We start from the raw sequence: 143,538 nt of genomic DNA, 5'->3' as shown, positions 1-143,538 counted from the left end.
TTGCTTGCTTTTTGTTTTTGAGACAGGGTTTCTCTTTGTGACAGGCCTGGCTGTTCCTGGATGTGCTTTGTAGACCAGGCTGGCCTCGAACTCCCAGAGATCCACCTGCCTCTGCCTCCTAGTGCTAGGATTTGAGGTGTGTGCCTCCAAGCCTGGCTGGTGGTAGCAGTTAATCACAGCCCTGGGGAAACAGAGGCAGGCAGATCTCTGGAAGTCTGAGGTAAGCCTGGTCTACGTAGTGAATCCCAGGACAGTCCAGGCTATGTAGGGACACCCTGTCTCAAAAAACAAACAAGAACAAAAACAAAAAAAGACTTGTCACACATTTATTTAAACAATGAAAAACCCCCTTAAATCCAACATACACACCAAGCAATGTAATGCATTAAAGGTTCATAGTGGGAGAGCATTGGGCTAGCATGCACAAAATCCTACATTTAATCCCCAGTTACATTACTAAGGAAGTCACCCATTCCCGGTACAATAGGGCCAGTCAAGAGGTCTGCATCAGTGGTAGACCAAATACAAGTCAGAAGATGAGTAAGTCTGCTCATGGTGGTCAGCTGAGACCTAGGTACCTTAGGACTAACAACGATGTTCCTTAACTCCACTGAGCACCCGCTTTACCGATTTTCAAGCATGGTGGAGGGTTGCTGCCTACTTAGGTTCAAGCCTCCCCCTTCCTGCTTTGCCTGTGGTAGTTCTCGGCACCTGGAAGATATTTTCAGTATTTTCAGGGAAGCTGTCCAGAATCGGCAAAAAGCAGCCTTCTTGGCTGGATGGGACTGGTGGTGGGCAAACTCTCCAGGGCTTGGAGCTGGAGATGAAGGTAGTGGCTGCTGGTGGCTTCGGCCTGCAAAGCTGCAACATGGTGTATCCCATTCACCCTATAGCCTGAAGGGTTTAGAACACGTGAGCATTATTTTTTACCCCCACCCATAAAGTAAACACCCCCAAGTGTTTCTTCATTTAGAAACTTCACCTCTTATTTCTGAGTACACGTGCCAAAGGACATCAACTCCTCAGGTCAACATTTCTTTCTCTGAGGTTTGCCTTCGCTGCCTAACTAGTCCCCGACCCCACCCCTGAGATTGCAGGCTCGGTGTTCTCTTCATGATTCCTCTATACCAGAGGATTTTGCTTTCAAGAGCTAGAAGGAATCGTTTTACACACAAATACCCAGTTAGACAGGGCATCGGCCCTGAGGCAGCTGGGGCCCTGACTTATATGGCCTGGTTGCCACAAGGTGGACAGGGGATGATGCTGAACCAGACTGTCTTGGGGTGTTCTAGTGGCATCATTGATTTGCTCAGCTCCTCCCGAAGCTGTTCTAGCCTCTTGTAGTGGGCAGCACCCTGGGCACCATAAACCTCCCAGGGGGTAGAATACATCTCCAGGCTTAAGCAGCTCAGCCTGGCGGTGTGGCAGAGCAGGTGCTCCAGAACAGCCACCGAGATGGGATTCCTCAAATAGTTGAATGTGGTGAGCTGGGAGCAGCTGCTCAGAGCAGGCAGGAAGGCACTGAGCTGGGAGTCCACAATCATGCAGTTCTCCAAGTCCAGGGTCTTCAGGGTGGCTGAAACCCTCTCGAGCAGGACTCGCAGATGCTCAGGACTTATGTCGGTCAGTGCGACACCACTCAGGTTCAGGTGCTTGAGCTGTCGGATGCCTCGACACTGGGACAGGGACTTCAAGTCTGGTTCTGAAAGCTCGGAGTCGGTGATAGACAGGGTCTTCAGGGGACCCTCCAGGCAGCTAGGGAGAAACCAAGGAGTTAGTTGTTAAAACCAGAGGTGGTTAGGTTAGGGAGCCCTGGGGTAGAGTGGATCGTTTGCTCCATGGTCTTTCTGTCCACCTGATAAAGGTCAATACCCAGTGTGCTGCCACTCAGTATCTGCTCAACTGAGGCCTGGCGCCATCACTGTGGGACGGGCTCAGCCCACAGCCCCACAGCTCCTTTTGCCACCGTCGAAGCAGACAACCCTCGCTCGGGCTACATCACCAAACTGCTCAACGAGAAGGCTTTGTTGTGGTCTACAGGGAAAGCTCTCCATGCTTCCTTACCTGAGCACCTGGTCCATTTTCCCATTGAGGAAGGAGACAGAGTCCATGGAGAGCAACTGGAGGCAGTGCAGGTTGAGAAACTGAGAGGTGAACTGGCTGACCAGCTGCTCCTCCTCCTCGGGGGAAATGGAGGTAGACACACAGATATGAGAGAGAAGGAACTTGCGGAGATTTTTCATTCGACCCAGGTAAGGAGCGAACATGGCCAGAGTGGACAGCTTCCAGGCACAGCACACCCCCACTTCTTCCACACAGTCCAGGTCCAGCATTTCCAGAACATCCACAATGGTTTGGATAGCTACTGTAGAGATCTTCAGCCTCTTACAGGCCAGATGCAGCACACCCTTCCTCCCTTCCACCCACAGGAAGATATAGGACAGGCATGCATCCAAGGCGCTTGGCTTGAGGCACAGGTCTATAACCACCTTCAAGGACTGCTTGGCCACTATCCCTGGATCCCTCTTTTGTGTTTTTTTCTTACACTTGACCTCTGGAGAGCAAGACTCTCCTGCCCATACGTTCCAGAAGTCCTTATGCAAAGTCCGCAAATCCAGAACTTGCAGCTTGTAACCCCTGTGGGGGAAATAAGTCTCAGACTTAAGAGGAGAACCCAACCCTTCCCATTACACTTTGTTGCCATTTTTTAAAGATTTATTTATTTATTTATTATGAATACAGTGTTCTGCCTGCCATGTATGCTTGCATGGCAGAAGAGGGCACCAGATCTCATTATAGATGGCTGTGAGTCATCATGTGATTGCTGGGAACTGAACTCAGGACTTCTGGAAAAGTAGCCAGTGCTCTTAACCTTGGAGCCATCTCTCCAGCCCATTTCTTTTCTCCCTTATTCTTTCTTCTCTCTCTCTCTTTTTTTTTTTTTTTTTTTTGTTTGATATTTGTTTTTTGTTATTTTGAAACAGGGTTCCCCTTGGCTGGCCTGGACTCACACTGTAGCCCAGGCTGGCCTCTAACTCACAGAGATACACCTTCCTTTGCCTCCCAGAGTGCTGGGATTACAGGCATGTACTACCAGGCCCAGCTTCCATGTCTTGAAATAGGTTTTCATTCTTAGTATGAAGGCCAGACTGACTCAAATGCAGTCCCCCTACTTCATATGCTGAGGTCTGAAATTACAGGCTAGCACCATCAAACCAGACCTACACAGACTTATTTCTTACCCCCAACATCACATTCCTCCCTCTCTCTTCTTTCTATTTATCCTGATGCTTTTCATCCCTTCCTCTTGAATCCAGCCTGGTCCCACTTCTAGTGCCTATGGGAAAAGGCAGAAGAAGACATCGCCAACCATAGCTGTGTCTGTCCTAACAATCCTAAACATACATAAACCTTTGGCCTTCCTTCCATTCTCTATTCTCCTTGACCCTAGCTCTCTCTCTACCCTAGACTCTCAGACCTCCCTTCACAGTACCTGGGTCTCCCTCACCTGGGGCGAATCTTCTGGTCAAGCAGTGTATCAATCCCATCCAGTATGGTTCGTAAGATCTCCAGGTAGGGTTCCTTCATCTTCATCAGGCCCCCCAGTGGGAGACAGGGGAAGGGCCAGGCCTGCACCATCGCTCTCAGGATGTTAGATCTTCCGTTCATGAAGGCTGTCTTGAACAGTGGTGGGAAGAGCTCCATGGGTAGCTCCTCCAGAGCAGAGATGGCCAAGGCCTCATCCCTCAGCAGGCTCTGCCCTGCCAGCTGCAAGAGCGTGGGTGGGGCCTGGAAGCTCATTGTCACAGGTCTGTGGGAGGTGTTCTGGAGGAAATGTCCAAGAAAAGACACCTTTCAGGTCAAGGATTAAGAAGCCCTTCTCTTCTCAAGCCAGAAACAAACTCGGGAGCCAAAGCCGCTGCTCTGGCATGGGTTTTCTTTACTCATCCATTTTCAGAAAGGATCCTGTTGCATTGCGCTCTCCCACCTTGTAATGTGCTCCAAAGAGCCTGAAAGCTTACTCTGCTCTTTAGAAAATAATTCTATCATCAGCCTGGAACCAAGATTGAGACTGTCCTGTGGACTAACAGAGTCACATTCTCAGCTCCATCAATGCACTTGGCTGGGAGCAATTTAGAAGGCTATAAGATGATTGGTATTATTTCAAAATAAAGACACACACAGAGAGAGAAAGAGATACAGACAGACAGACAGACAGAGACAGGGTCAGAAAAGGAAAGCCAGGCGGTTGTGGTACCTACCTTTAATTCCAGCACTCAGGAGGCAGAGGATCTCTGTGAGTTAGAGGCCAGCCTGGTCTATGAGAGAGTTCCACGACAGACAGAACTACAGAGAAACCTTGTCTCAAAACACAACCAAAACAACAAATTCTTAGGACTGCTGACTTGTTCTCCTAGACTAGAACTGGGAGAAAACAGTAGCAGGTCCCCCATCTCTCTAGCCTGGGGGTACACAGCCTCACAAAGTCACATGACCAGGAAGACACAGCTTTGAGTGGTGAGAAGGTTAAGGATCAGGGAGCTGGTCAGGGGTGCGTGGGGGTGAAAGGGGAGGAAGGTGGAGGTTGCTTTTGGATAGTCTGGATTGCTTTTTAAAAGGAGAGGGCCCATGTTTTTGGAAGGTTTGGAAAACAGGAGTTACAAGAGGTCATTTATTTCCCCATAGCCTCTGTGACTTTACCCAGATCACTCAACTCTTCCCCATCTGCCTGCTTCCTCCCTTGCACTTCCCTGTCTCACACTCTGTTGCCCACCTCTGCTTGCTTTCACCCCTTTCTTCCTTTTTAGGGTCTTCTCTCCAGCTTCATAAGCAAACACAGTGGGTGTTTTCTAACTGGGCTGCAACTTGTTTTTGTTTTGTCTGGGTTAGGAAATGTAGAAACAACATAGTTACAAAATTTTACATGGAGATACAGAATGAGAGTAAATAATTTAAATGTTTAAAACTAGCTTGAAAACACAGGGCTGGAGACATGGCTCAGCAGTTACAAGTGCTGTCTACTCTTCTGGAAAACAAGAGTTCAAAGCCCAGCACCTATATTATGGCTCACAACCATCTGTAACTCCAGTCCTGGGGAGTTTGGCATCCTCTTCTGGCCTCTGTACCTTAGGAATTCTAATGATTTTTAATCATTTCACGTAAATTGTCTTCTGAAAATTTATTTAGTTTTTCCTCACATAGACAATCTTTAAGCTGCATCTTACACTAATCCTGTGTGACTTACTTCTGTATTAAGCTTAAGTTTTCTGGCAGTGGTCCCCCCTCCCCCAACCCCTGCCCCTTCTTTCCTTTTCTATTTTAGAAAAATAAGGCAAAATTTAATTTTACTATACAAAAAAAAAAAAATCTTTCCTTACTAAAAAGATGTCTCTTTTTAAGGTTATCAGAAATATATTCTCATCCTTATGTCTTTCTTAATATTTCTCTGCCCTGCTTACTCATTTATTTCCTTTGTTACACATTTTTATGGACAGGGTCAGGTTGAGAAAGGATGAAGTCTCATGTAGCTGGCCTTGAACTGTGATATAGCCAAGGATGACTTCGAACTTCTGATCCCACCTGAATGCTGGGATTTGAGGTAAGTATTGCCAAACCCAGTTTATGCCATGTTTATACAGCCCGGGGCAAGCATTATACCAAAGGAGCCACATCACAGGCCTTCATTTCCTTTCACTGTCACTAGACAGAACAATACAACCAATTCACCGATTTATTAAGAGAATTGAGTCTTATTACATGAATAACATAACAAATAAGATCCCCTTTCCACATAGTATAATAATATAGTTATTGTTTGCTGCAATTCTAAGGGGTTTTTACTGCCACTTGTTAGAAAGAAGGAAGGAAGGAAGGAAGGAAGGAAGGAAGGAAGGAAGGAAGGAAGGGAAGAGAAGAGAAAAGAAAGGAGGCTCTTTTTGAAAGCTAGCAAGATGGCTCAGGGGATAAAACCACTCAATGGGCAAACCTGAAGGTATGAGTTTGATCCCCAGAGGCCCCAAAAAGCCAGATGTAGCTGTATGTATCTATAACCCCAGGCAACCACTGGGATGGGGGGATACCAGTGCCAGGCAAGACAGGAAGGCTCACCTGAATGCTCACGGCCAGCTAGCCTGAGCACTCAGAGCAGATGCAACAGAGGGACCCTGCCACAATAAGGTGAGAACTGACTCCCATAGTTATCCTCTGACCTCCACAGTGTACCAGAGGAGCGCCCATACACACTAACATAACAATGAGAAACAATTTAAAGCTTTTTAAAAACATTTCCCTTCCATATCTCACAAAGCTTTGAGTAAAGGACTGCTACATTGCATTAAGGGAACTGGCAAAGCTAACAACTTCGCATGACCTTGGGCAGTGACCGAGCTTGCAAAATCAAGAAGGTGGAAAAAATGCAGAGAGCCACAAAACCTTTGTGAATTGACTGTGTATCTGTGGAGGCAATGCCTAAGGCATCTGTTTCCTTGAAGAAGCAGGGTGACAGCAGGCAGCTACACTGTCCCAGAAGATCAGGCTAGCACTTCGGGGGCTGGAGAGATGTCTCAGCTGTCTAAGAGGCCTGGCTGCTCTTGCAGAGAGGATCAGGGTTCAGTACACAGCACCCACATAATGGCTCACAACTATTGTTAACTCCAGCTACAGGGGTTCTGACTCCCTTTTCTGGCCTCTGCAGGCACCAGGCATGCACACACATAAATAAAAATAAAGAATTCCTTGAAAGTCCTACAGCGTATCACATGGACCCCAATTCGGAACAGAGGTTTGCGCTACTCAAATTTAGAAATTTCAAGGTCAAATTAAGTTTTTTTTTCTCCTTTACACCCTAATGTTTTACCTAGAATGTTTTCTCTCCCCCCCCCCTTTTTTTTTCTTTGAGACAGGGTTTCTCCATATAACCTTTGCTGTCCTGGACTCTCTTTGTAGATCAGGCTGGCTTCGAACTCACAGAGCTCTACCAGCCCCTGCTTCCCAAGTGCTGGGATTAAAGGTGTGTGCTACCACTCCTGGTTTGTATTCTTAAGCCAAAATTTAAAAACACAAAATTTAAAAGAAAAAAAAAAGGTACATTTCTTAGAGAGAACTCTTTTTAAATTTTTGTTTGTTTTGAGACAAGGTCTGTTTGTTGTCCTCTCTGTGTTTGAAGACTCAAAGATACATCTTTGCCTTTGCCTCCGTCTCCTGAGCGCCTGGATTAAAGCTATTCCCCCTCACTCCCAGCCTCCCTACGCTCTTTCAAACCACAGGAAAGCTGTAAACCCGGAACAAAACTACAAAGTGCAATCGTTTGGTCTGTTGTGCGACAGTGGTAGAGTTAAGAGACAGGAAAGATAAAGACCACTTGCAATCACTTGAAGGCACGTGCCTCTGCCTCCTGAGAGCTTAGATTAAAGGTGTGGACCCGCTACACCTGGCTCTTTAAAACATTTTTAAAATTGTTATCATCATCATCATCATCACTTCTCTGGAGTTCCAGGCTGGCCTCAAACTCACCCCGTAGCAAAGGATGACCTTAAATTTTTTGAACTTCCTCTCTCGCACTCCCAATGGCTAAAATTACGTGCCTGTACTAGAGGTTAGGGTGTAATTTTAGCTCCGTTTTATGTGGAGCTGGGGATCAAACCCAGGGCTTGTGTATGCTAGGTCAGTACTGTACCAACCGAACCAAGCCGTGTCCCAGCAACGACCCTTAGGGACCTCAAACTCCTGGCAAGGAACAGGACACCTCACTAATTCAGTGACTTACCAGCGCGTTTCCACCGGGTTATGTAACCAGACTGCGCTAGCCACTGGCGCCACCTTTCGATTAGCAAAGTCAGGAACTAGGTCTTCAGGTTCCGTTTTACGCTGAAAGGTAGCAATCTGTGAAGGCAGAAGGTTAAAGCCCCGCTAAGAGTCCACAAATCAGCTTTCCATTTCACGAATCCGGCCAACAGTGGGGCCGGAAAGGAAACCGGCAACACTGCGTTTCAGAGCTCAGTCTTTCTTTGATCAAGTGCCTTTCTCCTCCCCATCACCCCATCACTTGCACCTTTTTTTTTTTCCAGGCTCGTCTCAAACTTATGGAATCCATATGCTCTGCCTCCTGAGTGCTGGGATTAAAGGACGGACCACTACACCTGGCTCTTTAAAACATTTATTATTATTATTATTATTATTATTATTTTGGTTTTTGGAGACAAGGTTTCTCTGTGTATCCCTGGCTGTCCTGGAACTCATTACATAGAGTAGGCTGGCCTTGAACACATTAATCCACCTATCTCTGCCTCCCTTGTCCTGGGATTAAAGGTGTGCACCACCCACCACCTGGCTTTAATATTATTATTATTAGTAGTAGTATTATTAGTATTATTATTATTATAAGGTCCCAGGCTGGCCTCAAACTCACCATGTAGCCAATGATGACCATGAATTTCTGATTCTCCAGCCTCTGCCTCCCAGTTGCTAAAATTACAAGCATGTGCCACCATGCCCAGTTTTATGTAGTGCTGCGGATCAAACCTAGGGTTTGTGTATTGTAGGCAAGAACTGTACCAACTAAGCCACCTCTCCTCATTATTATCCCTGGCACCTTTATCGTTATTTTACAGCGTGTTCCTTCTGTTATGCAAAAGCTGGCAGATGCAGCAGCCTACACCTACAATTCCAGCACACCAACAGTCTGAGGAAGACTGTGAGCTTGAGGCAAGTTTGACTACATAGGGAGACCCTTGCCTCAAATGGCACATGGCTTTCATCCCAGCATTTAGGAGGCAGATGCAGGGGGATCTCTGAGTTCAAAGCCAGGGCTCCTCAATGAAACTTTGTCTCAAAAAAAAAAAAAATTTTTTTTAACAAAACAAACAAAAACCAGAAAGAAAGAAAGAAAGAAAGAAAGAAACAAACAAACAAAACCCAGAAGCCTGGAAGTGCTCAGTTAAATGGCAGGTGCCTTTAATCTCAAGAGAGGCAGGCAAATCTCTGGGCAGCCAGAGATACTTCGTGACTCCCTGCCTCAAAAAACAAAACAACAAAACAAAACAACAAAAACCTAACCAAACAAACAAAAGCCAGGCACGTTGACTGGCTTACAGCAATGCTTTAGGCTTGGGTAAATACCTTCTGTGAAGTTTGCTTGAGGTTTGTTCCCCATTTCTCAGGACAAACACCTATCCTGAAGCTGCCCCAGACTGTTCCCGATCTGCTAGAGAGATAAGAGCTCTTTATCCTGACACCTGTTCCACTCTGGAGAGTCAAGGCTGCCTTTGGACGTTTATAATACCTGCGATGAAGTCTCTGTGAAGAACTCCAAAGGCTGAGGATTCTCCTACTGAAACAAGCAAGTAAAATCCTACACTCCCCTCACCAGGGGAGGCTAAGCCTCCCACTCCTACTCCCTCTTCCTGCCTGACACCCCCACCCCCACCCTGTCCCTTCTTCCCCTCCTTAAAAACAGGCCTGGGAATGACTGCTTGTTACTGTCTCTAGCCTGCAGGCTTCCTAGGGTTAGGGGGGTCAATTCAACGACTTTAAGGTTTTAAAATGTCCAATTGTAACTAATCCTCAGAAGAAAACTAAGGCCTCTCTGTTGAGAGGAACAGAGGCAGACAGCCCGGTGCTGTGTTACTGCGTTATTGCAGGAGCAATACCTTTTAAGTTTTATTTTGTTTTGAGATAGGGTCTCACATAGCCCACACTTTCTCTCCAGATTCTTGCGTTTTATCTCAGTGCTGGGATTAGAGGTGTGTGCCATCGTGCCAGGTTTATAGTGCTGGGAATTGTAGCCTGCTATTTGAGACAAAACTGCAGCCATCTTTGTATTCAGCTTCCATTTTCTCTCTAAGGTGAAATTAAGTTCAAAATTCTAAACTTTTCAACTCTGCTTCCTGGAAGTGGTTGTTCATGGCTGACCTTATGATTCAATAGTGTCATAACTAACTCATGCTTTATTATTTATTCACTTGGCTACACTCTGGCTGCACCATTCTTATCTACACCTGGCTACACTCTGGATGTACTCTAGGAGACCCTAAGCCCTGCCTCACTTACCTCACTTAGAACCAATCAGCTTAAAGGCTAGCTGATAATACTTTGCTTAGTTAGCCAAAAACGTAATATTGCTTTGTACATTTAGCCAAAATGTGTTACTGCCCTTCCCATGTCTTTTGCATTTGGTTCTTTCTATAAAAACCCTGCGGTGAGAACTTGTAGATGCCACAGTTAGGCTCCCAGGTCCTTAGTGTGGCCCTGATCGATCAGCCTGGAAAAGGTGTTCCAATAAAGCAATCTATCTAACTGAAACTGGAGTCTGAATGGTTTGTGCGGCTATTCTTCCACTAGAACATCCATTTGTGAGGGGTCTCTGCGAACACCATGGCTGCAGTGTGGATCCAAGACCCCTGAGAGGCTAGAAGGAACTCCAACTCAACAGGATGCAGTAGCCCGGTTCAAACTTTGACACCCGTTTGCTTATTTTAGGTATATTTAAGTACAGCACAATTCAGAAAGAAAGAAAAAGAAAGAAAGAAACAAAAAACCCAACCTCTTCCTGGTGATAATTAACACAGTCCTGTATGCACAATAAAGCTTAAAGCATGACTGCATCAAAACTTTTTGTAAAATACACGTGACATTATCCATAAAGGTGAGTTTTATAGACTGACTAAATGGGACAACTTAAGGGTCTGGGGAGGATCTGGTCTCATTATACAGATAGCACAGAGGTCACTAGGGTATTAGCCATTCCCCCCACCTGCTGCTCGGAGCCTTGTGGGCTGAAAGCAGGTTATGCATCTTTCACTGCTTGTTTAACATTCCTGGTTCTCTAGTGCTTATCTGCGACCACAAGAACCTCTGTGTCTCCTACACCCATGCTAGGCAAGAGATCTGCCTTGGAGCTACAGTGCTGTGCAGGGACCCTGATTTGCATTTGAATGGCCCGGGGCAGCCTTGGGGAAGTTCAGAAAGTGTCCTGACCAGGCAACCTGTCTGATATAGAGAACCCACTTCCTGGTGCGAGGATTCCCAGAACTGGCAAAGGTTGGGAGGACATTTGCCCCTGGAAGGGGAGACTTGAGGACCTGGATTCCTATAGCACACACTGCCAAGCTTTGTCTTCCTGGGGACCCTGGAAGTTCCAGTGTAGGAGAAATCAATGCCCAGCAGGCAGGATTAGAAATCACTGGGCTCTAGTCTTCTACCCTATCGCTTAGGGACCTGTGAGAAAGCTCTTTTCTCAGAAGACAAAGCTGGGGGGAGAAGGGGGATAGGACAGCAAGACAAACCCAAGACCATGTCGGCTGATAATGTTTTGCCTCAGAACTCAGGCATAAATTTCCCTAGCATCAGTGTGTCTAGGTATACCAGCAGCCACACATACCTTATAAGAACAAAACAATCACTGGGGAGAAGGTGAGGTTAGAGTTTGGGTTTGAACCAGGTGTGGTGGCGCAGACAAGGCTACACAGAGAAACTCTGTCACACACACACACACAAATAAAGTAAAATAAAAATGTTTAGTTGGTTTTTCTTTGAAATGGTCCCTATAATCCAGGCTGGCCTCAAACTAGCAGTGTAACCAAGGATGACCTTGGGCTCCTGATTCCCCACCCCCAGCCCTGCCTGCAGAGTGTTGGAATGGCAGGCATGCACCGCTTTGCTTGCTTTAACTTTGACTTGTTCTCGCATCCCTTTTCCAGTGCTAATGCTACGCACAGAGAGATTCTGCATGGAAAACCCAAGACCTGTAAAGTGGTGTCAAAAGGTGGGGGGGAGGGGTAGAAGTGGGTAGGAGTGCAGGCTTATGCCAGCACCTCCCACCTCCTATAACCTGATTCCCAAATAATTTTCTAGTGCCAGGTTCTAAGATGGCACTGTACTGAGGGAACTGTAACAGCAAAGGTTTCTCCATCTTGTTTCAGGTCAAACTGTCCTGGGTTTCCACCCCCTGCTCTGAAAAGTTCCTTGGGAAAGTAGGAAGGCAGTCCTGTTCTAGAAACTCAGGGTCAAGATGCCCCTGCTAACTGCTTGCTTGCTAGCTTCCCCCTGCAGCTGCCAACCAGGATGTAGTTTTTCTGAGCGCTTTGTCGTTAACAACTCCCTCTACTATGCATCTCGGCTATGAGAGGCCCTTCTCTTCAGGCAGTCGCCATCACCAGCTGGCTTACTACAGACTTTCAGTTCTAATTTTGGTCATGGTCTTTGGGTTGGTCTTCACCTAGTAACAGAAACAGTTTTTTGTTTGTTTTTTACATAGTCTCATTATGCTCTGGCTGTCCTGAAACTTATGTAGATTAGGGCTCAACAAGAGCCACCTGTCTCTGCCTCCAGAATGCTGAGACTAATATGTGTGTGCCACTCCCACCCAGGCTATTTTCCTCCTCCTCTCCTTCCTTCCTTCCTCTCCTCCTTCCTTCCCCTCTCTTTCTTTTGTTTTTTGTTTTGTTTCTCTGTGTGTAGCCCTGGCTGTCCTTACTCTGTAGACCAGGCTGGCCTCCAACACACACAGCTCTGCCTGCCTCTGCCCCTCAAGTGCGGGATCAAAGGTGAGCACCGCCTCACCCAGCTGCAGGTGTTTTCTCAGCTACGCCTACAGTCTTCGTAGATCAGCCGCCCGCAGTTGCTGGTCCCAGCTTTGGGCTCTGTATTAATTACCTTGTGACAAAATATCTAGCACAAACAACTTTTTAAAAAGGATCATTTATGGACCGAAGTTAACCCAGTCTGAGTACTTCACAGTCATGGTGCTCACAGGTGTGTCTCCTAGGTGATTGCAGATCCTGTCAAGTAAACAACTTAACCACCACAGGCTCAGTAATTTTTATCTGTGTTAGAAATTACTGTGAGTCAGGTGCAGTGGCACAGGCCTGTAATCCCAGCACTCGGGGAGGCAGAGGCAGAGGCAGGGGTATCTCTTGAGTTCAAGGCCAGCCTGGTCTACAGAGCGAGTTCCAGGACAGCCAGGACTACACGGAGAAATCCTGTCTCAGGGAAAAGAAAAAAAAAAATCTAAATCTCATATGGCTTCACCAGGAATACAAGATGGAGGGAACTGCATTTTTTTCCCCCGTCATAGGAAAAAAATAAAAATAAAATATATGTAAACACTAAAGCAGATATTCTTGAAGGTTTCCCCAGCTGGCACAGGAGGCCATAGCTCTATGTTACTACTGAATCTGTGGTCATCTCTGGTGGACCACATCACGCAGCCCAGGCTGGTCTCAAACTCACTGAACTCACTGTGTAGCCAAGGATGACCCTGAATGTCTGATTCTCCTGCCTCTCCCTGGGGAGTGCTAGGATGGAAGATGTACACAGCTTTCATATCATACTGGAAATAGATTCCAGAGTTTCACAGGTGCTGGGCCATCTCCAGCCCCTGCTCTTTTTCACTGCAGAGTCCAGTATTTCAGAGAAGTTATCTAAATAGAAGCTATCCTCTAGGAGTGATTTCCAACCAGTGCAGTAGTAGCAGCCTCTGGAAAATTTGTTAGAAAAGCAAGGACAGCAACTCACCTTTATCCTACTGATCCAGAAACTATGGGGTGGGCCAGTGGCTCCTCCAGAGCATTCTGATTCTGACCAAGGTGAAGAATGGGAGTGGAGGAGGAAAGGCCTACCTAGAGAAAAATCCCACCCTGTCCACCAGATAAGATTGTTTGAGACTGGGGCTTACTACATAGTCCTGGCTGGCCAGGAATTTACTATGTAGGTCTGGCTGCCTTGAGATCCACTTGTCTCTGCCTCTGTCTAAGGCATGTATGTACCTAGAATCAAGTCCAATTATGCCTAGCTTGTTTGATTTTCCTTTTCTTTCTTTCTTTCTTTCTTTCTTTCTTTCTTTCTTTCTTTCTTTCTCTCCCTTTTCTTTCTTCTTTCTTTCTTTTTTTTTTCGAGACAGGATTTCTCTGGGTAGCTTTGGCTGTCCTGGACTAGCTTTGTAGACCAGTCTGGCCTCCAATTCACAGAGTGCTGGGATTACAGTCATGAACCATCATGCCTGGCTGCTTGTTTGATTTGTTTTAAAATGCATTGTATGCTTGTGTGTGCCTCTGTTTCAGTGTGTGTTGGCTGGTTTTATGTCGACTCGACCGAGGCTAAGGTCATTCATTGGAGGGAACCACAATCAAGAGAATACTTCCAAAGCTGGGCGAGGTGGGGAACACCTGTAATCACAGCATTCAGGAAGCCAGAGGCAGGCAGGTCCAAGGCTAGCCTGGTCTACAAAGCAAGTCAAGGACAGCCAAGGCTACTCAGAGAAATCCTGTCTCTGGAAAAACAAAACAAAAAAAGAAGAAAATATCTCGGTGACTCACACCTTTAATCCCAGTACTTGGGAGGCAGGGGCAGGTGAATTTCTAAATTCCAGGCGAGCCTGTTCCAGTACAGCCAGAGATACACAGAGAAAAATACCTCCAGAAGATCAGGCTGTAGGCAAGCCTGTAAGGCATTTTCTTAATTAGTGATTGATGGGGAAAGGCCCAGTCCTTTGTAGGTAATGCCATCCCTGGGCTGGCGGTCCTGAGTTCTATAGAAAGAAACAAAACAAAACAAAACAAAAAACAAAACAAGCAAAAAAAGCAGGCTGAGCAAGCCATGAGGAGCAAGCCAATAGATAGCACTCCTCCATGGCCTCCGCGTCAGCTCTTGCCTGCTTCTTCCTGCCCTCTTTGAGCTCCTGATTTCCTCACATGCTGAACAGGAGTATGAAAATGTAAGGCAAATAAACCCTTTCCTCCCCAAGTTGCTTTGGGTGTAGTATTTCACCACAGCAATACAAACCCCGGAGACTCTGCATTCGTGTGTTAGGCAGTCAGAGTCTCCAGGGGCTAAAGTAAGTTCTCCCTGCTCCAGAACCATCTCAGCTGTCTGGACAGGATGTGGGATAATGGCCTGGAGCAGAAAGGAATGGGAATGTAAGTTTCGGGTATTGGTGTCTGGGCCGTGGTGGGAGTGATTGCGGTGGGGAGAAAGTCACCGAAGGAATTCAGCCTGAACCTTCTGCAGGAGGAATACAGCCCTCTAAACCAGACCCTTCCGACACTTCCAGAACTCAAAGAGCCTACGTGAGTAGCCCTTTACTTTAAGGAAATGGGGGCTGTGGTGTTTTGTTATAGCAGCTGCAGCATATTAACATGCTAGCACACTGAGCTTTTCGCAGCTGCTAAGCAACTGACTCGGGCAGAGCCTTGGTTCATGCTCTTGCTGTGGTCTGACCCACCCTCTCCCTTCCCCTCAACCCATCCCATCAGCTTTGCCGCCTTGACCTAAACATCTTTCCCCAGGAAAGCCTTCCTTGGCTCTATCTGGCTGGATCCGGTCTTTCCATCGTGGTTGTCATGGCTCCCACTTACTTTGGCACATCCTCATGTCTTCCCAAGGTCTCCAGTCCCCAACTCCTCTGCGTCCGGTAGGTATTTAATAGGCCTCTTCTCCTGCGGGACGGAGGTTCGGTGGGGTCAGCACCAGGTTGAGCACAGCTCGGTGGATGTTTACGGATTGCAGAGGAGGTGCTGGAGCAAAGAGGAAGGGCAGGTCTGTCTCCCAGAGCTCTCTCGCCTACCCCCCCCCCATCACCTGATCCCTCCTTCGGTCATCCCTCCCTTCAGTCACTCAACAAACATTTACCAAGCTGTTAGTATGTGTCGTGTCGGTGTCTAACTTCCGGATTTGGAAAAAAATAAGGAATGAGCTAGAGTCGCTGCAGAGGCTACCCTGGAGCAGAAGGCCGGAGGCCAGCAGGTATCCTGTGAAAGGGGTGACACACTCAGGCTCTAAACTTTGAGTCACATTGTTTGCCTGCCGTGTAAAATCACACACAGGCCTGTGAGGCAAGCACAGAGAGGACCCCACATTTTCCTGAGGAGGGCCACAGGGATGAGGATCTCAATGAGCAGACTTGTGGCCCCTTGTCTGGCTTCGGTATCTGACTCTGGACCTCAATAACTGTGTAACCTCAGGCCATTCGATGAATTTCATCTGCCCATTTCCTCCTCACCAGTGAAACTGAGACGGTCGGTCGAGATGATTCTGAACCTTGGAATGTGGTGCTTAGTCGGTGAGAGAATCAATCCCCCAGGCAGAAATCATGCTCAGCCCTCAACAAATGCTAAGCTCAGCTAACTCTCTCTCTTCACCTCCCCTGTCTGTCTCCCCCATCTCTTTCTCTGTGTGTGGTGCCAAAATGTAAGAGCAGGACTTTCTAGTCATTATTTTTCTACAAAACAGATAAATAGTTACTGTTTGTTTGGGTGGAGAACACATTAGATAACCTAGCAGAGCTAGTTAGTTGCACTGACATTGCTAACATGGACGGACGGATGGATGGGGATGTAGGTATAAATGGATATATATGTATGGATATGCATGTATGGAGAAATATGTGTTTTTATAAAGAGATGAGTGAACTGATGGATAAATCAATAGAGAGATGTGCATGTATAGAAGAATGTGCGTATAGGTAAATGGATGGGTGAAGAGATGGAGGGATGGATGGATGGATGGATGGATGGGTAGATGTGCTACGGGCAGAGCTACAGTGAGGTATAGTCCCCTCTCAGATGGGCAGAGGAGGTCCAATGGAGGTGCTTGCTCTGATGCTTAGTGGGAGGAGCTGAGCTGTGGGAAGAACAGAGTCTTCTGGGACTAGGATTAGTCAGTGAATTCTGCCAGAGGCACAGCATGACAGAAACTCAGAGGAATAGCATAATGGTCCAAGAGGAGCCCCCAAAGACAACAGATTAGTCACATTCACTCAGTTAGGCATCCTCTGTACACAGGGCACTGTACCCACAGCAAAGGATGGAGGGGGGATGGGGAACATAGCAAAGAAAGGTTCTTCAGAGAAAGACTGGTCTGTAACTGTTCTGCCACACCTGAAGATCTGAGTTCAACCCCTGGACCCCACTTGGTAAAAGGAGAGAACTCACTCCTGTAAGTTGTCCTCTGACTGATCACAGACCCACCGTGGCACACAGGTGCTCACAACTACCTCCCTAAATAAATATGAGAAAAGTATCCAGAGAAAAGGTGCCAAATTAGAAGCATATTCTTAAGTAAGTTGTGACCCATCCCCATGGCAGGTGGACCCTGTTGTGGGTGAGAAAGACTGTGTTTTCTTTCTCAGGAAATCTGCTCTCATTTCAGCCTCCTCATATTTTTGGTTGTGAGCCTAGCCTTTAATGGCTGAGCTGTCTCTCCAGCCCCATTTCAACCTCCTTTAAAGGCCTCTTCTCCTTGGAGCCCCACAGATCAGAGCAGAGGACAATGTCCAGTGGCTTCCCCTTTGTGTCAGCACACCCATTCGATACCCTCAGCAACATCAGTGAGATGGACTCCTTCCTCACCTCCTGTTACCCTGGCACCCTCCTCAGGTCACTGTCCCTATTCTCTGCAGTTTCCTCATGGGTCTCAGAGCCAAGTCTGTTTCTCCCTCTTGGACCTGACATTTCCTGAAAATACATACCAATCTGTAAAAAAAAAAAAAAAAAAGAAAAGAAAAGAAAAAGAAAAAAAAATCCGAGGAAATCTGTGGCCTCTCTGTGTCTCAGTTTCCCCTTCTGTAGAGTATGGGATATCAAACTTCAGGACTTGTGGTGGGGACTGATGAGATGGCTCAGTGGGTAAGGATGCTTGCTGCCAAGCCTGAGTTCAAGCCCCAGAACCTACATGGGAGAAGGAGAGAATCTACTCACACAAGCTATTTTTTGACCTCCACACCTGCGAATGCACATACATGCATAGACGAACCAACAAAGACTTCAAGGGCTTTGCAGCAGTGTTAATACTGATCTTCAACTTGACAGCTCTAGAGACATGTAGGGACAAGCCGTGGGCATGCACGTGGGTGCTGATGTATGTGGCGGCATTCTGGGATTCTGAGACTAATAAAAAGGAGAGGTGAGCTACCAAACCTGCCTTCTACTTGGGATGCAAGGGGCCCAGCTTCCTCCTGCTTCTGTCACCATGCTTTCCCTAGCATGATGGGCTGTGACCCTGGAACCATGAGCCAGACCAAACCCTTCCCCGCTTAAGGTATCGACTCTCTGTCAGATCACAGTGACCAGCACAATGGACTCAAGACCTTTCTGCTTTTCTCCTACAGTGTCTGCTTATCCCCTGTACACACTTGGCTTTGCAGTCAAGAAGCCAATTATGTAAAGAAGCTTTAATTATGAGTTTAGAGAGAAGGTAGCCGGTAAAACAGAGATCATGATTCCAAGAGGACATTCCCCTCGCCCCCCAACAATGGATCGTCATTAATTCTTGGGGTATATCAGCAGATGCTCGCCGCCTGACGAGTCCAGTGAGGCTGTGGGTCTCCTGCCGGCTCTGGCCAGACTGCAGGAGGAGTGGTAGTCGTCAGAATCGCGGGATGGGTTGCAGTCCAGCAGGAAGGGCCAGGAGGGCATGCTCCCTCCTGGACATGGCCTGCACCGGCGGCCTGAGGTAGGATGTAGAGTAAATGCTCTCCTTCAGGCAAGTCTTGGATGTAAGCCACTTCTGCTTTAGCTGCTCAAACAGTCCGTAGTTTGTGGGGGGATCTGCAGGAGAGACCAGGTTTGGGTGACACAAGGTTTGGTTGTGAGCGCACACGCAGAGGGTGGAGGGTCATAGTGGCAGGTGGATCTGTGTGAGTTTGAGGCCAGCCTGGTCTACAGAGAACACACATGGTAGTCAAGTCACCCATCGGAGCAACATGTCCTGGTTCTGGAACGGAGGAGCGGTTGCCTACCATGGCACTGTTGTGCTAATGGAGACACTTCTAGGAACTGCTGGGGGTGAGGCACAAGGGCCAGCCAATAGGAGGCAAAATTGTCTCACATTCCTGTCACATTTTCCAGGCTCTTACATAAAGAAGCGAGGCTAGCAGGGTGAGCAGAGGCCAGAGAGGGCATAAAAGAAATTCTCAAAAACTCTGTTCTACTTGCTTTATTCTTTTTTTTTTTTAACAGTACACACTCCTATCTTGCTTAGTCAGTCTTATTTACTAATAAGCTAGGTCTGTCTGTTTCTTGGATCATTAACTTCCTGAAGGCAAAAATTTTGGAGGCTTGTTACGGCTCTGTCCCCCTGGTACCCTGAGGAAGATCCAATCACTGTGCCTACAGGGAAGTCCCGGCATAGGGGTAGAATGCGCCACCTTTGGTCCTGGTGAATAGGCCCCATGGCGTTAGGGTGAGGTTGTCATTACAGGATTATCCCTGATGTCAAGGGAAGCCGTCAGGTACAGTCCCGAGCAACAAATGGACTCATTTTTCTGTGACCTCACCCCATTGCTTGTGTAGGTATTTGTCTGTGATGGGAGCACACCTCAGCCCTCTGCATTTGTGGTCCCCTTACTGACCAAACATGGGGGAAATCTGCAATTAGAAAAGTACCAATAAGGGGAAAGTCAGACTTTTCTGGCAGCCACAGCAACCTCTGTCCATTCCAGATCCGCAGGGGAGGCACACAAGGATTATAACTGTGCCGATTGTAATGGTCCTCATAGGTGCTGACCAGATGACGGTGAGGGAGCTCCTGGTGGTGGGTAGTCAGGTTCTTGTATGGGAGACCCTGGAAGGACACACACAGTGGCCACATTACCCATCAAAGCAAGGTGCCCCTTCTGGCCCAGGATGGGGGCATTAATCACCTTCCAAGGAGCCGAGACACCAGTGCAAAGGAAGCCTCCATTGGTTCCCAGAGACTTCCAAGGGTCGCAGAACTGCCTGTCCCACCAGGACACACTCCTCTTTCAGTTATATACCCCAACTAGCTGCTTCCATTGCTCTGGCCAAGTGCATTCATCCCCAGAATGAGCTACGATGGTAAATTATAATTAAAGTCAGGATCCCTCAGGGTGCAGTTTTGGGATGTGATTATACCATTTGGTTCAATCTTGCCGTGTCCTGCCACCCCCAGCTGCCTATTTCCAAGGCAAAGGGCATTTGGGCTTCATATTTCCTTCATTTACCTTCGGGAAAACCAGTGAAGTCTCTGTGAATCGCCTTCCCACAGGAAGGATTTATGGCCCCCTCAGATTCAAAGCAAGGAGCTCTTTCTTTGGTGAGGAATTATTTACCTGGAAGGAGAAAGCTGTGTTTTTCTCTTCTAGCTTGCCTGCCTGAAGCCGGGTTTCCCTAAGGAAATCCTCCTGGCTTGGAAGGGACTCCTAGGGAGCTGGATTGATTGAGGGGGTTACTGTCTGTCACTGGCCATAGACGTCCTGTGCCCCAGACTTCAAAAGGTGGTTCCATAAATAAGTCAGAGCACCATGCCAGAGAGGGACGAAGGGGTTGGGCTGGGGGATGATGCCTGGTTCCCAAGATCTGCACCACCAGGGGCCAGAAGTTAGCTGGCAGTGTTTCTTGGGTGGCTGAGCTACAGGAGAAGGGCCAACATGGATTTTATTGGCATTTCTTTGAGTTCTGTATGTGACCCTGCTGTCAGATATAGTGACAAACCATTGTCTTAGACCCTTCTGGTCTCATGAGGGGCCAGGCAATGCAGCCACAGGAAGTAGCAGAGTGCCTGCCGGGAGCAGCCTACTTGAGAGACGGATGGGGCTTGGGGAACCCTTAGGAGCAGGAAGAATCTTGAGGAAGGAATTTCTAGGTTGTTTGGTTGGGTATGTGTGTGTTGGGGTGATAGTAGTGGAGTGTCAGGGGAATTTTTGAGACAGGGTTTCTCTGTGTAACAGCCCTGGCTGTCTTGGAACTCACTCTGTAGATCAGGCTGGCTATGAACTCAGAAATCTACCTGCTTCTGCCTCCTGAGTGACAGGACTAACGGCATGTGCTGCCCAGTCTTCAGGGGGAAATTATTATTATTATTATTTTCGAGACAGGGTTTCTCTGTGTAATCCTGGCTGTCCTGGAATTCACTCTGTAGACCAGGATGGCCTCCAGCTCACAGAGATCTGCCTGCCTCTGCCTCCTGAGTGCTGGGATTAAAGGCATAGGCCACCACAGCTGGCTCAGGGGAACTTTCAAATAAATATTTATTTTTATTTACATGTATTTGTGTGTTTGTTGAAGGTGAAGAAGAGGTTTCCCAAGCTCTCAGAAGAGGAAGTCAACCTCTCCCACCTGCAGAGTTACAGGGGGACTGTGTCGTTGACAGACATGGGTGCCAGGGAGTAAACTCAGGTCCTGTGCAAGAGTGCAAGTGCTCTTCACTACTGAGCCGTCTCTCCCTCCCCTGGAATTTATTAATTTCAGCTGTATGAGACCATGAGTTGGGGGGTTAGGGTTTGTAATGAGTCCAAAGGTCTCTTTAAAAGGTTGCCCCGTGCTCTATACTTAAGCATAGCCAAAGGCTATGGTGTAATGATCTGATATGTAAGATCAGGGCTAAGGGTGGCTGGGGACTGGGAGCCCCAGGCTATGGGTTCTGATTCTGACTTCCTTCCCTGTACTGGGTCTGCAGATATCAGTGTGGTACACATATGCCAGTGTGTCCCAGGGATGCCAGCACAGAGCAGCCTGGTACTGTTTACCAGGGTGATTTTCCCAAAGGCAGAAGATAGTTATCTTGGACAGCCAAATGCGAAACCCAGCTCTCATCTCAAAGATAGTTTATTCTTTTTTCTTTTTCTTTTTGGGTTTTCAAGACTGGGCTTCTCTGTATAGTCCTGGCTGTCCTGGACTCACTTTGTAGACCAGGCTGGCCTCAAACTCACAGAGACCCACCTTTCTCTGCCTCCCTGAGTGCTGCACTACAAGCCACCATACCCAGAGAAGTTTATTCGTGAACTAAATATGAGTGACCAGGGCTTGTAAGCACAAGTTCAGATTGCTAAGAATAGTAGCTTATTTCTAGAAACAGTTACATGAATTTTTTTTAAATCCACATTTTAATTGTTTTTTTTTTTTTTTTTTTTGCATTTATGTGAAAAAAAGAAAGCCAAATATTTGTTTGTGCGTGAACGAATGCAGGCACATGCATGTGTGGGGATCAGAGAACAGCCTGAAGAAGTTCTCTCCTTTTACCAAAGAACATTCCAGGGATCAAATTCAGGTTGTTAGTAGTACGAGCCTTTTGCCAATGAAATGTCTTGCCGGCTGGCCCTCATTAAGGTTTTGTCTTGTTTTATTGGGGTTTGTTTGTGTGTTTGTTTTTATTTTTGGAGGCCAGGTCTCACTGTGTAGCCCCAGCTGGTCTGGAACTCCCTATGTAAATCATACTGCCCTAAAATTTAGAGAGTGGCCTCTGCCTCCAGAGTACTGGGGTTAAAGGTGTGGACCACCACCCCTAGACTCTCAAGAAGTTTTTCTTTTTCTTTCTTTTTTTTTTTGTGAGTACAAAACAAAGTCATAAAACAAAGCGTTTTCCAAATACGTCAGTGGAAACATTAGGTAGGTGGGTTATAACGCAATGGAGACATCTCTGCTGGAGATTTCTTAGCTGCTATCTGATGACATGCCCAGCTTTGGTAGGTGGAAGCTAAGTTAATGCCTTTCAAAGGTTCCACAGGGGCAATGAATGGGGCTAAAGATAGTCCTAAATAATTCGGCTCTGTATCTGTAACGTTCTAACCCGTTACAATCAGAAATTTCAGATCAGGCTTGTAGAATCCTTAACATAGGTGCGGCTTGCTTTTCTTTCTTTTTTTTCTGGGAACCTTAGTTCATACTAAAGAATTTCAGTTTGTGATGAAATGAAATTGTTTAAGCTTTAAGCCATGGCTCGAGGCTGGAGAGACGGCTCAGCCGGTAAAGCAGCTTGCTGTGGGGCCTGGGGATTTGAGGTTGATCCTCAGGTCCCATGTGGCAGGAGGAGAATGGATTCCAGTAGATTGTACTGTGACTTCCACACACGCACACATACATGGGCATCTTCCACAGCAAGTGAACAAATAAATGCTGTTGTTGTTTTTTTAAGTTTAAAAGAAAAAGAGACACGTGCATTGTCTGATTTACAGAAAAGCCACCTGCCTGTTCCCCGTACTTTCAGGTTACACAGTTTAGAAGACTTCATTTCCTTCCTTTGGAGCGGCTGGTCTCCTGGGTCCCCCCTCACACCAGAATGCTCTGATTCTCACAAACCACACCTCACTCCTTCCTGCCACTAGGCTGGGTTTAGGCAGGTGTCAGTGCAGATGGGGTGGGAGACAACAGGCTAGCAAAACTAAACACTCGGGATCCTCAGTGTGGTGGCACAGAGCACAGCTACGACCTATCGATGAATGGTGACAAGCTTGCCTTCCTGATCGCCTGCCTGGAGGGAGACGCCCGGCGGGACTCAGGCAGGAGGTGACCCTCCCTGCTGCACCCAGTGATGCTAGGGCCCTGGAGCCTCTGGAATCCTCCCACCTGCTGATAAAGGTCACTTACCTCTCCTCTCCTTCTCCCATACCACCTGGAAATTTGGTCTGGTCTGTGGTCTGGGTAGAAGACATACTCCTTCCCGCAAGTACACTTCGGGGAGTGGTCAGTGGCTTTGGCAAACTGGAAAAGAACACATGAGCATCTGAGATGCTGCCTCTCACAGCCCCGCCATGTCCCCCAGCCACCATCAGAAGATAGGCAGGGAGAGAGTGAGTAAAAACCCAGGACACCAAACGCTATAGGAAGGACATGAGCTGAGGGGCCCACAGCCTCCTCTGGACTCACTTTTAGTCACTTGTTGTTGTTCTTTCTTTTCCTTTCTTTCTCCCCCCCCCCCAATTTTTATTTTATGTGGTTTACATGTTTTCCCTTCATGTAGGTCTGTATGGGGGAGCGTTGGGTCCCCTGGAACTGGAGTTGCAGGCAGTTGTGAGCTGCCATGTGGGTGCTGGGAATTGAACCTTGGACCTCTGGAAGAGCAGCCAGTGCCCTCAAACACTGAGCCATCTCTGCAGCCTCCTTTTGTCCTTTCTTGTTCTCAGCATTCTTGTAGGCTAGGGCTTCTCAACCTCCCAGTGCTGCAGCCCTGCAATACAGTCCCTCATGCTGTGGTGACCCCAACCATAAAATTACCTTATTGCTAGTTCATAACTTTAACTTTGCTATTTTTGTGAATTTTAGTGTAAATATCTGAGATGCAGCATATCTGTATGTGACTTCTGTGAAAGGGTTGTTCCCCGTAGGTTGAGAACCAACTGCTGTGGTATGCTCTAAGTTTCTTCCTTTCTGTTCCCCATTCTCCACCCTCTTATCTCTCTCTCCCCTCCTTCTCCTTCCTTCCTTCCTTCCTTCCTTCCTTCCTTCCTTCCTTCCTTCCCTCCCTCCCTCCCTCCCTCCCTCCCTCCCCTTTCTTTCTTTCTTTCTTTCTTTCTTTCTTTCTTTCTTTCTTTCTTTCTTTCTTTTTTCCTCTCTCTTTCTTTCTGTTTTTTTTTTTTTTTTTTTCGAGACAGGGTTCCTCTTTGTAGCTCTGGCTGTTCTGGAACTTACTCTGTAGACCAGGCTGGCCTTGAACTCACAGAGACCTACCTGCCTTTGCCTCTGCCTCCTGAGTTCTGGGATTAAAAACATGTATCACTGCTGCCCGGCTCCAGCTCCATTTTAAAAACAATTTTTAATTTTTATTCCTTATTATTGTATGTATGTCTAAGTGTGAATATGTACGGGTGCCTGAAAAGAGACCACAGGTATCAGATCTCTCTAGAACTAGAAATACAAGCAGGGGCAGGCTGCCTGATGTGGGTGCTGGGAATCAAACTGGGTTTCTTCAGAAAAGCAGTGTATGTTCTTAACTGCTAGGCCGTCCCTCTCTCCCCTTAAAAACAATTTTAACATATATTTAACATGTTATATTTAACATGTAACAAGTATTAACGTATTTGATAGGTGTGGGCTTGGTGTGTGTATATGTTCGCCAAAAGCATTGGGTTGGTGGATACATTCTCCTCCTGCCATGTGGGATCTGGAGAGCAAAACTCGGGTCACTGAGCCGTCTTTGTCAGCCACCCGCTCTTCTCTTTTTTAAGTTTATATATTTATTTGTTTGGTTAAAAATTACATCTCCCTTCTCTTTCTTCCCTCCAACCCCTCCCTACATGGTGCCCTCTAGAAATCATGGCCTCTTCTTAGAAACAGTTGTCGTAACACACACACACACACACACACACCTACCTACCTACCTAAGTATATAAATACAGCCTGCCCAGTATATTTTAGTTTTACACCAGGGATGACCACTGACATTAGGTAAGCAATTAGGGCCTCATCCCCGAGGAGGACCGTCCCTACAGTTCTCAGCTCTGTGGCTTACCTGTAGTTCTTTGTCTGTAGATGGGCTCTGTGTTCTGTTTTCTTCATTTTCCTTTCCCTCCCTTTTTTCTTTCCTTCCTTCCTCCATTCCTTCCTCCCCCACCTGCTCCCCCTGAGATAAGGTCTCACTATATAGCCCAGGCAAGTCCCAAACGCAGAATCCTCCCCACATACTAGATTAAGTATTAGAAAGAGTATATAGGGGCTGGAGAGATGGCTCAGAGGTTAAAGAGCACTAGCCATCCTTCCAGAGGTCCTGAGTTCAATTCCCAGCAACCATATACATGGTGGTTCACAGCCATCTGTACTGGGATCTGATGCCCTCCTCTGGCATGCAGGCGTTAGAGCACTCATTTACATATAAATAAAGGAATAAATCTTTTAAAAAAGAATAGAGTATTAGCTGCTCAGTTACTGTGTTGTGAAGCTTATTATTAAACAAATATATAAAAAGGAAAGGGTACGTGGGGCTCTAACCATTGAGCTACATCCCTTGCTCTTGTTTGGTTTTTGATACAGTAACTCAGGTTAGTTTGAACTGGTGATCCTTGATCCTCAGACTCTGGGTGCTGGGATTATAGGCATGTATCATTATACAACCTATTGCATCATCATTCTTTAGAGGTTATTGTTTTATTTTTTTCTCACATCTTTGTCTTGATGTCAGGGTGAGGCTGGCTTTACTTTTTCATTTTATTTCTTCCTCTTCAAATTTTGGAGAGTATTTATGGAAGATTTGTGTTAATACTGAAAGGGTTAGACTAACTTTGTAACCTATATGTCTTCTAAAGCCTATAGTTTTGAGTTTTAGGTCCAGGTTAAGCTAAAGCCTCTTAGTACCTTTCCAGAGAGTGAAGGAATGTGACCCTATCTGTGAGGACAGATGTAAAAAAAGGGCAAGCAAGCAATGACCTTCACTCAGCAAAAGAAGGACCAGACCCTTGTCCTTGAGATAGCGTTTCTTAGCAAGGAACCTAAACTTCTTCTGAGTAGCTTTTGACCTCCAGCCAAGAGCCCGCAGCCCTAATCTTCAAGGATGAGCTAACCACCCCCACCTTAAAGTGCAGCTGCATCCACACTTGGCAGGACTGGCCAAGCTTGAGCACCTAAGACTAACCAATTATCTTACTTTATAGCTTCCTCATCCAATCCTAAATTGCCAAAACTAAAACTTCAAATTTCCCGCAATTTTTCTTTTAAAAACCTAAAGGCCTTTGTCTCCCGGTGCCACTCTTTGCTGACCAGCAGGGGTGACCCCGTTGTACAATGGTTAATAAACCTCTTGCTTTTGCAACGAGTCTTGGTCTGGGGGAGTTTCTGGGAAGGGCGCGATTGAACTCCTGAGCTGTGAGACCCCAGGTCTTATAATACTTTTTTTTAAATATCACATTTTTATTTTATACACATAAAACATATGGGTGTTTTGCCTGCATGGTTGTCTGCTCGCCGTGTGCATGTAGTACACACAGAGGCCAGAAGGGGGAGGCATTGGGTTCCCCGGAATTGGAGTTACAGACCCATAGGAGCTACCAAGCGGATGCTGGGTAGTTACATGAGTAGTTCAGTACTGAGCCTTCAGCCCCTGGTGTTATTATTATTATTTTTTTCCTCCTCTTCTTTTTGACGTGTTTGATACGTTCTCCAGTGAGTTCTCTGTCTTGGGCTTTTCTTTAAGGTTTTGATCACAGATCCAGTTATAATATATAATTATGTACCTATCTGGCTTTTCTACTTCTTTAGAGTTCAGTCTGATAGATTGCATGCTTCTTGGAATTTGCTTATTTCCTGTAGATCAGCCAGTTTTCCAGGGGCCGGAGAGACGGCTCAGTAGCTAAGTTAATTTGCTGCTCTGACAGAGAAAGGAGCCTCCGGAGCCTGTGTCAGGAGCTCACAGCCTCCCGTGATCCAGCTCCAGGGGACCCTGCGCCCCCTTCTGGCCTCCGCAGCACTGCACACGTGTGCACATGCTAACATCGTCTACATAAATAAATTACAGATCTTAGAAAATAATTTTTAGCGCAGCGATTCCCCACCTTCATTTCATTATTTGAAGTTTTTTCCCTAAGTCTATTGAATTGCTAATTTTGTCTTTTTTTTCTTTTAAAAATATTTTTTTCATGCTTGTGAGCGCACATAGCGTGTATATATGTATAGTGTAGTGCTGTGTAGCATGTGATGTGTCTAATATGTATGGTGTATGTGCGTAGTATGTATGTGTGGTGTACATGGTGTGTATAAGATGTGTGGCGTGTGTGGGAGATAATGGTGTCGTTTTTATGGTTTGTGTAGTGTGTATGGTTTTTCTAGGCTTGTGTGTATGTGTGTGTGTGTGTGTTGTGTATGGTGTGTGTAGTTTGTGTGCGTGTGAGGTGTGGCATGTGGTGAGCCATGTTTGCGTGTTGTGTGTGTGGACAACATCTGATGTCACCCCCCTCCCACGCCCCGTTTGAGCAGGGGCTGTCCTTGCTGGCCACTGCAGTGCACACCCTGGGCTGGCCTGCAAGCGTCAGAGGACGCTTGTCTCTCTCTCCCTCCTTTGGCTGTAGGTGCTGATGATCACACAATTGCCAGCGCACCCAGCTCCTGCATGGGTTCTGGGATCCGAGCTCAGATCACCAGTCTTACACGACACGCTAGTCTGAGTCTGTCAACTGGGCACCGAGGCATCTGGGCAGAAAAAGCTTCAGCTGAGAACTGCCTCCATCAGATTGGCCTGCACACTAGTCTGTGAGGACATCTTCTTTCTCCTTCCTCCCTTCTTCCTTCCTTCCTTCCTTCCTTCCTTCTTTCCTTCTTTCTCTCTCTCTCTCTCTCTCTCTCTCTCTCTCTCTCTCTCTCTCTTCCTTTCTCTTTCTTTTTCAAGACAGAGTTTCCCTGTGTAAACCTGACTGTCCTGGAACTAGCTCTATAGATCTGGCTGGCCTTGAACTCACAGAGATCCCCCTGCCTCTGCCTCCTGAGTGCTAGGATTAAAGGCATATGCCACCACTGCCCAACAAGGGCATTTTCTTGATTAAGGATTGATGTGGGAAGGTCATGCCACTGTGGGCAATGCCAACCTTGGGAAGGTGGTTCTGAGCTCTGTAAGAAAGCAAGCTGAGCAATCCATGGGGAGCAAGCCAGTCAGCAGCATCCCTGCCCTGACTTGTCTGAGATTTGGGTGTGTCAGGCAAATAAACCCTTTCTTTCTTAGGTTGTTTTGGTCTGACATTTATCACAGCAGCAGGAAGTAAGCTAGGACACATGGTGTAAGACCTGGGGTCTCACAGCTCAGGAGTTTAAGATGGTGCCCTTCCCAGAAACTCTCACAGACCAAGCAACTCATTGCAAAAGCAAGAGGTTTAATTTAACCATTGTGCAATGGGGTCACCCCAGCCGGTCAGCAAAGAGTGGCCCCGGGAGACAAAGGCTTTAGGTTTTTAAAAGAAAAATTGCGGGAAATTTGAAGTTGCAGTTTTGGCAATTTAGGATTGGATGAGGAAGCTATAAAGTAAGATAATTGGTTAGTCTTAGTGTTCAAGCTTGGCCAGTCCTGCCAAGTGTGGATGCAGCTGCAATTGAAGGTGGGGTGGTTAGCTCATCCTTGAAGATTTGGTTGGAGGTCAGGAGCTACTCAGAAGAAGGATTGAGGCCGTCTGTGTTTGTTGTTTGTTGCTAAGAAACACTATCTTAAAGACAACGGTCTGATCATTCTTTTTGCTGAGTGAAGGTCATTGCTTGTTTTTTTTTTTTTTTTTTATCTGTCCTCACAGATAGGGTCACATTCCTCCATTCTCTGGAAAGGTACTAAGAAGCTTTACCTTAACCTGGACCTAAAACTCAAAACTATAGGCTTTAGAAGACACATAGGTTATAAAGTTAGCCTAACCCTTTCAATGGCAAGCAAGTACTTTCCTCTGCTGAGCCATTTCTCCAGCCCTTGTCAATATTTTCAATTAGCCGACTCCTGTTTTCATAGTTTTCTGCCCCTCTCCTTAAAAAACAAAACAAAACAAAAAGCAAAAAAACAAAAACAAAAACAAACAACAACAACAACAACAAAAAACCAAACCAAAACAAAAAAAAAAAACAGTGTAGACCCTAGGCTAGTCTCAGATTCACTATGTAGTTGGCTCCAGATTCTTCCCTATTCCCCCTGCTTCAGCTTCCTGAATGCTAGGATTATATATTATATAGCAAGTGCCATTCCATCTTGCTGTCTAATCCCCCCGACCCCATGTGTATGTATGTGCGCACGCTCTTAACTCTTCACCTTGCTGCTGATTTCTTATTTAATTCTAAATGGTGTCAAAAAGGCTCTTTGTCTGATTTCAGTGTTTTCTTTTTCTTTTAGGTGTTAAGATGCTCCTGGTTGGTTGAGACAGAGTTCCTCCCTGTAGTCCTGGCTTTCCTGGAACTCACTCTGTAGAACAGGCTGGCCTTGAACTCGGAGATCTGCCTGCCTCCCTCTGCCCTCTGAGTGCTGGGGTTGAAGGCACCACCATCATCCAGCTTGAGGCAGTTTTTAAAAGAGAATGCATACATTTTTATTTTAGTGTATGAGTGTCTTGCCTTCATGTATATGTATGTGCTGTGTTTGTGTCTGGGGCCTATGGAGGCCAGAAGGAGGCATCAGGTTACAGACAGTGTGGGCCACAATGTGGGTGCTGGGAATTGAACCCAGGTCCTCTTCAATAGCAGCCAGTGCTCTTAACTGTAGATCCATCTGTCCAGGTCCTTGTTTTTAATCACTTAGAAAAGATTTATTCCAAGTTCTGAAACAGATTCAGACTAAACAAAAAGATACTGTAATTTCTTATAGTGCACAAACACTTACTGCAAAGTTTCTGAAATCTAGACAATCAAGCCTGAACCACTCACCACAAAACTTCCCACAGTGACAGTATTTAGTAAAGTGTAAGGTGACACTACCAGTGGGCTGTCACTCACTTAATGAGACTATAATTAGCAAGAGCCTCAGACCAAACAAGAGTCTGTTTTTATATTTTTCATGTTTGTCCATGGAAAGAAAGGAATTTCTAACATTTAAAATGACAGGGCTGCCGAGATGGTTCAGCCAGAGAAGGTGCTTGCCAGGAACCCTCATGACCAGAGCTGGATAACTGGGACCCACGGTGGAAGACGAGAACTGACTTCCGAAAGTTATCCTGCCACCACCACAGTGTCACCAAGGGCACCACCCCCTAATATAAATAAGTGAATAAATGTAACTTTTCTTTTTTGAGACAGGGTTTCTCTGTGTAGCCTTGACTGTCCCAGAACTCGCTCAGTAAATCAGGCTGGCAGAGATCCACCTGCCTTCGTCTCCAGAGTGTTGGGATTAAAGGCGTGTGCCACAACCACCCAGATAAAATTTTTAAGTTATATTTTCAGGGATCTGGGAGTATAGCTCAATGGCAGCCACTTGCTTAGCATTCACAAGACCCTGTGTTCCGTCTCTGGTATGGAAATAAAGCCAACTTTAAAATTCACCTTCTACACACTTCAAGATCTGCCCTCCCACTCACCTCCTCACCAGCAATTGCATTGCTAAAGCAGACAGTGATGCAGGGACCTATCTGATGGGCACACAGAAATCCGTAAGCAAGTTTCCTAACTAACCACAATGCCAGCATTCTGCCAGTTTAAACAAAAAAGCTCAAGGAGCCCAAATCTACAGTTTGTAAGAATAAATACACACAACGTAAGGATTGTTAAACTATAAATGTCTACCTGTCACCAGCTCCCATTATCCTTCAGACACTACGTCATACTTAACGTAGCTATGCAGCTGGGACTATGCGAGGCTGTGATTTGCTACAGCAAATGAGAGCAACCTTTAAAAAATTCTATTTCATGATTTAATTGGCTATTAAATAGGTTTCCTAAAGTGAAAACTAGAGTGTCCTATGAGTAAAAATGAGTAAAAAAGTTAGCACATTTTACTCATTTAAGTGAGCGGGGCCCAGGAGGTGAGAAATGTGCCAGAGTACAGAGCTCAGAGGACAACCCGTGGGAGTCAGTTCTCTCCTTCCACCCATGTGGGCTCCAGGGATCAAACTCAGATCAGCAGGCTCCGTGACAGGCACCCTGATGTACCGAGCCATCTTGCAAGTTTTTTTTATTTAATTTTATTGCTGTCACAAAGTATATCAATATGAGTTTTGTGTTCATTTGCACGGTTCTATAACATTTCATGTATTTTTTTTTCTTCTAAAGTATGTAGCAAAATAACAGATAGTCACAAATTTTGAATTATGCCACACTGGCTTTATCTTTGTTTATGTGTTTTCATTTACATGAGCAAATGTCCCTTCATTTTTACTTGAATGATTACATGAGAAGGCCGGTCTCCAGATGTTCAAGCTCTAGCTGAGAAACTTCCTCAGTTTTTGCTTGTCTGGAAATGTCTTCATTGCTTCCTCGTTATTGTTGTTATTGTTGTTGTTTTTTCTGAGACAGGGTTCCTCTGTGTAGTAGCCCGGCTGTCCTGGACTCGCTTTGTAGTCCAGGCTGGCCTCGATCTCACAGAGATGAACAAACTTACACACATGCCAGCCTCAAACTCCGGAGTGCTGGAATTAAAGGTGCTACCACACATGGCGATACTCGGTTTATTTAGAGAGACCCTCCTACTTCCTTTTCTTTCTTTGGCATGTTTTCCTTTTTCTTTGTATGTCTAATAATTTTTCAGTGCCAAAAAATTTAAAAATTAAAAATACCAACTCTCCCACTCTCTGTTGACCAGATATATGCAAGGGAAGAAGACCTTTTTCTAAATAACTGGTCTTCTGAGCCAACTGTCATGAAGGCTGAATCAAGTCTCAAGCCTTTTCTTGGCACATATCCTGCCTGGGCTCTTTTGAAGTTTGCCTTTTTCACATACACATTCCCTATTAAATGTCTTGATTTCTCTTTAAAATACTACTTTCCCCTTTCTTTCTTTTCTTAATACTTAGCCTATGTTGACCTTGAACTTACAACCCTCCAGTTAACCTTGAACTTACAACCCAGCCTTTTCAAGCATTAAGATGATAGACGTGTCACCAAAGCCCAGAGTTTTTTTTTTTGTTTGTTTGTTTGTTTGTTTGTTTTTTCATGTGTTATATTGGGTTCCTCTACTCATTCTTTTCACCCATCTCTCTTTTTTTCTCCTCTCTCTCAACAAAGTTTCAGTACGCAGTCCTGGCTGGCCTGGAGCTCCCTATGTACGTTAGACCTCAAGTTAGACACTGGTCTACTTCCTCCCAAGGGCCAGGATTAAGGGTATGCGCCGTCTCTGGGCTTATCTACCCGTTATCTTTTATTTGCGACATTGATAGTCCAGATTCTTCTGCAGCTTTCTCATACAGGAATCTGATTGCTAATCTGATCATTTCCCCCACTTGGTGCTTCTCTTCCTCACAACTGTCAAGCACAGTTGAAGTTAATGACGACACTTGCCGTGTCTGGTAATGACTAATGTTCTCCATGGCAACAATCTTTCCGAGTTGTCCAAAGTGATGGAACACAGTCAAGAGAATGACGCACAATGAACAATACCTTGGGGAATGGTGAGAGGCTTCAGGAAAAAAGGCAGAGGGCCTTTTACCTTAGCTGCACTTTGCTCCCTGAATTCTTCTGGATGCGATTTTGTGCCTCTTGTGACAAATGTTTGCATTCAATTATGAGACATGTTTATTCTTGTTGGATTTCAGAACGTAGTTATAGAGCCCCATCTGGTGAAAGGAGATGCTGAGTGAGTGTTGTCCTCAGCGTCCCCTGAATCTGGACATGGCCTGTTGTCATGCGTTCCCAGATATTATCTATGGTAAGTCCAGGCAATTGCATTTGAATTGGTAGATCTGGAGAAAGTTCTATAAAAGGACTGTTCTGTTAATATGTAGTTTGTGCTTCCTGCCATTTATTTACATGTTTTCTGATCATGTTTTTCTGAGCTCAAACAACAAACACTTTGTTACATCCATGTATAAAAATACACTGAAACTGAAGTAAAGTTGTCTGCAGCATTCATATATATATATGATCAGATTGGCTTTGTACTCAATTTGTTATCAAGAATGGCTTTGAAATATAGGTTCTTCTGCCACTATCTCCCGGGTGCTGAGTACTCTGGATTACAGGTGTGCAACACCTCATCTAGTTTATGCACTCCTGGGAATTGGGCCTTGGGTGGGTCTCATGCATGCTTGGCAAGCACTGTACCAATTGAACAAACCAAGCCCAGTCTTGGCAAAACTCGATGCAGCCATTCTTGCTGGCCACAAAGGAAGAGACTCAGTTTCAAGCAGCCCATTCAGGCGAAGCACCACCAAGGACCTGTTCTGTTTGGAGAGTTAACACACAGTAGGCTGTGGGACTAGTGCAGCGAGCAGCAGTGGACCCATCGATGTCCCTGCAGGGGAGTACCGTGGCTGCTACGATCAGTGAGGGGCCAGGCTGACAAGAGTAGAAACTGCCCAAATAAAAGTTCAAGGGAGCCGGGCACACGCCTTTAATCTAGCACTCTGGGAGGCAGAGGCAGGAAGATCACTGTGAGTTTGAGGCCAGCCTGGTCTCAAAGAGAGTCCAGGACAGCCAAGGTTACACAGAGAAACCCTGAAAAACATAAAATAAATAAACAAACAAACAAACAAATAAATAAATGTTCAAGGGATGGCTGGGTTTAAGAGCCTCTGCTCTTGCAGGGGACCAAGTTTGCTTCCCATTATTCCAATGGATAGGACTCCCTCTTCTGGCTTTTGCCAGCATTTGCAGGCATCTGTGTTCAAGTTTGTGTGTGTATGTATGTGTGTTGTGGTTTAAAGGTTTGCGCATGGCTTTTATTTTGCATGTATGAGTATTTGCCTGTATGTACATAAGCACACCATGTTTATACAGCACGAGGAAGCCAGAAGAGGACCCCGAATCCCTGGGGCTGCATGCGAGACACTATGTGGGGCTGGGAACCAAACTCCAGTCCCCTGCAAGGACAGTAAATACTCTTTTATTGAGCCATGTCACCAGCCTAGTGAAAAAGAAAAAGAAAAAGAAAAAGAAAAAGCACAGAGATGATGGCACACACCTTTGACACAAGCGCCGGGGAGGCAGAGGCAGGCAGATCTCTGTGAGTTCAAGGTTAGCCAGGGATATGTAAAGAGACTCTATCTCAAAAACAAAACAAAACAAATAAACTATAAATAAAATTCAAAAGTACAAAGGAATTGGGGACCTATCCTGATACCTAGAAATAGTTCAGTGACAACAGTGCTGGAGACACAAGTGTGTTAACATCCCTTCTCTGGTGTCTTTAAGACATAAGGAGGAGCTTTTGATTATTGCTTGAATGCATCTTTCCTACGTAGAACACAAAGACCCCACCTAATGCCATGGTCTTCAGACTCAGCCAGAAGCTGCCTCACATTTGAAAATAGGAACGACTTTGCTCCTCCTCTCTCCAAGCTTTCCCCCACTGGTTCTTCCTTCTTACCTTCCTCCTTTCTTCCACCCAGTTTCCAACGAGCACCTTAGTGGAATACTTCTTTTCAATTTTCCAGCCTGGAGTAGAGAATGGCTGGGGAACTGGTGAGGTCACAAACATGGTAAGGATCTGTTCCGCGTCCCCTTGACTTGCTAGGTTTAGGGGGTTATACTGTTCATCTGCTCACTGTGCTGGCCCGGGGTGAATAGTAGATGACACTCTGTCAAGCTCAGGAAACTTAACAAAGCCTGGAGAGAGCTCACTTTCCTCCGGGGAGAGTGATGTGATCTTGGATTCTCTTCTATTGACTATCTCCATGGAGATAGACTCCGACCATAGTTACTCCTCATCACGAAGCACTTGATTCTGGAGGAGAAGAGCTGGCCCCACAAGAAACAGGCCAGACTGAAAAGGCACCACAGTGAGAGCAGTAATGAAAGGGCTGGATGCCTCTGTTGTCATGTCAATAGGGCCAACGCTCTTGCACCGTTTTTGTAACTGGAGTGAGTTGGACTCTTTCTTACAGGTGAGATGAATTCTAATACTACTTAGTGCTGATATGTGAGCCCATGCTAAGGTACTAACAGCCACTCACAACACCCCTTGGAGGCTGGTGCTGCAATCATATCTGCTTCGTGCTTGAGGAGGCTGAAGCTCACAGAGAGGTTCAGTTGCCTAAAATTACACCTGGTGAGACACCTGGAAATTCCATCTATTCTAACTCCAGCTTAAATCACTGGCTTCCCTCCATTGCTTTCCCGTAATTCCACCTAAGGGGCATCCATGAAGAATCCTGCATTGCTTTTGCAGCTAACACAATATAGTCCATTTATTCAGTCTTCATTCATTAATTCCATAAGCACTTCACATTCTGTATCTTTGGTGCTGTGGTGGTTTTGAATAAAAAATGCCCCCATAGGCATTTAGGAGGTTTGGCCTTGTTGGAGGAAGTGTGTCACTGGGGGTGGGCTTTGAGGTTTCAGATGCTCAAGCCAGGTCTAGTGGATAGCTGTCTCATCTTGCTGCCTGCAGATCCAGGTGCAGAACTCTCAGCTACTTCTCTAGCACAGTGTCTTGCCAGCATGCCACCATGCTTCTCTCTGTGATAGTAACGGACTAAACCTCCAATCTGTAAGCCAGCCCCAATTAAATGTTTTCTTTTTTAAGAGTTGCTGTGATCCTGGTGTCTCTTCATAACAATAAAATCCTAACTAAGATAGGCGCTAAGTAAAGTGAGGTTGCAGTGCTTTAATGACTAGACCTCTGCTCAGCTCAATGAGACAGAACCCTAATATCTTGATTATTCTCTAGGCCAAAGTTTCAGGAGCCACCAAGATATCCATCTGCAGGGAGCTGGTTCAGAATAGTAGAGTATGTCTACATGATGCAATGTTCTATAGCTTTTATGAAAGCCTGTTCTAGGGCATGTTATATAACTCAGTGGCAGAGCACTTGCATAACATGTGAAATGGCCCTTGGTTTAAACCCTTGCCAAGGAAGAAAAGAAGGGAGGAAGGAAAGGGATGAATAGGAGAGGAAGAGGAAAGAATCAAAGAGAAAAGGGAAGAAAGAAAAAAAAGGATTAACCCAAAAGATGTACTTATAGAGGAAACTTTTAAATTAAGTATTATTTTATGTATGGGTGATTTGCTTACATGTATGTGTATATGCTACATCCATGCCTATTTCCCATGGAGACCAGAAGAAAACATTAAATTCCCTGGAACTAGAGTTACAGAGATTTGTTTCGTTGTTTTCAAGGCAGGGTGTTGTAGGTGACGATTAATATTTATTATTGATTTATCTTCTGGTAATGTTTGCTGCTAATCTTAAACAGCTGTATAACCAAATCACCACACAGAGACTGGGTTTTTAGTTAACCTAGAACACAATGCTGGGCAATATTTACTCCCTCCTAAACCTCCCAGTCCTCAGTTTCCTAACATTTAGATTTCCACATTATACTTGCTTTTTGTGAAATTTTAGGTCTGGTTCATGTTCCATGTCCTCCAAGATCTCTCCTCCAGTTCTCTCTCCTCACTCTCCTCCCACTCATCCCCTGCCTTCTGGCTCCTCCCCTCTTTCCTGTTCTCTGGCTCCTCCCTGCTCAATATTGTGTCTAGTTGCTTTATTTTGTCCTGTTTACACAAGAGTTGAGACAGGATGCTTAGAATGAGTATCACAATGTAATATCCGGATTGAAACCAGAGAGTTGGGGGTGGGGCGGGGGAGAAATCAGTATTTGAATGAACAAGGGTAAGGTGTATACATAAAAAAAAAAAAAAAAACCAAAACATTATACCAACAACAGGGTTTCACTCTGTAGCCCTGGCTGTCCTGGACTCTCTTTGTAGACCAGGCTGGCCTCAAACTCACAGAGACCCACCTGCTTCTGCTTTCCAAGTGTTAGGATTAAAGACATGTGCCACCACTCAGCTTGGAGTAATAGAGATTTGTGAGCCACCATGTAGGTGCTAGGAATTGAACCTGTGTCCTCTGGAAGAGCAGCCAGTGATCTGAACCACTGAGCTGTCTATCCAGCCCCAGAAGAAACTTTTGTCTGAAATAGCCACAGCGAGGGCACGGTGGTATTTAGAAAAATGGGATATCTTTCAGTCAAAGCTCAGAGATTCGTGATTTCTGCATAATTCCACCAGTAAAATCTTTTATTATAGACTATAACACAAATCTGGAGCTTGAACCCAAATATAGTTCCAAGTACCTGCCTGGCAGCCCCCAGTATCTGTAAGTCCAGTTCCACAGGTCCAACACCCTCTCCCGACTTCTATGGTTGGAAAAGCATACACAAACATAAGTTAAATTAAAAAAAAGTGTGTAAAGATTTGTTTAAATGAATGTGTCAGGGTTGGAGAGATGGCTTAGATACTAGTAGCACCTTGTAGTCTTGCAGAGGGGCCAGGTGCAGTTTCTAGGACCCTCTCGAGCGGTTTACAACCATCACCAGCTTCAAGAAATCTGATGCCCTCTTCTGGCCTCTATAGGCACATAAGCACACAGAGAAACACACACACACACACACACACACACACACACACACTAAAATAATAAAAATACATAAATAAGTGTATTGATTAGTAAGATATAGTAAAGCAAACCCCTCCTAAAATCACCAGGCAGGTCAAGGAAGAAAACCGTCAGCACTCAGCAGTGTTCCCCACACCTTCTCTCACTCAAAGCTCATTTCACACCTTGAAGGTATTTGTCCTGCTTTTTCTTGTCTGTTCTTCTCCATACAGTTAGCTCCAATGTACTCATTCTTAACGTCAGCTATCTGATAGAGCATGCACTTAATGTTTGTAAGGCTGGTTGTCAATCCCAGAATCACTCATAAAGAAACAATCAAAAAGATACTGGCTTTAAAATTTTTTGTAAAGTGTGTGCGTGCATGTGTGTGTGTGTGTTTATGATGTATGTGTGTCCAGATCAGAGGACAGTTTGTGGAATAGTTATGTAGCTTCCAGAAATCAAACTTTGGTTATCAGATTTGCATGGAAAGCTCTTAACCCTCTGAAACATGTTTCTGATATGGAGATGTATCATTCATATATATATATACATACACACACATATTTGTGTCTTTAAAGATTATATGTATCACATGGGTGCAAATGTCTCTTGATACCAGACATGGTCATCAGATCTCCTGGAATTGGAGTTACAGATGGTTATGTGCTGCCTGATGTAGGTGGTAAGAGGTGAACCTGAGTCCTCTGTATGACCAGGAAGCACTCTTAACTGCGGAACCATCTCTCTAGCCTGAGGTGTATCTTTCATGCTACAATAAGACTCTAAAATTTAAGGATTTATTCAGGAATAAAGTAGAACTTCCAACCTGGGATGAAAGTGCAATAGTAAATCACAGGCACATCTAGAGAAGCTGGCACAAGGGATGAGGAGACCAGCATATGGGTGTTTTGGAATCAAGGTTCACAGGTTTCAGAGAGCAGTGATGTGTGCACTTAGCCTTGCCAAATGCCCGTCCTAGCAGCATCCTTGACTGAGGTTTAGTGAGGCTACTGGCTGGGCTGCTATTAGAACCAGCTGTTACCACAAAGATGGTCTCAGATGTGACCTTGACAGTCAAGTTGCAGTTTGGCCGAGTCTCTTAAGATCGATTCTTATGGAGCAGACGTATCCATGGAATCCCTCATCCAAGGCACAACCTATTCCATATAATTAGGGCTTAAACGTAATGACTACATTTCAGTTCTTACAGATTCCGCACAGGCATTATTTTCTACGACTGTGTGGTACTTTGGTAGTCCTGTGAACAAATACTCTTTTGTAATAGATAGGGAACAAAGAGGGGCACATACAGAAGGAGACTGTATAAAATACGGCCCCAGAGACAGGCCCCATGGCCTACTTCCTGCCAGGTGCCAGCCTCCTCATTTCACCACCTGCCGATGACAAATCCCTTAAGAGATCAAGGCATTTCACGAGAGCCAGCAACAGTCAGGGATGCTTCACCAGTTTCCTTGATGGTTTTAAATTCACTCACGTTGACAATCAAGATTAATTACAAAGCACCATCATCTCCTGAGCCCAGGGATAGCCATCTCCCTAGAGCAGTGGTTTTCAAACTTTTTGGTCTCTCTCTCTCTCTCTTTTTAAAATAAAGGTTAATTTTTCAGTTTTATGTGTGTGTATGAATGTGTGTGTGTGTGTCTGTGTGTGTGAGAGAGGGAGAGAGAGAGAGAGAACATGTCGCTGCCTGTAGATGCCAGAAGACTGTTCAGGATCCACTGGTAGTGGAGTTTCAGACAGTTGTGAGCTACCATGTGGGTGCTGGAAAGTGAACCTGGGTCTTCTACAAAAGCAGCCAGGGCTCTTAACTGGTGGGCCATCCCTAACCCCAGGGCCTCTTTGTAAACGTTATATAGATTGGGGCTACAACTAGGCTGTGACTTCCTGTGAGGGAAGCTGCCATCTCCCCCCAGTGTTGTGGAATCTCATTACTTGCTACTGTCTGTCGCAGCAGGAATATTTACCCCACAGAATTGGCAAATGCTGTTGTGAGAATTAATCTTGGTTGTCAAATTGATTGGCTCCGAATCCATTAAGTGATGTGCCTCTTGGCAGGTTTGTGAGGGTATTTCTAGGAAGGATCAGCTGAGCAGGGAGACTGTCCCCCAGAGTGGGCTGGCCCAGAGACAAGGAATTCTGAGAGAAAGGCAGGGCTGCCCAGGCCTGCTTTCACTTCCTGCTTCTGAGTGCATCTGTACATGGTTGCCTCTGCAGTCCTCGGCTTCCAGCAGATCCCAGCTTCTGCTGACTTCTAACCAGTGCCCCCCTTCTAACCAAGGCCCCCGGAATCCTCCAGACCTTCAGCACCAGACTGGGGCCGTTGAGGCATCCAGCAACCTGGGCTGAGGGCCAACAGGTTCTCAGCCTCGTCAGCATGCAGACGGCCATCGTTGGACAACCCAGCCTGCATCGTGTAAGCCAACGTAATGAGTCCCCTTTGCAACACATACTCATTCCATCGGTCTGTTCCTCTAGAGAACCCTGCCTTAAATACAGCTGTCCTTAAATACAGTTGTTTCTTAAATACAGGCACCTACTTATCCTTACACTCGGCCCATTGGAAATTGAAACAGAAATCTTACATAGATGTACTAATCTTGGAATAATAAAAGCAAGTGACATAATTAACTTTATTTCCTCAGGCAAAACATGTGAGAAAAATGGCACGGTTTCATGCATTTATTTTTTGCAAGATGTTTCATGCCTGAGCATTAATGGCTGAATTCTCATTTGTGCATCTGCAGTCATCTGTGGCGACAGTGGTTTTGTTTGTTGTTTTTAATTTTTTTTTTTTAGATTTATTATTTATTCACTATACTGCCTGCATGTATACCTGCCTGCCAGAAGAGGGCACCAGATCTCATTATAGATGGTTGCGAGCCACCATGTTGTTGCTGGGAATTGAACTCAGGACCTTTGGAAGACAGCCAGTGTTCTTAACCTCTGAGCCATCTCTCCAGCCCATTTGTTTTGTTTTTGAGACAGGGTTTTGCTGTGTAGCTCTGGCTTTTCTGGAATTCTTTATGTAGAACAGTCTGGCTTTGAATTCAGAGATCCACCTGCCTCTGCTTCCTGAGTTCTGGGATTGAAGGCTTGCAGCCTTGTACCCACTGAGAGGTTCATTTTTGATATTGTGACATATAAATAATTCTATGTCTCCAGCTCCTGAAACAGGTATCAGAAGCCCCCTTCACCATTTGTAGTGAATTCTCTTCAGTCAGGCCTGAGTTTTATGCCACTGAGTGGAGGCAGAGGTTGAAGGCTGAATTAATCACAAGTAGCTAATGATGTTTTCAGCCATTTCCAGAAGACACCTGAAGAGCTAGAGATGGTTGAGTTCAGAGAGCTTCTGGATTGGCAAGCACAGATTTTATAACAGTAGGACACATCAAATCCCTTGCCCATGTGCATGGTGAGAAGAGGCCAGTGAGATGGCTCAGTGGGTGGAGATGCTTTGCCAACAAACATGGTGGCTTGAGCTCTGCCCTAGGACCTGATTGGTGGAAGGAGAGACCTGATGGCCTTGGCTTATCTCCTGGTTGGCATACTTCTTTATTCCATCTTGCATTGTTGACTTCCATATGGGATCATTTTTCTTTTCTCCCAAAGAATAAATTTCCTTTGACTCAGTTTTGACTGCACCAAACTCTCTATGTTTCTATTTATCTAAAAATATCCAAAATATCCTGTTTGCTTTCATTCGGAAGAACATTTTCATTGAACACAGATTTTTTTTTTTAAGATTTATTTATTATGTATACATTGTTCTGCCTGCATGTATGCTAGCATGCCAGAAGAGGGCACCAGATCTCATTATTGATGGCTTTGAGCCACCATGTGGTTACTGGGAATTGAACTCAGGACCTTTGGGAGAGCAGCCAATGCTCTTAACCTCTGAGCCATCTCTGCAGCCCAAACACAGAATTCTTGTTAGTGGTTAATTTTACTCACACTTTGAACAGGTCATTCTACTCTTTTCTGAGTTAAAAAGAAAATATTTATTTTATTTTATGTGCATTGGTGTTTTGTCTGCCTTCATGTCTATGTGAGGGTGTCAGATCCCCTGGAACTGTAGTTACAGACAGTTGTGACCTGCTGCAACTGTGGGTGCTAGGAATTGAATCTCAGTCCTCTGGGAGAACACTGAGTCATCTCTCTAGCCCCTCTTTCCTGACTTTTGTTGTCACTTCTGAGAAAATAACCGTTAGTCACACTATTGGGTTTTTTTTTTTTCTTATTTTCTTCTATTATTTTGGTTTGTGTATGTGATGTACACATTTGAACATGTATATGGGCCCTGAGGGTCACACTTAGGTTGTCAGGCTTTTGTCGCAAACACTTTCATCCCCTGAGTCACTTTGCCCAGACCTATTCATTATTTTGAGGTAGTTGAGTTCTTAAATTGTTTTAAAATGTGTATGTGTGTGTGTGTGAGAGAGAGAAAGAGAGAGAAAGAGACAGAGAGAGACAGAAAGACAGACGGGGAGACAGAGAGACAGACAGAGAGAATGCACAAGTGAGTGTAAGCTCATTTGTGCCCCAGTAACATAAGGAGGTCAGAGGACAACTTTCAGGAGCTGTTTCTCTTCTCTCACCTTGCCAAAAGTGATTTAAGGCCAGAATGATACTATCTTCCTCCAGAGATAATTTTTCAGCCATCTGTGCTCACGAGAAGGGGGGAGCCACGTTAACTCAATCCAGCCATTGTGTAATCAGAGCCGCATGTGCTCAGGACTGAGAAAGGGGAATTGCAGTGTGCCATGCAAAGTCCCTAGGGCAAGAACCTACCACTGCTAGTGCAGAGGCAATCCGGAGAAGATAATGCCCACACCAAGACCTAACGGGTGAACGCTTCATTGACTTCTACTCCATGTGGCCTACAAAAACAAATCAAATCAAAACAAAACATCTAGGTATATTAGAAATGAGCCCTTCTGTTGCCAACCAGGAAAACTAAGAGATTAGGAGGACAAAGAAATGGCCGTCTGCCTCCTGGGAGGCCTTGCAAAAACAGCAGGAGAGACCAGAGTCTGTTCTCCTGGCCACCATCTTCTCTTTCCCTCTCGCATGGCTTAAACGCATTGTAAGTCCACAGCTAAGCTTGAGCCCCAGGATCTCCTGCCTCTGCTACCTGAGCCTCGGGATTACAGCTTTGCACCACTATGCCCGGGTTTATTTGGCTTGCCCAGTGCCGTTTATTTTACCTGCCCGGTGTGGACTTTGTGCTCACTGGGCAAGTACTCTAGCAACCAAGTCATTTCCCTAGTACCAGAAAGTGCCTCTTGACCTTATAATAAAAATGGTTCCATTTGGGGGCAGGTGGAGAGATGGCTCAGTGGTTAAGAGTTCTTTTTTTTTGTCTTTAAAATTTTTTTAAATTAATTACAGTTTATTCACTTTGCATCCCAGCTATAACCTTCTCCCCCATCCCTTCCCAATCCCACCCTCCCTCCTTCTTCTTCTCTTATGCCCCTCCCCCAGTCCAATGATAGGGAAGGAGTAGTTAAGTTCTTTCAGGGGACTTGAGTTCCAAGCACTGTCTGAAACTCCAGCTCCAGGCACTCTGAAGCCTCTGATCTCCAGAGGCACCTGCACTCACATGTACGTAAGCCCTCCCACTAAATACACACAAATAAAAATAATAACGATAAATCTTTAAAGATATGGTTCTCTCGTCATGTAGAAAGAATCTCTTGTGTACTGTATGGGAGCATCACTTGTCAATGAAAGCTGATGGCCTCTTAGCTGAGGCAGGAAATAGGATATGGGAGTTCTGACGGAAGAAAGGAACTCTGGGATAGAGTCAGAGGTGAGATTCACCCAGACTCCGAGGAGGAGACACGTGTGAACCTGAGGAGAGGTATCAGCTGTATGGCACACACAGAACAGAATAAACAGGTAAAATATGAACTAGTCAGGGAACAAGCCAAAGCTTATGGCTTAGGCATTTATTCACAAAGAATAAAGTCTCAGCGTCGTTATTTCGGGAACTGGGACATGAGTGGAAAAGCCCAAAGCCCACGTGCAATGACGTAAGCAGGATGTTGTTTAATTTTAATAAAGATGGCCCCTTAAGGCGGTCTGGTTGCTTTGTTTTGTTTTCTGTGCTGGAGATGGAACCCAGGGCTTTACTCATGCTAGGCAAGTGCTCTGCCAGTGGAACAGTTTCTTTGGCTTTACGTGAGGATTTCTCTAGGGATACAAACTGAACCCCAGGTTCAGCAATTTTATAAACTAGACAGCCAGCTGTGGAACTGGGGCTGGTCGATCTTCACAGAGAATAGAACAAGCCTCTGTAGTTTATGCAGGAAAGGCCTGGCTCACTGGCCCCAGGCATCTTTGTAAGATGAAGGCAAGGATATCAGGGCTGAAATGGCAGCTGTTGTTTATATGACAATTTTTGTTATGCCAGGGTCACGGGACCCTCAGAGACCACCAGGAGATGACTCTGCCGGGAGCCAAAGCTATCTATGGAAGCCAAAGTCAAAGCTATCTAGTGGAGACAAAGGTATCTGCTGAAGCCAAAGTCAACTAGTGAGCCAAAGCTATCTAGTGGAGACAAAGGTAGTTACTGAAGCCAAAGCCAAGTAGAGAGCAAAGGTCATTTAGTGGAGACCTAAAGCTATTTAGTGAAAGAGTTATCTAAGACCCTAAATCATGAGTGATAGATTGTGAGGACATCCATTTGTTAGAGCATCCGTAAGATATCTTAAGAAAACATCCTTATGCTATCTTGCAGGTACAATATTTAACCCATGAAAGCACTCTTCCTATCTCCTGCAGCAGTAAATTAACCTTCCCCCTTTCCTGCCTTCTCCCTATATAAGTTGGGTAAAATTTTCTAATAAAGGAGGCTTTGATCAGACGAATAGACTTGGCCTTCATTTCTTGTGCTTCTCGTCCCTTCCCCCCATTCCTTCCAATCTCCTCCTTAGGAACTCTGTTGAAGTCCCACGGGTCAGGGCACGACTCGATGCAAGAGCAAGCTAGCTTTATTAGGAGAGAGATAGAACTTGGGACCCAAGTCTCACTGATGCAGCAGTAGAGAAGTAGTGGGACCCCGAGCACCCGGTGAGCAGAGTTTTTAAAGGGAAAAAAGGCAAGCAGGGTGGTTCATGCCTTGACGTTACAGGATTGGGTAAAAGCCCTAGGGGCAAGGTGACCTTCTACATAATCACAATGGCCATTCTCCTAAACTACATCTGGAACGTTGGGGAGAATTTCCCTAACCAATTCTCATTGATTATTGCCAGGGAGATCGTCTCTATTTTCTGTCAAGTATTTATTTTGTAATATTTCCTAGAGGCTGTTCCTAGGAGAGCTAACTTTGTTTTCTGCCAAGCATGCATTCTGTGATATTTCCTGGTACAAGAGTTCAGCTTCTAGTCAAGATGGCTCCTCATTTCAAAATGGAGTCACCCAGGCTAATTTAAACTCTTCATTTTAACACAGTTCAGCAGGCTTGGCAGCAATGGTTTCTTCCCACTCAATCTCCTCAACAGACCCAATAGTTGATGAGATTTAGAGTACCTATGGAAATAACTACCTGCACCTGTCTGTGAGGGGATTTCTGGATTAGCATAGTTGAAGGCAAGCAACAACACTCCTTAGATTGGTGATCCAGACTGAATGAAAACAAAGAAAGGAGATCAGGGATAGGGAAGTGGCTCAGTGGTTGAGTACTTTCTGTTAGAGGGTATCCTCTTCAGCCTCTGCTACTGGGAGTCTCTCTCACATCCTCCCAGGAGCCTACCCTGAGTTAGATCTCTAGCTTGTCATAGCGATGTCCCCACCCTCAGTTTCTCTTCTCTACAGGCCTCTGTCCTCTCACCAGGTCTGATCTCCACCCTCTTAACTCTCTGGGCCCCCTCTCCTACCTTGTTCCCTCTTTTCAGCCATTACTGCTATCTATTTTATCTCCCTTTCTGAGTGAGATTTATGCATCCTCCCTTGGATCCTCCTTGTTACTTATCTTTTTTGGGTCTGTGCCTTGAAGTATGCTTATCCTGTACTACATGGCTAAAATCCCTGACACTGTGAAGGATACTCTGCTAAGCTTGCAGACAGGAGCCTGACAGTTGTCCTCTGACAGGCTCTACCCAGCTTCACCTCAAAACAGATTCTGAGACTCTCAGCCAAACACCGGGTGATGCATAGGGAATCTTGTGGAAGAGTGGGAAGAAAGAGAAAAGGACCTGGAGGTGACAGGAGCTCCACAAGAAGACCAACAGAGCCAACTAACCAGGGCCCAGAGGGGCTACTGGGATTGAAGCACCAACCAAGAACCATGCAGGAACTCGACCTAGGCCCCTATTAAGATGTAGCAGATGGGCAGCTTAGGCTTCATGTGGGGATTCTAGTAAGAGAAGTGGGGAGTGCATCGGACATGGACCCACTTGTCAGCTTTTTGACCATGTCCCCCTGGTGGGACTACCTTGGATAGGCATAGGGGAAGAGGACATGCTCAGTCCTGATGCAACTTGATGAGCTGGGGTGGATGGGAAATGAAGCTCCCCTTTGCTGGGGAAAAGGGGAATGGGAGGGAGAGGAAGGGAGGGTGGGACTGGGAGGGGAGGGGGGTGAGGCTACAACAAGGATGTAAAGTGAATTAAAAAAAATATCAAATAGAATTACACACACAAAAAAAGAGTCCTTTCTGCTATTTCAAAGGACCTGAGTTTGGATGTAGCACCCACGTTGGACAGCCTGTAACTCCAGCTCCAAAGAAACCCAATGGCTGGCCTCCCTGGGAACCTGTGCTCACACGCACGTATCCACACACAGATACATACACACATAACTTTAAAAAATAAAATAAACAAGACTCAGGTAGACTTATCTTTATTAGATTAGATTTCTAGGATAAATTGTTAACTGAAACAGCACAAGATGAACAGCATACAGATAATAATGTATTTTTATGTAATTACATTTGCCCAAATCATATCTCAAAATAAAATATATACGTATATATATTTATAGGTATGCATGTACATATGAATAAGCAGGTTTTAAAGGATTTTCAACATCACATTTAAAACAAAATCAATCCTAGCCCCCGAGAGGCAGAGGCAGGCAGATCTCCCAATTTGAGGCCAGCCTGGTCTACATAGTGAGTTGCCGTATAGCTATAGCTACACAGAGAATTGTAACTATATGTTATATTGGGGGCGGGGATTATTCAATTCATTCTAGCTCCCAAATAAATGACATAGACACTTGTTAGATTTATTAATAAGCTTTAGGCTCTGTAACTGGGCATTTAATCCGTTAATACTAATCCTCTAAGCTGGTCTTGCTATTTCCCAGCTCTGGGCCTCCAGTTACTTGCCATATTGGTCCTTCCTGGGCTGTTTCCGCTGTCAGGATCAGTTCTTGATCACCACATCCCTTCTCCACCTCTACTTCCTTCTACTGTCTGTCCCTCTTGATCCCTACCTGAGATCCCAAGACCATGAATGGAAGCTCCCCCTACCTCTGTCCAGCTTCTTTATTAACCAGTCAGAGATAACCGGGCAGTAGAGTTTATACATTGACTAATGAACGTGACACAGTGCCCACATCTGGATGGCAACCAGATCTCGGGGCCCAGAATTCAGCATCTGAACGCACGGTAACCAGACCAACCCCCAACAGAGAAACCCTGTCTTGAAAAGCCAAACCAAAATAAATAAATAAATTAATTAAATAAAGCAGAAGCCAGGCATAGTGTCACATGACTTTAATCCCAGGACTCAAGAGGCAGAGGCAGGTTTATATCTGCGAGTTTGAGGCTTCCGAGGGAACAGTGACTAGACCCAGTTTAAAAAAAAAAAAGATCTGAAAGGAGGCTAAGAAAAATATGTTGAGGTGGCAGACATGTTCAGCAGTTAAGAGCGCTGCTTACTCTGGCAGAGGACACAGAATCTGTTCCCAACACTCACGTCGGGCAGTCCACAACTGCCTCTAACTCCAGTTTCCGGGGATCTGATGCTCTCTTCTGCATCCCCTGCCGCGGGCAGTGCACATGTGTGCATACATATATGCAGGCACACATTCAATCACATAAAAATAAGTCTTATTTTTTAACCTCATTTTTAAAAAGTAGATGTTGGCCCATTTAAAGCAAAGACATCAGGTGGGCCATGTTCTAAAATTGTTCCCTAGGAAGGAGTTTGCCTCTCTGTCTCAGGGTTAGGCTTGGTCACGTGTCTGCCGTTGGCCATGTGGGCAGGAGCCATGCATGCCCCTCAGCGAAGAGGTTTGGACAGAGGAGTGAGGATTACAATATTCTTCCTTTTGCCACAAGACCAAAGATGTTTGGCCTAGAGCCTGCCCCTTACCCTATTGGGGTGTCTGGGGAGAGGGGCAGGCTCCTCTTTGATCTACGAAGGCGATGCAATGTGAGAAATAGATGATTACTGTCACAGCCCTGGGGACAGAGGACAGTTAGTACAACCTGACCTCTCTTTGCTGGCCTAGGGATAAGCACTGGAAGGGAACAAAGAGATAAGAGCCAGAAAGTCTTGTTTGCCACAGATGGTCGAGGTCAAGTTAGATGAAAAGAGCAGTAGAGACTAATTTGACTCATTAAATATGTTCCAAAGTCCTCCTCTCAATTGTTTGCTGGCCAAAGAAATCAGTGTGGTGGGCTTGGAATACAACTCAGCAGGTCAAGTGCTAGCCCTGGGTTTGGTTCCATCGCCATAGAATCTGGATATGGTAATATGTACCTGTAATCTCTGTTCAAGCCAGGAGGACTAGAAGTTCAAGGCCCTCCTTGGCTATGTAACAAGTTCAAGGCCAGGCTAGGACACATGAAGCTCTGTCTGGGGGGTGGAGGAGGAAGCAGCTTGGGGTGCAGTTCTCTGTCCTTTATCAGATGGTTATGGCCAGAGACAGCTTTCTAAAGGAGCACTGGGCATTTACTGAGAACCGCTCCCACCCACCCCCCCCCCAACCCCAAGTGTCTGGGCCTAAAAGTATGTGGGTTCCTACTTTTCCTAAGAGCTATCACCTGGCATCCAAAGGTGCTGCTCTGCTGGCCAAAGCTGTTTAGTCTTGAAGAAGGCTATATACAGTGCAGGGAGCCCAGGACACACAGAGCAAAAATACTGGGTGTTTTCAGCCTCAGGTCACATAGAAACTGACATCTCTGGGGAATAACTCAAGTAAGATGACAGGCTTGGTGTCTCCTTTATATGAACGACAGGAAGGAAAAGGACTTCGTTTCTGGGCTAACAGGCCATGGGTTACAATCAAAAGTTTTCCTGTCAGGGACCACGACGTACAGTGTGGGAGACCACATAACTTGGGTCTTGACTCAACCAGCTGGCTTTGAGCTGGACTGGGAGGAATTGAGAAATTAGTGTTATTAATCTTTCAGCCTTAGCTCACTCATCTTAAAGATGGGTTTGAGAATATTGGCAACAATGGCTCACCTTTCACCCCAGCAATGGGGACAGAAGATTCTTCTGAGGCAGAAGAATCACTATAGCCACACTCAAGCTCAGCTTGGGCTACACAGTGAGTTTTAGGCTACTTTAGGCTATAGAGCATGAGTCCCTCTCCCCCAAATGATATCCACTTTGAAGTGAAACATGAAGCAAGGATCACCATGAATACAAGGGCAGCCTGGGCTACATGGTGAGAACCAGTCTCAAACTATAAGAAAAAGAGAAAAAAAAAAAAAAGAAGAAAAAGAAAGATAAGAGTCCTCACGCGGTAGAACTCGTGCAAAAAAACAAAGAGGTGCAATGTTCTGCACACGTGGAGTGGGCCTTCATGAATATGTTGCAGGGATGGCAGAAATGAAGGGGTGAACAGAAAGTTATGCAGGTTTGCTCCCGGGGTCCCCAGCCAGTGACTCAGGTAAAGCATCCTTTGTCTCTCCCTTGATCTACAGAAGGAAGAAGCTGCGGAACTGCAACCTCAGCCCTGAGATGTCCCAGCCATTCCCACCAGGCCCGGTCTTTAGTAGCTTATCAGTTTACCACCTCTCAGGAGAGGAGGCCAACAGGCATCCGTGCAGAAGGTCAGTCTACACCCCTTATGCCTCCAGCGGCTGGAGTAACACAGAACCCCCTCCAGGCTGAAGACCTGCCCAGCCTCCACTCAGGGGCCTGTGTCAGAGACGACCATGCTTCCCGGATTCCACTGCTGCCTACAATATATGTTCTCAGTGGCTAGTTCCTATTTTTCTACCAAAGCCACCTGCTGACCAGCTGTGAATGGCTCAAGAGGGTCTGGATTCCTCTGTGAGTGGACTTGGATGCTGGCATTTAGAAGCTACTGGTCAGCAAGGAACAAATCCTCCTAAAGGCAGGAGGACTATGTGGTCATCTCTTTCAAAGGAACTCCCAAGGGGCAGTTGGTCACCTTGGCTCTGGCATCTCTTACCGCTTCCATGAAATTTGATTCATTTAGGCCTCTATTTCACTTCCATGTAAGAGTGAGTATTAACGTCCACCCAACACCTATCTAGCCTTCGAGTAGGAAGTATTCTTTCTTCTCCCACTCCAACCCCTGACTTAGTCCAAATACCAGGGAGGCTGTTCCACTCTACTTCAAGGGTAGCATAGAGCTTGGACTGAACGATCGGAAGTTTCTGTTCCCTTGGTTGTAACCACCACACACAGATCAGAAAACCAGTAGAAACGGTAAACTGCTATGAAATTTTTGTTTGAGACTACTGGGGAAAATGTCAGAGCTTTTAAAGAACTTAGCAGGGAATTGTTCGGGGTCACCACACAGAGAGATGAAGACATCAGCATGGAGTAGGGAGGGCAGAGCCTGGAGAAGGTAAGCTAGTGGTCCTATCTGAGTCCCCACATCAGACCACACCTGACTCATACCTAATTTTCACTGATACATACGGTCAATCCACCTTACATCTCTGTGAGACAATGTGCATTGATTCTTTGTCTTAGAACAAATAGTTTGCAGTAACACGACTATTCCCTTGGCTCTGTCTAGAATTCCCAGTGCGAACGTGGTCTGAGTTTGCGTGGACACAGCTTCTGTCCTGCTCTGGTCATTCAATATTTATGATGCTGCTTTAGGGCCTTTTGTTGGGAGCTCCACTCCGACACTGGAACTTGTAAGCTCTCTTAGGCAGGCAACTCAGATCATCTTCTTCACCTGTTTCTCTCTAAGCCAAGTACCATGGGTAATCTGTTTCCACTGTCTCATAACTTTCAGCTCAAGCAAGCTGGGTAGTAAGAGAGTGTCACCCCCGACCCCAACAGACTTGGTCATGAGACCTCTTCCTACACTCTGAGCCACTCTGGCAAAGCTCACCAAGACTGCCACACAACACAGCTATGTTTTTCAAGGCCGAGTCATTGAGATGCAGCTACCGTGCAGTCTCAGCCTAGACAGCCTGACTTCTAGCTAAGGGGATTATGGACAGGCTTCATGAACATATTCAGTCTCTCAAATGGATGCTGAAAACTGTCAGCCCAGATTTTCCCCAATAGTGAACAAGGACAGAGAGCCTCACTCCATCCTGCTCAGCCTGCCTCCTCTCTAGTCATCATAAAGAGCACACACTAGAACCCAGACCTGGTTGGCAGAGCACTCCCTCAGGAAGGAATGAGGGTCAAAATCTTTTAATAAACTGGGTAACTACATCCATAATTCTTGAGGAGCAAGGCAAGGTCAGGAAGCCAAAGTCGAGGGTGTTAAGCGCTCCATGGAAACCATCCTCCATATGATGCCATGTCACAGGCACCCCCAGGTCTTCCAGCCTCTTCTTGTATAGGAGTGAATGGTCTCGGAGAAGGTCATACTCACAGCTCACAATGCAAGTTTCCGGGAGCCGAGACACTATGTCGTCTTCTGCAAGGAGGGGTGAACAGACATTGTCTGTTGCGGTGTTTGCCTCCCTGTAAGCATCTTCGTTCACAGGCCCCAGAGGTATGGGTTGGTAGCCTCGCTTCTTAAACCTCTCTGGGATGTTTTCTGAGCCCAACCACTTTCTGAATTTCTGCCAGACTTCCGGAGGGAGATGCATACAATTCTTGACCACGCTTTTCCAGGAAGGGCTCACGCCTAGGTGACAACACCAGCAGTAAAAGGCCAGGTCCCAGGTGAGCAGCGGGATGTGGGCATTCTGTTGATAAGAAGGGCTCTGAAAATCTACGCTTTGCAGTGTGGAGTAGATCAAAATCTGAGCCCGGATCCGGGGGAGATCTGTTTGGTTCAAAAATATTTGACAAATCACAGCCGCTGCATTCCCTCCTATGCTGTCCCCACAGACCACAACTCGATCTGGATCCACACCATATACATGCAAGGATTTCAGGAAGTGGGTAGTGGCCGCCACACAGTCGTCTTTCATCACTGGGTACTTGTACATGGGAGATTTTCTGTATCTAGAGAGGGATGGAGGACCACAGGTTACGTTCAATGCTCAGCCAAACCCAAGTACCCTCATCCAGCACCTCATATCTCAAACCCCCCTTTGAAGCCTGACTAGGAGGAGATAGGCAGGGGGCCAAACAGACAGTACTTCTGAAGCCCTCACACCTGCTGCTAATTGCCATTCCACTTGAGAATGGATGTGATATTGTTTAGATGTTCAAGCAGTCATACAGGGCACTGGTGACTTCTGCAGAGAAAGTGTAATCCATTTGCCATGGGAAGGGCAGCTAGACCTAATAAACTCTTCAACCAAAGGTGACATACCATGGCCATTCCCATTAGCCTCCAAATGACAGGGTTAAATGATGTCTTTACCCATAATACACCATGCACCAAGGAAGGGGATCCAGTTCACTGTCCCTCTCTCCTCCCTCCCTTGCGTCTCACTATTGGGTCCTCACAACCCAGCCCTCCTTCATTTTCCTCTCCAATTCTGTTGGCTTCAGGTTCAACCTTCAGACAGGCTATCTGCCTGTATATTCCCATGATCCCCTTGCTCACCCCACTGACACGACGACAGAGCCACAGTCCTTGGACAAACGCAAGCATACATTGTGGTGGGTTCCTGGAAAACAAAAGGGAATGTCACACTTACTAGGACATTTTCCTTTCTCCAGCCTCTGCGGCCATTCTCTTCTTGTAAGCAGAGCACCTGAGTTAGCTGAGCAGATCATGAAATAGCTTCTGGCTGTAAATATCCTTCCAACTTTTCAGTGCTTTGCTTCTGTGATCTGCAAGGACGACAGTTCCCAAGATGCCCCTGCACTCCACCACTTACCAAACGTGAGTAGAGCACAGTGGCTTGATAAATTCTCACATCAATTTATGAAGAGGTCAGACCACTGCATAATGTACCACCAAAGCTGTCTGGGCCTACTAATTGCCCTGGGTTCTCTTGGTCCTAACAGTAGACTGTCTACCAGGAGAAAAGATCATTCTTCTTCTTCTTTTTTTAATATTTATTTTACTTTTACTTATGTGTATGTGTTATACACACATGTGTGAACTTTCCACAGAGACTGGAAGGAGAAGCTAGATCCTCTGGAGCTAGAGTTGCAGGCAGTTGTATGCTGCCCCACATGGGTGCTAGGAACCAAAGTTGTGTCCTCTGGAAGAGCAGCAAGTGCTCCTAACTACTGATCCATCTCTCTAGCCCCCACAGAATGACCATTCTTTCAAGCCCATTTAGCAGGGTGACAGGGGACTTGAAGATGCCAGAATAAAGGCTCTTTCTTACTCAAGCTCCCCAGGATGGTTCCGCCACCGTGGAAGAAGATGATGCCAGGCCTTGGGATGGTGGAGGGTTCCTTAGGCTTGTACAACTTCACAGGGATTGTCCCAAAGTGAAGATTTGTGACCACAACATCAGGATCTCTCTTGAGTGGCTTCAGATCATGCAGGAAGCTGGCAAACTGGGGTGCATAACACAGTCCCAACTTCTCAAAGATCATCCCCTGTCAGAGGAGAGGCAACGGGTTGAGAAGGATTGTGCTAAGTCAGCTTCGCATGAAGCCTGGAACCGGTTGGCCACATCTACCCTCCCCAGGTGTCAAGGAGGATCTTGGAAAATATTGATCAGGCTGGACCACAGACCTCCTGCTCTCTCCCCCTCTCTCTCAGCATCTTCACGAGGCACCTGCTGTTAAAGCCGCTCTCACCCAGGCAGGCCCATGAGGCTTCACCATCAGACCCACCCCTCTTCCTAGTCCTTTGCATGCCAACAGAACAAACCAGGCTTGTGGCCAACCCTTGAGGCTCCCTTTGAAGACTCCTGCCCTATATGGGGTCTGGGCATTGTCTTCTCTCCGAGAAAGATGGCCCGGATATCCCAAATGTTTTAAAGAAGAAGAGAAAGGTTGCTTTGTTTTGTTTTTTTAAAAATTCTTTGCATGGCATCTGCTGAATTTTTTTTTTTTTAAAACATGTGATGTGTAAGGTTTTTCTCTTTAGGAAAATTAAGAATGAGGGAGGGTGGGAAAATGTGTGTGTTTGGCTGGGGTCAGTGATGTCAAGGCAGGTGGTGGCACAATTCGTTAGGTTATTGTGTTATCCATTTCTTTCTTTTTCTTTTTTTGTTTTTTGAGACAAGGTTTCTCTGTAGACCAGGCTAGCCCTGAGCTCAGTGATCCAACCTGTTTCTGCCTCCTGAGTTCTGGGATTAAAGGTGTGCACCACCATGCCCAGCAAAGATTTGCTTATTATTTTATGTATATGAGTGCTCTATTTGCCTGTATACCTGCATCGGATCTCATTACAGATGGTTGTGAGGCACCATGTGGTTGCCGGGAATTGAATTCACGACTTCCGGAAGCGCAGACAGTGCTTTTAACCTCTGAGTCATCTCTCCAGCCCTATTGTGTTATCTTTGAGATCTAGCTGAAGGTTTTCAATATAAATATAAGAATATTAAGAAAATATATAAATAAATATCATTCTTTATCCACAGACCAGTGCCTAGCTCAGCCGTCATCAGAGAAGCCTCCTCCTGAAGAAGATGGGAACAAATGCAGAGATCCACAACTGGACAATGAGCAGAGGGTGAGGAACCTTGGAGTAATCAGTTCTAAGTGATGCATCTCCATCAAAATCCTCCCCTAAGAGCTCAGGAGGAAGAGGAGGGAGAAAGACTGTAAGAGCCAGTGAGGAGGAATGACACGAAGGAAACTGTGTCTTCCAGGCAGAAGGGAATTGGCACACGTATGCACTCACAGAGACTGTGGCAGCTGGCACACATGTTCTGGGCCTAAGTTCTCAGGCTTGACCAGTAGACACTTGACAGATGGCACTATCTCCCGGCACCACAGAACATTCTTTAGAGTGTGTAACTAATACACGGAATCCATCCAGGAAGGCAGTTTTAAATGAATATAGCTCTCAGACAAGTAAGGTACAATGTAGCGATACACACATACGAACAAACAAGCAATGGCCACCATGTGATATCCCCGTGGATGAGGAGACCAGAAGTTCCCAAGTCTTTAGCAGATGAAGTAATCAGGGTGTCAACTCCCCTCCCCTCCCCGCGTGATTAATTTGGTGATTGGGTTACAGTTCTGCCCTGGGGACTGTGCTAACAGCCAGGCTCCAATGGCAGGAGACGCTACAATCAGAGGTTAGCAGTGAAAATACGGTTATTTGTCTCTAGTCCATCAAAGCAAAGGGCCCCTTGCATTCTGACCCTTGCGTAAGCAGTGCTGGTCTCCCCTTGCTGCCTTGCTATGCCTTCCTCCTGGATCTGGCCTCTGCCCGAAGCTATTTGTAGCTAGAGTCCTGGTGAGCTTGGTTGGCTAGCCCCCTGCTTCTGTGACCATTGACTACAAGCTCTCTGGAGGCAGACTCTACGTAGGGCTTTTTCTTTCATCCATTCCTGAGCTCAGATGCTGGGCCGTGACACACAGCTGTCGCTTGACGCACCACTACAGAAAGAATCAACAGCGACAGGGCGTGACATGTAAGGAGGGCTTACCCTACGCCAGATGTTGCAATACAACCTCTGGATAGCTCAGCTCTGGGGATCCTCGAGAAATGCCAGGCATTAGGGGTTGCTATGGTTTCCTATTTATAAGGACACTGAGCCATGGTAACTAGGAACTTGAACTGTAGACTACAAAAGAAAACGCCAGGGGAAACCCACAGAGTCTAGTCAGGCCTTTTGCAAAAACAGGCTGGAGGTACTGTTTTATGTCTGGTACATTTGACTTACCATAACGCTCTCCAGTTCCACAAATTTTCCTAAATAAATGTTTTTTTTTTTTTTTTCTTAAGGTTGAGTAAAATTCCATCTCAGCACTCAAGAGATAGAAGCAGAACTCAGGAGAGGCAGAACTCTCTTGAGTTCAAGGCAAGCCTGGTCTACATAGTGAGACCTTGCCTCATTTATTTTTTTTCCCATTGTGTGTGTGTGTTTTTCTATGTGTATTTTCTTCATCTATTCATCTGTTGATGGATGTCCAGGGTGATTTCATTTCCTGGCTATTGTGAATAGAACAGCAGTGAGCATAGATTCTCGAATGTCTCTGTGGTAGGATATAAAGTCCGTGGGTGTTAGAGTAAGGGAGATGATCCAGATCCAGAAAGACAAAAACCACATTCTTATATCTGGACTCTAGTTTATCATTTTTATACGTGTGTGTAAAAGTGGTTCCTAGTGTGTCTATGAGCTGTTAAATAGGAAGGAGGCCATGTGATTGGGGAAAGGAGGTTAAACATGGGAGACAGAAGAGTAAAACCCATGGGATATGATGGTAGAAATGAGGTTATAGGGGTAGAAGAATGCATGAGAAAGCAGGTTAAGGGAAGAATCTACAAAAAAATTCTCTGCAAATGCTGTTATGAAAACCTAATACTTTGCATAACAATTGTTTACATAATAGATATTTTTGTCTTTTATTTATTTATTTATTTTGAGATGGTGTTTCTTTTTGTATCCTTGGCTGTCCTGGAACTCACTATGTGGGTCTGGCTGGCCTCAAACTCAGAGATCCATCTGCTTCTATCTCCCAAGTGATGGGATCAAAGGCATGTGCCACCATGACTGGCCTTAAAAAATAGTTTTTTAAAAAGACAATGAAAGATCTGATAGTTATGTTCTATGGAGCTCAGCAGTTTAGAGCAATGGCTGCTTTTCCAGAGGACCCAGATTCAATTCCCACCCTGGTGGGTTACAGCCATCTGTAACTCTAGTTCCAGGGGATCTAATGTCCTCTTCTGGCCTCTGTAGGCACTGCACACACATGGTGAACAGACATGCACACAGACAAAATACATAAATAAGTAAATAACCCTTTTTGTTTGTTTATTTTTGTTTTCAGAGATAAGGTTTCTCTGTATAACAGTCCTGGCTGTCCTGGAACTCACTTTGTAGACCAGGCTGACCTTGAACTCACAGAGATCAGCCTGTCTCTGCTTCCCGAGTGCTGGGATTAAAGCATGTGATACCACCGCCCGGCTCCATAAATAAATCTTAACTTTTTTAAAGACTTTCTTATTTATACAGTATTCTTTGTGCACATATGTGCCAGATCTTATTATAGATGGTTATGAGCCACTGTGTGGTTGTTGGGAATTGAACTCAAGACCCTTGAAAGACCAGACAGTGCTCTTTACTACTGAGCCATCTCTCTAGCCCCAAATCTTTTTTTTTTAAAGGTGTGTTTTATGATTCTGCTCATGTCTTGAGCCAATTTAATGATTTGCTTTCTGACTCTAGCTAGTAGGTATATAATCACTAGAGCTCAAAAAATGCATCCCTGCCTTTAGCAAAGTACTGAGGGCTAACGAGTTGAAACTGTCTTTTTCCTCTGTGTTAACTGAGCACCATAGTTTGCACATTCCATGTTCGTCAGAGGCCCTGGTGGAAAAGGACTTACAGTGATGCTGTTGATAGGTGGAAGAGCCTTTGGGAAGAAAGGCTTAGTGGGAGGTCACTGGGGACATAGGCTGATGGGGAAAGGCAGGGTATAAAGACAAAGTCTAAGCCAGGAGGTGGTGGCACACATCTTTAATCCCAGTACTGGACAGGCAGAGGCAGGCGGATCTCTGAGTTTGAGGTCAGGCTGACTGACCAACAGAGTAAGTTCTAGACAGCCAGGGCTACACAGAGCAACACTGTCTTGAAACAAACAAACAAACAAACAAAAAACAAAATAAAAAAACACTAACAAAACCTACCAAACAAATAAAAAAGATCAAAGTCTAATGATTCACAAACTCTAAAATATGTATGATAAATACAAAATGAATAAAAAACAAAGGAAACAACAACAAAAACAAGGCACCACAGAACCTCAGCCCTTCTTTTGTTCCCTGGGATGAAAAGAGTTTTCCTTAATCATACACTCTCTCTCCCAACACAGTAAGACCAACATCACAAGTTACAACCTTAAAAACCATGATCCTAAGTAAACCTTTTTGCTCTGTAAATCCACTGTCTCAGTTATTTTGTTACAATAATGGAAACATCCAGAAAGCAAACATTCTTGGAATAGTGGGTAGTATTGAGGCATCCAGTATCAGATTTGTGCTAACTCCTGTCCTCAGACATCAGGGTAAGGGGATAAGCAAAAGTAAACTCACCCAGGTCATTGTCAGCTGAAGAAGGCAACTGAGGATTCGAAGCCGCACGGGGTGAGTGATGCCTTTAGGGATGTGTTCTGTCCAAAAGTTTCTACAGATCACCCACAGCAGGAGCCCCACGGAGAACACAGCAATGGCACCTACAAAGAGTGTCAGAGCCAGAACCACCATGCTGCTTCCACCTCAGAGAAGGCCAAGTGTCATAGGTGAGTGCCACAGGCCATGGAAGACACTGCAGATCAGCAGGCCTCTTATACATCACCAGCTTCCTTCTCCACCTCCCTGCTTCCTGTAAACACTGGCCCAGCCCAGGCAAGGAGTCACAGAGGGCGTGGCCTGGATCCATGCAGAGGAGAAAGTGGCTCCAATATCCTCATTCAGATGGAAGAAGACCTCAGGAGTTCCTACTTAAACTCTGGCATCAACTAGATGCAGCATTGGGTAAGCCACACAGTTGCTGTAGTCATTAGACACATGCCCTCAGACCTCATTGCCCATACCCTAATTCTCGCCTGACAACACCTCCTATTCCTTAACTAGATGAGAAAACCTTAGGGCATTTGCACTTGCTGTTTCTCTGGGCAACAGCTGACACTCCCCGCCCCCACCCCACATACCAGATGCAAACTGGGCTCGGTTCTTCCTCTCCTTCCTGGAGCTGCTCAAATGCCACCTTCTGCCTGGCTAGCACTTCCAAATGTCATATTTCACTACCAACAGCCTGATCCTGTCCCACAACACTACTTAATTCTTGTATGCGAATTTTATTATCAACCAAGATGTCTGTCCCTGGACTGTAAAACACACTTTCTGAATACAGAAATGTTTATGTTGTTGCTTTAAGATTTCTTTATTTTTATCTTATGTGTCTGGGTCTCTTGCCTGCATGTGTGTCTGTGCATCATCTCTGCCTGGTGTGCTGGATGCCGTAAGAAGGTGTCAGATCCACTGGAATGGAGTTACAGATGGTTGTGAGCTACCATCTGTAACTGTGCTAGGAATTGAACCCAAGAGAGCCAGTGCTCTTAACTACCAAGCAATCTCTTCATCCCTCAGCTCTTATTTTATGCCTAGAGGCAGAATCAGGGTCTGATTCTTTGTCAGGACTGTGCAAATATCCACCTAACCAAGGGACTGTAAACAGGTTTTTCCTCTCCATTGGAAAACACAGAAGCTTGAGCATGCTTTCTTTCTAGGTCAGGTCAGAGGCTAAGGCAGTTTTCACAGCTTTTCCTATATAATCAAGCTCATGGGAACATGGGTCCTGTTTCCTGCCACCCTGTGATGGTCGGCTCTAACTGTCAAGTTATTACAACCTAGAACCAACTGGGAAGAAAGTCTTCATGAGGAATTGTTCACATTGGGTCAGCCTGTGGGCATGCCTGTGGGGCATGGTCTTAATCAAATTACTTGATGTGAAAAGAACCAGACCACTGTGGGCAGCACCATTCCATAGGCAGGAGGTCCTGCCCTGTATAAGAACAGGGAAGTGGAGATGTGTGTACTGTAAGCAGGCAGCCCAGTATGCGTGCGTTAATCTCTCTGTGCTCTTGCCTGTGGGGTGATGTGACAATCTTTGATTTTCCTACAATGATGAACTGTAACCTGGAATTATGAACTGAAGTAGCCCACATCTCCCTAAGGCTGTTTTTCCATCAGGATATTTTATTACAGCTACCAAAACGAAACGAGCACCATTCTCCAACCTGGTAATAGAACATAAGCTTTCAAACAAAGGGATTTGACCTCTCAAGAGACATTGGGCCAATGCTTGGAGAACTGTGTGTGACAGCTGAGCTGGATACCAGCATCTCACAGACAGATGCAGGAGGTGTTGCTCCACATCTCTGCACGCATTGGCCCTTTCAACACATGAGGGTCTGGTCCAACGTGTCAACACAGCTGAGGTTAAGAAATTCTGAATCGGGGCACTTGAAGCTGAATGTTGGGTCTGCTCAGTGCCAGCATCCTAAGAAGGAGAAAGTTAATGACAGTTACTATATTTTTCCATGAGGAAAGATTTAGTGCACTAAACACATCAGCAAGTGCCAAGCGTTAGTATGCTATGTTATGCTACACATGCAACAGATGGCAGTGATAGAAACATGTTCTCCAAACACACTGACGTCCCTCGTGAACACATAGGAAAGCAATGCTCTGGCACACAGTGGGGTCCCTGTCTGGACCTGGAAGGTCTACACAGTCCTCCAGTGCCTGGCTATAGGGCATCCACAGAGTCCCTCATGCTCTTTCTCTCTGGAGAAGCAGGGCCCCTCGTGTGGCAAGCTTGGAGGGGTGGGGTGGAAAGGGCACTGCTGCGTGTGTGAGGAGGGCCGAGGTGGGGAAAGGAACACAGCCCAGAAGTTTTATTCCTCTGTAAAATGAAGCCATGGTTCTTTTCTCAGTGGCAAACCTTGGGCCAAATCTTCTGCACATGTTATGGTATGACAGTGAGTTCAGGTTTAACATGTTAGGTACATAAGTCAGGGCTCAGTCATCCTTGACACGGTTCCAGGGCTCTGCTGCTCCCAGTTCCCCACTAGCATTAATCCAAATATTAGTCCTTGGTGAACTCACTTGTGTTGGTTAGTTCTTTGTCAGCCTGACACCATCTTGAGTCATTAGGAAAGAGGGATTCTCAACTGAGAAAACGGCACCATAACATGTGCCTGTAGGCTAGCTTGTAGGGCCTTTTTTTTTTATTAATGGTTGATGTCGGAGGGCCCATCCCACTGTGCATGGTGTCACCCCTGGGTAGGCGGCATTGAGCTGTATAAGAATGCAGACTGAGCCATCAGGAGGACCAGGCCCACCAGCGGTGTTTCTCGGTGGCTTCTGCTTAAGTTCCGGCAGCCAGGCTCCTGCCTTGAGTTCCTGGCATCACCCTGTGATGGAGTGTGACCTGAGAGTTATAACAACTCTGAAACAAATCCTTTCCTCCTCAAATTGCCTTTGGACATGCTGTTTTAAGACAGCAATAGAATCCCCGACCATGGACTATATCTCCTGTATGGAATATCTAGGCATAAAATCTAGGCTCACTCTGAATTCTATAGAAATCTGCAGTACCTACTCTGACACACTGAGGCACAAGACTCATGCCTACTTATCTGACCCATCACTTAGAGCTCCACCTACAAGGATGGAGAGACATCTCCGCCCCATAGGATGTTTGGCTGCAAGCATGGGGATCTGAGTTTGGATCCCCACCACCCACGTAAAAGGCCAGGCATAGCAGCACACCTGTAATCCTCAGCATTGGTGTGGCGTAGTGTGTTTGTGGTAGGTGCGGGGAGCGTGCTGAGGCATGCTAAACTTGCTAGTCTGGCTGAATAGGTAAAAGACCGGATCATCTCATGATCTTTCAATAAAATGGAGGGCTGTCAAGACAGCTCAGTGTGTAAAAGAATTGGCTACTAAGCCTGATAACCTGAGTCTGATCCCTGAGACCCACATTGTGGAAAGAGAGCACTGATTTCCTCTCTCTCTAAATAACCAATTTAAAAGTAGCTAGAGTGATGACTCAGTGGTGAAGAGTGTGTACTGCTGTTGCTGAAGACCCAAGATCAGTTCTGGCAACTCGCAATGACCTGTAACTCTAGCTCTGGGGCACCTGACCTCCTCTTTTGGCCTCTGTAAGGCCCTCACGTGCACATGGCCCACATGGACACATGCACAAAAGTAAATATTAAAATAATTAACGAAAACATATGATGAAAATGTGATTGAAAAGACACACAACATTAATCTCTGAACACACACACACACACATACTCACAGTAACTCCCTGTTTAAGTTGCTCCTGTATGAATATCACTCTGGATTTGAATAAAGGTTTTTCTTTTTTTTTTTTTGTAAATTTAAACTTTAATTACTATTATTGTATGTGTGTGTAGGCATGCATTTTTTGGCTATTTTATTGGGGTTTCTTATACCTCCAGCTCCCTTCCCAATCCCACTCTCTTCCTACACCCCAACATCTGGTGGCAAGAAAGAAGGTCAGTGGGGAGAGGAGGCATAGGTCTTTTTAGCTACTTTCTGCTCATTAGGGTTGTTGTGTGCCTTGAGGGCAAGTCAAGTCTTCATAGTCAGGACATCTTCAATGTCTCATAAAACCTCAACCACAGCAGTCAGGAGCAACAGGGGGAGCACAGCCGCCTTCTTCCTTTGAGCCCCCATCTCTCTCTGGGCTCCGGCACTTATCCCCTCTCTGAGTGCTCAGAATTAAACCATCTGCAGCTGATAAAGATCTCATGCAAGGCGAAGGTCTGCTGCTGTGGACAGTCTGAAGCAGGTTCATATTCCACACCTGGGGTTAAAGCAAACACCTATTTACATTACATAACTGAGTTTTTAAAGACATCAAAACTTTGGCTACATGGGAGAGAGACAGAGAGACAAAGAAAGACAGAGAGAGACAGAAAGAGAGACAGACACACACAGAGAGACAGAAAGACAAAGAGACAGAGAGAAAAAACACAGCAGTGAAATGAGAGAACAGCTTTTTGAGAGTCAGTTCTACCCTGTGGTTTGGGGACGCCCTTAGCCTTGTGTGGCAAGCCTCTTTACCATGCCACCGGCCCCCAACAAGGGCTTTGGCTCAGGAGCACTCTCCTCTCAATGAACTTCAGCAGTTAGCCACCCCTGCTGGCTTTGCCAGGCATGTCACCCTCTGCTTTGGGACCTGCTAGCACTACTGTGGTTCTGCTACTGTAACCTGTTACTGAGTCACCTTTACGTGTCTCTTGTGAACAGCTACCTTGATAAAGAAAATCCAGACAAAAGCCAGACAAGAGTCACAAAGGCAGCCTGTCCTTAAATGCAAGTTTCCTGTTAGAGGTTAGACCACCAGGCAGGAGACTTCACAAGGTGAAGGGAGGTCGCATGGAAAACAGATTGTGCCCATGACCGCAATGACTTGTGAGGACAGGGCTAGAGGCCATCTCTGTTCCAGTCTCCTTTACCCCCGTTAGAAGAGAAATCACAACACATTCAGAGTTCCTCTGTCTAGCTTCTCCATAGATTCAAGTCCTGTTCCCAGTTAATGGATGAGAAACCTGAGCCTTGATAAAGCCAGGCAGCTTTCAGAAGGTTAGAGAAGCTCCTAAGTACACACCACAAGGGACTTCACAGACAAAGGATGTCTTCTTGTGCCCCTTATACAGTATTTCAGTTAGTGAAGCACACTCCCAGCAACCATACAGGCTTAGTTTTCTGCCATTCAGCTCCAAGCAGGAGCATGAGTAATCAGTCATAATCAGAGAAGGAACTGCTTGTGGGTTGCTCAACAGGCAGCTGGTTGCAAATCTCTGCTAGGCCAAAGTTTGTTTCACAACAAGAGAAAAAAAAAATTATTCTTTTATCTATGCAGACATACTGTTTCGAGGGACTGGCCAGATGGCTCAGCAGACAAAGGCTCTGGCTGTGCAAACCTGACAAACTGAATTCATCTCTGGACCCCATGGTGGAAGGTGACAGCAGCTCCATAAATTTATTCATCTGTTGATCTTCACGCAGGAATCTTGGTTGTGTGCACACTCACATTCAAAACTTACACGTTAGTAATAAATAAAAATTGCCTGTGTGTGACATGAGGGAAAGTGGCTCTGAGGACTAACTCTAAAGCTAGGCATTGCTACACGAGCACACTACCAGCAAACCACACCCACAGGCTCCAGAGCAGCAGTTATTTGTTTGTTTGTTTGCTTATTTATTTATTTATTTTGAGGCAGGGTCTCTCAATGTAGCCCCAGAACTCAGTATGAAGAACAGGCTGGCCTCAGACTCACAGAGATCCACCTGCTTCTACCTCCTGAGTGATGGGATTCTAAAAGAAAACAAAGCTGCTACCTCAAAAACAAGCAAAAGTCAGGACAGGCAAAAGAAATAATAATAATAAAAGAATGGGAGTTGGCCAGGGTGCTCCAACCTGGAATCCCAGCACTCGAGAAGCTGAAGCAAGAGGCCCATGAGTTCAAGGCTATCCTGGGGTGCATAGCAAAACCAAACATCAAGAAACTAAATAGTTTTTTTTTAAAAAAGGCAAAAAAAGGTCAATGTTAGGTGTGTTGATGCTCATGGGTAATGTTGTTATTAATTATTATTTTCAGACAAGATCTCACAACAGTAGCTCAGGCTGGCTAGAGCCATGGTTACAGACATGTATGTGCCACAATACTTCAGTCATCTTTGAATCTAAATCAGATTCACAACATTACATTTTTTTCCTTAATTAAAATTCTCAAAATTATATGAGCTCAAACAAAACCAAACCTAGAAGTATTTGTGGTGTGTGTGTGTGTGTTTTCACACATGCAAAAGTATTTACACAGGACATTGCAAATTTATTGATATAGTTTTCAGAGTCTACAAAAGAAAATAATCATTCCATCATTGTACACTCCCTAATCGATTTAATCAATGACTGTTTGATATCCAGCTTGTCTCTGATTTTCACTTTTTGGTAATAGTTATCTTATTAGGAGAAAAAACTCTAAGTGAGATTGATAAATTAAAAAGAGAGAGAAAGAGAATGCTTTCATAATCTGGTTCATAAGAGACAAACTATCTCTCAGAACAGCTGGGTCAATGTGTATTGCAGGCCAGACATACTAGCTGGGACATGATTGTTCTTGTACTCTCAACACACCATACAGTGTCATTATTTGATTTGTCTCTCAGCTCACTCGATAGCTGAGGATGTCCTGGACCTGAGGTTGACCCTGATCCTCTTGCTCCCCACCCAAGTGCTGGGATCACAGCACCAAGTTCAGTTCAAGAGGCTTGATTTAATGTTTTCTCTATTTTTCACATTACGGAGATGGGTGTTCTGGCTGCCTGTGTGTTTGTGCCTCGTGAACATGCGGTGTTCGCTGAGGCCAGAAGAGGGTGTAGATCCCACAGAACTGGTGTTACAGATGGTTGGAAGCCACCCTGTGTGTGAGGGGAATTGAAGGCTCCTTGGAAGAGCAACAATTGCTCCTAATCCCCGAGGAGGACACTGGAAGCTGTGGACAAAATGACACATCCTGACTGTGGGATGGTTGTGTGCTCCTCAGCTGCTGCCCCAGAAGAATGGCCTTTGCTTGCAGATCGCTTCTGTACTTTATGGGGAAATTTGCAACAAGGTGAAATTCAAAACCGAAAGATGCTGCTCTGAGTGTTCTGGTGATCCAAAGGGAGTCCTTTGTGTCAACACTTTCTGGAAATAAAGAAAACCGGAAGGCAGGTGTTATACCCAGTTCGAGAGCCCCCAAAAGATCTCCAGGAATCGACTCCGTTGCAAAACACATGAGGGTCTTTTTATTGTTAATTACAAGCTGCAGCTCGGGCCTACACAGCCCCACCGCCGAAGCGGTGGGAGCTGAGCACCCCATGCCCAGGTTAGTGGGGTGACTTATAGATTCTGGTCCCCCCCAGCATGCCCAAGGCAGGGGCAATTCCTGCCTGGCAAGCATCTATTGGTCAAGGTGCTACATTTTGAATCGATTGGCTATAGGAAGGTTCCCAGACTATTAATGACCAGGTGTCCCTCCCTAGGGGGAGGGTCCAGTTTCCTAGCAACTGTATCTCTAGTGGGTGGGGAAAGAACGCAGCGAGATAGCTCTCCCCTCAGGGAACTTACTGCTATACCGCGCCTACTCTACAAAGTCTTAACGATCACTGCTTATCTTTTGGTCTCTCAGCAGGAAAGGAAGCTTTGCACATGCCAGTGCAGATTACCTGATGGGAACTGTTGCATAAGACTCCCGCAGAGAGCCTCAGCCTTGCCCAAAGACCACCACAACTTTACCTCTCTCCCCCTCTCTCTCTTTCTCCCGTAAAAAGTCTGGGAATGTTCTACTGTTCTACTCTTACACAGTTTATCTGTGCATAGGAAATGCAAGAGTCTGTTGGCCTCTGGCACACAGAATACACACTAATTTGGCCATTATAGTCAGACTCCTCAAGGCTCAGCCATGGTCTGTCCAGGAGGCTATGGTCTATGGTCAAGTGTTCCCACTTTAGAGATCCTTTTCCTGCACCTCAATGCACTTGAGTTTCTTGGGGTTGCCCTGAATTTCTGAGCATATTTTCCTTTGTGTGTTGTATTGCTGTGTTCATCAGGCACTTACAAACATATCACCACAGGCACCTTTAGTAGTTTTTGTTCAGACTGTTGTGAAATGCCACAGGCTGAGAGGGTTAAACAGCAAAACATTAGTCTTTGCCACTTAAGGTAGGCTGGAGTACAAGATCATGGTGGAGCAAGGCTGGCTCCCTCTGGGGGCTACAAGGGAGAGATTCACTGCAGGCTCTTGGCTTAGAAAAGGTTGTTCTCTCTGTGTCCTCCACCCCTTCATTTCTCTGCTTGTCTTTGTGTCTAAACTTCCCGCTTTGGATAAGGAGGCTAGTCACAGTTGACAGGGCCTTAATGGAACAGCCTTGGTAAGACCCTCATCTTCAATAATGTTTCATTCTATGCTGTTTTGGGGGTTAGAACTGTAGCTATGTAGTAGGGGACAGGGAACAAGATTCAGCTCAATGCATATTAGGGGACAGGGGACAAGATTCAGCTCAATGCAGTGTCCCTTATCATCGATACTAAATGTTTCTTCTTTCTTATGATCTAATACGTCTTGCTTTATTTTGCTCTCCACTTAAGCAAAGTCAGAAGTTAGGAAACATTTAGGTGAAGATGTCCCCAGAGAAAGGCTCCCTCAAAGAAGGATGCCAGGCTCTTCCCATCTCTATCCTCACTGTTCTGCAAGGGAGGAGTGGCTTCTCCCAGTGAGATCATGAGGGGAAAGATCCCAGCATGCACAGGTGCTGAGGGGAACTGCCTTCCTGCTCTTTGTGACCACAGGTGGAAGTGGGCTGTGTCCAGATGGCACCATTCCTTATGTCATCCAACATGCCTACCCACATACCTGAGCTACATACCCTTCTCATAGGCTTAGTCAGAAAGAAGGGTGATGTTACCATCATGCGATCAGAGCCTCTGTGTTTAACAGAGGGACACTCAGGATGATCAGAGAAGACCTTGGTAAGGAACTATGCCAACACACCGGGACAGTTCAGTTGGGAACTTGCAGGGTCCCACCCCAGTCCCAGAGGTGGATCCCAGAACTGTGTGAAGAGTGCTTCTGGCTGGATCTCAGTCTTCAACTTGGCCATGCAACTTGGCTGCTGGACTTAATATCCAAGCCCAACAACGCTCTTTCCTCTCTCTAAATGTCCCACTGCCGCGTGCTCCCCACTGCCCAGAACCTTCAGGGTGACAGAAGACAAAGAGACTTACCAAAGCATCCATGCTATCAGTTTCCAAAGTCACAGAGAAGGCAAAGGAAGGTGGAGGGCACCTCCAGAGGACTGAGGGTCACTATCCAGCAATGGGATAGTTTGATTGGCAGCTCGTTATGATTTATAATGTACCTCATGTGGAGGAAAGATAGGGCTGAGCTGTAGTAGTTCCCTGTAGCTGCTGTAATAAGTTATCACCAACTCAGCAGCTTAATTCTCTTTCCATTCTGGAGGTAGAAGTCCAAAATCAGTATAGAAGGCATAGTACCTCTGGATGCTCCTATTCAGATCCTCTTTTCTAGCTCCAAGAGGCCATCTTTGTGCCCCATCTTGTGCTCCCTTCCCTTGATCACTCTGCCAACTGCTTGGGTCACTACAATCTCCTCTTTGGCCCTTCCATCTCCCTCCTATTAAGAACCTGTATGTTTATATCAGTCACTTAGAGAACCCAGGATAATGTCCTCATCTAATGTATGGCTTTTTCCCCTCTTGCATTCTGTCATTTTGGACTAGAGCACACCTTATCATACAAAGGCAGGGATGCCTATAGAAAAGGTGATGAGGTCATTGACACTCACTAGTAGGAGGGAAGTGGGGTTCACAGGACTCTCTCTTGGGATTGTACCCACTGCTTCCTCCATCCTTCCTCGAGATGCAAGGGATCTTGAAAGATGCTACAGTATACAGGAAGCATGTTAACTGAAGACAGACTCCACGACATAGCTTCCATGCAGTTACCATGATGGGGAAGCATGTTGTAGATGCATCTATTTTTCGTTCACCCACAATCCTGAAGTAATGTCTGACCCATGCTGACCCAATAAACTCATTAATCTCCCAGCATAACTTTGATAGCATCATTATTTTGTCTATCATTGGTGTCAGGGTTTTAGTGTTCAAGAAGGGAAAGGGGGTTTGGAGAGCAAGGAATAGAATTGTCCTTCAGTCTAGATCTGTGTTCATTCTGAGAGTCAGACAAGAAACAGCAGTGTAGGGGACTGAAGTAGAGCACTTCAAGAAAATGGGGTCTTTAAAGAAAGTCCTTTTTGGGGAGAGTGGGGAGAGAAAGGTGCTGTGCCAGGGAGAAATGTATCAAAGTTCAGCTGATGTCACCAAACTAGACTAAGAGACAGTGTGTTTTCTTAGATTTCTGGCCAAGGCAGATTTAACATTTCTCCATAAAGTTGCCAGGAAGAACAAAGGGTTAAGTTAGTATGTGACTGATAGTGGTCACTTGTCCTGCCTGCAACTCTTCTCCATTCCAGGCTTTGCTATCTGAAAGGGCTCCTTGTCTAGGACAAGCTCCCTACTGATCCTGTCAGTGGGTATCCTATCTGGGGTGTATAGATGTTTCTTCAGGCCTCCCCAGGAACTTCAGCACAACACCATCTCAGAATGGTGTTTGGGCAAAGTCCCCTTTGTCTTCAAGCCCCGAGTAAAGCAGGGTTCACCACCTTTAGTATCTACAAGCTGGATTAGCACCTGGCATTTTAGAGGTTTGCCTAAGTTATCATAGCTCACAATGTGGTCTTTCCAGGCCTTCTGATCCTGCCTGGCCCTGGCACCTTTCTGAGTCATCGGTACAGATCTCCTTGTCCCAGGAACTCTCACTATGTATGGCTGCAAAATCATCATTATGCTACGGATGATGTCCTAATGTCAGCTTGAGACTTTGCTGTGCTGAGCAGAGACGTTCTCATTTCATAGGACCCCATTTGTCAAGGCTTGGGGTGGTTTCCCATTTATTGGAGTTGTCTTCAGAAAGCCCCTGCTGTGTCTCTATTTTGGAGTGTTTTCTAGGGTTTTCCCCCATCTCCAAATTCAGAGTTTGCTTAAGGTTATTGATACATTGATTTTTGTGCTTTCGGGAGAGATATGGGTTTAGTTTGATTTTTCTACTTGTAGGTATCCAATTTTCTAAGCACATTTTTTAAAATGAACTGTTTTTTTACAGTGGTGTGTGTGTGTGTGTGTGTGTGTGTGTCTGTCTGTCTGTCTGTCTCTCTCTCTGTGTGTGTGTGTGTGTGTGTTTGTGTGTGTGTGTGATGCTAAAGACTGAGCTTAGAATCTTGTGCATGCTGGGTAAGAGCTCTACAATTGTGCTATATCCCTAAATCCCAATGTATGTTTTTGACACCCTGGTGGGAAGGGTTTGATCCTGGGACTTCTGTTCTGCTCCATCACTCTGCATGTCTGTTCTGGGCCAGTACTCTTTAATGTTGTTGTTGTCTGTTTATTGTCATGTCTCTCTAGTATTTCTTGAGACTGAGGATTGTAATGCCTCCATCACTGTCCTTCTGCTTAGAATTGCTTTAGTTGTTTGGGGTCTTTTATGCTTCTATGTGAATTGTAGTTGTTGATCTAGCTCTGTGAAGACCATCATTGGAATTTTAATGGAGACTGCATTGAACATGATATGGCTTTTTTGAGACAGGTCTCATTATATAGCCCTAGCTGGCCTGAAGTTCTTTATGGAGATCACATATTCCTTGAACATGTAGAATTCCACCTTTATTTGTTTCTCATGTGCTGGGATTAAAGATAGGAGTCACTATGCCTGGCATATTAGTAGGTTTTGTATTGTGTTTATGTTTTTGAGACAGGGTCTCACCATATAGTTGTGGTTGGCCTGGAATTTATCATGTAGACCAGGCTGGGTTCAAACTTATAAAACTAAGCCATCATCTGCCTCCCTAGCACTTGAATTAAAGGCATTTGTAACCATGCCTGGCATTACCAGGGATTTTTAAAAAGTCATGTGTTATTTTCCCCAGATTAACTTCTCAACAAGTTTTTATTGGTATTTACAAAGGCTACTTAATTTCATGTGTTGGCTTCATATCCTGTTACACTGATGAAAGTGCATATCAAGATTAAGAAGACTCCATTGGAGGCAGGCGGGTCTTTTAAGTACGGATATGTCATCTGTCCACAAGCACTGTGGTGTTTTCTTTTCCTTGTCTTTCTGCAGTTGCCTAAGACTTTGGCCATTATGTGGCATAAGGGCAGCAGCAGTGGTCCTTCACTCATGACAAAATGCTTTCAGTCCCCCCCCCCCCCCCGCACAGTGTTGGCAACAGGTCTCTTGTAGGCAGCCTCTGTTATGCTGAAATGCACCCCCGTCTAGTCTTAGTTTCTTTGGGGCTTTTATCAGGAACATTGTTATATAAAATGTACGGTAAGTTACATGTGGTGATTTTGTTCTCTTAGAATTTTTTAATTTACTTTACATCCTTATTGTAGTCCTCTCCCTCCATCCCTGTCTCCCCTGTTCCTCCCTTCCTTCCCCTCCCCTCTTTCCTCATCCTTTTTTCTCAGAAAAGGGGAGCTCCTTTTCCCAATCAGCCCAGCTCATCAAGTTGACTCAAGACTGAGCCTATGCTCTTCCCCTGTGGCCTAGCAAGGCATTCCTGCCAGGGGGAAGTGATAAAAACGCTGGCAAGTGAGTCTGATGCAGGCCCCGCTCCCCTTACTAGATAAACATCAAATAATTTTATTGAAGAAACTTTGGATGATATTTAACATTTATTAAATATAAAGAAATCAGATTTGCCTACTAATGAGATAGATAATAATAATGCTCAATTATTTTCACACAAAGAATTAAATTTTTTTTAATTTTTTGTTTTATTAAATATGTTTTTCTTACAATTTATGTACTTTGTATCCCAGCTGTAGCCCCCACCCTAGTCCTCTCCCAATCCCACTCTCCCTCACTCCCTCATCTTCTACCATTCCCCTTCCCCAGTCCACTGATAGGGGAGAACTTCCTCCACTTCCATCTGATCCTAGCCTCTCAGGTCTCATCAGGACTGTCTTTCATAGTCTTCCTCTGTGGCCTGGTAAGTTTTTCCCCTTCCCCCTCATGGGGAGATGATCAAAGGTCCAGCTACTGAGTTCATGTTAGAGACAGCCCCTGTTCTCCTTACTAGGGAGCCCTTTTGGAGACTGAGCTGACAAGGTCTACATAGAGATTTTCCTGCCTAGGCCACCCTGACTCCTAGGATTATAGGTATGTGCCACCATGCCCAGCTAGTTATATATTTAATTTATAATTAACTGATTTATTATATGAGACAATGTTTTACAATGATGGTCAGCTTGGCCTTGAACCTGGAGATCTCTTGATTTTTGCTTTTTGGGGAAATATTGTTGTGTGTGTTGAGGGACCACCCGGGAATGAGAAAAACAACTATGATTATTTGAATGGAAGCCAGGTGCAGAGAGCTCTTGAAGAGCGGGTGAACTGTTCTGAGAAAAACCATAAACAACCAGCTGTAAACTATCTACAGCCAGCTGTAAACTATAGAGCAAAAGTGGTCTGATTTTCAGGTATAAAATCCCTGTGCTTTGAGTGTTCAGGGTAGTCTCTTGCTTTTGGAGGAGCAACCCCATCGCGATTGGAATAGAACCTCTTGCTTTTGCATCAAGTTGTGGTCTGTGAGTGTTTCTGGAAGGGCACAATTCTGAGCTCCTGAGCAGAGAGACTACAGGCCTTACAGTGTACATGTAAGGCCTGACTTGTCCAGATCTCCCTCTGTTTTAAATCTTTGAGGATCCTGAGAGATTTATAGACTGACTGTATACAGGAATAAAGAAAACAGTATTTTTTTTCTTTTTTTGAATCACTAGTCATCTGTTCTGAACGGATATTAATCCTGAAGAATAGCATGGCTGTTATGGATGCTGAGGTCAAGATAAGAGCTTATTGTGATTGGCTGACAGGCAACCTCTAGCCTCAATTGGGCTTCTTGGTCCACACACAGACTTTTTTAGGTTTTGCCCACCGCTGGCTGTATTGTATATGTCATAGGTAACTAAAGAGCTGCACACTAGCTCTCTGGCCGCTCTGCCCACAGAATGGGCATCACTCTGGGGGAGTCAAGTGGACCTTGCCCTCGCTGCACAGATGATAAAGAAAATCAGCGCTATTTCCCACAAAGCACTGCAGACCTCAAGATCCTAAAAGACAATAAAACAGCACAACCACCTCTCACTGTAACTCCTCCACCTGAAGTGCTCACAAGTCAGAAGGACTTGGGGATGAGAGTGGATGATCCTGAAGTTACTCACACAGGGATTCTAGTTACAGCTGCTCCCTGGCCGTGGCGTCTCCACTGAATCATAAACATGGCGTGAGGCCCTTGGAAAAGCACCAGGTCACCTGCTCTGTGCCTTTTTCTCCATATCAGTTAGTAAGAGCAAAACTATCTGCCTCTGTGTGGCAGGGCCATAAGCACACCTTTAGAATCTTGCATCATCACTGTAGACACAGTCTGTCCTGTTTTGCGCCCTGAAAAACTGCGCAAAAACCATGATGGCCCTTTCCCAAGCATCATACCATTCTGTTGCATTGAAGACAGTATGCAGTGCCCCTTCTGTGAAAAAAAAAAAAAAAAAAAAAAAAAAGTACTGGAGAGAGTGGAGCCAGAAGATGTATGAAGACAATGATTCTTGAATACAAGGCACAGAGGCTGCTCTTGGGAAAGAAATGGTTTATATTGGAGCATGACCATTTCATGCCATCGAGTATTAGGTGTGCCTTGGGAAAGTCATTTAACCTTGCAGCAGACCTGGCTTAGTGGACCTCGAACATCTTACTTTCTCTCCTTGTTGTGATAAGATAACCTAATAAAAGCAACTTAAAGGAGAAAGGGTTTTAGCTCACAGTTCAAAGTACAACCCACCATGGTCAGGGGTGGGAGATGGGGAATCAGAGCAACAGTGTCCTGAGGCAACTGGCCACATTTCACCAAGAGACCCCTGAATGCAAACACACTTGAACTCAACTTGGTTCCTCTATACAGTCAGGATCCCTTTTCCAGGGAACTGTCATGACAGATGACCTTCCCACATGAATCATATAATCAAGATAATCCCCCTGGCGGGCATGCCCAGAAGCCCATCTTCTAGGGAATTCTGGAGCCTGTCACATTGGCAGTTAGCACTAACCACCACACAAGAGAGACTGTTCACCCTTGAATGTGATGTCTGCTGTTTGCTGCTGGAGAAAGCTGGTCACATAGGACTTACAGTTGGAGATGCTAATGCTACAGGAGCCCAGTGCTGGGGAATCATGTGCTCCAGGGGCCTGGAGGGATCAGCACAGAATCAGAAAGACCATCCCACATTTTCCAATATTCCTTTAGCTCCCTCCCCTGAGGAAACTCAGCAATGCTTCTGGGTATCAAGGGAGAACCATTTCAAGGCAATGACAAAATCCCTCAAGATGACTCTAAGATGTTTATCTGATTTGCAAGCTACCAAATTAGACCACTCAAGTTTCAGAGATACATTGAGAATACATGGACACCAGCCTCAGATTCAAAGCTTTTTTAAAAACTTGTAGCAGAACTGCCAGGAGCCATGTGACTTGGGTCCTGGGCCCTGGGCTAGGAGCACAGAAGAAGTGAAGAAAAAAGACACACAGACATATGTACAACAAAACTGGGATGCTGATACTTTGGGATCCTGGATCCTCAGCATGTTTATTAGGTGCAGCAAGGAGGAGGGGTTCGTGTGTCTCCACAGGAGCTGTCTGAAGGCGGGAAGTCTCAGCTTGGACACATCAAGGAGGAGGAAGCCATGGTTGTCAGTCTTTGCACTGTACAGCGGCCACTCATCACTGAGTGCTTGCTCATGCATAAAAAGTTATCTAATAACCATGGCAGCACATCTCTGTGTGTCTATCCCTACGTTGCATGCACTGTGTGTGTGTGGTGTCTGTCTGTGAGAGGCTGGCCCTCACAAAGGCTTCACTCTGTCTTTAAGGGATAACACAGAAAGCACCCCATGAGTAAGGGATGGGACACTTTACAGAAACCTTTCACAGAGTTCTACAAGGGATTAAGTCAGTTGGGATATCACTGACCCCAACTGACCCAGACAACAAACATCATTGTTTACTAACCAGCATCCATGGATGGTTTCTTTCAACCTTTATGGAAGCTGCCTCTAACTTCTGTATTTGCTGCCTTCTGCAAATGATATGCATGTGCTACCTGAGTCAGGAGCATGGAAGAGTACATAACACTAGATTATAGTCACCCATGAGCTTAGGTTATAATAGTTGACCCCAAGGGAAGTTCAAGGCAAGGAAAGTTGTCTGTTACAGTGTTCTCTCAAAGGCGGGTTAAACAGCTTGACTACAGAGTAGGGAAGCAGTCTTCAAGTCTTAAGAGACTGCAGGGTGTGTTATGAACTCTGGCTGTGAGGTCCAGCAAAAGCTCCAGTCTCTTAGGTTAAGAGATATCATCAGAATATGGCACCACCACACCCAAATAACAACTACAGGCCTTTGGGAAGTAGGTGGTATTTGAGATTATGGCACCCAAAGCGTGCAGACATTACTTGGGGGATACAGTTGAGAGAGCATCCAAGGGGTATGCTGGCTTTTCTAAAGATGAAGGGTTCTCAGGGAGCCATGCTGCTTCTGTAGTATTCACAACCAGCCACAGAGCTGTTACTCTGGTTTCCACTTGAAACAAACAAGAACACTCTGGTTTTATTTGTTGCTTGTTGTTGGCTTAATGCAGCCAACGTGTCAGCTGTGTGTTATAAAGGGGTAAAGAACATTGATCAGTGGGAGGATAGCACACTGTGAAATGCTTGCTATGTAAGCATGAGGCTCTGTGTTCAGATTCCCAGCACCCAGTCAAAGAACTTCTGGTGCAGTGACACGGCTCTGTAAGCTCATCATTGGAGCAGAGAGAGGAAAGACGGATCCCACAGCTGCACTGGACAGCCAGTCTAGACAAAATAGAGAGCCCAGGTTCAGTGAGAGAGCGTGTCTCAAAAAGTAAGGTGGGAACCGATGGAGGAAGATGCTCCAACCAACCTCTGACCTCCCACATACAGGGCGAGTGTATCCACACTTCCATGTACACAGGCACACACTCCTAAAATACATGAGCATGCACATGCATGTGTGCATGTCCACACACACGCAGAGCACAGCACAGCACACACAGCACAGCACACACAGCACACACAACACAGCAGAGCACACACAGCACAGCACACACAGCACAGTACACACAGCACAGCACACACAGCACCACACACACAGCACACACAGCACCACACACACAGCACACACAGCACACACAACACACACAGCACAGCAGAGCACACAGCACAGCACACACAGCACACACAGCACACACAGCACAGCACACACAGCACACACAACACACACAACACACACAGCACAGCAGAGCACACACAGCACACACAGCACCACACACACAGCACAGCACACACAGCACACACAGCACAGCACCGCACACAGCACTTACTTTGGCGAGAGGGGCTGCCTGTGCAGTGTCTCACCCTCCACCCTGAGGATGCATCTCAATGCTGTTCACGTGGTGGTGTAAGACCTGGAGTCTCACTGCTCAGGGGCTCAGGATCGCGCCTTTCCCAGGAATTTTCACAGACCATAACTCAATGCAAAAGCAAGAGGTTTTATTTCAATCGCGATAGGGTCATCCCTCCAAAGACAGGAGACAATCCCGAACATGCAAAGCACAGGGTTTTTATACCAGAAAATCAGACCACTTTTGCGCTATAGTTTACAGCTGGTTGTTTCTCAGAACAGTTCACCCTGCCCTTCAAGAGTTCTCTGCACCTGGCTTCAATTCAAATAATTACAGCTGTTTTTCTCATTCCTGGGTGGTCCCTCAGTGGAACCATAAGAAGGCTCACTGTGGGCACTGTCCCCCGAGAGCTTCTGGCAGACTTCAACCCTTCCATTTGCATACGTCTCCCTGTGACATTCTGCACTCATGTTCCCTTGAATACTACACACTGTAAGCAAACAACTCAAAGAGTGCCTTACAGTGGTCCACTCTGGAATTCCAAAAAAAATAGATTTCTCTGGAAACTACATTGCATTAGGGAAGAAAGCAGAAAGCCCTGAGGTGGGGCTGCAAAGTTCTCCTGTTGTTCCCAGTGGTGGCTTCTGTCTTTACCAACTGCTCTGGAGCAAAGGGCACTGGGTAGATGAATGACGGCTTCCCATATGCCACAAGCTATGTTTACACGATCCAATGAAGATGTCACAGCTGGGAACCAGCTGCGCTCATAGTCACCTTCTGAGTAACTCTCGGGTCACCTAGAGTCATTCTGCAAGGCCCATCTGACTGTTGGACATTCCAGTCAGCTGAGTGGAATCAGAGTATGATATGTCTTTCCTAATCACCCTGAGGTTTACAGTGGCCCACAGGATGCATTGCGACTTCCACCTTACTGTCTTGGCAAGAAGGAGACGACCCAAGAGACTTTCCCATTGTCGCTCTTAACCACAGTGGTTAAGAAATGACCACAGTGGTCAATTTGTGATCAAACTCAGCGTGGGGTTCTTTGGGTTGTTCAGTGCCACTGTTACAGGACACAACCGAGCAAAAAGGTCATAAGAAACAATGTGTTTGTGGCCGAGAAGCCTTCGTGAAGTTAGTCTTGGTCTGTCACCTAACCGCAATAAACCCTCCTGACGGCAGGAGACACAGCACCAGTATATTTTTCAGCACTAATAGCCACTCAGAACATATGTCCAGTGATCTTTGGGGAAACTGTATTTTCTTTTTTTCTGCATCGGGTCCATTTGACAAATGGTTGTAGATCCCTGGTGGGCTTTGGAACCCTTTGGCAGACGATTTATAACATACACAGCCAAAACACCCGAAAGGCTGAAGGAGGAAAATGGGCAGTTTGATGCCAACCATGGCAACATAAGAAGACCATGATTTAAAGGACAAAGTAAATGTAAATTAAATATGTATTTGGTACAAAGAGTCCCAGTCTGTTCATTCTCGAGGAGAGCTGACCTCTCTCTGGATTGCTGAGCTTCAATCCAGAGGCTCATCTCTTTGAATCAACTTGGATTTGGAAATTACATGAGAGACCTACTGCTTCATTTTGTTGTCTTACATAATGTCACTAAATCTTGCATGTTTTCCTTTTTGTGTTGTTTTATGTGTATAGGTGTTTTCCTTTGTGTATATATGTGCACTATGTAAGTGGAAGAGAACAGAAGAGGTTTTAATGTCATAAATACCCTTCCACCTCTATAAAGAATTTCCCTTTGTTTAGAAGAAGCGTTTTGATGAATCTAATCATATGACCGATGAAGTGGAAGTTTCTGGTTTCTTTGAAGATGCAGATTTCAAGTCTTAATGAATTACAGTCTAATGGTTTTATGGGCCTTTGAAAATTCTGCTGGGAAAATTGTAGCATATCAATTTTATGAAATGAATGATGCCCACTGAGTAGAAGTTCAAGTCCACAAACCACATCTTTAGGTTTCTAGGATGGCTTCATTCCACTCTGGGGACTCACAGTGCTCACGACTTCTTACCCCCTACCTGATATCAGCCTCTGCGTTTGCAGCTGAATACAGGAAAAAAAATCAGTGTCTTTCTGCTTCTCTTGTATATGACCTGGACAGAGAGGACTTCACTAGTTGCCTTTGGCTCAGGTCAGCTCTGATCAAGGGTTATCTCAAGGCTCATCTCAGAGAGGATCAACTTGAGAATCGTCTGGAATATACCAGCTATCTCTAAAGCAGGGGTTCTCAACATTGTAAATGATGCAACCCCTTAATGCAGTCCCTCATCTTGTGATGACCCCCCCACTATGAAATTATTTTCATTGCTACCACATAGCTATAACTTTGCTACTGTTATAAATCATAATGTAAATATCTGTGTTTTCTGATGGTCTTTGTAATCAGGCCTTTGGCTACTTGTTCAGTTCTTATAACTACGACTCTCTTCCACCCCAATACATTTCACCCCCCTCATCACTAGGTAGGCAAAAAAGAAGGCTAGATGGTAAAAAAGGTGTAGATCACTTTAGACTACTTCCTGCTGGTTAGGGGCATCGAGTTTATTGTGGGAAGTCTAATATTTATCAGGTAATTGGCAACCAGCAACCAGCAATCCAGCAATGCAGCAATGCAGCAATCCAGCAATGCAGCAATCCCGCAGTCCAGCAATCACAACAGCAGCAGCAGGAACCAGCAGCAGCAGGGACCACCAACAGATGCAGGGACCAGCAGTAGCCACCCTTCTCTCAGGCCTCTGGCATTTTTCTACCCTCTCAAGAGTCCCCAGAATTCCAAACATAAACTGCCTTCAGCTGTCAGAATCTTGCCCCTGCCGAGGCACAAGAAAAATCACAGTTATTTACTGTGAACAATCTGAAGCAACCCATATCTCACACCTGGGATCAAAACAAAAACATATTTACATACCATAACTGCATATTAAACGGAACCAACATTCTCACTACAGGTCTTAGGTGACCTCTGCAAGAGTCATTCCATCCTTCAAAAGGTCTCGACCCACAGGTTGAGAACACCTGATCTAAAGTCTCCCGTGCGCCCCCTCAGCAGAGCAAGGTACGATAGTGTGCACCTTCTAAGGACTCAGTACTTCTGCCTTGGTATCAAGGTTTCTGTAGAAGATGAAACAAGCTGTCCTAGACGTTCCAGTGTTTTATCCACACGGAGAAGAGTCAGAACAAGGTCAGCAAGGGCACAGAGTGTTTTGACATTGAGCAGATCAGGCTAGGGAGTAGAAAAGGATAGGTAAGGAAGGAACATGTGTGGTTGCTCCCTCCCCCCATTGTGTTCTTCCTCATTGTGGTTTACCTTGGCACACACAGCACTGCTCTAATCTCTGATTTCACACTTGAGAGGAGCATCACAGAGAACAGTACACACCTCCATTCCATTTAACCAACCTCCCACAGATATGGCTGTCGACTGGCATCTCCTTCCATTCAGTCTTTTCTCCACTGGAAGTCCATTTGCTATCCAGGATGGTCAGTGCTGGGTATGATGAAAGACTGACCTACCTTGGGACGTGGTGCTAGGGTTCCTCTACTGCCGGGTAGGAGCTTGTCCAGGCTGTGATCTGTTGCAATGAGCTCCCAAGAGGATGCTTTCAATCTCAAGAACAGCTTCTGAGAGGTGGAGCCAGGCCACGGTGTTTCCCGGCAGCTTATAAGGTGCCTGGGTTTGGGGCTGAGCAAGAAGTCTTAAGGGACAGGTTTTCCTCTGCTCACTCTGAACAAACAAGAGTGCCATGCTGCTTTTGGATCCCGTCGAAATGTTCCTCGCTGCCTTGTGTCTTCTGATCATGGGAGTCAATGTGTGGGTTCTTATAGACCATCTCCTCACTATCGACATACCTCCTGCTCTCCAACACCCCGTGAAGATTTGGATTATGCACTACCTTTTCAATGTGATGATGACATGGGTAAATTCTGTTTCTTAATGACTATAATCTATGAGGGTAGAGAGAACTTAAGTGTTGGGGAAGCATTTTGTAAAAAAATCTACATAGTTTAACAGGCCAATGTGTGCTGTGCAGTAGTGTTGTGCCAGGCACCGTGTGTTTTACACAATAATCAAAACTGTGCCCATTTAATGGGCTGAGTGTGCTATCTTTTCACTTTCCATGCAGAGGTTGTATTAGCCAGGAAGACATTTATGGAGTTCATTTCTTAAAGAAATAACCTTGGGTTTTATGCTTTGAATTGGCAAATAGGCAGTTCACAGTGACCTGGCCTGGGGTAACAGGAGTCTTTCAGTCCCCACCAATACATTCTTTTGCTCTTTGGTGTGAGCCTTCTGTTGGTGTTCTGGGGTCCAACATGAAGACAATTCTCAGAGTCAGTGTTTTGTTTTGTTTTGATCTTTTTGAATGGTTGAAACCAGTAGTCACAAATAACAAAACTAGATTTATTACCTCTTAGATGTCAGAGGTTACCAGTGGAAACTGAATCTATTATAGAATTTGAGGGAGATGAAAAAAATGACTTCTACTCTGTCTCTTCTGAGACCCTCAGACAAAGGACAGAATAACTGAGGGCTGATTTTGTTTCTATCAATAGCCTGATGAGACCCATGAACCTTAGAACCTTAAACCAAGGGTCAGACAGAAGGGCTTCTGGGACATTTATGAAAGACTAATAACATTGTAGAGGAATATGGGGGAAGATGAATTTCAGGCTTTGAGCACAGCAAGCTGTGACTTAGGGGCATATGTGCTGGGGAGCATGCACAGAGTCCAGTATGTCTACCAGTGAGTGGAGGAAGGGATGGATGGAACTTCAGGAAAGCTGTACTTAGGGATCATGTAAGACCCTGGGGGTCTTCTAAGGTAACCAGTGTTACCCACCAGTGAGATGGAATGTCCAGGCAGCAGGTTCTAGCTCTGATTTTCCTGGTAGAGTCTCCTTCCTTTACTCACCTGCCTGAGCATGAATATGTTGACTGACAGTTGGCTCCATTCCCTGATGGAGCCCCATCCCCAGCTGTAGAGTGGCGGTGGAGTTCACACAGTCGTTACTATGAGCGATGCTCCAACAACACCTTTTGCTTCTTAGGAATCCAGTTGCCAGAACCTCATTTCTTTTACTCCCTTGAAAAAGTCCTAGTAATCAGCCCTTCTTCATCACATGCAAATGTGAGCTTTGTGTAAAGTCATCAGCTGAGAGAAGCAGAAGGGGTAAGACTAACTGAGTAAAACAAAGGACATCCTAACAACAGCTAAATCATCTTCTTGATGGCTTGAGTTCTCCCTACCCCCTAGGGGACCCCTGAACAACTGTAGTCAGGGACTCAGTACTTGATTCCTGTCACCAAAAAGAACTTCAAGATGAATCAGCCTAAAAGAAACTCAGAATTTTTAAGCAAAGAGGAAACATCGAAGGGAATTCAATACAGGCATGAAAAAAAAAAAAAAAGAAAAGAAAAGAAAAAGAAAAATATACCTAAGTGTGCATGACTACATAGACTCTGTATAGTCACTGTGTACATAGCTTGGGACATTTGGAATACATTCTTTAAACTGGTAATCAACCACTAAACACAAGATGGAGTGTGATGATGTAGCTATGAACAGGATCAGCTACCACTAACCACAAGGCAGGGTGTGATGATGTCGTTATGAACAGATATTTCTCTCTTTAATGGGATAGCTGTGATAACTAATGTGAGCACAATGAGAGGCTTGCATACGGGGAAGAAGGGCTGTTAAGATAGAATGGGGATCTAGTCATACTATATCACTACATATATATATATATATATATATATATATATATATATATTACTTTATTTTTGGCAAATATATATGCCAAACATCCACCACCACAGTATTATACATAGAATAGTGTTACTGTCCTAAAAATTACCCATGGTCTACTGATTCATCACCCATTCCCTTCCGCATCTCTATTTATTCCAAGAAACAAATGCTTTGACATCCAGTAAAAAAACGTAAAAATAAAAAAATTTAAAAATAAAAAATAAAAAAGGCATGCCCTGTCCCCCCAATTCAACCCAAATAATTTTATCCCGAGTTTATATGTGTTTTTCATTGGCTATCCCAATCATCTTTCTGTACTGGTGAATGACAGTGGACTGTTCTGCCAGTGTTAGGATTTTTTGACTCCCTATCCATGAAAGACAAAGACTAGACCCAGAGGAACGTTGTTCTGTTCTAATCTCTGTTTCTGCCCCATGTCCCTTCATTTCCCCACCTTTCTATGCCACCTTTCCCTCATTAGAGATTTTATATCCCTTAATCCAAAGAGTTAGTTGTTCAGGGGCTGGCAAAATGGCTGAGTTGGTCAAGCGCTTGTTGCACAAACATGAACGCCCAAGTTTGCATCACATAAAAAGGTGAGCACAGCAGTGTGGGGGAAGTGAGGGCAGGAGGATCCTTGGAGCTGGCTGGCCATCAGGTTGTGGGACTGATGAGCTCCAGGTTCAGGGAGAGACCCTGACTCAAAAACACAAGGTAGAGAGTAAAGTAGGAAGATATGAGCACTGGCCTTTGCTCATACAGGTGAACATGCAACTTCAGGCATGCACACACAAGTACACAGACAGAGAGAGCACACACACACACACACACACATATATATATATATATACACACACACAATTGCTCAACTTTTAAAAGGTTTTCAGGTTGGACAGGATGAGGATCAAATCTACTCAAGGATCAAATTTCTCAAACTTCCTTATCTAAGGGCTTGGGAATCAAGAGGATCATTGTTTGATGGGAATCTGGAAGAAATGAAATTATTCTGTGACATCGTATCACATTATCAGTAAAACACACAGCAGACGGTCAGACCTAATCCCAGCTAAAACCAAAAACAGAAAGATGACTTACCTTGTCCGGTGTCTGAGAACCATGTTACTAATGAATTATTAAAGCTTAATGCAGAATCTGACTTCAGCTTGACTTGAAATATAAACATGGGTACTGAAGACAGAGGACCTGAGTTTGGAGGTATGAAATGAATTAAATGCCTTCATTTTAATGGTGACACAGGCCCAACACCTTGTGATCTTTAAATATCAAGAGCCACAAAATTTTAAAAGATGACTGTCCTCGTTATAACTTCTGCCTTTAAGGATGAGGTCACAGGCTGGGGAGATAAATCTGTCTGTAACAAGCTTGTTGTATAGGACTGAGACATCAGCTGAGGAGCATGCATGATCTTCACCTAGGTCCCCTGCCTAGGTGGCCATATGTGGCCAATGGGTGGCTTGGTCTTCATATGGGGGCTTTTTCTAACATGGATTCTATTGCCTGCTTTTGGGTCACTTCTACTTGGCAGGGCAGCCTTGCCTGGCCTCAGGGGATGAGGACATGCTCAGTCCCGATGTGACTTGATGTGCTGGGGAAGGTTGATAAGGGAGAGGAGGCTTCCTTTTTCTAGGGGAGAAGCAGAAGGAAAAGGAGAAGGAGAGGAAGGGGGGACTGAGAGGAGAGGAGGGAGGGGACACCCTTGGAATGTAAATAAACTGAAATTTAAAAAATATTGTGATATGGATGCTGAAATAATATGCTTGTGCAAACATGAGGACCTAGGATTGATTCCCAATACCTTGTAAAAAGTTGAAAATGGTGGCCTTTGCTCATAATCCCAGTGCTGTGGAGGTGAGATGTGGGTCCCTGGTGCTGGCTGGCCTAACTTCCTTAAGTATGCTCCAGGCCAATGAGAGATTTTTTTTCTCAAAAAGTAAGGTGGATGGTGTCTTTTGAAGAACAACTGCTGAGGTTGTCCTCTAGCCTTCACATAAAAGGCAAATTCATCCATGAGCACACACACACACACACACACACACACACACACACACACACACACAGGCAGAGAGAAAGAGAGAGAGAGAGAAGGAGAGAGAGAACTTGCAAATGCCCCTGGATTGTTACTAAGGAATAAAGACAGACGCTAAATGATCAGGCCTGGGAAAACATATCTTTTCCATCTATGTTGTAAAAAGATAAAAGTTGCAGGACAGTAAAATTTCTATCCGTTGTCTTTGAACTAAGGACATCTTCATATGTATATCTTTTCATCCATTCTGGGCACAATTATGGCCAAAGATTGTTACCACAAAGCTGTCCGTGCCATTAGGAACCCATCTAATCCAAGTCTCCAAGCCCAACGAATGACAGTAGGCCAATTAGGGTTTCCTTTTCTTTTCTCTTTCTTTCTTCTTTTCTTAAGGTATTTGTATGTGTGTGTGTGTGTGTGTGTGTGAGAGAGAGAGAGAGAGAGAGAGAGAGAGAGAAAGAGAGAGAGAGAAAGAGAGAGAGAGATAGGTGGGCAGGTACCCACAGAGGTCAGAAGAGGGGTATCTGAAGCAGGTCCAGGTAACCAAACTCTAGACTTCGGTGAGGACAAACAAGAGCTTTCTTTAAAAAAAATTATTTATTTATTTAATGTATATGATCACGCTATCTCTCTGTACACCTGCATGCCAGAAGAGGGCATTAGATCATATTATAGATGGCTGTGAGGCACAATATGGTTGCTGGGAATTGAACTCTGGACCTCTGGAAGAGCAGCTGGTGCTCTTAACCACTGAGCCCAAACCAGGGCTTTTAAAACTCAGCTATCTCTTCAGGCAAGAATTGACTTGTAATTGACTTGGAGCTAGTAACACAAATCTATCCTCATTACCAGATGGAAATTTCTATAAGAGTCAAATGAATGATTCTTTTTATTTCAGACAAAATTGTGTCAGTCAGTTGCCTGAGCAGGCTTGCTGTAAGGGTGACCCATGTTTCACCCTAAACTGAAAATATCTTCCTTTCTATAGCATTGCACAGTTGAAATAAAGAACTGCATAGGAGAGGTACAGAAGTGGGGCTTGGATGTAGGATATGCTTGGGAGTTTATTTCTATTTAAGAAAAATGTCAGACCATTTACTTTCCCTTTTACAAAACAAATCAAAGTGAAAATTTATGCTGCAGTTTAGTCTCATTTTGAGGCTAATTTTCCCTACTTTCTCCTTCATTTCATTACCAGCTTACACCGTAGAAAAGCATTAATGTAGTCTTCTTTGAGGCATTTGCTTTAAAGGGTTCCAGTTATATAAAATGAAGACTAAAGAGTTCTCATGAACAGATGATTGACTGTCCATAGTTACCTTAGTGTTGCCATTGTATTTGCTGTGTGCTTAAAATAAAGAAGTTAAAGGAAATATTCAAAAAGAACCCAATAAAGACTTCTTTTTAAACATCACTGGCTTTCTGCCATCTAGTGGGGAATTGGCTTAGGTGCTCCATTTTCCTCTGTGTGTCTCTGGAGATCTAGTAAATATACGAAGCAGAGTGTCTCCTGAGAATAGTCTCTGAGTAATGGTTAGATGCACACAGTAGCAGCACCTGATCCTTTTGTGAATTGGGGGCCTGGGGTGTCTACGTTCATGTGTTTCGACTGAGATCCTGCTGTTTGTAAGACCTTTGAATAGATCATCATAAAGATAGTGTGTGAGTTTCCTGTTAGTACCATAAACAAGGATAAATCTTAGAGAGTAAATCTTTTCTTGAGCCATTTTTGGTGCCAGAACAAAGAGGAGGAACGCTTCTTTTTTACTCTTTGAATGCACTGAAAGTAATGTGCCTTTAAAAGATGCAATCAATGGGAAAGAGGATGGAATTTTCTTATATCATAAACGCTGCCAATAAGAAGGGTACACATGTTGTCAAGTTTTCATAATGATGGAAGAATCTTTATAGGCCACTGAGGGAGAATTGTTAATAGTCTTACTAAACTAGGGATCTTACATGTCACATTATCAACCTGCCAGGCAAGATGTACCCACCAGTGCTATAATGGCATGACTGTCATGGGGTAACCAATCACCTCCGGATAGGAGTCTATGCCCACTCCCCAGGAGATTACCCATATCTGGCACTGCATAATACGGCCAAAAGCCAGTTGCTGAGGAAGTTAAAAGCCCTACTGCATAAGCTATCAATTTGTTTGGCTAAATAGACATGGCATACCCATGAAATTACTTCATATAATTATGATTATTGCCATACATGAGTGAATCTTTGATCAGAGAACCTTCTTCTTTTGGTGGTTAGAAATTACTATAGAGGCTCATAACTGGTCAGAATACTACGAATAAATGACTGTTGAATGCTCAGCTATAAATGAGGCATCTGTATCTTCCTATCCAAAGCTTAGGAACTGTTGTAGAAGAAGGGTTGGAAAGAACACAAGACCCAGGAGAGGAGGGAACCCTTTTAAACTCACAGAAGCTTGACAAGATCTCCACAAGACTGGGCCCATTAGTGTGGATGGGGAAGAGTCTCACAAGGCTCTGCTACTTGCTAAGGCTGTTAACAGAAAAAGACATTTTGAAGGTGATATAGCCAGTGGTGAGTTCCTCCTGCAGATAACTCCTTACCTACGTTCCTTTAAGTATATCTAGTGAAATTCACAGGGTCAAAAACAAACATAAAAACTAGAAAGTGGGAGTTGGGAGAAGTAGGTGATCAGTGGAAGTAGGCATAGTAATAGAGAATAAACACATTATTGTATACAATAATTAAATGCTTTCACCAAACCTATGACTAGTGTATATTATGTGATTTTGTCTATAATTATATATAGTATGTGATATATATATCACATGTATATATTATGTGATTTCTAGAGTTTTTGAGTTAATCGTTTCAGGCTTCTGAGAATTTCAGACCTTAATACTACAGGTGCATTTATATCATTTCTATTCCTACCCTTCCCCGCTCCAGCTCCTTTTGTGACCTCCACATCCTCTCAAATTCATAATGTGTGTGTGTGTGTGTGTGTGTGTGTGTGTGTGTGTCCTGCAGAGTCCACTTGGGGTTGTTGCTCACACACACGTGTGTCGTGCTGCCCACATGGGACTGGATGGCCTGCCGAGAGCTCATCCCTGGAGAAAACGATTCTTCCTCTCTGCAGCCAGTGCTGGCCTGTAGGTCTTCACTAGGTGGAGCCTTGTGAAATTCCACCATCCACACTGACATGTCAGTTGCTGTTGTCTCTGTGTAGCTCTTGTTTGGGCAGCCATATTGTTGAGATTGCATGGGTTCAGCTTTCCTGCCACGTCTAGAAGAGCCTGTGCAAGTCCTTGTACAGTGGAGGAGTGGAAAGACTGTAAAAGGAGCACAAGTCCCGGCCTCTGCCTTTTACGGTCTTTCCACTCCTCCTCCTCCACATTTCCCCCTGTGCCTTAGGTTCAGGGGTTGTAGATGTCTCCACTTGCGCTGGACACTCACCAGCCACTTATGCTCTGCATTTTGACCAGTGTGGCTTCCTGTGTTGGTCTCAGTGTCCCAAGAAGAAGTTTCCTTGATCAGGGATGGAAGCTACATTTATCTGTAGGCCTCAGGATACAGTGAGGAATTATATTTGCTCAAGAAACCAGAAGGAGTGGGTTCTCTTCTAAGTGGTTCTCTCCAACTACTGAGGTCTTGCCTGGGTTTATAGCAAGCATGAAATCCATCCTACTGAGTAGGCCTTAAGTCAAAAAACTCCAAATCAGCATTCACAGAGACAGCAGGACACTGAAGTGTGCCTCTTTTTCTTTTGCCCACAGTCAGTTCTGACTGTGTTCATTTTGCTTAATAAACTCTGGCTGTGTGTCAGACCAACTCATGCTGACAGCTGTTTCTGTGCTGTAAGTCAAGATCCTATTACTTGTCAATGGAATCCTGGAAGAACTCCTTAGGTTGCACAGATGACAAAACCAGCTTCCTTTTATATAACTCCTTGGGTGGGGAGGGAGTGGGTTGATAATGGGGTGAGGGTAAGGAGGTAGGTGTGTTGATGGGGTGGGGGTGGTGATGGGAGTGGAGGGGGGGCTATGGGGTGGTGATGGTGGGGGGTCATCTGAGAGTCTTTGAAGAGCTGGGCTTGCATTTTTCCTTAACCACCACTTTTCCTACAGCATTTCCCCTATCATAGAGCATAGAGCAAATTCTCAGCTTCTCCAATATAATACCCTGGTGGAGAAGTGGAGAGAAAGACAGAGAAAATTAAGGGGGCATGAGAAGGGGAAAGAGATGAGGTCGGAGGAGCTTTCTTTACTCCAACAGTCTGATACAGGGCTGCTTTAACCTCTTTATGTAACAAGCATGATGAGAATTCTTGACTTTTAAAAAAGATTTATCTTTATTTATGTGCAAGGGCGTTTTCTTGCATGGATGTCTATGTATTGCATGTGTGCCTTGTAACCACAGGGCCAGAAGAGGGTGTCAGATCCCCTGGAACTGGAGCTGCAGATGGTTGTGAGACATATGTGGGTGCTCAGAACTGAACCCTGGTCCTCTGCAAGAACAGCAACAGCTCTTAGCCACTGAGCCATCCTACTGGCCCCCAAGTGTGTTTTCTTTACTTGTTTTTGAAACACATGGCCTGAAACTCACTCTGTAAAATAGGCTGGCCTCAGCCTGCCTCTGCCTCCTGAGTGATGGCATTCCAGCACTGGCCTGCCATGCCCTGCCTGGCTCGGTTTTCTCTGGGTTTTAACTTATCAGCACTGTGTTCATCAGTAAGTCTGCACGATTCCCCTTGACAATTAGCTTACAGTCTCATCAATGAGAAAAACTCTCTCTACCTCCAAATCTTCACATGGGGATGGTGAATAGTGGTGATGGAGTGGGGGTTGCCTGAGATTCTTTGAAGAGCTGGGCTTGCCATTTTTCCTTAACACCACTTTTCCTGCAGCATCTCCCCTATCATATTCTTATGTCAAGTGGACCAATCTTAACTCTCCAAGGAAACCTTACCGTAAGGGCTGCTGTACCAATCTTCTAAGTCACTCTGTGCCTGCAAGAGCTTGCTGAGATAAGTCAGTAGTGGATTAAATGACGCAGAGACTCTGACCTCCTTAAGCTGCTCAGGTTGTTTCCCAAACATTTAGATGATCAATGGTTTAGTTCATCTAAAAGTTGCAAAAGTTCATGTCTCCTTTCTATAACTTTGTTTTCCATCCTTTCTCCCCATCCTTACACACTAACAGCCTGTGCCAAGTTCAGAGTCCCATGAAGAGGGAATCTTGCTTGTCTTGTATCCAGAAACCCCATTGCAAAGTTACACTTGCAGTCTAAATGTTTTCTCTGATTTAAACTCTGACTTGTACTATTATTTTGGAATTGTATTCAAATGACTGTTTGGATAGTCCCCTCCTATTTTAATTTACTTCATTAATATTTCTTATAAGTATATCCCAGAAAGAAAATTTTCAATGTGACTAAAGTAACTTTCTTAAAAAAAAGAAAGTTTTAAGCTGGGTGTGGCGGTGCATGCTTTTAATACCAGCACTTGGCAGGCAGAGGCAAGTGGATCTCTGAGGTTTTGACACTATCTTGATCTCTAAAACGAGCCACAGGCCATTGAGGTCAATATAGTAAGATCCTATTTCAAAAAGTTTTACATCAGGCAACTGACTCAGCAATTCAATTTGGCTTCCAGCACCCACATGGTAGCATTTCTTTAAGTGTTTCTCAGCCATTCAATATTCCTCTATTGAGAATCCTCTGTTTAGCTCTGTACTCTATTTTTTGATTGGATTACTTGATTTGTTGCTGTTTAACTTCTTGAGTTCTTTATGTATTCTGGATATTAGCCCTCTGTCAGATATAGAGTTGGTGAAAATCCTTTCCCAAACTGTAGGCAGTCGTTTTGTTTTGACGACAGTGTCCTTTGCTTTACAGAAGCTTTTCTGTTTCATGAAGTGCCCTGACCAACAGGGTTTTCAACAGGTACCTGAGGAGGGGTGAAATGAATGCAGAGACAAAAGACACGAAAGAAGGAGGGCAAGTCTAAAATCTAATCCAACCCTCGTTTATTTGAAAAATTTCACACAACTTTCTAAGGAGAAGGCAGGGAGGGGGAAGGGTAGTTTATTGCTGCAGGAGACAGCAGAGTGGTTTATGGTGCAAGATACCGAAACTAGAAGATACTGTAAGAATGTTAACTAAGAGAGATACCACAAGAATGTTTGCTTAAGATATCTCAAGGATGCTCCAAGCTTAAGGAACAGATGTTCTCACATAAATCTCTCATCCATGACTTTAAGGTCCTGGTGCAGCTTTTTCAGTAACTTTCCACTAATTGGCTTTGGCTCCACTAATTGGCTTTGGCTCCCGGCAATGAGGTCCCATTTATTGTTTGTTGCTCTTAGAATCTGTGCTGTTGGTGTTCTGTTCAGGAAGTTGTCTCCTGTGCCAATGAGTTCAAGGGTCTTCCCCACTTTTTCTTCTAACAGGTTTAGTGTGTCAGGTTTTTATTGAGGTCTTTGATCCACTTGGCCTTTAGTTTTGTACAGGGTGATAAATATGGATCTATTTTCATTTTTCTACACATAGACATCCAGTTAGACCAGCACCATTTGTTGAAGATGCTATCTTTTTTCCATTGTATGGTTTTTGGCATCTTTGTAAAAAATAAGGGGTCCACAAGTGTGTGGGTTTATTTCTGGGTCTTCTGTTCAGTTCCATTGATCTACCATTCAGTTTCTATGCCAGTACCATGCAGTTTTTATAACTGTTGCTCTATAATACAGCTTAAGATCAGGGATGGAGATAACTCCAGAAGATCTTTTATTGTAGGGAATTGTTTTAGCAATTCTGGGTTTCTTGTTATTCCATACTAAGTTGAGAATTTTTCTTTCAAGGTCTGTAAAGAATTGTGTTGGTAATTTGATGGGAATTGCATTAAATCTGTAGATTGCTTTTGGTAAGATGGCCATTTTTACTATGTTAATCCTGCCAAGCCATGAGCATGGGAGATCTTTCCATCTTCTGATATCTTCTTCTAATTCTTTCTTCAGAGACTTGAAATTTTTTCATACAAATCTTTGATTTGCTTGGTTAGGGTTACACCAAGGTACTTTATGTCCTTTGTGGTTATTGAGAAGGGTGTTGTTTCCATAATTTCTTTCTCAGCCCTTTTGTCTTTGGTATACTGTTAGGCCCAGCAAGAGCCTAAATATAAGAAGGAATGAAGAAAACTCAGGAAACTAATCATCCATCGATGCAAAAATGCAAGAGGTTCCTCTTGACCATTGTGCAATGGGGTCACCCCTGCTGGTCAGCTAGGAATGGCACTGAGAGACAAAGACCTTAGGTTTTTAAAAGGAAGATATCAGAAGATGGAAAGATCTCCCATGCTCATGGCTTGGCAGGATTAACATAGTAAAAATGGCCATCTTACCAAAAGCAATCTACAGATTTAATGCAATTCCCATCAAATTACCAACACAATTCTTTACAGACCTTGAAAGAAAAATTCTCAACTTCGTATGGAATAACAAGAAATCCAGAATTGCTAAAACAATCCTCTACAATAAAAGAACTTCTGGAGGTATCTCCATCCCTGATCTTAAGCTGTACTATAGAGCAACAGTTATAAAAACTGCATGGTACTGGCATAGAAACAGAATGGTGGATCAATGGAACTGAACAGAAGACCCAAAAATAAACCCGCACACTTATGGACACCTGATTTTTGACAAAGATGCCAAAAACCATACAATGGAAAAAAGATAGCATCTTCAACAAATGGTGCTGGTCCAACTGGATGTCTACGTGTAGAAAAATGCAAATAGATCCATACTTATCACCCTGCACAAAACTGAAGTCCAAGTGGATCAAAGACCTCAACATAAAACCAGACACATTAAATCGGCTAGAAAAAAAAGTGGGGAATACCCTAGAACTCATTGGTACTGGAGACAACTTCCTGAACAGAACACCAACAGCACAGGCTCTAAGAGCAACAATCAATAAATGGGACCTCATGAAATTGAAAAGCTTCTGTAAAGCAAAGGACACAGTCATCAAAACAAAGCGACTGCCTACAGATTGGGAAAGAATCTTCACCAACCCTTTATCTGACAGAGGACTCATATCCAGTATATATAAAGAACTAAAGAAGCTGAAAAGCAGCAAACCAAGTACTCCACTTAAAAAATGGGGAACAGAGCTAAACAGAGAATTCTCTGTAGAGGAATATCGAATGGCAGAGAAGCACTCAAAGAAATGCTCAACCTCATTAGCCATTAGGGAAATGCAAATCAAAATGACCCTGAGATTTCACCTTACACCCATCAGAATGGCCAAGATAAAAAACTCAAGTGACAACACATGCTGGAGAGGTTGTAGAGGAAGGAGAACCCTTCTCCACTGCTGGTAGGAGTGTAAACTTGTACAACCACTCTGGAAATCAATCTGGCGCTTTCTCAGACAACTAGGAATAGCGCTTCCTCAAGATCCAGCCATACCACTCCTAGGCATATACCCAAAAGAGGCTCAAGTACACAAAAAGGACATTTGCTCAACCATGTTTGTAGCAGCTTTATTTGTAATAGCCAGAAGGTGGAAACAGCCCAGATGCCCCTCAACTGAAGAATGGATGCAGAAACTGTCGTACATTTATACAATGTAGTATTACTCAGCAATGAAAAATAAGGAAATCATGAAATTTGCAGGTAAATGGTAGGACCTGGAAAGGATCATCCTGAGTGAGTTGTCCCAGAAGCAAAAAGACACACACGGTATATACTCACTCATATAAACATACAACATAGAATAAACCCACTAAAATCTGTACATGTAAACATACTAAGCAAAAGAGAGGACCCTAACTAAAATGTTCAATACCCATCCTGAAAGGCAAAGAGGATGGACATCCAAAGAAGAAGAAAACAGGAAACAACCTAGGAACCTGCCACAGAGGGCCTCTGAAAGCCTCTGCCATGCGGGCTGTGAAAGCAGATACTGAGCCTGATGGCCAACTGACAGGCAGAGTGAATGGAATTTTATGTAAGAAGTGGGAAATAGTAAGAGCTGGAGAGTACAGGAACTCCACAAGGAGAACAACAGAACAAGAAAATTTGAACACAGGGAACTTCCCAGAGACTCATACTCCAACCAAGGACTATTCATGGAGATAACCTAGAACCCTGACAATGCAGCCACTTCTGATGAGAACTGATAGACTAAGATCAGAAAGAAGCAGAGGAGGACCTCCCTATCAGTGGACTTGGGGAGGGGCATGCATGTAGAAAGGGGGGAGGGTGGGACTGGGAGGGGAGGACGGAGGGGCTCATGGGGGGGATACAAAATGAATAAAGTGTAATTAATAAAAGTTAAAAAATAAAGACACAAGGTGGGGATCTCCTGGGGTTACTATCTTGGCAATTCAGGATTGGATGAGGTGTTTACCTTTTAAAATAATTGGTTAATTCTGGTCACCCTTAGGTCCAGTCAGCCCTGTCATAAATATCTGATCTTCAAGTCAGTTTGGAATTTCCTGACATCCACAGTTAAAGGTGGGAGAGTGATTAACTCATCCCATGTCTGTTCTGAGGAGTGGGGGTTACAGGCTTTGGATCAAAGGTCAGGAGAAGGATTGGGGCCATTTGGCCCAGTTTCCAAATAAAGCCCATCTCACTGGCGCCAGCCGGTGATTTTCTCTCCATTTAGTAGAGATCTCTGCTTGTTCTCTTCCTTATCTCTGCCCTCACAGATGGCTAATGTCAGGAACTTTTACATTCCTCAGCTCTCTGGAGAAGCACTAAGAGGCTTTAATTAACATGGGCCTAAAACTTGCAAATATAAGTTATAAGGCAATTAAAAGAAACATAGGTTACAAAGTTAGTCTGATTCTTTCAATACAGGAGGGCTACTGATGTTTTTGAGTTAATTTTGTATCCAGCCACTTTGCTGAAGGTGTTTATCAGCTGTAGGAGTTCCCTGGTAGAATTTTTGTTGTCACTGGGGTATACTATCATCATCTGCAAATAGTGATACTTTGACTTCTTCCTTTCCAATTTGTATCCCCTTGATCTCCTTTAATTGTCTTATTGCTCTAGCAATAAGACATCACAGCAAGCGGCCTTGTCAAGGGGCCTAGCAAGAACTATGTTGAAGAGATGGAGAGTGGGCAGCCTTGCCTTGTCCCTGATTTCAGTGGGATTGCTTTAAGTTTCTCTCCGTTTAGTTTGATGTTGGCTATATCCCCAAATATTATTCATGCTCTCTTTATTTTAAAATTTTTTGAATGGGGATATACAAGGCCATTCTGCAGCTGATCGATTGTGGCATCCTAATGCCAAAGATAATTATGCCCAAGTAAAATGGCAAGATCCAATTACTGGAATATGGCAGTGCCCCGATCCCATATTAATATGGGGAAGAGGGTATGGTTGTGCTTTTTCCATTGGACGGTGAAGGAGCCAGGTGGATCCCAGAAAGGCTGGTGTGATTTGCAGGAGTTGTTCCCCAAAAGGGGGATGTTCCCACTGTAGACAATGGTAAATTCTGTCCTGACTGAGACCAAAAAGCTGCATTGGACTTGAGGTCTTGACCCACCCTTTGTTTCATTCTGCTCCTGGGAGAAGATGTCATATAAAGAAACTCTTATACAATGGATTGGACTTTTTTGTTCTGTTAATAAGGACAATTCTCAACAAAATCAGAAAGAATAAAAAAGAAGACTGACTGTAAAACTTTGGTCTGACTCTGGTTTTCAGCAGACCAAAACAAGCTTGCTTCAAAAACTCTCAGGAGGCCCTGAAACTGCCTATGTAAATTCTCTTTTTGCTTTGTTGTTTGGAAATGTTAATAAGATTCAAACTTTAATGTTTCTTGCCTTCAATGAAAACTAACAAACTGTATTTGTAAGCTCTCAAATGGTTCTGGTTGTTCGACAGCCTTTTACTATGATTCCTATGAATGTTTCTCAGACTTGGTATTCACACAAGGAGTCATTTGTTAAGTAACTTTTATGGAGTGTTATTTTGGACTTGGCTTGTGATAGGAGATGCGCTCCTATCAGTGACAATTAAAACTTGCCTGAAGGCCTTTTAAAATGTTAAAGCTGATCTGATCTGCATAAGATCAAACCCCAGTGTCTACCCTAACAGAGGTTGGTAGTCAGAGATGGGTAATGTTTCTCTGGGATATATTCAACCCAAGACAGAGCATAAATGATGAAATTCATGTACCAATGACAGGTAAGAATATATCTTACGAGAGAAATAACCTAAGACAGGCACAATCTTCTGCTCCATAACTCTTACGTTATGGTCAAATTAAAAAATAAAAATAAAAAAGGAAGACCTGTTGGGAGCTGCTATTCTAGCAGCTGCTTTGATATTTAAATCTGAGCAGAAAGACTGCTTTTACCAGGCCTTCACTGAAGTTAGGGAAGAATTTCCAAGTCCATCTCCTTTTGTTTGTGGGAGAGCTTGTCAAAAATCACACCTCTTGTTTCACCTCCTTGTAAATTTAACCCATTGTTCTGAGCTGTTTTTATTCTGGTTTAAAAGCACTCTTAAAAAAAAGCCAGGCTGCTGGTCCAGTCTAATCTCCACTACAGCTTCTCAGAAAGGTCTCATGTGTTGTGTGTTCGTTTATTCATTTTAATCCTCACTCTCGACTCAAGAACCCTTTGATTCTGCTGGTGGGCTCCTAAAAAAAAAAAAGAAGAAGAAGAAGAAGAAGCAGACACACCAAACAGGAAATAGTGGATGGCTGGAAATAGTTTTATACTTTTAAACAGAAGAAAAAGAAAAAGTTCAAATTACAAAATCCACCCCCTGACACACACACACACACACACACACACACACACACACACACACACTGAGCACTTCTTTTCTGGTCAGAAAGGCAAATGTTCTTTTAGAAATAATACAAATATCCATATTTAATCTAAATTGGGAGAGTAACCTATCCTGGTAATTGCCCTGCAAAATAGGAAGAGGTTGTGTGTGTTTTTCAAATTAAGTAATTCATATTACATCCTGATCTTCTCTCCCTCCTCTTCTTCCAGTTCCACCCTCTCCTTCCCTCTTCCCTCTCCCTCCTCTTCTTCAGAAAAGAGGAGTCCCCTCCATACCCCTCCACTCCAGTTCACCAAGTCATATCAGAACTAAGCACATCCTCTTCCCCTGTGGTCTCTCAAGGCAGCCCTGCCAGGGTATGTGATCAAAAAACAGGCAATAGAGTCTATGTCAGAAACAGCCCCTGCTCCCCTTACAAGAGGAGCCACATGAAGCTCGACTTGCCCATCTGCTACAGTCCATGCATGGTCCTTGGTTGGGTGCTTTGGTCTCAGCAAGCCCCTCTGGGCCCTGGTTAGATGGCTCTGTTGGTCTTGTGGATCTCCTGTCACCTCCAGGTCCTTCTGTCCTTCCCCCATTTTCCCACCAGACTCCCTGAGTTTCACCCAAAGTTTGGCTGTGAATCTCAGAGTCTGTTTTGATCCCCTGCTGGGTGGAGTCTCTCAGAGGACAGCTGCTGTCTGTGAGCAGAGCAGAGTATAGAAAATAGTGTCAGAGGTTGGCTCTCTCCCACAGGGTGGGTCTCAGTTTGGGCCAGGCATTGGTTGGACATTCCATCAATCTCTGCTCTATCTTCATTCCTGCACATCTTGTAGGCAGGGTAAATTCAGGGTTGAAATTTTTGTGGGTGGGTTAGTGTTCCCCTCCCTCTACCAGGAGTCCTGTCTAGTTAGAGAGTGTCCTCCTCAGTCTCCATTACCCCTGCTACTAGGAGTCTCAGCTAGAGTCACCAAATATCCTCCCAGAAGCCTACCCTGCCTTAGCTCTCCAGGTTATGACAGAGATGCCCCAGCCCATGGTTCCTCTTCTTTCTGCAGGCCCTCTGCGAACCCCCCTCCTCAGGTTTGATCACTACCCTCATTTCTCTCTATGCTCCTTCTCCTGTTTGTTCTCGCTCTTCAACACTTCCACTATCTATTCTGTTTCCCTTTCTGAGTGAGATTTAAGCTCCCTCCCTCAGGTCCTCCTTGTTGTCAATGGAGCAAAAGTGCAAGTTGTACACATTTTTTAAAATAATTTTTCCAAATGGGTCAATTCAAGCAACATATTCTGTGAGTCTGTTAGCCATGTCTAATTCCCACTGCACTAATGGCTTGCAATTAAAAAAAAGTTCCAACTTTCACAATCAACACTTCACAGGAATAATACATGCTGGATTATTTTGAAAAGGGCAAGAACCAATAAGAAAGTTAAGTTCACATACCTACCGTGGGGGTGGGGAGGTGGGAAGGTACAGGTGGTTTGGTAGAGTCTTAGGAGTGAGAGATGGAAGGATGGAGAGGTGGAGAGGCAGAGATGGGAGGTGAAGACATGGAGGTAGGGAGAGTTTTTCTCATTGATGAGATTGTAAGCTCATTGTTGAGGGGAATTGTGCCTTACTTGTGAACATAGTGCTGAGAAGATAAAACCCAGAAAAGACCAAGCCAGGCAGGGCATGGTGGGCCAGTGTTGTAATGCCAGCACTCAGGAGGCAGAGGCAGGCTGAGGCCAGCCTATTTTACATAGTGAGTTTCAGGCCATGTGTTTCAAAAACAAGTAAAGAAAACACACTTGGGGGCCAGTAGGATGGCTCAGTGGCTAAGAGCTGTTGCTGTTCTTGCAGAGGACCAGGGTTCAGTTCTGAGCACCCACATGTTGGCTCACAACCATCTGCAGCTCCAGCTCCAGGGGATCTGACACCCTCTTCTGGCCCTGTGGTTACAAGGCACACATGCAATACATAGACATCCATGCAAGAAAACGCCCTTGCACATAAATAAAGATAAATCCTTTTTAAAAGTCAAGAATTCTCATCATGCTTGTTACCTTCTGAGCTGGATACCCAGGTATCACCCTGAGGTTGCTTTGTTAAATTCCATCCACTGCCCTATGTTATGGACACATCAGTGGTTTGGGATAGACCCCTACTATCTTGGCTATCATTTTTATTCTCAAAAAGTTAATGCACGAGTAAATGGATGCTTAAACAAATCACTGCACAAAAGGAGACATTGATGAATGAACTAGTAGATGCATAGTTGGGTGGGTGAATGGATAGAAGCTTGCATGCCTGCATGTCCAAAATTTCCCCTGAGAGGGCAAGCTCTCTCCTTTCTCCCTGACAGTAGGTAAAGGTCTTTTACTGCCCTCTGGTGGTGGAAATGTCCATGGCACTTCTATAGCTGGAGGTGTTAGGGTGGTGCCCTCTCTCCATCACAAGCTATGAATGAGTCACATCTATGGGACTCACCTATGTCCAAGTTTATTCTCCTGCCTCAAACCCACTAGCAACAGCACTTCACCCCAAGCCGCCAGTCCCTGTAGAGGGTAAAAGCAATGATGGCTCAGAATACCCAGTTTCTGACCTATGAACCTGTGAGTCAAAGGAGGAGGCTGGACCACGCAGGAACACAAATGAAGAGGTGGTTCCATATGCAAATAACATGCAGGCAAAACCACTTGTGTATGTCAAATAAAAATAAATTTCAAGATACTTCCTGTCTAGAATACAGAGGGTCCTAGTGGACCCTTGTTGCAGCTCTCACTGATTCCTCACAGGCCTCATCCTTGCCTCAGCCCTTGTGAAGTCTACAAGGGAGAGGCTTAAGTGCAAAACTTTCAACTGTGACCACCTGGAGTATAAGAAAGATGTCAGGTGGGGAGTGAAGCTGGGCACTACCCGAGGCCCAGAACCAAGGTCAGGGCTGGTAGAGGTCTTTCCCCTTGGCTACATTTAAACTCTCCTGGAGTTTAACGTTTAAAGACTTGAACTTTTAAAGCCATACCCAGGCCCTCCCCCAGGCTGCTCAAGCCCCCTCTGGGACGGGACCAGGCATCTTTACTGTAAAATGTTGCCAGCAGGCAGAGACTCTTTGTAAAGAACCTGGACACAGAAGCTGAATGCTTAGAGCTGTGACCATGTCTTCTAAGCCTGTGTTTCTGCTCTTTCATGCCCTTTTTCATTTTGCACATATGCCCACGCCAGAGTCATCATTTTTTAAGTCCTGGTTTTATGCTACCTGCTGCAATCATGCTGGTATAATCATGTTTGTCCAGGCAACAAGCGCAGAAGATGTGTACTGACTTCCCCGTGCTTCTGCATGCAGATGGCTGGGGCTGAGAGGGGCTGAGTCAGAGGAGCACTTGCAGTCAAGCAGGGGAGGTGCATGCCTTTAGTCCCAGACCTTGGGACGCAGGGGCAGGCATTTGTCTGAGTTCAAGGCCAGCCTGTCTACAGAGTGAATTCCAGGACAGTCAGGGCTACACAGAGAAACCCTGTGTTCAAAAACAAACAAACAAACAAACAAACAAACAAACCAGAGGCATACTCACTTGATATACTGGTCCAGGATGCATCATGCACTAATGCTGAAAGACATACTACTTGGAAATTCAAGTGCACCTACTGATTAGAAGGTACCGTTCTTGGGGTTACAGAGATGGGTCAGTGGTAAAGGCCACTTCCTGCAGAGAACCACAGGGGTGGCTCACAACCATCCATAGCTCTACCTCAAGGGTATCTGAAATCTTCTCTTGGCCTCTTCAGGCACCCATATGACATTCACTCACACAGATACAGAAATAATATGCAGACAGAAATATAAATTTACAAATTTATTTTAAATGAACTATTCAACCATTCCTTATCTCCTAGTTAATTAATACTAATATATAAAATTATTAATACTCCCAGGTTTTCAATCTTAGCTTCACACTTTTGGCATTTTTCCATTTACTGGCCCTTAGTTTCCCCACCCTGAAGAAGTTGAGTTTCCCTGTTGCTCAAGCTCAGACACTCAGAAGCTTGCCCAAGTAGAGCTGGTGAGGTCTTTACAGAGGAGGCAAGAATAGGGACAGACAGAGGACCTCAGTTTCACAGCCACAACAGCCAGTGACATCCTGGGACATTGGTGAACACTCCTTGCGAGCTAGTTTTTACTTGGTCTTCTCTTTCAGAATGCTACCACAGCTTATGCAGTTTATTGGCCAAGGACACAGACTCAGTCGTTCTGGCAGTGGGGTGAGTAGCCTGGGACACTTAGTTGGTTCTTTTTCTTCTCCTTTTCTCTCTTCTTCTCCCTCTCCTTCTCCTTCTCCTTCTCCTTCTCCTTCTCCTTCTCCTTCTCCTTCTCCTTCTCCTTCTCCTTCTCCTTCTCCTTCTCCTTCTCCTTCTCCTTCTCCTTCTCCTTCTCCTTCTCCTTCTCCTTCTCCTTCTCCTTCTCCTTCTTCTTCTTCTTCTTCTTCTTCTTCTTCTTCTTCTTCTTCTTCTTCATTGCAATGACTTCTAGCTGAAAGATAAAACTGAAAGGACTCCTGGATTCAAAGGTTTCAGTCAATAGTCTGCTTGATCCATTGCTATGGGTTTGTGGTGAGGTAGAGCATTGTGGCAGCAGAAACACTTGGCAGAATGTAGCTGGTCACCCCATGGTGATCAGGAAGAGGAGAGAGAGAGAGAGAGAGAGAGAGAGAGAGAGAGAGAGAGAGAGAGAGAAGTCTGGAGTAGTTAAGAACAGGATTCTCTTCAAGGTGCAAGGTCAGTGAGGTACCTCCAACCAATTCCCAACAAAGACATCAAACTCTAAGCCCATCAGTGAATTCATCCATCAATGCAGTCAGAGCCTTCTCAATGATTGGACCTGCCAGCTGACGACTAAGCCTTGAAAAAGGTGACCTTTCTCCTTTGGGTACCAAAGGCTTATGTTGGTCATCTCATAATGTAAAAGACATCCAGACCATGCTCAAGAGTACACAGGTTTCTAATAGTCCCAACACTATTTGAAAGTTTGTGTACAAAACCTTCTCTGAAAACCAGACCAAATTCTTAGCTTTGGGACTCTGAAATGTTAAATTCCAGGTCTATGCTTCAGATGTACAACAGCACAGTGCAAACCCTCTCACTCCAATAGGGAGGAAGTAGGAGCAGAGGACGGAGAAATGGGTTCAAAGTAAGACAGAACACAGTCAGGCAAAGGATAAATCCTGTAGCTCCTTGCTCAGGGTCTGTGCCACCTGGTGGCATGATGTGAACTCCACTGGGTTTCTGCAGCCCTGTTTGTGTATCTGTGCCAGCAGCAGTCCTCTGAGCCCCTCTGTTGGGGCACCTCTATTTATTCTCTGCAGCTTTCTGTCATAGTCATGCCATATCCCTGCCATCCAACACCTTTGGATCTCCATCACAGCTTAGGCTTTACTATGGTACCTTCAGACAGTACCTTTCAGAAGAAGCTTCCTGCAGAAGCCTGGTTCTCCCATACATCACCTGGTCTCATTTTCCTTTGAAATTTCTGTGGAAGCCCTTTGAAACCTCAGAACCACTGAAACATTCACACAGGAGTTATGGAAAGTGCCAAGGCTCTTCAGAAGAAGCAGTGGCTGATACATGAATGCAGTTGCCTGAGCATCTTGGTGGGTGAAATGGTTATTTGTACCTGAGAAAACCTTACCTGGCCCTTTTGAGAAAGGCGCTTGGTGGAGCTCTCTTCTAGAGGGAGTGCCTTTCAGGTGAGTTTTGGTTTTACACCTGCAGCACGTGGTGTGGATTCCCATTGTCCACACTGAATTTATTTTTAACAATGCTGCTCTCTTTAACAACACCCTCCCATATTCACTGCTTTCAGTAAGCTCTGTTTAGACCAAACTATGCTTCCCCCCAAAAAAAACTGTTTTAACTTTTTATTTGTTTGGTTGGTTTTAAATTTAACTATAACTGTAGCTAGAAGAAGCCAGCAGTAATCATGCTGTCGTAACTTCAAACTTCCTCTATCTGATAAGTCCATCACCTTTAAATTCAACCTCCCACAAAGTACCAAGACATGGGCAAAAGAGAAAGAATCTTTTTGCTACACAAAGAGTCTCCAGCTGAACTCTGAACAGTCCTTGTCTTCACTGAAAGTCTCATGAGGACCTTTCCTTCCTGTCTTCATTGCTACAAACAGTCCTGTCTCTTGAATTCTCTCCGTAGTCTCTGATTTAGCTCTACTTGCTCAATTTTGGTTTTGGTTTCTTTTTGTTTTCTCAGTACATCTATAAAAATTTTCCAAATGCCTCCTAAAACCATCTCCTAAGGTTTTGTATCCAGGCCAGCATGTAGTCATAGCAATGACTTTATGTCTCTGGTATCATTTTTTGTGTGTGTGTTTCCATTGATGTGATAAATCAATGAGAAATGCCTTGAGGGAAGAGGTGTGGTTTAGTTCTGGTTTCAGAGGATTTAGTCTGTGATGGTCCTGCTCCATTGCTGTGACCCAGTGGGAACACTGAAGACTCACAGTTGTAACCTCTCAAAGGCACAATCTCAGTCACGTACATAACTGGACACTTCCAGGACTACTGACATCCTCACAGAGACACATATGCAGGAAAAATACAAATGAACATAAAATAAAAATAAATTATGTTTAGAAAGCATTTGTATGTGCATGTTCTGTATGAGTTAATGTGATCCATACACGGACTCCAGATCCCATAGAGACCGGGGGATGGTGTCAGAGCCCACTGGAGCTGGAGTTAAATGTGGTCTGTGAGCTGTCTTGTAGGTGCTGGAACCTGAACTCTATTCTTCTGCAAGACCAGAAAGTGCTCTCACCCGCTAAACCATCTCTCTAGTGCTTAAGCTGACTTTTAAAGTTAACGTGCAAATTAATGGGTTTCATCACGGTGTTTTCACATTCATATGTCATTTTACTTAGTTTTTATTCATTCTCTTTATTCCTCCTAAAGTTTTGTAATTTCTTTAAAAACTGTCCTAATCAAGAGATTTATTTTTTCTTCCCTCCTTCCCTCTCTCGTTCCTTTCTTTTTCTAGCCTTGCCTCTAACTCCATAATATATAGTATGTCTTATATATTATATATGATCGCTATATAACCTTGAACGCTTGCTCCTTCTACCTCACCCTAGCTCCTGAGTGCTGGGATTATAGGTGTAAACCACCGCACCCTGGGTATGCAGTGCTGTGTACTAGGCAAGCATTATACCAATGCAGGACACCCTCAGGCCCTTGGGAATGCTTTCTAGAAACATTTAGACACAAATAAAGCTATGTAGAAAGAGAACACAGGTTATGATGAGTCCAGGATTTAGGGTATCTCTTCACTCTATTAGAGCCAAGAACAAAAGTGGTAAAGGCAGCCTGAATGGGCTGATGGTCATGTTTATGGTCCTGTGTTTTGCTGTAATGATGGCTTTTCAAGAAGAGTTCATTGCATGGTGAAAAGGAAATATCTACCTACTGAAGGCCTACTTTTCAGGGACCAATTAGGAGGGTGATGTTAAAAAACAAAACAAAAAACAACAAACAAACAACTAACTCAGTAGGCATTTGAGTGGATGGAGGGCTAGTAAAATACCATGAACAACAACAACAACCAAAGCAACTTGGGGAGGAGAGGGTCTGCTTTGCTCACACTTCATGTCACAGTTCACTATCAAAGCAGAAAGGACAGGAACTCACAGGGCAGGAACCTGGAGGCAGGAACTGATGCAGAAGAGCTGCTCACTGTCTTGCTCAGCCTGCTTTCTCATAGCTCCCAGAGCCACCAGCCCAGAGTGGTACCTCCACAATGGGCTGAGGCCTCCCCAATCAAGAAAATGTCCCACAGGCTCAATCACAAGCTGATTTAAGGAAGCATCTTCTCACTTGAGGTTCCCACCTCTAAAAAGGTGCTGTTTCAAGTTGATGAATACCTAGCTGGTACAGCTTCTCATTACAATTCAAACATTTCCTCTAAGAAACCTAAACCACTCAGCTGGACACAGATTGGGGAAGAGAGGAAAAAGAACTTAAAGTCTCTTGAGAAACACATTCAGCTTTGACACCCACCAGGCTGGTGCACGATGTGTCTGTATCATTGGGATAAGACTGAACCTTTCTGAGGACTTTGAGAAAGGCACCATGTTTGAAAAATATTCACTAACTTCCCCACAGTGGATTTCCATTGTGTGGAAACATGAACATCACCACTAGAATCCATGTCTCCACAAACCTCCCAGCCAACCAAGGTCTCTTGAACTGGACCCAGAGATGGGCTGCATGAATGTCTGTTCCAACACTGCTCAGTGTAACATTTTGCCAGATGCTTGCAACGATCTGGTCCATGAACCTGCATTGTAATACAATGGCTGGTGAAATGACTCAGTCAAAGAAGGGGATCTATTCTCGCAGGACCTCAGTAGGAAGTGCCTTCGAGGAGATGCCTGAGAGAATCTGAATATGGGGAGATTTTTCTTCTCTTCTTTCTCCTTTCCTTCCCTCCCCTCCCCTTCCCTCCCCTCTGCTCCCTCCTCCACCCCTCCCTTCAGTCCTCTCCTCTCTCTTCCCCTCCCCTCTCCTCTCTCTTTTTTCCCTTGCCTCCTCCTCTCCTCTCCTCTCTCCTCTCTCTTCTGTTATCCTCTCCTTCCCTTCCTTCCCCCTCCTGTACCCTACCTTCCCTTCCCTTCTGTCCTCTTGCTTCCCTCCCTTCCCATCCTCTCCTCTTCCCAATCCCCTCCTTTCCTCCCAGTCCTCTCCTCTCTTTCTTCCCCCACCCTCTCTCCCCTCCCCTCCCCTCCCCTCCCCTCCCCTCCCCTCCCCTCCCCTCCCCTCCCCTCCCCTCCCCTCCCCTCCCCTCCCCTCCCCTCCCCTCCCCTCCTCTTCTCTCCTCTTCTCTCCTCTCCTGTTTCTTTTCCTCCTTCTTACCTTTGTCTCTCTTCTCTGAATGCAAGCAGCTTAACCTTGCCATCAACCTAGGCTCCCCATCTCTGTAGAAATACAGGCAAACCAGACCGACTTTTGATTGTCATTTTTCTCCTGTCAAATCAGATTTTTCTACTTTCAACGACAAGTGGTTTGTTTTCTATTTTCATTTGCATATATATGTGGGTGAGCACATGCTGTGGTGTAAATATGAAGGTCAGAGGACACCTTGCCAGAATGAGTTCTCTCCTGCCATCATGTGGCTTCCAGCAAATTCAGGTCAGGACACAAGGCTTGGAAACAGGCCCTTTAATCTCTCTGGCCCAAAGCCTTTAGCTTTTAGGTTTCATGGCCTGCCTGATCCTCTCTAGGTAGGTGAGTCTGCATGGAGAGTCCAAGCTGTTTTGACTCTGGGAGAGTTCTTCAGAATTACACAAGGGGAAAATGGGGGAATAACTATTCTTACTTGTTCAGTCATTTCAGGATGTAATAAATTCAGTCTCAGGTGCATAGAGGACCATGTTCAAGTGGACTCCACCCACCCCACACATACTGCTATGCTGTTTTTCTTTTTTCTCTCCAGGTACCGAAAGCTTCCTGCCTACCCACATCCTTTTGGTCTTCAGGACTGTATAGCTGCCTCAACCCATTTCCTGAAGAACCTGAAAGCCTATGGGGTGGACCCCTCCAGGGTTGTGCTCTGTGGAGACAGCATGGGAGGTGGAGCTGTGCGTGTCATTTCCCAGACCTTCTTGGACAGATCAGATCTTCCACAGATCCGGGCTCAAATTCTGATTTATCCAGTACTTCAGCTAATCAATTTACAGTTACCATCACATTTGCAGAACCAAAATGTCCTATTCCTCACCAGAAACTTTTTTTAAACTGCCTCTATAGGTATCTAAACATTGACAGCTCCTGGAGAGATGCCTTACTTATGGGAGCTTTTATTCCCCATGACATCTGGATGAAATACAAGAAGTTTGTTGGCTCTGACAATATTCATGAAAAGTTCAGGAAGAACATTCAGCAACCTGAGTTTCCTGGTCCTTTTAACAAGGCTGCCTATCTAGAAGCCAAACACTTTCTGGATGTAGAAATTTCTCCCCTTGTAGCTGATGATGAGGTCATAACTCAACTTCCAGAGGCATTGCTGGTGAGCATGAACCGGGACATTTTCCGAGATGACACCTTGCTCTACAAGGAGCGTTTGGAAGAACAGGGGGTCCCTGTGACCTGGTACATCTTGGAGGATGGCTTTCATGCAGGCATATTATTCCTTGATAAGATTTTATCTTTTCCTTGTTCCTGGAGTATAATAAATGCCATTGTGAGTTTCACAAAAGGCATCTGAAGGATTATGCGTGGAAAGGAGTGGTAGAATAATTGGCTGCCACACATAGGCTCAGAATAAATATCTAGCACTGTAGACTGACAGAGAGAGCAAGAGATACATATACACACATACACAGAGGTGGACAGATAGATGATAGATAGATAGATAGATGATCGATTAGATAGATGATAGATAGATAGATCAATAGATAGATAGATGAAGATAGATAGATGATATAAAGATAGATGATAGATAGACAGATGACAGATAGATAGATAGATAGATAGATAGATAGATAGATAGATAGATAGATACTATAAGGAAGGCGTCTGCTCTTAGGTGACTCCCAGTTTTGATAGAAGCAAATGTTAAGTTGGTGCATGGACAAGAAAGAAAGGAGAAGAGAGAGTTAAAGGTCTACTGACTGGAGACTAAAAGCCCTGACCATGTCCACTGCTGCAAGGAGCAACATTCGGTATCATCCCTATTAATGAGGAATTACGAAAGAAGAAAGAAAATGCCTTAACATGTCTTGAATGTTAACTTATGTTCTATTTCAATAAATGTGGACAAGCAGTAAGAAGCTCAATAGTGACATCTCTGTGCTCGATAGTAACGCATCTTGGGACATCCTCCTGCCTCTTTGTTGGTGAGGTCAGGTAAATGGTGACAGGCCAACTCAGTTGGGTTAGGAGACACCCCTTCCCCCAATTTGGCTACTCTTGGGCTCTGAGCTTACAATATTAAAGAGACATTTTCAGGAAAGAGAGGTAGGAAAAGGAGAGGAGGGAGAATAAAAAAATATGAATTATAGGGAGTTTTTCCTAAGCTCAAGCCTTTAGTTAGACATCCAAAGTCAGGACTATGGATAACAAATGGGAGTCAGATCCAAGGTTGCTCTGGGAAACTCTGGAGACCATTTAGGATATGAAAATGCATGTTTTTTTTTCTTAATGATTTTAAAAAAATGTAATTTGTACCCATGTTTGCCTGTATGTATGTAGATGCATTGGATCCCCTGGAACTGTAGGTAAGGATGGCTATGAATTGACACATGGGTGTTGGAAAGAGAACTCCTGTCCTCTGCAAAAGCAGCAAATGCACTTAACCGCTGAGCCAGTTACCCTTCTTTCTTTAAAAATAAAATAAAATAAAGTAAAATAAAATAAAATATATAAAATAAAGGTGTGCATATTCATATACCAGATGCTCTCTGGACCATTTTTAAATTTTATTTATTTATTTATTTATTTATTCACTTTACATTCCAATCACAGAGCCCTTCCTTCCTCTTCCTCCTAGCCCCCTCCTCTATACCTCAGACAAGGAAAGCTTCCCTCTCCTCCAACCCACCTCAGCCCATCAAGTCGCATCAGGACTTAGTGCATCCTCTTTCACTAACTTGGCCTGACAAGGCAACCCAACCAGGATTAAGTGATTGAAAAACAGGCAACAGAGCCCACATTAGAGACTAGAGACAGTTTCCACTCTCCTTACTAGGACACCTACATGGAGACCAAGCTACCCATTGGGTACATATGTGTAGGGGGCTTCGGTCCAGTTCTTGGTTGGGAGCTCCAGTCTCTGCAACCCCCCCTGGTTCCAGGTTAGTTGCCTCTGTTGGTCTTCTTGTGGCGCTCCTACCACCTCCAGGTCCTCCTAGCCTCCCCACTCTTCCACAAGTCTCCCCGTGCTCTGCCTAATGCTTAGCTGTAGGTCTCAGCATCTGTTTTGATCTGCTACTGGGTGCAGCCTCTCAGAGGACAGCTAGGCTAGGCTTTTGTCTTCAAGCAGAGCAGAGGGTCATGAATAGTGTCAGGGGTTGGCTCTGTCCCATGGGTTGAGTGTCCAGGTTGGTCCAGGCATTGGTTGGACCTTCCCTCAATCTCTGCCTTTATCTTTGTCCCTGTACATCTTGTAGGCAGGATAGATTTTGATTCAAAGGTTTGTGGGCGGGTTGGTGCTTCCCTTCCCTCCACTGGGAGTCCTGTCTGATTAGAGGGTGTCCTCTTCAGTCTCCATGACATCTGCTACTAGGAGTCTCAGCTACAGTCACCCTACATTTTCCCAGGAGTCTACCTTGTCATAGGTCTCCAGGTTGTCTCAGAGATGCCCCTAGCACTTTTTTCTACTCTTTGTCCTCCCACCCCCGCTCTCCCCACACTGACCCCTATCCTCATTTCCCTAGAACTCCCTCTCCTTTCTTATTGCCTGTCTTCAACTACTTCCACTGTTTATTCTATTTGCTCATCTGAGAGAGATTCCAGCATCCTCCCTTGGGCCCTGCTTGTTCCTTAGCTTCTTTGGGTCTGTGGATTGCAGTATGGTTATCTTGTACTATGTGGCTAATATCCACTTATAAATGAGCATATACCATGTGTGTCTTTCTGGGTCTGGGTTACCTCACTCAGGATGATAATTTCTAGTTCCATCCATTTGCCTGCAAATTTCATGATCCCAATTACTTAAAGAAATGCATTTTCAAAATCACCTTTAGCTACATATTGAGTTAGAGACTAGCTTGAACTATGTGGGTCCTTGTCTCAAAAAATAACCTTCATTTCCCCTTTGAGACAGGGTCTCACTCTGTAGCCCTGGGTGGTCTCACAATCGCAGAGATTCTCCTTTGCCTCGTGAATGTTAACAATAATAATGTGTACCATGGCAACTGTCTGAAAATAAAGTAACATGCTGGCTTCCTTTCTCTAGGGAGCCTTCCTAGACTTCTGATTATTAGAAAATCATTTCCCCTTGCCTTGTCACAGGGCACCCCCTCATCACAGGAAAACGGAATGTCTTCTGCTGTCCATAGTGGGGTGGCCCAGTGGTTTATGTATGGTGTTGTATGGGTTTTTAATATTTACTATTGGTTTATCTTCTAGTAACGCTTGCTGTTAATCTTAAACAGCTGTATAATAAAATCACCACCCAGAGACTGGGCTTTTAGTTAACCTAGAACAAAATGCTCAGCAATATTTTGTCCCTCCTAAACCTCCAAGCCCTCAGTTTCCTAACATTTAGATTTCCCACATTATACTTGCTTTTTGTAAAATCTTAGGTCTGGTTCATGCTCCAAGTCCTCCAAGATCTTTCCTCCAGTTCTGTTTTCCTAGCTCCTTTTTGCCCCTTCTCCTCCCACTCATCCCCTGCCTTCTGGCTCCTCCCCTCTTTCCTGTCCTCTGGCTCCTCCCTGCTCAACACTGTGTCTAGTTGCTTTATTTTGTCCTGTTTACACAAGAGTTGAGACAAGATGCTTAGAATGAGTATCACAATGCAATATCTAGATTGAAACCAGAGAGTTGGGGGTTGGGTGGGGGAGAAATCAGTATTTGAATGAACAAGGGTAAGGTGTATACATTTAAAAAAACATACCAACAGTATGGCCTGACTTTTCTATGCACCAATAGAAGCTCCACGCCCACTGCTCTCCAGACACAATGAACTGATGAACCTGGAGCTGCCTAGCTTTCCCCTTTGCACAACCAGAGTTTTTCTGAGGCTAGTACTAATAACCACTGTCGCTGCTATTTGACGAAATACCCAAGAAAGTGACTTAAGGAAGTAGGGATATATTTTGGAATAAGGGTTCAGAAGTGTCTACTTGTCACGACTGGGAGGCTTGTGGCAGAACAGAGCAAATCACACGGGGGATAAGAAGCAGTGAGAGAAAATGCCCAACACAGGCTTTCCCCTGTTCCACTTCCATTACAGTTTTTAGGATGTTGCCACATGCATTCAAGATGCCACTGTAAGGAGGGCGGGGGGCGCAGTAGGATGTAGGCACAGTGCCCGAGTATGAGGCCCTGTGCCATTCTTCCTCATGCTTCTTGTGGTACACAGTGCAGTCTGGATCATAGCAACATCACCTCTTCCCATTTCAGCTTTCACCTGCCTTTCTTGTTGTCTGTGTGGTTTCTTTCCTTCTCTCTCTTACAAAAGTACCCATCCTTGCCTGTATTCCTCTCTATGCCCGTCAGTGCAATCATATCTCAAGATCCTTACACTAACTTAGCCTGTTGACATGCACAATGACCATGACCTGAATGATGGTCACCTGCTGTCTAGACGACACATCTTTTGAAGACGAGCATCAGCACGCTGCCAGTGACCAACCTGCAAGTCCATTCATGAGTGCTTGGTACCTAGAAATAAGCTGAGTGTAACATAGGCGCTTCTTACCCATATCCCAGCAAGGAGGCAATCAGAAAGTGCCTTGTTCTTCTTGTCCCTCTCTACCCCACCAGGCAGGAACATAACATTAGAGGATTACACACTTGGCAGGACTTAGTGTTGATAGTAGGAATAATATGTATGATAAATACAAAATAAATAAAAACAAACAAAGGAAAAAGAAAAAAAAACGGCACTGTTTGTTCCCAGGGATGTGACCAGTTTTCCTCAGCCATATGCTCTCTCTACCAGCACAGTAAGACCAACATCACAAGTTACAACCTCAAAAACCATGAGCCTCAGCACCCTCGTGGAGCAGTCCCAGTTAACTCCAACTCCAACTCTGGGGTGACCTGACCTCCTCTTTTGACTTCTGCAAGGGCCTCATATGCACATGGCCCACATGGACACATGCACAAAATAAATATTAAAATAATTAACAAAAACATCTGATGAAAACTTTTTTGAAAAAGACACACAACAATTAATTTCTGAACACACACACACACAAACACACACACACATACACACTCACGCTAACTTACAGTTTAAGTTGCTCCTGTATGAATATCACTCTGGATTTGAATAAAGTTTTTTCCTATTTTAATTTAAACTTCAATTACTATTATTGTATGTGTGTGTAGGCATGCATTTTTTGGCTATTTTATTGGGGTTTCTTATACCTCCAGCTCCCTTCCCAATTCCACTCTCTTCCTACACCCCAACATCTGGTGGCGAGAAAGAAGGTCAGTGGGGAGAGGAGGCATAGGTCTTTTTTGCTACTTTCTGCTCATTAGGGTTGTTGTGTTCCTTGAGGGCAAGTCAAGTCTTCATAGTCAGGACATCTTCAATGTCTCATGAAACCTCAACCACAGCAGTCAGGAGCAACAGGGGGAGCACAGCCGCCTTCTTCCTTTGAGCCCCCATCTCTCTCTGGGCTCCGGCACTTATCCCCTCTCAGAGTGCTCAGAATTATACCATCTGCAGCTGATAAAGATCTCATGCAAGGCGAAAAGTCTGCTGCTGTGGGCAGTCTGAAGCAGCTGCATATTCTACACCTGGGGTTAAAGCAAACACCTATTACATGACATAACTGAGTTTTTAAAGACACCAAAACTTCAACTACATGGGAGAGAGACAGAGACACAAAGAGAGACAGAGAGAGAGATACAGAGACAGAGAGAGACAGAGACAGAGAGAAAGAACACAGCAGTGAAATGAGAGAAGAGCTTTTTGAGAGTCAGTTCTACCCTGTGGTTTGGGGACGCCCTTAGCCTTGTGTGGCAAGCCTCTTAACCATGCCATTGGCCCCCAACAAGGGCTTTGGTTCAGGAGCACTCTCCTCCCAATGAACTCCAGCAGTTAGCCACCTGCCCCTGCTGGCTTTGCTAGGCATGTCACCCTCTGCTTTGGGACCTGCTAGCACTACTGTGGTTCTGCTACTGTAACCTGCTACTGAGTCACCTTATGTGTCTGTTGTGAACAGCATCCTAAACCTGGCCTTCTGCCTGGTCAGGAATCTCCCAGGTAACAGCTACCTTGATAAAGAAAATCCAGACAAAAGCCAGACAAGAGTCACAAAGGCAGCCTGTCCTTAAATGCAAGTTTCCTGTTAGAGGTTAGACCACCAGGCAGGAGACTTCACAAGGTGAAGGGAGGTCGCATGGAAAACAGATTGTGCCCATGACCGCAATGACTTGTGAGGACAGGGCTAGAGGCCATCTCTGTTCCAGTCTCCTTAAGACCAGTTAGAAGAGAAACCACAACACATTCAGAGTTCCTCTGTCTAGCTTCTCCATAGATTCAAGTCCTGTTCCCAGTTAATGGATGAGAAACCTGAGCCTTGATAAAGCCAGGCAGCTTTCAGAAGGTTAGAGAAGCTCCTAAGTATACACCACAAGGGACTTCACAGACAAAGGATGTTCTCTTGTGCCCCTTATACAGTATTTCAGTTAATGAAGGACACTCCCAGCAACCATACAGGCTTAGTTTTCTGCCATTCAGCTCCAAGCAGGAGCATGAGTAATCAGTCATAATCAGAGAAGGAACTGCTTGTGGGTTGCTCAACAGGCAGCTGGTTGCAAATCTCTGCTATGCCAAAGTTTGTTTCACAACAAGAGAAAAAAAATTATTCTTTTATCTATGGCCTCTGGCACACAGAATACACACTAACTTGGCCATTATAGTCAGACTCCTCAAGGCTCAGCCATGGTCTGTCCAGGAGGCTATGGTCTATGGTCAAGTGTTCCCACTTTAGAGATCCTTTTCCTGCACCTCAATGCACTTGAGTTTCTTGGGGTTGCCCTGAATTTCTGAGCATATTTTCCTTTGTGTGTTGTATTGCTGTGTTCATCAGGCACTTACAAACTTATTACCACAGGTACCTTTAGTAGTTTTTGTTCAGACTGTTGTGAAATGCCACAGGCTGAGAGGGTTAAACAGCAGAACAGGAGTCTTTGCCATTTAAGGTAGGCTGAAGTACAAGATCACGGTGGAGCAAGGCTGGCTCCCTCGGGGGGCTACAAGGGAGAGATTCACTGCAGGCTCTTGGCTTAGAAAAGGTTGTTCTTTCTGTGTCTTCCACCCCTTCATTTCTCTGCTTGTCTTTGTGTCTAAACTTCCCGCTTTGGATAAGTTGACAGAGCCTTAATGGAACAGCCTTGCTAAGACCCTCATCCTTAATAATGTTTCATTCTCTAGCCCTGTCCTCACAAGTCATTGTGGTCATGGGCACAATCTGTTTTCCATGCGACCTCCCTTCACCTTGTGAAGTCTCCTGCCTGGTGGTCTAACCTGTAACAGGGCATTTTGGGGGTTAGAACTGTAGCTACATATTAGGGTCCAGGGGACAAGATTCAGACCAAAGCAGTGTCCTTTATCATTGATACTAAAGGTCTCTTCTTTCTTATAATACGTCTTGCTTTGTTTTGCTCTCCACTTAAGCAAAGTCAGAAGATAGGAAGCATTTAATATGAAGATTTCCCCAGCTAAAGGCTGTCTCAAAGAAGGATGTCAGGCTCTTCCCATCTCTATCCTCACTGTTCTGCAAGGGAGGAGTGGCTTCTCCCAGTGAGATCATGAGGGGAAAGATCCCAGCATGCACATGTGCCTGGGGGGAACTGCCTGCCTGCCCTTTGTGACCACAGGTGGAAGTGGGCTGTGTCCAGATAGCACCATTCCTTATGTCACCCAACATGCCTACCCACACACCTGAGCTACATACCCTTCTCATAGGCTTAGTCAGAAAGAAGGGTGATATTACCATCATGCGATCAGAGCCTCTGTGTTTAACAGAAGGACACTCAGGATGATCAGAGAAGACCTTGGTAAGGAACTATGCCAACACACCGGGACAGTTCAGCTAGGAACTTGTAGGGTTCCACCTCAGTCCTAGAGGTGGATTCCAGAACTGTGTGAAGAGCGCTTCTGGCTGGATCTCAGTCTTCAACTTGGCCATGAAACTTGGCCTCTGGATTTAATATCTAAACCCAGTATCCCTCTTTACTCTCTGTTATAGGTGGTGATTAATTTTTACTATTAATTATCTTTTAGCAATGCCCCATGTTGGGCACCATTTGTTGTAAGAGTCGAGTATTATTTACTATTGATATACCTTTTAGTAAAGCTGCTGTTAATCCTAAATAGCTGTGTATCCAAATCACCACACAGACGTTGGGATTTATTTAATTAAGCACAATAAACACAATGCTGGGCAATAGGTGTTTCATTCTAAACTTCTAAGCCCTCATAGTTTCTTAACATTTAGATTTCTCACATTATACTTGCCTTTAGTGATATATTAAGTCCAGTCCATCTCTCCAAGTTGTTCCAAAATCTCTGTCCTGCCTCTGTTCCTCCAGCTCTCTGTGCTCCTTTCCTCCTACTCTTTTCCTGTCCTCTGGCTCCTCCCTCTCTTCCTGCTTCCTTTCTATTGCTCAACATCGTGGCTAGTTGCTTTATTTTAGCATGTATACACAAAGTTGACACAGGTGATGCTTAGACTAAGTATCACAATGCAATGTCCAGATTGAAACCAGAGAGTGGGGGAGAGAAATCAGCACTTGAATGAACAAGGGTAAGGTCTATACATTTCAAAAGAACTTTATACCAACAATTTTCTCTAAATGTCCCACTGATGCTGTGATCCCCAGTACCCAGAACTTTCAGGGTGACAGAAGACAAAGAGACTTACAAAAGCATCCATGTAGTTTCCAAAGTCACAGAGAAGGCAAAGGAAGGCAGAGAGCACCTCCAGAGGACTGAGGGTCACTATCCAGCACTGGGATGTTTGGTTGACAGCTCTTTATGATTTATAATGTACCTCATGTGGAGGAAAGATGGGGCTGAGCTGTAGTAGTTCCCTGTAGCTGCTGTAATAAGTTATCACCAACTCAGCAGCTTAATTCTCTTTCCATTCTGGAGGTAGAAGTCCAAAATCAGTGTAGAAGGCATAGTACCTCTGGATGTTCCTATTCAGATCCTCTTTTCTAGCTCCAAGAGGCCATCTTTGTGCCCCATCTTGTGCTCCCTTCCCTTTTGATCACTCTGCCAACTGCTTGGGTCATTATATTCTCCTCTCTGGGACCTGTATGATTATATCTGTCACTTAGAGAACCCAGGATAATGTCCTCATCTAATGTATGGCTTTTTTCCTCTTGCATTCTGTCATTTTGGACTAGAGCACACCTTATCATACAAAGGCAGGGATGCCTATAGAAAAGGTGATGAGGTCATTGACACTCACCAGCAGGAGGAAAGTGGGGTTCACAGGATTCTCTCTTGGGATTGTACCCACTGCTTCCTCCATTCTTCCTCGAGATGCAAGGGATCTTGAAAGATGCTACAGTATACAGGAAGCATGTTAACTGAAGACAGACTCCACAACGTAGCTTCCATGCAGTTACCATGATGGGGAAGCATGTTGTAGATGCATCTATTTTTTTGCTACCCAAAATTCTGAAGCAATGTCTGACCCATGCTGTGTAAATAAGCCCAATAAACCCATTAATCTCCCAGCATAATTTTGATAGCATCATTATTTTGTCTATCATTGGTGTCAGGGTTTTAGTATTCAAGAAGGGAAAGGGGGTTTAGAGAGCAAGGAATAGAATTGTCCTTCAGTCTAGAGCTGTGTTCATTCTGAGAGTCAGACAAGAAACAGCAGTGTGGGGGTCTGAAGTAGAGCACTTCAGGAAAATGGGGTCTTTAAAGAAAGTCCTTTTTGGGGAGAGTGGGGAGAGAAAGGTGCTGTGCCAGGGAGAAATGTATCAAAGTTCAGCTGATATCACCAAACTAGACTAAGAGACAGTGTGTTTTCTTAGATTTCTGGCCAAGGCAGGTGTAACATTTCTCCATAAAGTTGCCAGGAAGAACAAAGGGTTAAGTTAGTATGTGACAGTGGTCACTTGTCCTGCCTGCAACTCTTCTCCATTCCAGGCTTTGCTATCTGAAAGGGCTCCTTGCCTGGGACAAGATCCCTACTGATCTTGTCAGTGGGTATCCTTATCCAATGTGAACAGATATTTCTTCAGGCCTCCCCAGGAACTTCAGCACAACACCATATCAGAATGGTGATTGGTCAAAGACCCCATTGTCTTCAAGCCCCGAGTAAAGCAGGGTTCACCACCTTTAGTATCTACAAGCTGGATTAGCACCTCAATTTTAGAGGCTTGCCTGAGTTATCATAGCTCACAATGTGGTCTTTGCAGGCCTTCTGATCATGCCTTGTCCTTTCTGAGACATCGGTACAGACCTCCTTGATCTTGAACTCTCACTATGTGTGGCTGCAAAACCATCACTATGCCAAGGATGATGTCCTAATGTTAACTTGAGACTTTGCTGTGTTGAGCAGAGGCTTTCCCATTTGTCAAGGCTTGGGGTGGTTTCTGAGTTGTCTTCAGAAAGCCCCTTCTGTGTCTCTATTTTGGAGTGTTTTCTAGGGTTTTCCCCCATCTCCAAATTCAGAGTTTGCTTAAGGTTATTGATACATTGATTTTTGTTCCTTGGGGAGAGATATAGGTTTAGTTTTGTTTTTCTACATGTGGATATCCAGTTTTCTAAGCACAATTTTTAAAGGAACTGCTATTATTGTCATTAGTGTGTGTGTGTGTGTGTGTGAGAGAGAGAGAGAGAGAGAGAGAGAGAGAGAGAGAGAGAGAGAGAGAGAGATGCTAGAGCTTGAGCTTTGAGACTTGTGTATGCTGGGTAAGAGATCTATAATTGTGCTACATCTCCAAATCCCAATGTATATTTTTGGCACCTTAGTGGGAAGGATTTGATCCTGAGATGTTCATTCTGCTCCATCATTCTGCATGTCTGTTTTGGGCCAGTAATCTTTAATATTGTTATTGTCTGTATTGTCATGTCTCTGTAGTATTGCTTGACACAGAGGATTGTAATGCCTCTATCACTGCCCTTCTGCTTAGAATTACTTTAGCTGCTGGGGTCTTTTATGCTTCTATGTGAATTGTAGTTGTTGATCTAGCTCTGTGAAGACCATCACTGGAATTTTTTTTTTAGTATCTCATTTCTATTTATTATACATAAACAAAAATGTCATTTCTATAATGCATATTTCTTGGAAAAAATTTAGATGAAATATTCAGTTAAAGTTAAAAAAATCAGCTCTATTTTAAAAGAATGGTAAATTCTCAGGTGATGAGATCTTGATTTTTTTTTCAAATCACTTTCACTCTTGTTGCCAGGGAAGTCAGGTTCACCAGTCCCATTTATCAGAGTCCACAGAGGATATGAAAGTTTGCAGAATCTGTTCCTGACCATACATTAACATCAGAACTGAGGTTCATGTTCAGGTCTTCAAGTTCTCATTTCTTTCCATTTATCCTTATATATCAGTCTAATTGGGAGATAAAGCCAACCATTTCCAGCTGCTTATCTGATTGTTCAGAGCACACCATGACAAATGCCAACATGGAAAAGGAAAGGCAAGAAGCATACTTCCCAGCCTCTTTTCCTCTACAACATTTTAGGAAGGACACTTCTGGCATGGTTGGCTTATTCTCAGGACCAAACTTATGCTTACACATGTTCTTTCTGCCCCCATGAAGTTATTAATATTTTGTTGAACACATAATAAACAGAGTACAAAAATATTCAGTCAACACCATGGCCAAAGCAGTGAGAACAAAACATCTTCAGCTCCAAGTCTGCATAAAGCAAGCAAGGTGGTTCCAGTAATCACTTGCAGCTATTTCTCACCAAGGAACTGTGCAAAACTTAGCTAATCAGTTGCCTTTGCAAGGAATTGATTTGCAAATCTTGGGTGTCAAATAAAGATACTCATACAAAAAGAAATCAATTCAGAGTGAAAGTCTGGGAATGTGTGAACAGGATTATTTGAAAGGAGACACAAGGACATATCTGAGGTGGGGAGATATTCTAAAGCTTACTATGAGTAGAGGTTACTCAAATGCACCTTTATGATCTCTTGATTTATTGGACATCAATTACATTTCTGCATATTTATATTTTAAATTTTGAATCAAAGCCTAATTACTGCTTGCCCCCTTCCCTTTCCTTGATTCAACCTCACTCATGTTCCCTCCCTCCAACACTCCTATGACTTCCTCTCACTCCTCAAATTTATGGCCTCTTTTTCTTTGATTATTTTCTTACATGCATATAAACACATTAATATATAAATATAACCCCCCTGAGTCTGTTTGGTGTTGCTTGTATGTAAGGTTTCAAGGTTGTCCCGTCCAGCAGGAGTTCAACAGGTTCCTAAGGAGGGGTGAAAAGAGTGGGGTGGTGGCAAGAGACACAAAGAATGAGAGCAAGTCTATAATCTGATCTCGTTCTCCTTTATTTGAAAAATTTCACACAACTTTATAGGAAGAAGGCAGGAAGGGAAAATGTGTCAGCAATATAGTTTACAAAACATAACGGTGATTGATGGTGATGCAGAACACCGCAAGAATGTTTACTAAAAGAGATACTACAAGAATGTCAGCTAAGATATCTCAAAATGTCTAGCCTGATGAACAGATGTCTCATAGATTCCAGAAACATAAATCTCTCACCTACGACCTTGTTGCAGCTGTCTGTAACTTTCTACTAGCTGCCTTGGCTCCTGGCACAAGGTTAACTTTGATGACCAAGAGGTCACTTCTCCTTGAGGGAGGATAATCCTCTTTTTCTCAGCAATCCTTAGTTGCCTGTAGTTCTTTGTCTAGGTATGGGACCTATGAGGTTTCCTTGTTCAGAGTTAGCATATCTACAATACATCTCAGTTTTTTAATGTATGGAAGAGTACACAGTTCTCCAAAATTCTTTCTTGTACAGCATTAAGCTGAACTTTGCAGACCCTAGACAAATATTTTACCACTGAACTACAACTTCAGCCACCAAAAAAGTTATTTTAGCATCTGGAGAGATGGCTTAGCATCTCACTTACTGGGAAAACACAGGTTTGGTTCACTATGGCAATATGATGTCTTACACCTATTAGTATTTCCAATTCCAGGGGATGTGACATGCTCTTCTGGCTTTGAGGGTACCAGGCATGTGCATGGTACACATATATAAATGGAGGCAAAATACTAAAATAAAATTTTATGTGTACACATAAAATAAAATTATTTGTAAAAGTTGTTTTAAGGATTGGCCTGCTCTTTGATCACCTTCCCTCCTCTCACTCCTCAAATTTGTAAATATTGGCAAAATATTTACTAATCGTCCTAGTTCTGCATAAAAAATTATCTCTTGGATTTTGTTTTGCTTTTGTGGTTTGGATTTTTAGATTTTTTTCTTTTTCTTTGTTTTTGTTTGTTTATTTATTTATTTATAACTTGTATTAGTTACACTTTATTCACTTTGTATCCCCCCATAAATCCCTTTTTCCTCACCTCCTAATCCAACCTTCCCTCCCCCTTCTTCAGGCATGCCCCTCCCCAAGTCCATTGATAGGGGAGGTCCCCCTCTCCTTCATTCTGATCCTAGTCTATCACATCTCATTGGGAGTGGCTGCATTGTCATTTTCTGTGGCCTGGTAAGGCTGCTCCCCCCTCAGGGGAAGGTGATCAAAGAGCAGGCCAATCAGATTATGTCAGAGGCAGTCCCTGTTCCCATTACTATGGAACCCACTTGGACACTGAACTGCCAAGGGCTACATCTGTGCATGGTACTTGGTTGGAGTATGAGTCTCTGGAAAGATCCCTGTGTTCAAATTTTCTTGTTCTGTTGCTCTCCTTGTGGAGTTCCTGTCCTCTCCAGATCTTACTATTTCCCACTTCTTTCATATTATTCCATGTACTCTGCTCAACAGTTGGCCATAAGTCTCAGCATCTACTTTGATAGTCTGCAGGGCAGAGCCTTTCAGAGGCCCTCCGTGGCAGGTTCCTAACTTGTTTTCTGTTTTCTTCTTCTTCTGATACCCATCCTCTTTGCCTTTCTGGATAGGAATTGAACATTTTAGTCAGAGTCCTCCCTCTTGATTAGTTTCTTTAGGTGTACAGATTTTAGTAGGTTTATCTTCTATTATATGTCTATATGAGTGAGTATATACCGTGTGTGTCTTTCTGCTTCTGGGACAGCTCACTCAGGATGATCCTTTTCAGTTCCCACCATTTACCTGCAAATTTCATGATTTCCTTATTTTTCATTGCTGAGTAATACTCCATTGTGTAGCTACTCCACAATTTCTGTATCGATTCTTCAGTTGAGGGGCATCTGGGCTGTTTCCAGCTTCTGGCTATTACAAATAAAGCTGCTACAAACATGATTGAGCAAGTGTCTTTATTGTGTACTTGAGCCTCTTTTGGATATATGCCTAGGAGTGGTATGGCTGGATCTTGAGGAAGCGCTATTCCTAGTTGTCTGAGAAAGCTCCAGATTGCTTTCCAGAGTAGTTGTACAAGTTTACATTCCCACCAGCAGTGGAGGAGGCTTCTCCTTTCTCCACAACCTCTCCAGCATGTGTTGTCACTTGAGTTTTTCATCTTGGCCATTCTGATGGGTGTAAGGTGAAATCTCAGGGTCATTTTGATTTGCATTTCCCTAATGGCTAATGAGGTTGAGCATTTCTTTAAGTGTTTCTCTGCCATTTGATATTCTTCTATTTAGAATTCTCTGTTTAGCTCTGTTCCCCATTTTTTTTTTAATTGGAGTACTTGGTTTGTTGCTTTTCAGCTTTTTTAGTTCTTTATATATACTGGATATTAGCCCTCTGTCAGATAAAGGGTTGGTGAAGATTCTTTCCCAATCTGTAGGCATTTATTTTGTTTTGATGATGGTGTCCTTTGCTTTACAGAAGCTTTTCAGTTTCATGAGGTCTCATTTATTGATTGTTGCTCTTAGAGCCTGAGCTGTTGGTGTTCTGTTCAGGAAGTTGTTTCCTGTATCAATGAGTTCTAGGGTCATCCCCACTTTTTCTTCTAACCATTTAATGTGTCTGGTTTTATGTTAGGGTCTTTGATCCACTTGGCCTTTAGTTTTGTGCAGGGTGTTACGTATGGATCTATTTGCATTTTTCTACATGTAGGCATTCAGTTAGACCAGCACCATTTGTTGAAGATGCTATCTTCTTTTCATTGTATGTTTTTGGCATCTTTGTCAAAGATCAGGTGTTCATAAGTGTGTGGGTTTATTTCTGGGTCTTCTGTTCAGTTCCATTGATCACCATTCAGTTTCTATGCCAGTACCATGCAGTTTTTATAACTGTTGCTCTATAGTACAGCTTAAGAGCAGGCATGGAGATACCTCCAGATCTTTGTAGAGGATTGTTTTAGCAATTCTGGGCTTCTTGTTATTCCATATGAAGTTGAGAATTTTTCTTTCCAGGTCTGTAAAGAATTGTGTTGGTAATTTGATGGGAATTGCATTAAATCTGTAAATTGCTTTTGGTTACATAGCCATTTTGACTATGTTAATCCTGCCAAGCCATGAGCCCATTATTGGAATTTTAATGGAGTCTGCATTGAACGTGATATGGCTTTTTTGAGACAGGGTCTCATTATATAGCCCTAGCTGGCCTGAAGCTCTTTATGGAGATCATGCTGGCCTTGAACATGTAGAATTCCAACTTCATTTGTTTCTCATGTGCTGGGATTAAAGACAGGAGTCACTATGCCTGGCATATTAGTACATTTTGTATTGTGTTTATGTTTTTGAGACAGGTCTCACCATATAGTCGTGGTTGGCTTGGAACTTACCATGTAGACCAGGCTGGCTTCAAATTTATAAAGCTAAGCCAACCTCTGTCTCCCTAGCACTGGAATTAAAGGCATTTGTAACCATACCTGGCATTACCAGGGATTTTTAAAAAGTCATGTAAGTGTTATTTTCCCCAGATTAACTTCTCAACAAGTTTGTATTGGTATTTACAAAGGCTACTCATGTTGTGATGACCCCCCACTATAAAATTATTTTCACTGCTACATCGTAGCTATAACTTTGCTACTGTTATAAATCATAATGTGAATATCTGTTTTCTGATGGTCTTTGTAACCAGGCCTCTGGCTATTTGTTCAGTTCTTATAAATACCACCCTCCTATACCCCAATCCATTTTACACCCCCCCGAAACACTAGGTAGGCAAAAAAGGGTAGACAGTAAAGGGGGTGTAGATCACTTTAGACTACATCCTGCTGGTTAGGGGCATCGAGTTTCTTGTGGGAAGTCTAATCCTTATTGTCAGGTTGCCTCCAATTGGCAACCAGCAACCAGCAATTGAGCAATCCAGCATTCCAGCATTCCAGCAAACAGCAATAGCCAAAGTAGCAGCAGGAACCAGCAGCTGCAGGGACCACCAAGAGATGCAGGGACCAGCAGCAGCAGCAGGTACAGCAGTAACTACCCTTCTCTCGGGGCTCTGGCATTTTTCTACCCTCTCAAGAGTCCCCAGGATTCCAAACATAAACTGCATTCAGCTGTCAGAATCTTGCTCCTGCCAGGGCACAAGACAAATCACAGTTATTTACTGTGAACAATCTGAAGCAGCCCATATCTCACACCTGGGATCAAAACAAAAACATATTTACATACCATAACTGCATATTAAACGGAACCAACATTCTCACTACAGGTCTTAGGTGACCTCTGCAAGAGTCATTCCATCCTTCAAAAGGTCTCAACCCACAGGTTGAGAACACCTGATCTAAAGTCTCCCGTGCGCCCCCTCAGCAGAGCAAGGTACGATAGTGTGCACCTTCTAAGGACTCAGTACTTCTGCCTTGGTATCAAGGTTTCTGTAGAAGATGAAACAAGCTGTCCTAGACGTTCCAGTGTTTTATCCACACGGAGAAGAGTCAGAACAAGGTCAGCAAGGGCACAGTGTGTTTTGACATTGAGCAGATCAGGCTAGGGAGTAGAAAAGGATAGGTAAGGAAGGAACATGTGTGGTTGCTCCCTCCCCCCATTGTGTTCTTCCTCATTGTGGTTTACCTTGGCACACACAGCACTGCTCTAATCTCTGATTTCACACTTGAGAGGAGCATCACAGAGAACAGTACACACCTCCATTCCATTTAACCAACCTCCCACAGATATGGCTGTCGACTGGCATCTCCTTCCATTCAGTCTTTTCTCCACTGGAAGTCCATTTGCTATCCAGGATGGTCAGTGCTGGGTATGATGAAAGACTGACCTACCTTGGGACATGGTGCTAGGGTTCCACTACTGCCGGGTAGGAGCTTGTCCAGGCTGTGATCTGTTGCAATGAGCTCCCAAGAGGATGCTTTCAATCTCAAGAACAGCTTCTGAGAGGTGGAGCCAGGCCACGGTGTTTCCCGGCAGCTTATAAGGTGCCTGGGTTTGGGGCTGAGCAAGAAGTCTTAAGGGACAGGTTTTCCTCTGCTCACTCTGAACAAACAAGAGCGCCATGCTGCTTTTGGATCCCGTCGAAATGTTCCTCGCTGCCTTGTGTCTTCTGATCATGGGAGTCAATGTCTGGGTTCTTATAGACCATCTCCTCACTATCGACATACCTCCTGCTCTCCTATACACCATGAAGATTCGGATTATGCACTACCTTTTCAATGTGATGATGACATGGGTAAATTCTGTTTCTTAATGACTATGATCTATGAGGGTAGAGAGAACTTAAGCATTGGGGAAGCATTTTGTAAAAAAATCTACATAGTGTAACAGGCCGATATGTGCTGTAGTGATATGCCAGGCACCGTGTGTTCTAGACAATGGCTAAAACTATGCTCATTTAATGGGCTGAGTGTGCTATCTTTTCACTTTCCATGCAGAAGTTGTGTTAGCCAGGAAGATATATATGGAGTTCATTTCTTAAAAGAAATAATTTTGTATTGTCCGCTTTGAATTGGCAATGGTAGTTCACACTGACCTGGCCTGGGGTAACAGGAGTCTTTCAGTCCCCACCAATACATTCTTTTGCTCTTTGGTGTGAGCCTTCTGTTGGTGTTCTGGGGTCCAACATGATGACAATTCTCAGAGTCAGTGTCTTTTTTTTTATTTTTATCTTTTTGGATGGTTGGAACCAGTAGCCACAAATGACATACCTAGATTTTTTTTATCTCTTAGATGAGAGTTAGAGGTTACCAGTGGAAACATAATCTATTATATAGAGTCTGTGGAAGATGAAAAAATGACTTCTACTCTGTCTTTTCTGAGACCCTCAGACCAAGGACAGAATAACTGAGGGCTAATATTGTTTCTATCAATAGATTTATGAGACCCATGAGCCTTAGAACCAAGGGTCAGACAGAATGGCTTCTGGGCCGTTTTTGAAAGACTAATAACATTGTAAAGGAATATGGGGGAAGATGAATTTCAGGCTTTGAGCACAGCAAGCTGTGACTTAGGGGCATATGTGCTGGGGAGCATGCACAGAGTCCAGTATGTCTACCAGTGAGTGGAGGAAGGGATGGATGGAACTTCAGGAAAGCTGTTCTTAGGGATCATGTAAGACCCTGGGGGTCTTCTAAGGTAACCAGTGTTACCTCCAGTGAGATGGAATGTCCAGGCAGCAGGTTCCGGCTCTGATTTTCCTGGCAGAGTCTCCTTCCTTTGCTCACTTGCATGAGCATGAATCTGTTGAGAAACAGCCAGCTCCGTTCCCTGATGGAGCCCCATCCCCAGCTGTAGAGTGGCGGTGGAGTTCACACAGTCGTTACTATGAGCGATGCTCCAGCAACACCTTTTGTTTCTTAGGAATCCAGTTGCCAGAACCTCATTTCTTTTACTCCATTGAGAAAGTCCTCCTAGTAATGGGCCCTTCTTCATCACACACAAATGTGAGCTTTGTGTAAAGTCATCAGCTGAGACAAGCAGAAGGGGTAAGACTAACTGAGTAAAACAAAGGACATCCTAACAACAGCTAAATCATCTTCTTGATGGCTTGAGTTCTCCCCGCCCCCAGGGGACACCTCAACAACTGTAGTCAGGGACTCAGTACTTAATTTCTGTCACCAAAAAGAACTTCAAGATGAATCAGCCTAAAAGAAACTTAGAATTTTTAAGCAAAGAGGAAACACTGAAGGGAATTCAATACAAGCATGGGAAAAAGAAAAAAGAAAAATAACCTAAGTGTGCATGACTACATAGACTCTGTATAGTCACTGTGTACATAGCTTGGGACATTTGGAATACATTCTTTAAACTGGTAATCAACCACTAAACACAAGATGGAGTGTGATGATGTAGCTATGAACAGGATCAGCTACCACTAACCACAAGGCAGGGTGTGATGATGTAGTTATGAACAGATATTTCTCTCTTTAATGGGATAGCTGTGATAAGTAATATGAGCACAATAAGAGGCTTGCATACGGGGAAGAAGGGCTGTTAAGATAGAATGGGGATCTAGTCATACTATATCACTACATATATATATATGTAATATATATATAATATATATATTACTTTATTTTTGGCAAATATATATGCCAAACATCCACCACCACAGTATTATACATAGAATAGTGTTACTGCCCTAAAAACTGCCTGTGGCTCACTGATTCCTTTCCCTTCTGCAACTCTATTTCTTCCAAGGAAGAAATGCCTTGACAGCCAGTAAAAAAGAAGATAAAATAAAAAGACATGCCCACCTCCCCAATCCAACCCAAATAATTTAAACCCGAGTGTATATGTGTTTTTCACTGGCTATCCCAATCATCTTTCTGTACTGGTGAATGACAGTGGACTGCTCTGCCAGTGTTAGGATTTTTTGACTCCCTATCCATGAAAGACAAAGATCAGACCCAAGGGAACTGTTGTTCTCTGTTTTTGCCCCATGTCCCTTCATTTCCCCACCTTTCTATGCCACCTTTCCCTCGTTAGAGACTTTATATCCCTTAATCCAAAGAGTTAGTTGTTCAGGGGCTGGCAAGATGGCTGAGTTGGTCAAGCGCTTGTTGCACAAACATGAACGCCCAAGTTTGCATCACATAAAAAGGTGAGCACAGCAGTGTGGGGGAGGTGAGGGCAGGAGGATCCTTGGAGCTGGCTGGCCATCAGGTTGTGGGACTGATGAGCTCCAGGTTCAGGGAGAGACCCTGACTGAAAAACACAAGGTAGATAGTAATTTAGGAAGATATGAGCACTGGCCTCTGCTCATACAGGTGAACATGCAACTTCAGGCATGCACACACAAGTACACAGACAGAGAGAGCACATGTATATATACACATACACAATTGCTCAACTTTTAAAAGGTTTTCAGGTTGGACAGGATCAAATCTACTCAAGGATCAAATTTCTCAAACTTCCTTATCTAAGGGCTTGGGAATCAAGAGGATCATTGTTTGATGGGAATCCGGAAGAAATGAAATCATTCTTGAAACATTGTATCACATTATCAGTAAAACACACAGTAGAAGGTCAGACCTAATCCCAGCTAAAACAAAAAACAGAAAGACAACTTACCTTGTCTGGTGTCTGAGAACCATGTTACTAATGAATTATTAAAGCTCAGTGCAGAATCTGATTTCAGCTTGACTTGAAATGTAAACATGGGTACTGAAGACAGAGGACCTGAGTTTGGAGGTATGAAATGAATTAAATGCCTTCATTTTAATGGTGACACAGGTCCCCCATCCCCTTTTGATCTTTAAATATCAAGAGCCACATAATTTTGCAAGATGACTGTCCTTGTTATAACTTCTGCCTTTAAGGATGAGGTCACAGGCTGGGGAGATAAATCTGTCTGTTACACGTTTGTTGTGTAGGACTGAGACAGCTGCTTAGGAGCATGCATGATCTTCACCTAGGTCCGCTGCCTAGGTGGCCATATGTGGCCAATGGGTGGCTTGGTCTTCATATGGGGGCCGTTTCTAACATGGGTTGTATTGCCTCCTTTTGGATCACTTCTGCTTGGCAGGGCAGCCTTGCCTGGCCTCAGGAGATGAGAATATGCTCAATCCTGAGGTGACTTGATGTGCTGGGAGGGTTGATATGGGGGGAGGGGCTCCTTTTTTCAGGGGTAGAAGGGGAGGGGAAATGGAAAGGACTGGAAGGGAAGACTGGAGGAGAGGACACCCTTAGAATGTAAAGTAAATAAACTGAAATTTAAAAAATATTGTGATATGGATGCTGAAATAATATGCTTGTTGTGCAAGCATGAGGTCCTAGGTTTGATTCCCAGTATCATGTAAAAAGCTGGAAATGGTGGCCTTTGCTCATAATCCTAGTGCTGGGGAGGTGAGATGTGGGTCCCTGGGGCTGGCTGGCCTAACTTCCTTAAGTAAGCTCCAGGCCAATGAGAGATTTTGTCTTGAAAAGTAAGGTGGATGGTGTCTTTTGAAGAACAACTGCTGAGGTTGTCCTCTAGCCTTCACATAAAAGGCAAATGCATCATGAGCGCACACACACACACACACACACACACACACATACACACACACACACACAGAGAGAAATAGAGAGAGAGAGAGAGAGAGAGAAATAGAGAGAGAAAGAACTTGTAAAGGCCCCTAGATATTTAATTACTATTTAAGGAATAAAGACAGAAGGGAAATGATCAGACCTTGGAAAACACATCTTTTCCATCTATGTTATAAAATGATAAAAGTTGCAGCACAGTAGAATTTCTATACGGTGTCTTTGGACATTTCACATGCATAACTTTTCATCCATTCTCGGCACAATTATGGCCAAAGATTGTGACCACAAAGCTGTTGGTGCCATTATTAACCCATCTGATTAAAGTCTCCAAGTCAAGGAATGACAGTAGGCCAATTAGGGTTTTCTTTTCTTTTCCCTTTCTTTCTTCTTTTCTCAAGGCATTTGTTTGTGTGTGTCTGAGAAGAGAGAAAAAGAGAGAGACAAAAAGGGGAGCAAGTACCACAGAGGTCAGAAGAGGGTATCTGATGCAAGTCCTGGAAATGAAACTCTAGACTTTTGTGAGGACAAACAAGAGCTTTCTTTCTTTCTTTTTAAGATTTATTTATTTATTTAATGTATATGATCAGTCTATCTCCATGTACACCTGCATGCTAGAAGAGGGCATTAGATCATAGTATAGATGGCTGTGAGGCACAATGTGGTTTCTGGGAATTGAACTCTGGACTTCTGGAAGAGCAGCTAGTGCTCTTAATCACTGAGCCCAAACCAGGGCTTTTAAAGCTCAACTGTCTCTTCAGCTGCAAGATTACAGACAATGAAAGGGCACTCTTTCTAATAATTAGATTAATAACGACTAAATATCAAAGCTCTCTGGCTGCAAGATATTTGACAGCTCTTTCTGGTAAGGGTCCACCAATTCACTGAATCATCATTCCAAAAAATAACCAACTGGGCTTTGCTTGTTACAGTGTAAATTGGCACAACTGACCCAAAACTTAAAATTTTCTTGTCTCTTTCCTTGATTTTCATGTAAAGGCTTTGAGTTACAATGATACAGATTTGAGAAAAAAATATATGAAGCAGTTGGTGAAGGCACATGCCTTTATTCCCAACACAAAGCAAAAAGAAGGAGGTAGATCTTTGAGTTCTGAATCAGTCTAATTTACATAATTAAAGCCAAGATGGCAACTCCTGCTGTTTAGCTGCTTGCAAATTTTCTTAAGGTTACCATGTAAATTCTTTTTTCTTAATAATCAATGTTATGTCCTTACTGATCTAAAAGTTGAATTCACATCAATTTTAGGTTTATGTAAGGAGGGATGATGTCACACTGCTCTAAAAAGGCCAGCCAATCCCAAAAACGGGCACTTCCACAGAACTGGTTACAAAAGGGCATTTTGGCTTAAGAAATATGTTCTGTTGGTCAATGTAAGGACTCAAAATTAGGCTGGGAGACAAACATGCAAAGTGTATGCCTCCCCTGTCAAAAAACTTTTAAATTCTGACTAAATTAAGATGTCACACTGCTCTAGAAGCTGGCTTACCCTTTCAAATGTGAGACATTTTCATGGGGGACAAATGTTGGTCATGCCTGATGCCAAAAAGACATGGGAGGCTTACAGGTGGCAAAGCACATGCCAGCCTAGTTAAGTCCTAAAAATTAAAAAATTATAATTCATATATTTAAAAGGCAGAATTGTCCACCCATATAAAAAAGGGGGCAAACCAAAGGTAGCCAAAGCAAATGTGAAAACCCAGGTACAAGATACCTAGGGTATGCTTAAATGCTAAAAGTAAAAGGGGGTTTATATAAAGTTTGGCTATAAAGGCATAACTGCCCATTTTATTTAAAAAAAAAAGGGATAGGACAAAAATAGCTACAACTTATATAAAAACCTAGGCCTAAACCTCTAAACAGGCACAAGATGCCTAGGGTATGCTTAAACTCTAAATTAAAATGTTTATGTAAAATTTACTTAAAACATGCCTTTTCTATTGTTCAAGGCAACCAGCTTGTCTCTCTAATGGAAGGCCTTCTTTCAGGAGATAGGTGTCAGCTTGGCCTAATACAACAGGTGCCCAAGAGCCCAGAAAAGATATTTTGTTTTGATTTCAACATGATAAGGATTGTATATTCAATAATAATGGTAACTTATATTGCTGAGCCCTTTACATAAAAACAACTCTAAAACTGACTGAGACATAAAATATGTCTCTAGCCAGAACTTCAACAATACATGGGCAATAAATCCTCGGTTATAATATCTTCAAAAATGTATTATGCCATTCTTTTAATTGGCATAGATAAAACTGGATTACAGTTCAGTTTCATCCTGCACATCTCATACATTTATAATTTTAGAACTGTATAATGCTTGTGAGAAATTATATGTTTGCAGAACAAAAGAACTAGACACCAGAGATGCGGGATCAAACCTGACAGAAATCCTCCTTCCAGCATGCTGAGACATTGACACATATGTTCCAGCATCTTGCATGTTCCAACATTCTGCTTGTTCCTGCCTCAACTGCTTCAATTGCTGTTTCTCATCAAGGCTTCCTCCCAAGAGAGCTTTGAAGAAAGCTACTAATCTCAATTGGTCCAGCATTTTAGACGGTTCCAATAGGACTTCTATTAAGCCTAAAATGTCTCAACATTCAAAGACTGGACCACAAATGTTAATGCTTGCTTAATTAATAATTTTGCACAATTTCCTTTGGGCCCCCTAACAGGATTTCTGCATGTCCAAAACGTCAGCTAGAGGAAATTCATGAGAACAACATCCAATTTTCCTTAAAAGGGGTTGGGTAGGTTTTTGGTTGTTTTCTGTGTCTATGAATGTTTATTGTCACTGGGAGATGGTTATAAATTATTAATGGTCTTATTCAGAGAGAAAACAAGGCTAGACTCAGGGATTTCTCTCTTTTCCTTTTTCTTTTCTCTATCTTTCTTGGATAAGGAGAAAAGAGGTTGAAAAGAAAGAAAGGGAATACAGGAATATCTTATATGAGTAATAAGACAAAAGGTAGATTATTGAATTTACTGAACTTAAGGTTTTATTTGTTATTCTCAAATAAGGTTATTTTTAACTCGGGTATTTTGTATATTGATGCAAAAATAAGTCTATTTTTGATACATTGATAAATTTTAGTATATTGATACAAATTCAAGGTTACTTCCAATACTTGTAAACTGCTATTTAAAACTGTTTAGGATATTAGGTAATAGTTAATTGTTAGTTAATCAGCTCATAGTCATGTCAGACCCTAGTCTAATTTATCACAGGAGTAAAAACACTAGGTTTAACAGATAGGTATGATTTTGTAGACAGATCGATTACATATATAAAGATAGGTAGGTCTTCAAAAACTCCAGAGACCTACAGAATATGGCATTTTAAAATATCTTTATTATTTTAAAGATTCTTTGACAATGAGACAGGTCATCTCCTGGCAGCACCCCACCTACTTCAAAGAAGACGAGGAGCATTGAAGAACCTCCATATGGAGATGGCTTCAAATGTGTCAAACGAGGTACTCAGGTAAAGAAAATATCCTTGCTTCATGACAGACAAATTCTGCCAAAAATAGGCAAGCTTAAATGCAGGATGTATCGACTGCCAAACTCTGCCAAGACAGGATAAACAGGTCCTAAATAGTTCCTGTATCACATTTATGTCTGTCAAATATTCTGAGCCAGAAGTGTGAAGATGATGCTCCAATGTTATAGAGAGTTATGGGTGGCTGTTCAGGCAGCAAACTGTCTCTGTCAGTTTTTATTTTTTGGAAGCTGCTAACATGCACTTCCTATTTACTCCAGTAACTAATTTTATTCCGTCTCAAGTCTCTGATGAGGTTGAAGAGCAAATAGTGATAGTTTCATAATAAGCTTAAGTTGTTTAGAATTTTTTTCTTTATTAATTACACTTTATTCACTTTGTATCCCCCCTGTGGTTCTCTCCCTCCTCCCTTCCCAATCCCTCCCTTCTTCCACCCTCTGCATGCATGCCCCTCCTCAAGTCCACTGATAGGGGAGGACTTCTTTTCCTTCCTTCTGATCCTAGTCTATTAGGTCTCATCAGGAGTGGCTGCGTTGTTTTCTTCTGTGGCCTGGTAATGCTGCTTCCCCCTCAGGGGAAGGTAATTAAAGAGCAGGGCAATCAGTTCATGTCAGAGACAGTCCCTGTTTGTATTGCAATGGAACCCACTTGGATACTGAACTGCCATGGGCTACATCTGTGCAGGGGTCTTAGGTTATCTCCATGCATGGTCCTTGGTTGGAATATCAGTCTCAGGAAAGACCCCTGTGCCTTCTCCACTGCTGGTGGGAATGAAAACTTGTACAACCACTCTGGAAAGCAATCTGGAGCTTTCTCAGACAACTAGGAATAGCACTTCCTCAAGATCCAGCTATACCACTCCTAGGCATATATCCAAAAGAGGCTCAAGTACACAATAAGGACATTCACTCAACCATGTTTATAGCAGCCTTATTTGTAATAGCCAGAACCTGGAAACAGCCCAGATGTCCCTCAGTGGAGGAATGGATGCACAAATTGTGGTATATCTACACAATGGAATATTACTCAGCAATAAAAAATAAGGAAATCATGAAATTTGCAGGTAAATGGTGGGATCTGGAAAAGACCATCCTGAGTGAGCTATCCCAGAAGCAGAAAGATGCACACGGTATATACTCACTCATATAGACATGTAATATAGGATAAACCTACTAAAATCTGTACACCTAAAGAAACTAATCAAGTGGAGGACTCTTGCTAAAATGCTCAATTCCTATCCAGAAAGGCAAAGAGGATGGACATCAGAAGAAGGAGAAAAGAGGGAACAAGTCAGGAGCCTGACACAGAGGACCTCTGAAAGGCTCTGCCCTGCAGACTATCAATGCAGATGCTGAGACTTATGGGCAACCTTTGGGCAGAGTGCAGGGAATCTTAGGAAAGAAGTGGGAAACAGTAAGATCTGGAGAGGACAGGAACTCCACAAGGAGAGCAACAGAACCAAAAAATCTGAGCACAAGCTGTTTAGAATTTAAGAAAATGTTTTCATATAGGTAATACCAATAAGGAAAAAAGGTTAATTTAGGCATAGAACTCTAAGCCTGTCAAGATAGAAGAGATAAAATACTTTTTCCTAAGTTGCCAGATGCACATGGACTGGACATTGCACATGTAAATTTTACCTAACATATTTCATAATTTTATAATTATTATTGTATTGAAAGAAAAGGAGCCTTTTGTTGGACTTAGAGGGAGAAATGTAGGTATAATGTTCTTGTGGAATGTATACAATTTACCCTTGTTCATTCAGATGCTGATATCTCTACCACTCTCTGGTTTCAATTCGGACAATGCATTGTGATGCTTATTCTTAGCATCATCTGTCTCAAGTTTGTGTAAACATGCCACCATTTGTTCTCTATGTTTTCGTTTTACAACAAGCCCCAATTCTGAGCAAGAGAGAGTATAAAGTGAGACATCCTGGTCTGGAGAGGGGAGAGAAGAGGGAGGAGAAAGACTCTGGAGGAGAGGTCTTAGAATCATGTGGAGAGATGGACCAGACTTAAGATACGACTAAAAGCAAGTGTAATGGGTAAAATCTAAATGAAACAATGCGGGCTTGGAGGTTTAGGATGGAGTAACTATTGCCTAGCATTGTGCTCTAGGTTAATTAAATAAATCCTAGTCTCTGTGTGGTGATCTGGGTATACAGCTGGTTTAGGACTAACCACTGCTTAACTAAACGATATATCAATAGTAAATATTAATATCCACAACATATAGCCAGTGGTGAGTTCCTCCTGCAGATAACTCCTTACCCACATTCCTGTAAGTATATCTAGTGAAATTCACTGGATCAAGAACAAACATAAAAACCAGAAAGTGGGAGTTGGGAGAAGGTGATCAGTGGGAATAGGCAGACTAATATAGAATAAACACATTGTATACAAGTATTAAATGCTTTCACCAAACCTACTTTTGTCTATAATTAGTATATATTATGTGATTTCTAGAGTTTTTGAGTTAATCGTTTCAGGCTTCTGAGAATTTCAGACCTTAATACTACAGGTGCATTTATATTATTTCCATCCCTACCCCTCCCCGCTCCAGCTCCTTTTGTGACCTCCACATCCTCTCAAATTCATAATGTGCGTGTGTGTGTGTGTGTGTGTGTGTGTGTGTGTGTGTGTCCTGCAGAGTCCACTTGGGGTTGTTGCTCACACACACGTGTGTCGTGCTGCCCACATGGGACTGGATGGCCTGTCGAGAGCTCATCCCTGGAGAAAACGATTCTTCCTCTCTGCAGCCAGTGCTGGCCTGTAGGTCTTCACTAGGTGGAGCCTTGTGAAATTCCACCATCCACACTGACATGTCAGTTGCTGTTGTCTCTGTGTAGCTCTTGTTTGGGCAGCCATATTGTTGAGATTGCATGGGTTCAGCTTCGTGCCACGTCTAGAAGAGCCTGTGCAAGTCCTTGTACAGTGGAGGAGTGGAAAGACTGTAAAAGGAGCACAAGTCCCGGCCTCTGCCTTTTACGGTCTTCCCACTCCTCCTCCTCCACATTTCCCCCTGTGCCTTAGGTGCAGGGTTGTGTTGTAGATGTCTCCACTTGCGCTGGACACTTACCAGCCACTTATGCTCTGCATTTTGACCAGTGTGGCTTCCTGTGTTGGTCTCAGTGTCCCAAGAAGAAGTTTCTTTGATGAGGGGTGGAAGCTACATTTACCTGTAGGCCTCAGGATAAGTATTTAGAATACAGTGAGGAATTGCATTTGTTCAGAAAAACAGGAGTGGCTTCTCCTCTAAGGGCTGTGACCTCTCCAACCACCGAGGACCTGCCCATGTTTACAGCAAGCATGAAACCCTTCATATCAAGTAGGCCTTAAGTCCAACTAGGCAGCTGTTGGATACCCACAAGCTAAGAGAAGCAGTACTGTGCCGCTGGAGTCATGTTGGCAGGAGTCATGTTGGAGTCCTTGCTGTGACTTATAGGCTTTGTACCTCTATAAAGCAGTAGGACCACTGATTGTTTTTCTTCTTTATTAGTTTGTATGACATGTTCGGATACTATGAGAGCTAATCCTCAGGAAGGAAGCTTCTAAGTCACTTCCAGCTTGATTCCTCCAAGTCCTGTGGTGTCTTCAGCAACAAGGTCTTATCTTCAAGCTCTGGAAAGCAACCTAGGACAATGGCACCATTGTTACACTGTTTACATTTTTATCTGCAGTAGCTTATATTATTGGGGGAGTCTCTTGGACTTCCCCTGACCTACAACTTAAAGGGCTAGTTCCCATGCCTGGTTCCAGGATTTGTGTTTGATAATACATGGCTCTTGGGGGGATTATCACCACATTTGGTGCAATTTTACTTAGGTATGGACTGAGTAATAAATGGCTGTGAGCTACCATGTGGGTGCTAGAAGTCAAATTGAATTGCTGAGTCAGTCTCCTGATTTAAAACTTTTTTGAGATAGGATCTTACTACATTGACCTGAATGGCCTGCAACTTGCTATTAGAGACCAAAGTGGTGTCAAAACCACAAAGATCCACCTGTCTCTGCCTGCCAAGTGCTGGTATTAAAAGCATGTACCACCACACCCAGCTTAAAACTTTTTTTTTAAAAGAAACTTTTTTAGTCATAATGAAATTTTTCTTCCTGGGATATACTTATAAGAAATATTAATGAAATGAATTAAAATGGGAGGGGACTATCCAAACAGTCATTTGAATCCAATTCCAAAATAATAGTACAAGTCATAATTTAAATCAGAGAAAACATTTAGACTGCAAGTGTAACTTTGCAGTGGGGTTTTTGGATACAGACAGGCAAGATTCCCTCTTCATGGGACTCTGAACTTGGCATAGGCTGTTAGTGTGTAAAGGATGGGCAAGAAGGATGGAAAACAAAGTTATAGAAAGGAGACATGAACTTTTGCAACTTTTAGATGAACTAAACCATTGACTATCTAAATGTTTGGGAAACAACCTGAGCAGCTTAAGGAGGTCAGAGTCTCTGCGTCATTTAATCCACTGACTTATCTCAGCAAGCTCTTGCAGGCACAGAATGACTTAGAGGATTGGTACAGCAGCCCTTACGGTAAGGTTTCCTTGGAGAGTTAAGATTGGTCCACTTGACATAAGAATATGATAGGGGAGATGCTGCAGGAAAAGTGGTGTTAAGGAAAAATGCAAGCCCAGCTCTTCAAAGAATCTCAGGCAACCCCCACTCCATCACCACTATTCACCATCCCCATGTGAAGATTTGGAGGTAGAGAGAGTTTTTCTCATTGATGAGACTGTAAGCTAATTGTCAAGGGGAATCGTGCAGACTTACTGATGAACACAGTGCTGATAAGTTAAAACCCAGAGAAAACCGAGCCAGGCAGGGCATGGCGGGCCAGTGCTGGAATGCCATCACTCAGGAGGCAGAGGCAGGCTGAGGCCAGCCTATTTTACAGAGTGAGTTTCAGGCCATGTGTTTCAAAAACAAGTAAAGAAAACACACTTGGGGGCCAGTAGGATGGCTCAGTGGCTAAGAGCTGTTGCTGTTCTTGCAGAGGACCAGGGTTCAGTTCTGAGCACCCACATATGTCTCACAACCATCTGCAGCTCCAGTTCCAGGGGATCTGACACCCTCTTCTGGCCCTGTGGTTACAAGGCACACATGCAATACATAGACATCCATGCAAGAAAACGCCCTTGCACATAAATAAAGATAAATCTTTTTTAAAAGTCAAGAATTCTCATCATGCTTGTTACATAAAGAGGTTAAAGCAGCCCTGTATCAGACTGTTGGAGTAAAGAAAGCTCCTCCGACCTCATCTCTTTCCCCTTCTCATGCCCCCTTAATTTTCTCTGTCTTTCTCTCCACTTCTCCATCAGGGTATTATATTGGAGAAGCTGAGAATTTGCTCTATGCCAGCACTTTTTCAGACTCTACATGATACACTGCTCATAAAGAGGAGCTATAATGTGGAGGTGACTCAGCTGTGTTTTGGCGAAATCCCCGTGAGGCTGTTCCAGCCTAAAGCAGCTTCTTCTGGTCTGAGGAGAGGCATGATCTTCTACCATGGAGGATCTGGAATTATAGGCAGCTTGGGTAAGAAGCATCCCTGGGGCATGGGGCAAGTATTACCCCAAGACCTTCATGACCTCAACTATTCTCCCATAAGGTCCTTTCAGGAGGGAGCCAAAGCAAGTAATAGTTGAAGATCCTTGTCTAGTGAATAGATTAAGCAGAGAGTCCCATCTATGCCATACTCTCAGTTTCATGGTGAACAGCAAGGTCCAAGCAAAGCACCCAGTGTAATGGATATGAATGACACATTTCTCCATCCTTCCTTTCTTCCTTCCCCTCCCCTCTCCTCTTCTTCCATCCCTTCCCTTCCACTCACAGCCACCATCTTATCCACAGTGTTCCCAAATGATGCCAACCCAATGCATTTTATTTAACTATTCTGGGACCCCTATGCCTGTCCCCTCCTCTCCATATGCCTGTAATGGTGTCACAGTTCTATTTTGCCCCTTTATCTTCTTTCTGAATCAGAGGGATCTTTGAAGATACAGCTTGAAACCTGTCATTGCTTATCTTTAGCTTCTGTGCTTCCCAATGACCTTTCTGAACTGGCTACCCAGGTATCACCCTGAGGTTGCTTTGCTAAGTTCCACTCACTGCCCTATGGTATGGACACAGAAGTCATTTGGGATAGACCCCTACCATCTTGGCTATCATTTTCACTTTTAAAAAGTTAATGCATGAGTAAATGGATGCTTAAACAAATTACTGCACAAAAGGAGATACTCATGAATGAACTAGAAGATGCATAGTTGGGTGGGTGAATGGATGGAAGCTTGCATGCCTGCATGTCCAAATTTCCCCTGAGAGGGCAAGCTCTCCCCTTTCTCCCTGACAGTAAGTAAAGGCCACTTACTGCCCTCTGGTGGTGGAAATACCCATAGCAATTCTATAGCTGGAGGTGTTGGCTGTGGTGACCTTCCTTGGTCACAAGCTATGAATGAGTCACATCTATGGGACTCACCTATGTCCAAGTTTATTCTCCTGCATCAAACCCACTAGCAACAGCACTTCACCCCAAGCCACCAATCCCTGTAGAGGGTAAAAGCAATGATGGCTCAGAATACCCAGTTTCTGACCTATGAACCTGTGAGTCAAAGGAGGAGGCTGGACCACGCAGGAACACAAATGAAGAGGTGGTTCCATATGCAAATAACATGCAGGCAAAACCACTTGTGTATGTCAAATAAAAATAAATTTCAAGATACTTCCTGTCTAGAATACAGAGGGTCCTAGTGGACCCTTGTTGCAGCTCTCACTGATTCCTCACAGGCCTCATCCTTGCCTCAGCCCTTGTGAAGTCTACAAGGGAGAGGCTTAAGTGCAAAACTTTCAACTGTGACCACCTGGAGTATAAGAAAGATGTCAGGTGGGGAGTGAAGCTGGGCACTACCCGAGGCCCAGAACCAAGGTCAGGGCTGGTAGAGGTCTTTCCCCTTGGCTACATTTAAACTCTCCTGGAGTTTAACGTTTAAAGACTTGAACTTTTAAAGCCATACCCAGGCCCTCCCCCAGGCTGCTCAAGCCCCCTCTGGGACGGGACCAGGCATCTTTACTGTAAAACGTTGCCAGCAGGCAGAGACTCTTTGTAAAGAACCTGGACACAGAAGCTGAATGCTTAGAGCTGTGACCATGTCTTCTAAGCCTGTGTTTCTGCTCTTTCATGCCCTTCTTTGTTTTGCACATATGCCCACGCCAGAGTCATCGTTTTTTAAGTCCTGGTTTTATGCTACCTGCTGCAATCATGTTGGTATAATCGTGTTGGTCCAGGCAACAAGCGCAGAAGATGTGTACTGGCTGCCCCGTGCTTCTGCATGCAGATGGCTGGGGCTGAGAGGGGCTGAGTCAGAGGAGCACTTGCAGTCAAGCAGGGGAGGTGCATGCCTTTAGTCCCAGACCTTGGGACGCAGGGACAGGCATATGTCTGAGTTCAAGGCTAGCCTGGTCTACAGAGTGAATTCCAGGACAGTCAGGGCTACACAGAGAAACCCTGTGTTCAAAAACAAACAAACAAACCAGAGGAGTACTCACTTGATATACTGGTCCAGGAAGCATCATGCACTAATGCTGAAAGACATACTACTTGGAAATTCAGATGCACCTACTGATTAGAAGGTACCGTTCTTGGGGGCTAGAGAGACGGGTCAGTGGTAAAGGCCACTTCCTGCAGAGAACCACAGGGGTGGCTCACAACCACCTGTAGCTCCAACTCCAGGGTATCTGACATCCTCTCCTGGCCTCTGCAGGCACCCATATGACATCCACTCACACAGAGACAGAAATAATATATGGACATAAATTAAAATTTAAAAATCTACTTTAAATGCACTATTCAACCATTCTTTTTTAAAGATTTATTTATTTATACATACGAGGACTCTATTTGCATATGGGCCTGCATGATAGAAGAGGGCATCAGATCTCATTATAGATGGTTGTGAGCCACGATGTGGTTGCGGGGAATTGAATTCAGGACCACTAGAAGAGCAGACAGTGCTCTTAACCACTGAGCCATCTATCCAAACCATATTCAACCATTCTTTATCTCCAAATTAATCAATACTAATATATAAAATTATTACTACTCCCAGGTTTTTAATCTTAGCTTCACACTCTTGGCATTGTCCATTTCAGGTCCTTAATCCTTCCTGGCCATCAGTTTCCTCACCTTGCAGAAGTTGAGATTCCCTGAGCTCAGGCACTCAGATGCTTGCCCAGGTAGAGCTGCTGAGGTAATTTCAGAGTGAGTTAGAATAGGGACAGATAAAGTAACTCATTTTCACAGCCACAACAGCCAGTGACATCCTGGGTCACTGGATTGGTGAACAATCCTTGTGAGCTAATTTTTACTTGGTCTTCTGTTTCAGAATGCTACCATAGCTTTTGTAGTTTATTGACCAAGAAGACAGACTCCGTCATTCTGGCAGTGGGGTGAGTAGCCTGGGACACTTAATTGTTTTAATTGTTTCTTCTTCTTCTTCTTCTTCTTCTTCTTCTTCTTCTTCTTCTTCTTCTTCTTCTTCTTCTTCTTCTTCTTCTTCTTCTTCTTCTTCTTTTTCTTCTTCTTCTTCGTCTTCTTCTTCATTGCAATGACTTCTAGCTGAAAGATAAAACTGAAAGGACTCCTGGATTCAAAGGTTTCAGTCTACGTTCTGCTTGCTCCATTGCTATGGTTCTGGGTTGAGGTGAAACTTCATGGCAGCAGAAGCACTTGGTAGAGGGTAGCTGGTCACCCCATGGTGACCAGAAAGCTGAGAGAGAGACTGCAGTAATTAAGAACAGGATTCTCTTCAAGGTGCTAGTTCAGTGAGGCACCCCCAACCATTTCCCAACAAAGACATTAAACTCTAAGCCCATCAGTGAATTCATCCATCAATAAAGTCAAAGCTTTCTCAATCATTGGACCTGCCAGCTGAGGACCAAGCCTTGAAAAAGGTGACCTTCTTTGGGAGCCTTCTCCAAAGGCTTATGTTGGTCATCTCACAATGTAAAAGACATCCAGACCATGCTCAAGAGTCCACAGGTTTCTAATAGTTCCAGCACTATTTGAAAGTTTGTGTACAAAGCCTTCTCTGAAAACCAGGCCAAATTCTTAGCTTCGGGACTCTATGAAATGTTAAATGCCAGGTCTATGCTTCTGATGTACAACAGCACAGTGCAAACCCTCTCGCTCCAATAGGGAGGAAGTAGGAGCAGAGGAAGGAGAAATGGGTTCAAAGTAGGACTGGAGCACAGTCAGGCAAAGGATAAATCCTGTCGCTCCTTGCCCAGTGTCTGTGCCACCCGGTGGCATGATGTGAACTCCACTGGGTTTCTGCAGCCCTGTTTGTGTATCTGTGCCAGCAGCAGTCCTGTGAGCCCCTCTGTTGGAGCACCTCTATTTATTCTCTGCAGCTTTCTGCCATAGTCACTCCACATCCCTGCCATCACCACCTCCTTTGGATCTCCATCATAGCTTAAGCTTTACTATGGTACCTTCAGACAGTACCTTTTCAAAAGAAGCTTCCCACAGGAAGACTTATTCTCCCATACATCACCTGGTCTCCCAGAATTTTCTCTGAAAATTTTGGGGAACCAACTAAGGGTGGAAAGGTTTTACTTTGCTCACATTTCATATCATAATTCATTATCAAAGCAGTAAGGACAGGAACTCATAGGGCAGGAACCTGGAGGCGGGAACTGATGCAGAAGAGCTGCTTACTGTCTTGCTCAGCCTGCTTTCTCATAGCACCCAGAGCCACCAGCCCAGAGTGGTACCTCCACAATGGGCTGAGGCCTCCTCAATCAAGAAAATGTCCCACGGGCTCAATCATAAGCTGATTTAAGGGAGCATCTTCTCACTTGAGGTTCCCACCTCCAATAAGTTGCTTAGTGTTTCAGGTTGAAGAATACCTAGCTGGTACAGCTTCTCATTACAATTCAGAAGTTTCCTCTAAGAAACCTAAACCACTCAGCTGGACACAGATTGGGGAAGAGAGGAAAAAGAACTTAAAGTCTCTTGAGAAACACATTCAGCTTTGACATCCACCAGGCTGGTGCACAATGTGTCTGTATCGTTGGGATAAGACTGAACCTTTCTGAGGACTTTCAGAAAGGCACCGTGTTTGAAAAATATTCACTAACTTCCCCACAGTGGATTTCCACTGTGTGGGAACATGAACATCACCACTAGAATCCATGTCTCCACAAACCTCCCAGCCAACCAAGGTCTCTTTTTTTTTTCTTTTTTGCCTTCTATTTCTTTTATTTATTTATTTATAATCATTATACATATCTCCATTTATTTAGAATATTCTGACATTTCAGAATCTAACATACAGAATACAATAGAGAGGTGACAACATTTCAAGTTTGACATTTGAAAGCATTGAACTTCGATTCTACATCTCTTTTTTCTTTGATAAATTCTTGGCTAGGCAAAGTATTTAAACTCTAATTTTAGTACTATTATCGTGAATCCACATTTTTCTTTAAGGTCTCCTGAACTGGACCCAGAGATGGGCTGCATGAATGTCTGTTCCAACACTGCTCAGTGTAGCATTTGGCCAGATGCTTGCAGAGATCTGGTCCATGAACCTGCATTGCAATACAATGGCCGGTGAAATGACTCAGCCAGAGAAGGCAATCTATTCTGTCCAAGGACCTCAGTAGGAAGTGCCTGGGAGGAGATGCCTGAGAGAATCTGAGTATGGAGAGGAGAGATGTTACTCATCCCCTCCAGTCCCCTCAACTCCTTTTCCCGCCCTCCTCTCAGTCCTCTCTTCTAACTATTCCCTCCCCCCCTTCTCCCTTCCACTTCATCTCCCCATCCTCCTCCTCTATCCATCCCTCTCTTCTCTTCCCCTCCTCCTCCCCATTCTCCTCCCTCCTCCATTCCCTAATCTAAATACTCTCCTTTCTCCTCTCATCATTTTTCCCCTCCTCTCCAATTCCTTCCCTCCTTCCCTCCCCTTAGTACTCTGGGCTCTCCCTTCCTCTCCCCTTCCTCCCCTCCCTCCTCCTCTCCCCTGCTTTCTCCCTTTTTCTTCTCTCAGTCTTCCACAGCCCCCTTCTCTCCCCTCAGTCCTCATCCTCCCCCAATACTATGCAGCTTCCAGCAAATTCAGGTCAGGACAGAAAGCTTGGAAACAGGCCCTTTAATCTCTCTGGCCCAAAGCCTTTAGCTTTCATGGCCTGCCTGATCCTCTCTAAGTAGGTGAGTCTGCATGGAGAGTCCAAGCTGTTTTGACTCTGGGAGAGTTCTTCAGAATTACACAAGGGGAAAATGGGGGAATAACTATTCTTACTTGTTCAATCATTTCAGGATGTAATAAATTCAGTCTCAGGTGCATAGAGGACCATGTTCAAGTGGACTCCACCCACCCCTACACATACTGGTATGCTGTTTTTCTTTTTTCTCCCCAGGTACCGAAAGCTTCCTGCCTACCCACATCCTTATGGTATTCAGGACTGTATCGCTGCCTCGATCCATTTCCTGAAGGACCCTAAAGCCTACGGGGTGGACCCCTCCAGGGTTGTGCTCTGTGGAGACAGCATGGGAGGTACAGCTGTGGCTGTCATCCTCCAGAATGTCTTGGGCAGACCAGATCTTCCACGGATCAGGGCTCAAATCCTGATTTATCCAGTACTTCAGTTAGTCAATTTACAGTTACCCTCACATCTGCAGAACCACAATGTCCCATTCATCACCAGAAACCTTCTTTTGAACTGCCTCTGTAGGTATCTAAACATTGACAGCTCCTGGAAAGATGCCTTACTGACAGGAGCTTTTATTCCCCCTGACATCTGGATGAAATACAAGAAGTTTGTTGGCTCTGACAATATTCCTGAAAAGTTTAGGAAGAACATTCAGCAACCTGAGTTTCCTGGTCCTTTTAACAAGGCTGCCTATCTAGAAGCCAAACACTTCCTGGATGTAGGAATTTCTCCCCTTGTAGCTGATGATGAAGTCATAGCTCAACTTCCAGAGGCATTGCTGGTGAGCATGAACAGGGACATTTTCCGAGATGACACCTTGCTCTACAAGAAGCGTTTGGAAGAACAGGGGGTCCTTGTGACCTGGTACAACTTGGAGGATGGCTTTCACGGATGCATACTCTTGTTTCATAAGATTTTATCTTTTCCTTGTACCTGGAGTATAATAAATGCCATTGTGAGTTTCACAAAGGGCATCTGAAGGATTATGCATGGAAAGGAGTGGTAGAATAATTGCCTGCCACACATAGGTTCAGAATAAATACCTAGCACTGTAGACTGACAGAGAGAGCAAGAGATACACACACACACACACACACACACACACACACACACACACACAGAGGTGGACAGACAGATGATAGAGAGATAGATGATAGAGAGATAGATGAAAGATATGTAGATAGAAGATAGACACACAGACAGATAGATAGATAGATAGATAGATAGATAGATAGATAGATAGTATAAGGAAGGCTTCTGCCCCACCTACAACCTTAGCTGACTCCCAGTTTTCAGAGAAGCAAATGTTAAGTTGGTGCATGGACAAGAAAGATAGGAGAAGAGGGAGGTGAAGGTCTACTAACTGGAGGCTAAAAGCCCTGACCATGTCCATTGCTGCAACGAGCGACATTCTCTATCATCCCTATTAACGAGGATATACGAAAGAAGAAAGAAAATGCCTTTACATTGTCTTGAGTGTTAACTTATGTTCTATTTCAATAAATGTGGACAAGCAGTAAGAAGCTCAATAGTGACATCTCTGTGCTCCATAGCAACGCATCTTGGGACATCCTCCTGCCTCTTTGTTGGTGAGGTCAGGTTAATGGTGACAGGCCAACTCAGTTGGGTTAGGAGACACCCCTACCCCCAATTTGGCTACCCTTGGGCTCTGAGCTTACAATATTAAAGAGACATTTTAAGGAAAGAGAGGTAGGAAAAGGAGGGGACAATAAAAAGAAAAGGTGAACTATAGGGAGTTTTTCCTAAGCTCAAGCCTTTAGTTACACATCCAAAGTCAGGTCCCTGGATAACAAATGGGAGTCAGATCCAAGGTTGCTCTGGGAAACTCTGGAGGCCATTTAGGATATGAAAATGCATGTATTTTCTTAATGATTTAAAAAAATGTAATTTGTACCCATGTTTGCCTGTATGTATGTAGATGCATTGGATCCCCTGGAACTGTAGGTAAGGATGGCTATGAACTGACACATGGGTGTTGGAAAGAGAACTCCTGTCCTCTGCAAAAGCAGCAAATGCACTTAACTGCTGAGCCAGTTACCCTTCTTTCTTTAAAAATAAAATAAAGGAAAGGAAAGGAAAATAAAATAAAATAAAATAAAATATATAAAATAAAGGTGTGCATATTCATATACCAGATGCTCTCTGGACCACTTTTAAATTTTATTTATTTATTTATTCACTTTACATTCCAATCACAGAGCCCTTCCTTCC

At 44.3% G+C, this 143,538-nt stretch overlaps 5 protein-coding genes across 5 annotated transcripts; 2 read left to right on the top strand and 3 right to left on the bottom strand.

Annotated features, from left to right (window-relative positions):
• Positions 1-1,223: 1,223 nt before the first annotated feature.
• Positions 1,224-3,801, bottom strand: LOC110556474 (PRAME family member 12-like). The gene is made up of 3 exons (XM_021650248.2): positions 3,509-3,801; positions 2,065-2,637; positions 1,224-1,755 (listed from the first exon to the last, which is right to left on the bottom strand). Exons 1-3 carry the CDS (start codon positions 3,799-3,801, stop codon positions 1,224-1,226), a joined length of 1,398 nt encoding a protein of 465 aa, XP_021505923.1.
• Positions 3,802-18,197: 14,396 nt separating this feature from the next.
• Positions 18,198-34,772, bottom strand: Cfap107 (cilia and flagella associated protein 107). The gene is made up of 4 exons (XM_021650249.2): positions 34,624-34,772; positions 23,316-23,429; positions 19,377-19,554; positions 18,198-18,539 (listed from the first exon to the last, which is right to left on the bottom strand). The coding sequence occupies exons 1-4, from the start codon at positions 34,732-34,734 to the stop codon at positions 18,358-18,360; spliced, it is 585 nt and encodes a 194-aa protein (XP_021505924.1). The 5' UTR covers positions 34,735-34,772; the 3' UTR covers positions 18,198-18,357.
• A 13,915-nt stretch (positions 34,773-48,687) lies between these two features.
• Positions 48,688-58,383, bottom strand: LOC110542967 (arylacetamide deacetylase-like 3). Its single transcript, XM_021629436.2, has 4 exons — positions 58,141-58,383; positions 53,303-53,519; positions 52,567-52,630; positions 48,688-52,016 (listed from the first exon to the last, which is right to left on the bottom strand). Exons 1-4 carry the CDS (start codon positions 58,309-58,311, stop codon positions 51,242-51,244), a joined length of 1,227 nt encoding a protein of 408 aa, XP_021485111.1. The 5' UTR covers positions 58,312-58,383; the 3' UTR covers positions 48,688-51,241.
• Positions 58,384-78,377: 19,994 nt separating this feature from the next.
• Positions 78,378-105,594, top strand: LOC132652715 (arylacetamide deacetylase-like 4). The gene is given in 6 exon segments (XM_060378650.1): positions 78,378-78,563; positions 78,717-78,823; positions 79,594-79,685; positions 99,525-99,588; positions 104,824-105,116; positions 105,119-105,594. Coding segments are annotated over 6 exon segments (1,218 nt in total).
• Positions 105,595-122,608: 17,014 nt separating this feature from the next.
• On the top strand, positions 122,609-142,285 carry LOC132652714 (arylacetamide deacetylase-like 4 family member 1). Its single transcript, XM_060378649.1, has 4 exons — positions 122,609-122,758; positions 135,417-135,633; positions 138,477-138,540; positions 141,514-142,285. Exons 1-4 carry the CDS (start codon positions 122,609-122,611, stop codon positions 142,283-142,285), a joined length of 1,203 nt encoding a protein of 400 aa, XP_060234632.1.
• Positions 142,286-143,538: the final 1,253 nt, after the last annotated feature.

Source organism: Meriones unguiculatus, chromosome 3 (genome assembly GCF_030254825.1).
Source record: "Meriones unguiculatus strain TT.TT164.6M chromosome 3, Bangor_MerUng_6.1, whole genome shotgun sequence".
In the NCBI taxonomy this organism is placed as follows: Eukaryota; Metazoa; Chordata; class Mammalia; order Rodentia; family Muridae; genus Meriones; species Meriones unguiculatus.
The sequence above is the reverse complement of the archived record's forward strand: the minus strand, read 5'-3'. Positions and strand labels throughout refer to the sequence as shown.

Coding starts and splice junctions, on each gene's coding strand:
- LOC110542967 (XM_021629436.2), bottom strand. CDS start 58,311: ATGGTGGTTCTGGCTCTGACACTCTTTGTAGGTGCCATTGCTGTGTTC. Junction 52,631..53,302: donor AACCATCCTGGGGAGCTTGA/GTAAGAAAGAGC, acceptor TTTGTTTTCCAG/GAACCCACCACAATGTATGC. Junction 52,017..52,566: donor TCTGTCGTCGTGTCAGTGGG/GTGAGCAAGGGG, acceptor ATCCCTCTCTAG/ATACAGAAAATCTCCCATGT.
- Cfap107 (XM_021650249.2), bottom strand. CDS start 34,734: ATGTTTGTGACCTCACCAGTTCCCCAGCCATTCTCTACTCCAGGCTGG. Junction 19,555..23,315: donor ATGGGAGAAGGAGAGGAGAG/GTAAGTGACCTT, acceptor GTGTCCTTCCAG/GGTCTCCCATACAAGAACCT. Junction 18,540..19,376: donor GTCTGACTTTCCCCTTATTG/GTACTTTTCTAA, acceptor TCTCTCCTGCAG/ATCCCCCCACAAACTACGGA.
- LOC110556474 (XM_021650248.2), bottom strand. CDS start 3,801: ATGAGCTTCCAGGCCCCACCCACGCTCTTGCAGCTGGCAGGGCAGAGC. Junction 2,638..3,508: donor GACCAGAAGATTCGCCCCAG/GTGAGGGAGACC, acceptor TTTCCCCCACAG/GGGTTACAAGCTGCAAGTTC. Junction 1,756..2,064: donor AAAATGGACCAGGTGCTCAG/GTAAGGAAGCAT, acceptor GTTTCTCCCTAG/CTGCCTGGAGGGTCCCCTGA.
- LOC132652714 (XM_060378649.1), top strand. CDS start 122,609: ATGTTCCTCGCTGCCTTGTGTCTTCTGATCATGGGAGTCAATGTCTGG. Junction 122,759..135,416: donor TCAATGTGATGATGACATGG/GTAAATTCTGTT, acceptor CTTCTCCATCAG/GGTATTATATTGGAGAAGCT. Junction 138,541..141,513: donor TCCGTCATTCTGGCAGTGGG/GTGAGTAGCCTG, acceptor TTTTCTCCCCAG/GTACCGAAAGCTTCCTGCCT.